The following is a 144,179-nucleotide window of genomic DNA, read 5'->3' as shown; positions in this document are numbered from 1 at the left end:
TCTAATGATAAAAAAATGTAAAATAGTTCAGATAGAAAAGTGAATTACTAAGGCATCAGGGTTAAAAAATAACCACTAAAATTCAAGTTAAAAAGCTGAACAAAGTTCATATCAGTTAATTATTATTGTCACTTTTATTTTAAGGGTGAAATTTTGATTTTCCCCACACTTCTACTATGGCCACATCTAATTCAGAGTAACCTCCCAATAGTCACTAATGTCAGATTTACACAGAAAGCAGGCAAAAGCAGTTCTCTCTAGGGTAAAAGTTGACTTCCATGAATGTACAGGTAATAAATTTAATCAATATTTTTAACTTAAATAAATTTGCTCTGACAAAGGGGCATTAGCCATTTCACAAACATTTAACCAGTTCTCAAACAAATCTAAAAACAAATAGGTGTTGACATATAGCTCTTTCTTATCACATATCCTATCTTATTTTAATTGGCCTCAGTCTCTAAATCAGTATGAGCCCAAATCAGCTTCTAAATAACCTTCTGGATTGCTTTTTTTCTACCTACTTTCATTCTGTATACCTTTTAAATAAGTTTTTTTTTTTTTTTTTTCCCCAGTATTTAACTGTAATACTCAAAATATGCTTTGAATTACTTAGGAGGTTAAGTTTGATGCATACTCTAAAAGTGATGAGTCATGTTATGGCATAAACAGTTTACAAAACATTACTAACAGTGCACAAACACGATAAGAAAAATTAGATAACTGGGAGCTCCTAAAAATCACACACTTATGCTCTTCCAAAGACTTCACCAAAACGAGTAAAAAGAAAACCTACATACTGGGAAAAAAATTTCTGGCTATGACAAATCCGATCAGCATCTAATCTCTAAAATCTACAGGATGCTTCAAAACACCAACAACAAAAAGACAAATAATCCAATTAAAAAATGGGCAAAGGATATGAACAGGCACTTCATCAAAGAAGACATTCAGGCAGCTAACAGATACATGAGAAAATGCTCAGGATCATTAGCCATTAGAGAAATACAAACCAAAAGTACAATGAGATACTATCTCACCCCAACAAGGCTGGCATGAACCCAAAAAACACAAAATAATAAATGTTGGAGAGGTTGTGGAGAGACAGGGACACTCATACACTGCTAGCGGGAACCTAAAATGGTACAACCACTTTGGAAATCGATTTGGCACTTCCTTAGAAAGCTAGAAATAGAACTACCATAAGATCCAGCAATCCTACTCCTTGAAATATATCCTAGAGAAATAAGACCCTTCACATGAATAGATATATGCACATCCATGTTCATTGCAGTACTGTTTACAATAGCAAAAAGATGGAAACAACCAAGGTGCCCACCAACAGATGAATGGATAAACAAATTATGGTATAGTCACACAATAGAATACTACACAATGATAAATAACAATGATGAAACATCTCATAACATGGAGGAATTTGGAAGGCATTATGCTGCATGAAATTAGTCAGTTGCAAAAGGACACATATTGTATCCACTATTATAAGAACTCAAGAAAAGGCTTAAACACAGAAGAAAACATTCTTTGATGGTTACGAGTGCAGGGAGAAAGGAGAGGGAAATTCACTAACTAGATAGTGGACAAGAATTATTTTAGGTGAAGGGAAGGACAACACACAATACAGAGGAAGTCAGCACAACTGGACTAATCCAAAAGCTAAGAAGTTTCCTGAATACAACCAAACACTTAGAGGGACAAAGTAGTAGGGGTGGGAGTCTGGGGACCATGGTTTTAAGGAACATCTAGGTCAATTGGCATAACAAAGTATAATAAGAAAACATTCTACATCACACTTTGGTGAGGGGTGTCTGAGGTCTTAAAAGCTAGCAAGCTGCCATCTAATATGCATCAATTGGTCCCAATACCCCTGAAGCAAAGGAGAATGAAGAACACCAAAGACACAAAGAAAATATGAGCCCAAGAGAAAGAAACCCAAACCCAGTGCTGTCGACTCGATTCCAACTCATAGCGACCCTATAGGACAGAGTAGAAGTGCCCCATAGAGTTTCCAAGGAGCACCTGGCGGATTCGAACTGCTGACCTTTGGTTAGCAGCTGTAGCACTTAACCACTATGCTGCCAGGGTTTCCAAGAGAAAGAAAGGGCCACATAAACCACAGACTCCATCAGCCTGAGACTGGAAGAACTAGATGGTGCCCAGCCACCACCAATGACTGCCCTGACAGGGAACTCAATAGAGAATACCAGATGGAGCAGGAGAAAAATGGGTTGCAGGCCTCAAATTCTAGTAAAAAGACCAGACTCAATGGTCTGAGACTGTAGGGACCCCAGAGGTCATGGCCCCCGGACTCTCTGTTAGCTCAAAACTAAAACCATTCTTGAAGCCAACTCCTCAGACAAAGAATAGACTGGACTATAAGACATAAATGATGCTGGTGAGGTGTGCTTCTTAGCTCAAGTAGACACATGAGACCATGTCCGGCATTTCCTGTCTGGAGGCAAGATGAGAAGGCAGAGGGGGACAGGTGCTGGTTGAATAGGCACAGGAAATACAGGGTGAAGAGAAGGAATATGCTGTCACATTGTAGGGAAAGGAACTAGGGTCACACAACAATGTGTGTATAAGTTTCCATATGAGAAACGGACTTAAATGGTAAACTTTCACTTAAAGAATAAAAAAAAAAAAAAAATGGAAAGCCAAAAAAATAAAAATAAATAAATGTGATGAGTCATGTTAACTCTAAAGAGAACTATATAGTGAACACTCAGACAAAATGTTACTTCAAATGTTTGGATTTCTATGGAAATATATTGAAGGCCGTCTTTCTTCAGGGGTTACAAAGCAATGACTTCTCCCCATGTTGGTAATAATAAAAGATGGAACATGCAAGAGTAAACTGACTTCTTTAAATCTAGTCCTCCCTTGGACTAAACCAACATACTTAATGAATTTAGTCATAGCTTGTTACTTCTAATAGTCCTCAAGTAAATAAAGCTTATTTCCAGGGTGAGTCAAATGACACCTATCAATAAGAAAATGGCAAATCCCAGGTTGAATACAAAAATGAATCCAAATGAGTACTTTGAAAGGTTCCTAATTCTTCCATGATGATAGATGCATCATTGCATTTTTTGCTTGTTTTTAAAAGGGCACAAGTTAAGAGGACATATAAAGAAAGATAAGATATTTTTGAATTTTGTGGAAATAAAGGAAAACAGGGAACAATGTTGATAGCGTTACTATATAAAAAAGTAAACAAAAGAGATATATTCTGCCATTGTGATCTGTCCATCACTGTTCGGATATTCTTAAAATACTTCTTGCAGGAGGTGATGCAGGACCAACCACATCATTAATTGGCATTTAATTTTGTAAGACTTTAACAATAATTATGGTATTTTATAAGTTCAAAAGTGCAATTTGTGTTCACTATTAAAAAAAAAAAACAAATACTAAAAACAATACTAGAGTGCATGCCCACTGTCCAGAGCTGTCAGGACACAGATTCTAAAACTAGACTACCTGGATGAGAATCCTTGGGTGGCCTGATTAGTTGTGACTTTTATTCCAATTTGGTTTCTCTGCACTTTGCACTTTAGCGCAGTGGTAAAGGTGCTCAGAGGTTTGAACCCATCAGCCACGCCAAGGGATGAAGATGTAGCAGTCCTCTTCATAAAGATTTAAAACAAACAAACAAATCTGTTGCCCTCCAGTTGATTCCAACTCATAGCGACCCTCCAAGGGGGTAGTTCTACTCTGTCCTATAGACAGTGGTGGATTTTTAACTTACTCATCTGTAAAAGGTGACTAGAAAGAACCAATACCTCATGGGATTGTGAGGAATCAATGAGATAACAAAGATGAAACAAACATCAGATTGTATGCATGCACAAACATACATACACACACATCTGTGTTGTTTCATAAAATGTATATAATGGGTGTTTCTCTTCAAAATAGAAACTCTTGCCCAGCATTGATTTTTTTTTCATTTTAAGATACTGTAACTCCTCCATCACTATAATGAATTCCTTCATGTGAAACATCTCCCTGTTTCAAAAGGCCATGTACTGTATGATTCCACTCTTATGTCATTCTGGAAAAGGCAAAACTATAGGGACAGAAAAACGGTCAATAGTTACCAAGGGCTGGGGTTAAGGGTAAACTTGACTGCAAAGTAACATGGGAAATTTTTTTACAGTAATGCAATTGTATTATATCTCATTTGAGTGACTGATATACAACTATCTGCATTTGTGGAAATATGCTAAACTGTATTTTAAAAAGGGTAAATTTTACCGTATGTAAATTATAGCTTATTATAAAATCTAGGGGAGAAAAGTGCTCATGAATATATTCTACATACAGACAAAAATGGCAGCAGTGTTATAATTAAAGATACCAAAAGTCCAGGGAGCAAATTCAAATAAATTTTTCCAATAAATGGAACTAATACTGGGGGAGGGGGAAATATATTGTATTTTCACACAAATAATGTGCATCTTCTACCTTTGTTTGCCAACCAAGCTCTTCCTTCACGAGGTATTTTTGTGTCACTATGCCAATTTTTTTTACATGTTGCTGTAATAAAAAATAAGCATAGTGTGCTTACGGAAATACTTCATGAGGGGAGAACTTGGTGGGCAAACAAACATAGAAGGCATGTGTTATTTGTGTAAAAATATGGTATATTTATAGTGTATATTAAAGCAATAATCTTTTTTTGTTTTGTCAAAATAAAAACTAGCCGTGTATCCACCATTACCCTGGCTCATAAGAAAATTCCTACTGGCCATATTAAATGCCACTTTGGTAAGGGGCCAAGATATACTCTCCCCTGATATGATATTTCCAGAAATCATCCAACAGACTTTCAGTTACCCAGCATTAGAGATCAGAGGGTTTTCTATAGCTGTTAAACTGTAGTATCTACACTGAAAAATGGATGACCCCTGAGTTCTTTAGACTCCATTCCCTAATTCTAAGGCATGTAGGTCTTTCTTTCTCTTCTCATTTTAAGGACTCAAATCTATCCACATTTTCATCCTGCATTGCTCCTCAAGCTATCCTAAACCTCAGACTGACCTAAATTCCAGGAGGGAAAAAAAAAAAGTTCTGAAAATAAGTTGACTCTGAAAAAAATTTTATTTTCACTTAGGATCTAGCATTGGCCTAATTTATGACTTCTGTGAAATTATCAAGAATTTAATAATGAGATTTCATTCTCTTTCAATTTTCACTGAAATAAAAGCCGAAGGAAGATATGCCGATAAAGATTATTCAATTTTCAATAATTTTTGTCATTGTCCTACTTTTGAACAGGCATCTCTTTGGTTTATCTTCATACCAATGTAACAGCTCTTTCCTTTTATTAAATCATTTGCCACATTCAGGAACAACTACAAAAGGGTGCATTGAACCTAACCATTCACTTTCAACAGTACATGTGGGTTGCCACAGAAGTAGAACCAGGTATGGAACTGCTCTATGAGGAAAAGGGTGCATCATCACATCAGGACTTCTGGTTCTTCCATGCTCCACACTACACTGCACGTTGTGTGTTAGTTGTGCCTTAAGAAAATTCCTGTATTTACCCATATGTTCAGTTATATTTCTGGAACACTTGCAAATGAAGTGATACATGTAAATATTACAGGCCTATGAGTTCATACATAATGCAGTGTTGTCAAGTATAAAGGAAGAAGCAAATACAACTTAAAATATGTCTATATATAAAACTTTCTTATAAAAAAGTTGTTCAAATAGTTCAATTCTATTAACCTTGGAGTATTTTCTTTCATAAAGGTGTAATCATTTACCAAAGTTTGCTAAAGCTAACTTGCTCCTACAAGAAAAGATTTTGCTTCTTAAAATAGCTTAATTTGTTAACTAAAAAAGCACCGTCAGGTAAAATTCCTACTAGTAATTGGAAATCATTTCGTTTGTATCTAGATATGTTTTCTTTGTTTCCTTCCTTTTATATATAAAACTCACTCATGTTTTCCTTTTTTCTTCCTTCCTGGATTTTTGCTTGTTTTGTTTGTTTGGTTTTGTTGGCTGTTTCATCTTTTTTTTTCCCCCCCCCAAGAAATACTATGACAGTGATTAGAAAGTTATTTCATTTTTACTTCTGACATCCAAGCAACAGTCTCCTCAATCCTCTTGGTTTGCAAGAAAACCAACAAAAGTGTGTTCTTAGGTATCAGTGTCAACTTACCTTTTGAGTATATGTGGCAAACAAGGATTGGATCTAATATCCTTGCTCCCTCTGTCTTTTCCAGCAGTCAGAACTTTTCAGTAGATTCTTGTGGTATGCCTAATACATTTCTAAATCCTTAATCTGATGCCATTCAAAGTACTTCACGGCTGACTTAAATTTGCTTGGCCAGATTTCTCTAGAATTACTTTCCTTTATGAGATTTATACCCTCAGCAAAATAGGCAATATTGCAGCGTTTCAAATTATCTGGCATAATATATTATTTCTAAATTACTATGCAATCATTAACTGTTTAGTGATTTTAGCAGACTCCTTCAAATTTATTCATTCATTCATCATCTAAGGTACACTTCTTGGTGCTTTGAATACATCTGTGAATGAACTACACAAAAATATCAAAATATCAATGACCTAATAAAGCATACTTTTAATGGGGTAAGACAGAGTGTGTGTGTGTGTGTGTGTGTGTGTGTGTGTGTAAAATTATATTAGAAAGCAATAGCTCCTTTCGAAAAAATTCAGAGCAGGCTAAGAGCACTGGAAGGTGAGAGTTGGGAGCAAGTTCTATATTATAAGGTGGTCAATATACTGTGCTTTTATGGCAAATAACACGCACCTTCTACATTTGGTTGCCAACTGCACCTTCCCTCCAGGAGGTATTTTCATAAATGCTGCCATGCTAATTTTTTTTCGTTGCTGTCAAAAAAAAATTATCATAGCACACTTACAAAAATACCTTGCCGGGGGAGGGCGTGGTTGGCAAACAAATGTAGAAATTGTACATTATTTGCCTAAAAATACAGTAGGTCTTAAGGGTATGATGATATTTAAACCAAAAACAAAACCAAACCCATTGACGTCAAGTCTACTCCAACTCATAGCGACCCTATAGGACAGAGTAGAACTGCCCCATAGGGTTTTCAAGGAGCACCTGGGGGATTTAAACTGCTGACCTCTTGGTTAGCAGCCATTGCTCTTAACCACTACACCACCAGGGTTTCCTGATAATATTTAAGCAAGGAAAATTATAGCCTATGACACCATGAACCTTATTTCTGTAAAGTTATTTACACTATGCATGAGGGGGTATAACATAATTTGCATGTAACTGTATTAACTTAATTATATAAATGTTAAACTCTAGGGCAATCATTAAAAAATTTATTTCTACTGGGTATGACTAAACAGCTGCTAGCAGAGATTAAATGGAAAAACAAAGAATATACAAAGATTTAATCCAATCATATTTGTAATTATATTAAATATAAAAGGTATTAAAAAATAAAAACAAACCCAGTGCCATCGAGTTGATTCCAACTCATAGCGACCCTATAAAGGTATGAACACCTTAACTAAAGGCTAAAGAGTGTCCAATTTAATGGAAAAAAAAAATCCATTTATATGCTGTCTATAGAAAACCCACTTTAAATAAGACAGAGAAGTTAAACATAAAAGAATGAAAAAAAAAGATAAGTCATGCAAACACTGAACAAGAAGCAGGAATGTATATATATATTACTGTTACACACAGTAGACTTTAGAACAAGGAATGTTATAAATGATAAAGAGGGATATTACAATAATAAAGGGGTCATTTCATCAATAAAACATAACAATCCTAAATTTGTATGTACCTAATAAAAGAGTTTCAAAATACATGAAGGAAGTTCATTACAGAAACTGTAGTCTAGATGTAGTTATCAAACTCTCAGAGCTATGACCCACCCTGCAGGGCCTGTGACAGACCACATTTTGAGAATCACAAATCTAAAGTAATGAAGTAAAATACCCAAATTTCAAAGGATATATTACACAGGCAGGGAGAGTGCATAAATTACTTTCAACATGTCTTCTCCAAGATGAAAAAATTCGCATGATCATTATGAACACATAGTGAGTCCACTGACTTAATAAAATATTAGTTTTGTAGTTAATTTTTCATCTTTCTATAACCTGGAGCAGTGGTTCCTAAATGGCATACATACTGGTTTAATAAAATTATTAAATCTTTGCATTTTAAGCACACTTAGGAATCACTGGGTCTAACTTTATATGCAGGGCAGGGAAATCTCATATAATATACTTCATAAGTAGCCATCCAGGCTTCACTTGAACATTATTGATGACAAGATTTTCCCTGTCCCTGAAAGTAGTCAATTTCCTCTTTTGGTTTATTATGAATTGTTTTTCTATTCAGAAGATATATGCCTCTGTTAAAAAAAAAAAAAAAAACATTTAATCCCTTTTCCATGTGGCAGCTTTAAAAATACTTCTACTAATATATAAAACCAAAACAAAAATGTGTATCACATATGCTGTCTCTTTCCACCCTTTGCCAGTGACAGGCATTGCCAATCGATTGCAGTATTTACTCCTAATACAGCAGGGCTTATGATCAAAAGAAAAACCCTTGTCAGCAAAGCGGCCCACGCATGCATTAACGATTGGCCACATCTGCTAGAGATAAAACCTATTGTATTGCCGTCCCTATGACATTTTGTCTCCCCTGCTGGGAGGATCATCTTCAGCATTTGTAAGGGAAGTGAGATCATTCTTCTCTTAAATAATCACTTTACTTGAAAGCAAGGAGTATCTTAAAATACATAATTTAGGTTGTTAATAAAGATTCTAAAAATCCTAAAAACAGCTTTGAATCAAATCCAGAAAACGTAGTGATAAAAAATTATAGCATTCTGTATTCCTTAACTCATGTTTTTTTAATAAATTAACTTGTAGATATTTGAGTTTTATGAATATAAGCTGACGAGCTGTATTCAATTTATTAAATTTTGAATTTATTTTAATGTTCAATAAATTGTTAAAGTGTTTGTTCCTTTGCTCGTTTTACATATTTCAGAAAAGCAAATTTCAAAAATGCCACTCCAAAGACAAACATCTTTTTTTTAAAGATCAATTTAAACTCCGTATATGTAGCTGATTTCTCTAAAACGTTAGCAGATTCCCTACTCAGAACAGTGTTTGGGTTTGTTTACTGAAAGATGTGTCCATAGACACATAAAAGGAAATATGTATGATATTAACTTTTCAGAACCAGTTAGCCTCTTGAGAGACATAGGAATCATCCTGAAAATCTGCAGCAGGTTTTCCTTTCACCTGTTAAGACTGACACATAGCGACACTTTCGCTGGAAAGCTTCACTCATCAAGAAACGATTTACAAAACTCCATATTTGCACTTGATTATTCTGTGTTAGAATAAACCGTTTCCGTAATAATTCAGAGAACACGAACCTGAAGCACACTTCAGAATTCATGTTCTTTTTTCTACCTAAGGGCTTTTACAGTGCATTCCTCCTATCCTTTTTATTTATAATTTTAAGGAAATTAGGATTTTAATAAGAATTTAGGAAAGTAGATCCCAGCTACCATTTATAATATTGTATTACAAGGATGAAGGAAAATCAACTTTATTTAAAATAATTCATCAAAAAAGTTAGCATTTTGAGTGGTAACTATGTCTATGATTACAAGCGGAAGTCCCTTGACATTATGTTAGTACCAATTTAATAGCATATTATTGTTTTAAATGCAATTTTTTTAGAAGTCACAAAACAGTTCTTTTTATTGTTGTTGTTGTTTAGAAATCGGAAGGATGATTTTTTTTTTGAAGAGGCTTTACTAGTTCCAATGATAAAAAGATAAATATGGAGTCAAACACTAATTATGAAAATACTTTATTTATCTGCAGTGGATAGAGATTTGAAGACATATTTCTATGAAAAATACATAAATTGATTAATCAATACGTCTAAAATGTATAATTAAAAATATAATGATATTTGTGAATTTTATAAGATAAAATGTTTTGGGCTATTCAGTTTGTAGGATTCAAGGGTAGAACTCACATATTTTAAACGGAATAAAAATAAATAAACTCAAGGAATTAGAATTCCTCTTCTCCTAAGCTGGGGATGTCCAAAGCTGGAACAATGCAACAAAATAAATAAGGCAGTATTGGACTATAAACCAAAGTATAAAATAAGTATCCATGAATCCACCCTAATGTAAATTAATGATTGGATAATTAAATAAATGGGGGAAAATGGATAAATCTTCTGAGTGAAGAATCCCAAAAAATTTATGCTGATTCTCTATCTTTATAGGGGTGGAACATCACTCCTCACCCTTTATGTGTGGGCGTGCATAGTACTTAATTCTAGAGTATAGATGAGAGAGAGAGAGAGGGAGACAGAAAGGAGAGTGAAAAGATACTTTACAATGAGGAAATCTGACAACAGTACTTCAATTCAGGTTATGAAGGTTAACATCAGCAGTGATAAATCGTATTGATAGTTTGAGCCCTTGATAATATAATAAGATTGATATTATACCTCTGTGATTTTGTTCCCCAAAATCCATATCCTCAGAATAATCACGAGAAAAACATCATACGAATCCCTGACCAGTACTCACCAAAACTGTCAAGGTCACCAAGAACAAGGAAAGTCTTAGAAACTGTCACAGCTGAGAGGAACCTAAGGAGACATGACTACTAAATACAATGTGGTATCTTGGATAGGACCTTTGAACAAAAAAAGGACATTAGGGGGGAAAAAAAAAAACTGAGGAAATCTAAATAAACTAGGGACTTTAGTTAATAAAAATGTATTGATATTGGTTTATTAATTGTGATAAAAGTACCCAACTAATGTAAGCTATTAAAGGAAACTGGGTGTGGGGTATATGGACAATCTCTCTATTATCTTTGCAATTTTTTTGTAAATATAACTCTATTCTAAAATACTTTTATTAAAATTTCTAAGAATCATGAAAATTTCAAATGTTTCTCAATAAAATTCTACTCACATCTGGTAAGTTAGCTACATGCGGTTTTCAGGAAACTTTTTTTTTTTTGTACTTGTTATCAAAATAAGAATTTGAAATTAAGGGTCTATTGATAATGGTATACACATTGTCATCCTAAAGGTAATTCTACTCTATGATCAAAGAACTTAAAGTGTACAAGAGAATATAATTTATATAAATATGACTATAACACGAAGCATACTCTGAGTACTCTAAGAGATATGAGATTTTAGAATACAGGGGTCATTTCCTGTTCTATAATCAGGCAACGTTTCACAAAGGTCATGTTTTTGCTAAGGCTGGAATAATAGATAAAGTTTGGACAGAACAGCATATTATTTTCTTTTTTAAAGCATTCCTTAAGTCAGATTTATTGAAGTATAATTTATATAGAGTAAAATCCACTCTTTGTAAGTGTATATGGCTATCAATTTTGGCAAGCCCAGTCATGTAAGCACTGCTACAACCAAGATACAGAACATTTCTGTCATGCCAAAATGTTATGTCATCCCTCTCTGTGGTCAGTTTCCTCCTGGCTCTTGAACCCTTTGGCAGCCACGGATTTTATTTCTGTCTACACAGCTTTGCCTCCTCCAATATGTCATGTAAGTTGGATCACACAGTATGTAGCCTTTTGAGTCTAGCTTCTTTTATTTGCTGTAATACATATGAAATTCATTCATGTAGTTAAATAGATTAGTAGTTTGGTTCCTTTTTTATTGCCAAGTAATTTATCACAATTTGTCTATCCATTCACCAGTTGAAGGACATCTGGGCTATTTGCAGTTCCTGGAGATTATGACTAAAGCCGTTATAAACATTCACATACAGACTCTTTTGTGACCATAAATTTTCTCTTCTCTTTTGTTACCTGGGTCAAATGACAAATGTATTTTTAACTTTATAAAACACTGTCAGTTTTCCCTAGTGACTGTAATATTTTGCAATCTGACTAGGACCTGGTGTTATTGGTTTGTTTTTATTTTAGTTATTATAAGAGGTGTGTAGTGACATAGGGTCACTATGAGTTGGAATGAACTCGATGGCACACAACAATGACAACAACAACAATGTAGTGATAGGTCATTTCCCTAAAGGCCAATAATCATCTTTGGTGTCCCTGTGTTTATTTGCCTTCCACACATCTTCTTTGGTGGACTGTCTGTTTAAATAGTTTTCTGATGTTTAATTGATTTATTTGTTAGCTTATTATTGAGTTATATTCATGGTATATTCTGGGTAACAGTCCTTTATCAATACAGGTAAACCCAGACTTACAATGGGGTTCTGGTCCATCGACTTCATTTTAAGTCGGTTCTGACATAAGTCAAATACCCCATTTTTTTTTTTTTTAGTTTTCATTATTATTGCCTTTCATTACCAATATCTTTTTAAATCTGATCTTTATTTGTCTGTTGGATGAAAACATCAGCAAATTACATGCTGCAACATTGTATGTAGTACATATTATTAATGAAAAAATGTACAAAAAAAAGATGGTCATAGGTGTAGTTCGTTGTAACTTACATATGTCCTAAGTGGGGGAGTATCTCTATGTATTTGCAAATATTTTTCTCATATTTTTTCATAGTCTGTCCTTGTCTTTTCATTTTCTTAACAATGTCTTTCAAAGAGCAAATTTATGAAAATGTTATTAAGTACAATTTATTATATTTTTTCCTATTATGGCTCATGCTTTCTTGTGTCTCATCTACGAAATTTTTGCTTAGCCCAAGAAGGAGTCAATGCCTTTGCAGGATGTATGAGAGAATTAATAGTTTCTCAAAGTTTAAGTGAAAAATAAATCCTCATGGCTACTGAGGGCTACATGTAGTACATAAGAATCACAAGACATGAAAAAAAAAAAAAGGCCTATGGGAAAAAGTAGTTATTTTTTGTTGTTCCAATCAAGCTTGCAAATTAAAAAAAAAAAAAAAAGTCCTGTTCCAGTTCTACACTGACAAAATTCCTCTATCTTCTAGGATTTAGTGATAATAAATGTCACAAAATAACTTGAACTGCACAAAAAATCCAACTTGTCCCACTAGAAAAAAAGACTGCGATCGGGATTCTAGTTTTGTTTCACGGTTGGTTAAACATGTTCAACTGAAAAAATAAACAGAAACTTTCTCTTCGCTTAGCTTTTTATCTATCTGTCTGTCTATCCATGTCTCTGGCTGCACATGCAGTGTGATATCATAGATGATTATTATTACTGAAATGTTTTCAATTAGATTGAAGTAGCACTGTGATGAGGTCTGCCAACAAAGACTGGTGACAAAGCAAAGGGGATGGAAGACCTGTGATATGACTAGAAAGATGAATTCTTTCATAGATCAGCTGTTTGAAAAGACGGCACTAGATTTTTCAGATTCCTATAGAATTGTATGATCAACCATGATTTTTATACACGTGGTTTGCCTGTCCTGCGTTTACTTCAAATAAATGAATGGTTTTGTATCTTGTGACAAGAGGCCTGGCTGTTATTGATTCCCCTACTTGACCATTCATTCTGCATTATATAGTCAAGACTTCCTAATTCTGATGATTCATGGACTCCTGCCTAAATTAAAGCAATTTATCTAAAATATGCTGTCATCCAGAGAAATCAATGATGTCTCTAGAAAGAAGCCTCATATACACAAAGATGTTGTTTTCTTCTGCCTCATGCTTTTAGTGGGCACAAGGAATTTTTCAAACTGTGAGAAGAATGAAGAGACGTGTAGATAGAAAAACTAACAAAATAAAACTCTAGCATTCTTGCCAACTCAGAAAATTTTCAGGAAATTCCTGGACATCAGAGGGAAACAAGCATGTCAGAATATTCCTCTCCATGACACCATTGCTTAAATAAAATCCCAATTCATAAGGCTGAGACTTCATACTCTTGAAGAAGTGATAAAGTTTTTTTTTTTTTTTTAAACCTTTCACCATTCATTTTCAGAAATACTATTTTTATATTCCTTTCCTAACAGTGGTTTTCTACACCATGGCCTTCTTCACCATACACTTCTATTAGAAGTGTTTTTATAATCATTTACTTTTGTTAAATGAACACACGCATACATCACGCCACCTACGTGGACTGATAAGTTCATTCAACATAACAAGTAGTAAATATTGACTAATGAAAATATCAAGCATTGGCAATACATTTGTAACTATGTTTGTTAGGTTTCAATCAGAGATGTAGAACCACTAAGAGTGATTCAATACGGATTGCAGGGATTAGATTTTACATGATTATAGGATCTGGCTAAGAAGTCTGTGTCAGTCTGCATCTGAATCTGGTGCAAGGGCTGAGGTCGCATGGCTGGTAGTTAGAAGGGATGATGGACAGAGAGGGAGAGAATAAACTAGAACCCATCGGGATGAATGAATCTATGAGCATAAACTGAAACCTGCATATGTCTTTCTCCAGAACTTTCATTGGTCTCTAGTCACCTGCAAGTCTTCCACTTGGATGATGTGGGTGACCTATAGAAGACTGGCACCCTCCATCACATATTTTCACTACTACCTGACTCAACACTGTATGAAGTTGAACTTAGGGAGCCTCAGGAGCTGCAGAAGAGGCAAGCCCATCTGCTGCCCCTTTCTACCAAGATGGGCTAGCACCTCAGTAACGTGTGTGAGCTCAACCTTGATCTTACAGTGACATTCAGTAAGAAAACACGATTGCTACCTCAGTTCCACATTGTAAATCTGGGAAAATTTCCCATCCCTCATTAAGATTCATGCAAGGAAGGAAATTCTATAAATATATTTCCAGTTTACCTAAATTGGTATAATATGAAGTTGTGGCAATAGCCTTTAGGTCCTGAAATTTTCTAACATACCAAGTTCATCCTAATTTTCCTTATCTTCATTCATTTTTTTTTTTTCATTCAATATTCTCAAGAAGTTATTCAAGAGATTTTGAGTCACTGAATGACTCAATAAAACTTTTGCAGCCATTAATTAAATAAGAAGTGTTCTGGCTACTTTCTAATTAAAGGGCTGAAACGGAGATGGACAAAGATCCCCCGCCTTTATCTTTCAGGTGCTCAGGGTTTAACCTGTGTCATGAGCTGAAGCATGGGCAGGACAGAAGCCACTTTCCTTATTCCAGGATTATCTGGATTAGAGATAGTGGAGCTGCTCTCAGATTTTGAAAATATTTTAAAACTTCTTTTTTTTTTAATCTCTTTCTGCTTTATAGGCATTTCAAAGTACAATGGGAGAATATGAGTCAGGAACTACTAACCAAAAGCCATATAATTGCTTTTAGCTTTTCCATTATGAGACCTCATAAATTTAACCATGAATTTCTTGCACTGACAATCCATAGGAAACCTCTAAACAATGGTTTTACAAACTACATAATCTAAAGGAGCTAGAATAAAGCAATAAAACACACATTTAGATACTACAATTTCTGCTCAGGTCAAAGTGCCCTTTTAAAAAGCAGATTTTTTTGTTTTGTTTTGTTTTTTGTATAAAAGTAGTATACATTTATTGTAGGAAGACCCTAAAAGATTCAAAAAATTTTTTTAAAAATACATCCACAGTTCCACTTGCCAACAAAACGCTACTCCAACAACCATCTTCAGTGAATGCCTCAGTACAGTATCAGAGAATTTAATGCATAAAGGAGAAGTCCATCCAACATCCTGCAGGAAAATAAGTTACTTTTTTCCAAGCACAATAATAAGCACACATCATCAATTCTGGAAACCACACTGTGTGCCTTAAAGATCTAAGAAACTCATATCTCTTTAAAGAAGTACAGTGTTATTTACCTAAAGTATTCATTTAGTGTCTAGCCACTGAAGAGCCTGTGATATTTGGATGGAGAAAAATATATATATATTGCTTTTTTCTTCTTTTGAAAAATTAAATATGCTTTTTCATTAAATTAATTCTTCTAAATTTCACACAAATTGAAATGTGGAAAAGGTGTCAAATTATAATATAAAAAAGCATGGCTTGTATAATGAAGAATTATACAGCCTCCCACTGATTTCTCACCCTGCTGCCCAGCTAACCTTATTTCTGCTCAGTTCTAGCTTTTCCTCATCACCCAAAATTCCATTTTCCTTTTATCAGGAGTTAGCTTTGGTAAGGAAAACAACATAAAACAAGCAAGTAATTTGAAATCACATAGATAATTTTTAATATTCTTTCCTTCTCATGAAACCTTCGTAAGCCTGAGCAATAGGGTGAAAAGTTGATAGTCATAAAGTAAAGATGCTCAGAAATAGAGCCTGTGAGGTTGTCATTGATTACATGTATGGTTACAAAGAGGAAGAACATAGGGTGACCTCAAGGTTTGTAGCTGGCAAGATCAACAGTGACATTAACTTGGGTAAGGGAAAAGGAGAAGGAACAGGTTTAGTTCACAGTTACAAAGCTGTATTGAAGGGACATATTCAGGTGGATATATAATATAGTTTGTTACATATATTACTCTTAAAATTCTGAGGTTTAAGCTAGAGGAATTGAATAAGAAGAGATCAGCATTTTTATTAAAACTGGCAGCTTATGTCCACACAGAACTTTTACATGAATGTTCATAGCAGCATTATTGATAGTAGTCAAGAAGTGGAAATAATCCAAATGCCCATCACCTGATGAATAAACAAAATGTAGTATATCCACACAATGGCAATTTTGGCAATAACAACTTTTTGGCATACTGATAAATGCTACAACGTGGAAGAATTTTGAAAACATTATGCTAAGTGAAAGAAGTCAGTCACAAAATGCTACATATTGTAAGATTCTGTTTATATGAAATGTCCCTAACAGGCAAATCTATAAACACACATAGTACTGTTGCCAGGGGCTGGCGGGGTGAGGATGTAGAGGAACTGCTAACAGGTATGGGGTTTATTTTGGGAGATGAAAATGTTCCAAAATTAGATTGTGGTAACAGTTGCAGAACTTTGATATTATTAAAATCCACGAAGCTGTTTACTTTAAATGGGTGAATTTTATGGTATGTGAATTATATCTCAATAATGCTGTTTAAAAAATTGATAGGTGAAGGGAGTTTCACAATGTTAAGGCTAGGAAGTAGCAATCCAGTCTAGGACAAGATCCTAGATTGCTTTTTTAACTCGTATTTTCCACTCTTCTGAACAGCCTTTCTACTGAAATCATATTCAGTTTATTACCTTATCACTATTAGAGCCTACATGAAAACAAATTATATTATTACAGGTCACTATGCCCATTTACAGTATGGTTTATTTTTCCTCCTTTGAGTAGAGAACATAACTGCTCAATAGACAGCTTGTGATGAGGATGGTGTAGAGGTTGAGTATTCACCAGACCTCTCTCCAGAAGGTGATGGTAAAAGATAAAACAGAATTCTTTCCTTAAGAAATGTAATGAGGATTAGGGAATTGGCACCAGAAAACTACAAGAGAGGATGATATTCAGCAAAAGCCTTAAGGCAGGCAGCCAGGACTCCATCGGGGGTTTGGGAAATAAGAATGTTCAGTAGAAGAAATAGCTGAATGACTTTTCATAGCACGGCTGTACTACTGAATATTAGATTTGGCTTCATAGAGCAGGAAAAAGTAAGTGGCTTAAATACATTTGAATTTATCTATCTCACATATAAAGATGCCTGTGACAGGCTATCCAAACTTCCATCAGAACCCATGGTCCAACCTCAATGCTATTCCATCTTCAACACGTGGTTTCTACCTCATGATCTAAGATTCAATCAACTGGTTCAACATATACTTTTTATTGCACATTATGTGCCGAGTAGGTTTGGCTACACAGCTTACAGGGTACATTATAAAATAAAAGTGCAGGGTTTCTTATTCAAAAAGCAGAAAAAAGTGCCGTAAACGTACTAAAATATAAAACTTTTTATTTTCTTCAATGATCTCTTGACCTTTTGTTGGGGTTTTTTGTTTGTTTTGTGTTGATATTTAATGTTGCACTGCCTCGAGCATGGGGCTACTCAGGAAAGTGCAGATATTCACAGATGCCTGGGGTCCCACGCTGCAACTACTTTTGCACACACATGCATGGCCCAGTAGCTGCCAGATTCCCTGCTCCCACAAGCAGGTAGAACATACACTGTGTCCCAGCCAAAGGCTGGGAAGTTAATATCCTCTTCTCATGGGGCCAAGCACTCCAACCCTTGGACAGGGGATCCCCATGGGAATTACAACCTGTATGCCTGCATACTTTCTGTGTCTGACAGGGTTTAAGTGAGAGGCTCAACCCCACCAAGACACCTACTAAATGCAGTGTGATACTGCCAGTCCAGAGTGGGAACTATCACTATGCCCTGCCCCAAGATGCCAGCAGTCAGAGGACACCAGCGGGAGACCAGGCAAAGTGTGGGCACCAGGGGGCAGGGGATCAGGTAACTGAGAGTAGATAGGGAGGTGGATGGTGGGAGGTGGGCCCTTGTCTGAGCTCAGATTCCAAGCCCCAGGCACATGCTCCATTGTTCCATCAGAGTTTACTTACAAAATAAAAATCCAAAGAGAAAGTCATTAAGAATTTCGAGATGGCAACTGCAGAGCATGAAACCCCAAGTACACGGAATCTGAGTGTGGGACCCCATGCAACTGCACAGAGTACACTGCCATGAAGCTCCGGCACCGGGCAGTGACCTACGTGTACAGGATACGGCATTGATACAAAAGAACACAAAGTTTACATTCTAGTCGTGGGGCAGACATTAAACAACATGGATCCAGCTTATAATAAGCCAAATGATTAAAAGTACCATGAAGAAAAATAAAGCAAGGGAGGAAGGATATGGAGAGAATCGGGTAGGAATTTTAAACAGTTTGTTCAGGGAGAAGGCCTCGCTGAGTAGTTGACATTTGTGCAAAGCTTGAAGGCTTGTGAGGGAGACGAGACTTTGGATAGCTCAGAGAGCAATACTCTAGGGAGAAAAGTGAACATATATCCAGGGCTGGAACATGCCTAGATTGTTTGAGAAAAACAAAGAGGATGGTGTATTGGAGAGGAATGAGTAAGGCGAAAACTAGGAGGAGTGTGGCAAAAAAGACCAAAGTTTGTAAAAGGGTTCAAACTATAGAGACCCATAAACCACTGAAATACTTTGGCTTTTTCTTTGAGCTAACAAGATAGTCAGTTGAGAGTTTTGAAAAGAATAAAATGATTGCTGTTCCTTTTAAAGGGGTCTCTCTGGATGACATATTGATAACAGACCGTAGTGGAGCCAGAACAGAAGGAGAAGGCCAGGAGGAAGCTATTGCAATGATGTAGGAAAATAGCTTCTGGGGCTCCAGCTATTACACCCATATCTCAGGAAGCAGTACTTAGGAAGTAGTCCTGCCCCTTGAACTTTGGAGTGAATTTCATCACAAGACAATAACATAAGAAAAACCAGAAGTGGAAAATCATGGGAAGGTGATTAGAAATAATCTGAAGTCTTTCCCAAAACCTTGGAAATACAAGAATAGTTTACTTCATTTCTACAATCATTGGGATATGGGATCACACCATTCAATTTGACCATCATGAGGTGTGGTGGCAAACCAGGACACAGACTTGGAGATACCTGGACAACTCTCCTCTGTTCATACTTCCAGGTCCCTCCAGAAAGGTGGTCCAGTTTCTTTTTGCAGAAGAAGTAGCAGTATAAACTGAAAACTACATATTTTGTCACGCATGTAATTTACATGGAGAATTAAAGAGAGCTGGAGTTTCTAACAAAATACAGTTCTCAGAAAAAGACCTGTGAATCCATTCTAAACAAATGTCCCTTTGTATTTTTTATAGTGAAAGCTGCCAAGGTGTCAAAATCAGGAACTCACCCATCAATGTCCCTGTCTAGAAATGTTAGTCACTCTGATAATCTTGTTCCTTTATAAAAAAAAATAAAAATAAAAGTCATATTACCCATATTTCATGTCTATATCTATTCTGTTAAAATCACTTCAAAGTTGTAGGAGCATTATACTTAATAGCTACAGAAATATCTAACAAGCAGATTGTCTCCTGGGATTTTCAAGTCCATCCCTAACAACCATGTAAGTCTATAGGTAAAGCATATGTTGAAGTTTACTGAAAATTCTTTGGTTTTTCTGGGAATCTCACAGAAGGGTTGAAAGGATTATTTTAACTCAGGTAGCTCCTCGGTTTGCTTCATTAGCATCCTCGATAAATAAAGTCCTATTATCTCCTAAAGTAACGCTATGGCTAAGTTTAATTAAACATATTATCCCACATGGTAGCTAATTCCCAAACAGTCCTTTATGCATAGAGGAATCTAGAAAATCCTAAAATAATCCTGAAAACATATTAACTGGGCTCTTAGGAAAGCTTCTTAATTTAAAGGAGGAATTTTGACAAACTAAAAGCATGGAGTCAAACTGACCAGATTTGAATAATTGTCCCCTCACTCTGTAGATTGGCAGTTTTGGGAATAAACTTAATTGTGGTTTTTTTGTTTTTCCCCATTTAAAAAATGTTAAAAATTATGTTTAGCTTTTTAAAATACAATTGTAATGCATGACTTTTCTTTGAAAAACTTAAAAAATGATAAAAAGAAAAAAATTAAATTGTTCCTTCAATCTACAGATAACCATTATTAACATTTGGGGGTATTTCCAGGTTTTTCTTTTTTTTTTTTTTGGTCTATCCTCAAAGCCAGAATTTTATTTATTTATTAGCCTTCAATTCTCTTGCAGTTAAATTCAGACCTCTGGATCTGAAGTTTCGTTGGTTCCATCATGAACCCTGTGACTTCATATCCTGTCTTCAGAAAAAGGTTTGAAATATATACTCCCTCAGATATTCATTTATGGTCCTAAAAGTGAATTACAATATGAAAAACTAACCTCTAAGCCTGAAGAATAAATTCCCCTTTCTTCCAAAGAGACAAGAGCTCAAAATTCAGTGACAAATTAAAGGAATGCTTTTTATGTGGTTTCTTGTCCTTGTATCTCAAGAGAAGATCTACCTTCAGGCGTTGTGTCTTCCTAGCCCATAGCTTATGTGGCAAAACTCCGAAACTGGGACAGTTTTCAGTTGCTGTGGAATCGCTTATGACTCAAGGCAACCCCATGTGTTATAGAGTAGAACTGTTCCATAGGGTTTCCTTGGCCGTACTCTTAATGGACGTAGATCACTAGGCCTTCTCTTCCACTGTACTGTTGGGTAGGTTTGAACCCACTTGATGTGCAGTGATTAAGAGCTTGGCTGCTAACCAAAAGGTAGGCAGTTTGTATCCACCAGCTGCTCCTTGGAAATCCTATCGTGTAGTACTACTCTGTGCTACAGGGTCGCTATGAGTTGGAATCAACTTGATGGCAAGGGGCTTTTGTTTTTTGTCTTTTAACCTTTAGATTTAACAGCCAAGTGCAAACCGTTTGTGACCCCTGGGAAAAAAAAAAAAACCCGTTGCCATCTAGTCAATTCTGACTCATAGTGACCCTACAGGACAGAGCAGAACTGCCCAATAGAGTTTCAAAGGAGCGGCTGGTGGATACCAACTGCCTAGCTTTTGGTTAGCAGCCGACCTCTTAACCACTGTGCTACCAGGGCTCCTAGGGACCTTAAAAACATAAAACCAAAAACCAAACCCAATGTCATTGAATCAACTCAGACTCATAATGACCCCACAGGACAGACAGAACTGCCCCATCGGATTTCCAAGGATATAATTTTTTTTTCTGCTCTTTAGGTGAAAGTTTACAGAGCAAATTAGTTTCTCATTAAACAATAAATACACAAATTGTTTTGTGACATTGGTTGTCACCCTCACAATGTGTCAACACTCTCCCCTTCTGGACCTTGTGTTCCTCATTTCCAGCCATCCAGTTTTGCTGTCCCTTTCTGCCTTCTCATCTTACCAAGGTTGTAAATCTTTATGGAAGCAGACTGCCACATCTTTTTCCCATGAAGCGGCTGTTGGGTTCAAACCACCAACCTTTGGATTAGTAGCCAAGTGCTTAACCACTATGCCACCAGGGCTCCAGCAGCAAATTAATTCCCAAACATTATTCAATGTTTTCATAATTAAATATAATCAAAGACTATATTATATAATTATATTATTAATTATATTATATAATTAATATAAAGATTAAATTATATACTTATGTTAAAGACAAAGCAGAAGCAGGTAGTTTGAACATTTGAACAGTTATCTGTTGACTCTCAGAGCTCCACTCTAAAAAGTTCCAATCTTATAGTTACGAGAAATCTTCTAAATCTATATTTTAAATAAAAACTTCCAGGAGATGCTGATATAGCTAGTAGATAGAACTGCTTTGGAGAGCCACTGGTTTAATCTAAATAGATTCATTTTATATTCCCTTCTAAATTTTCATATTCTTTTATAGTTCAGAGATTTGAGCTAAAATTCTAGATGTTGGCTATTAATGTCCATGGTACCCAATTTTGCACTGAGAAAATGTATAACAAATGTAAGGAAGGATAAGGGGCCAGGGCAGTGATTCTCAAACTTTTTAATAGAGAAGCAAGTATTTTAAAAGAGCATATTCAAGACTCTATTTCCAGAGATGATAATTTAGTAACAACTGACCCACTCGTCTGCAATTTTAATGAATATCCAGAGTGCTCTTATGTAATATTTATTTGGGAAAAACTAGATTAAGGAATGAATACGTAATTTACTTTGGGTGAAGAATATATCACTGCCAAGAAGCTCAGAATTATGTGAAAAATAGCACTGCACTCTGCTTTTTACAGTATCTATGTAAATTCAACACACCTTTGTATAAATGATCTTAAGATAGAGAGATGCGTTTGCTTACATTGGCGAACGCATGTGGGTACAAGTCAGTGAGTGTGTGTGTGTGTTTATGTTTAGAGAGAAAAAAAACTTTTATTATCAGAAGATCATTTTTTCCTGTTTTGTAAAATTAGACTATATCAGTTTTTACTTAAAAAGATTTTTTAAAGGTTTGTTTAACTCCATTAATCTCTTCACTCAATCACATTAGAAAGAAGAGTTCTTGAAAAGACTTTAAACTTTGTAAACAGGTCTTTGCAGGCAACCCTTGAAAAAAATAACTCTTGGATTGATTTTCCTATCACTCTTTGAAATGGCATTAATATTGATTGCCAAAGGAAGGCGGCATACAAACGGTAACAGAAAAACAGACATGATTTAAAAAACAAAGCTCTGATGATATTAAGCAAATCTTTCTGCTATAATGGAATAATGTAAAGTCATTGCAAATGTTAGAGTACTGCTTTGGGTCATTCCGTATTGTGTGCAATAGTCACATAAAAGAAAATTGTACTGTCTAATAATATAATTATGTTGAATACATTCAAAACTTTAGAGCTTTTTCAGTGATTTTCTGGCATGCTGCAATTCTTTCAAGTTTAAGGTAGCTTACACTAGATAGAAGTTAAATGGAAATCTGGACACAAACAAGCACCTGTATGTCATTTCTGAGAATGTTTACTGAATAAATAAATAGCCTGTACTGATGAGACCCTGCTACACTCAATATAAGTATTATTAAGACAGCTAATTTACTAAACCAAAAAAAAAAAAAACCAAACCCAGTGCTGTCGAGTCGATTCTGACTCATAGCGACCCTATAAGACAAAGTAGAACTGCCACATAGAGTTTCCAAGGAGCACACGACCCTATAAGACAGAGTAGAACTGCCCCATAGAGTTTCCAAGCAGCACCTGGCGGATTCGAACTGCCGACCCTTTGGTTAAGCCATAGCACTTAACCACTACACCACCAGGGTTTCCTAGTTAGGTTTAAAAGCTAATCACTACCCTGAGTGAAGGTGGTCAAAGCCCACTTAGCCTTGTTTTATGTGACCACACATATCAGAGTCTGGAGCGCTTTTGGAGTATTTGGAGCTGCACTTTAGGTCTTGCTATTGCCATACATGCTGTGTTGGTGTCTATCCTGTAATATTTTTAAAGGCAAGTAAACTACCTGCTGGGTAAACTTAATGTGTCTCATGATTATGACTGTCAATCAGAACCCAAGACTACTGTTGCTGGTTGAACAGAGTTAGTGTTGGCAATTATCAACAAGAAAAAAATAAGTATGAATATAGACTTCAATAGTTTCCAGTGATTTATATGAAATACTCTTATGTTTACTCTTATGTCAAGCATGAATCATTTAAATCTATGATCATCAATGAAAAATTGACATAGTTCATTCACAAATGTAAATCCTATCAAACTAATAGGGATCAGTGCTTTCTTTCACTGGTTCAGAGGCTTCTCTCATTGCTTCAATCCGAAACAGTAGCTTTCAGAATATAAGAAATGAAAGTCACATTAACACATAGAGGTAAAGTGTAAATAAAACCAAAAACCAAACCCACTGCCATCGAGTCAATTCTGACTCATAGTGAGTGACCCTATAGGACAGACTAGAACTGCCCCCATAGGGTTTCCAAGGCTGTAATCGTTACAGAAGCAGACTGCCACATCCTTCTCCTGAAGAGTGGCTGGTGGGTTCAAACCACTGACTTTTTGGTTATCAGCCAAGAGCTTTAACCACTGTGCCACTAGGACTCCTTAAATTATAAATAGTTGCTTGAAAAGTATAAGAAAGAGCAGGATTTGTGACCACTGGCATTTTATCTGGGATCCTTAGGCCACTAAATAGAAGAACTAATTAGCCACCTTTCCTCAAGTCTCTGCCTAGACTCTTTAGGGCAAGATAGCTTTCCCTGGATATCCTTCCTCTCTGGCTAGAATTTCTAGGGAATTAAGTTTAAACCCAATGTTAGGCCTAGGAGCTTAGCTTCACTAGGGTTATTTGTAATACCCTTGTGAAAAAATGAGGGGAAAAATGAAAATTGCGTATTTATATCCTCAAGTGTCTACCTATTTTTCAGCTGGAATTAGTTTCAATTGCATATAACAAATAATAAACAAATGAAAAGACACAGAGGCTTAAACAAGACAGAATGTTCCTTTCACAAAAAATTCCAGATGTAGGCAGTTCGGGGCTGGTGTGTGCATCATCATGGAAGCAGAGTTCCTTTGACCACTGTGCTGCTCCACCCTACCTTGGCACTTGTGCTCACATATACTTCATGGTCCAGAAGAGCTTTGGAGCCCCACCCATCAAAACCAAGTCCCAAGCAGTAAGACAGAGGAAGACAGCAGTGATAAAAGGTATTCCTCCCAGCTAGACAGGCTCCATTTTAGCCATTTTCTATGGATCACAGTGGTTTGATCTGCAACCTATCACAGGGATGACACAGGAATGGACAGCATTTTGTTCTGTTATACATGGGGTCACCACAAGTTGAGGGCCAACTCAATGGCAGCTAACAAAAGCAACACCAACAGTTTTCTTATGTCACTTTGGTAAGAATTTTGTCTCAATATCATATCTAGATACGAGGGAGGGTGGAAAATGCTGTCATTTAGTTTGGAATATCAAGTCCTCAAGTAATATTGGGGGCATACTCCTATAAAAGGAGGACATGGATATTGGGAGATGACTAGCAGTCGTTTTCCCACTGACAGCTAAAACATAAATCTCTCTTTGCCCTCTTATTTTCTGCCTCTGTGGTTTTCCCTTCCTGCCTCCTTATCCCCATGCTCTTTTCTCTTACCAGACTCACTGCCATTGAATCAATTACAACTCACAGAGACCCTGTAAGACAGAGTAGAACTGCCCTGTAGGGTTCCCAAGGCTGTAATCTTTACAGAAGCAGGCTGCCGCATCTTTCTCTCACTGAGCAGCTGGTGGGTTCATACTGCTGACCTTCCAGTTAACAGTCCAGTGCTTAATCACTCTACCAGCAAGACTTCTCCACTTCCTTACCTACCCAAAATAAAATATCTCTTTTATATTCATTTTACTTAAGATGGTTTGTTAATGTTACTTTCAAAAGTGGCAAGGCTGATGATTTAATATTTCTTCCTCTAAGGAAATTTATATGGGTTCACTATGAGTCGGAATCAACTCGATGGAAACAGGTTTGGGTGTTTTTGTTTTGTTGCCTTTTTTTTTTTTTTTGTCTTGCCTCCCCCGCTCCAACCTCCCTTTGGTTTAGATTACCCATGGAATTTTTTAAAAAAGTAACTTTTTCTGATGATATGGTTAGAAATGCCTGGTGTCTTCTCCTTCATCCTCCTTCAGCATAAAACTTTTTATCCTCTGTGTTATTGCCTATGATTCTTTGTTCTTCATTAAAAGTGTTAACTCAAGTTTGTGAATTCTAACACTGAATCATGTTAGATAAAATACATCTTTTCACACTTGAATTTTGTATGTATAATTATACTAATATACTAATTACGTGCTACCAAAAATACCTTGCAAAATTCTAAGGTTTGTGGAGTGATAATGTATTATTTGACAATTCAGAGGCAATAAAAACAAATTTTATGTTATTTTCATCATATAGCTAAAGATTAGCATCTGGGTAAAGCATCTACAAAATTATATCCAATCATCGCTCCCTATGGCTGTGACTGTCAAATTACACTGTGCAAAAGACTTACATAGAACCCTTGATAAAAATGCAGATTTGCAGGCCTCACTCCTGGAGACTCTAACTCAGTAGATGTAATATGGGGCCAGGAACCTGTATTTTAAATCAGCACACAAGGTTTTGCAGATAGGATGCCAAAGATGACCTAAGGACAATCAGAGGTTGGGGTGATAGACCAAGGAGAGCTTTTTTCTTGTTATGAGTCGGAATTGACTCTATGGCAACAGGTTTGGTTTGGTTTTTGATAAGGGTAAAAACCAGATAAACAGCAGAAAATGAAAAATTCAAACCCACTGCCATCAAGTCAATTCTGACTCTTAGCAACCCCATTGGACACAGTAGAACTGCCGCATAGGGTTTCCAAGGCTGTAAATCTTTACGGAAGTAGCCCACCTTCCAGCTAGCAGCTGAGTGCTTTAACCACTGCACCACCAGGGCTCCTTAGAAAATGAAAAGGTCAATATATTCATATTAGAGGAGAGGCTCCTATTTTTAAAAAAATCACAGAGGGAGAATGGTTACAAAAGATAATAAATGTATCTTCCAATTTTAAGATGACATGGAAGGGAGAAAATGATTATGACTTTGCACTCAGGGAAATTAAAACCACAATACTCAGTAAGCCGTCAGGGAGTAATTTCTATCCAACATAAAAACAGGCAAAAATGGTGGTGATATTTTGCAACCAAGCAGAAGCTAGAAGCTAGAAGGATAATATGCTATCCAATATGAACAATACAATGATTCAGGTGATGATGCTATTTTCCCCCCTCATCAAAAGACTAACTTTTACTCTACATAAAAAAAGTGTAGTTTAAGAGTTCTACCTCAGGAGTTGTCTCCAATACCTATTAGCTATATTATAACAGCCAATTTTTCTAAGCCTCTGTTGTATCAACCATAAAATGAGGGTAAATTTTTAACTCGTAAGATTATGATGGCAATTAAATAAGACAACGGATGGAAAGTGTGTAGGACAGTGTCTAATACATGAATGAATGTTCAATATTATTATACTTGCAACACTCTTTACTGTTCTCCAAAGTTGTGACTGAGAAATAAAGAAAGATACATTTGAACAATAAACCCTCATGGTCTACAGCTACTGACAATAAAAATAACTATTACACAAAAGCTTTGCCTAATCTTAGGCTAAGAATGTTTTATTCCAAATGGATCCACGTGCCCCTCAGAATCTTGACTGTCTTAAAAAATCATTGGGTGAAATGAAGCTGGAAGGGAATAATTACTCAAAGTCCTCTGACTAATGCTACTAAGGTTCTCTTCTCTACAACTACTCTTTAGGGATGATCAACTACCACTCTTTCCTATAAGTAATTTCCCGTAAGAGAGGAAGAAAGCTAGGATCTCATTCATAGGGAAATGTTCCACTCAAGCATCTATTCACCTGAACCTCACCATTGTCATGGGCTTGGTAGAACACTGGGAGAATTAGCAGAGCAATTAATTCTATCCCTAAGATCTCCCCTGCCCAACAACTTGAGTTCATCAACAGGAAAGAATGTATATTATCTTACCTCACAGCTGAGCTGTATTTACGAATTACCTGAACCTAGCTTACTTGCCTTCATAACGCAGGTATAAATTATCTTAATTTCACGAGTGACTGCATCAGTTAGTTGCCAGAAAGTGACAGCAAAAATTAGAATAGCAGAGTCATCTGAGTTCACTCGGTGTAAGATATAGTTAAGTGTCACATAAAAATTCAAAGAACATAATTGTCATCTCTCTGCTGGTAGTAACCAAATCTCTATTTCAAGGCCATATATCTCTCCTGGGCTTCTGATCAACAGATCAAATCACCTCCTTAACTACCATATTGTAGTCTCAAAAACAACTCCTACTCAATTAATCATCCATCCCTCCCCAAAGCTGTTTCCTCCACGTTGCTCTTCAGTAAAAGACAACATTATAATCAGTTACCAAGCCTTCAATTTTCCTGTCTACTTCACGCTGAGAGTCCTTAAGTGTGGTCTTTATCACCTCTTGTCCAGATCACTAAAATTGCCCCTCCAAATTATTCCTTTTAATCCTGCTCCATACACCAATTTATCTTCCGTACTACCACCAAAATGATGTTTTAAACAATTCTGATTTTCTGCCCCCTGTGTGTTACAATGGCCACCATAGCAGATAAGATTAAGTACCATTTCCTTGACATTATACATTTCTGTGGTTGTTGCTAGGCGCTATGTTGTTCCGACTCGTAGCGACCCTATGTACAACAGAATGAAACACTGCCCAGTCCTGTGCTATCCTCACAATCCTTGTTCTGCTTGAGTCCATTGTTGCAGCCACTGTGTCAATCCATCTCATTGAGGATCTTCCTCTTTTTCATTGACCCTCTACCTTACCAAGCATGATGTCTTTCTCCAGGGTCTGGTCCATCTTGATAACGCGTCCAAAGTATGTGAGATGGAGTCTTGTCATCTTTGCTTCCAAGGAGCACTCTAGCTATACTCCTAAAACAGACTTGTTCATTCTTCTGTCAGTCCACGGTATACTGAATATTCTTCACTAATACCATAATTCAAAAGCATGAATTCTTCTCAGGTCTTCCTTACTCACTGCTCAGCTTTCCCATGCATATGAGGCAAATGAAAATGTCATGGCTTGGCTCACTCCCACCTGAGTCCTCAAATTGACATCTGCTTTTCAACACTTTAAAGAGGTCTTTTACAGAAGATTTGCCCAATTGCAATATCATCTGATTTCTTGACTGCTGCTTCCATGGGTGGTGACTGTGTATCCAAATAAAATGAAATCCTTGACAACTTCAATTTTTTTCATTTATCATGATGGTACTCACTGGTCCAGTTATGAGGATTTTTGTTTTCTTTATGTTGAGGTATAATCCCTGTTGAAGGCTGTAGTTTTTTATCTTCATCAGTAAGTGTTTCAAGGCCCCTTTGCTTTCAGCAAGCAAGGTTGTGTTATTTGCATATTGCAGGTTGTTAATGAGTCTTTCTGCAATCCTGATGCTCCGTTCTTCTTTAGTCCAGCTTCCTGGATTATTTGCTCAGCATACAGATTGAGTATGGTGAAAGGATATAGCCCTGGTGCACACCTTTCCTGATTTTAAACCACACAGTATCCCCTTGTTTTGTTCAAATGACTGCATCTTCGTATCTACACAGGTGTACATTTCTAAAGCCCGTAAAAAACCAAACAATTGCCTCTGAGTTGATTCCAATTCATAGTGACCCTACAGGACAGAGTAGAACTGCCCCCATAGGGTTTCCAAGGCTGTAAATCTTTATGGAAGCAGATTGCCACATCTTTCACCCATGGAACAGCTAGTGCATTCGAACCACCACTGTTTCAGGTAGCATCCCAGTACTTGACCACTGCACCACCAGGACCCCCTATATTACACTTTCTATTATGCCTTTATGATCTCACTCCAGCCTAACTATATGGCACTCACTACCATTAAAACCCATCAGCCAATTACCACCACACATCTGTAGTCAAACGAATTGAGGTTTATTAAGCTTCTTGCGGTAACGGAGAACACACATCAGTGGGAGAGTGATGTGTCTCTGGAAAAGGGAGTTGGGATGCGCTTATTTTAAGATTTGCACTCATGCTGGATAATTCCCAGGATTTAGAGGAGCGTGAACAATTCCAGGTGGGACACATTCAGGTAGCAGGGACAAGTCAATGACTATTTTCGTAATTTTTATCTAGGAGGCAGGAAGGTCAAAGTGGGGCTAGAACTGTCACTGGTAAACAAACAGAACTTACAGTGCTTGCTGGAAGAAGTGGATATTTAGTTACTTTTCTGGTTGCAGACTATCTTTTTGGCTGTCTTATTCAATTTTGATCACAGAGTGGCCTTACCTGAGTATTGACTGTATTCTCAGAAAGTTGTTTATGTTTAGTTGGCAACACTATGGCCTAGCTGTCAGCTTCCAGCACCTTCCTGCTAGGGTCGTTTTTCACTTTCTCACTACCCATATCAAGTTCACCATCCAGGTTTACCAAACTATTTGCAGTTCCCTGAAAGGTGTGTGCTCTTCCCAATTTATGAGTCTTGACAAAAACATCTCTCAGTGTTCAAAAAGCCTCTACTACTCTTTTTCCAGGACTTTCTGCTACTTATTCTTTAGGATTCTTTGACCCCTTTTATGTATTACATATGTGTACGTGTGTCTGAAATCCATTAATATATTAACATGTATTTTTTACAAAAGAAAAGAAACCATATGAAATTAAGTAAAATAAACTGGTCTTTCACCAATTCATTCATAAGCCATCTCATTCTTTTCCCCAGAGTTAAGTACTCTTATAGGCTTGGTGTATATACTTTTAGTTTCTTTTTTTTTCCTATACACACTTACATATGAATGTATTTTTATTCAGTCAATAACACACAATTATACTTAAAAGCATTGAAAATGTTTTCCATTAGGTTTTAGCATATTTTTTCATAGGCTTTATTAGAATACTTTGACAGTGTTTGTATACTTGTCTATATTCTTCACCAGACTGCAATCTCCTTTGTATTCTCAGTGCCTAGCACAATGCCTGGCACAGAGGAGGTGCTGTACTCTTAACAGTTCTAGAATGGGCACTTCCAATGGTCCCCTCCCTGACTGACTCCCTTTCTGCAGTTTCCATAGCTTCGTGGACTTTTTCTATCTTTGCTGGCACTCTCTAACTCTTTGGTAACCCATGGGACAAATGTGTCCCAAACAATTTTTATGCCTCTGGAGTTCTTTGCAAAGGAGGTAGCCCAATTTTAATACATTTATCCTCAAAGTGGGAGCCTTTTGAAATGTGTGAAACTCAAGAACTCTGAGCTGAAGCTTCATTTCTGTTTAGACTGAGCATTATCTTAGGTGATGCCTCCTGGGTGTGTGAATTTTCTAAACTTTTGACAAGTTTGCCTTTATTTCTGTAAGATAAGCCTCCACGCTATGTTTCTCAGTTATTATGATCTCATGAGAATGTACTCTTCACAAGAATATGCTATTCCCAGCGTTCATTCAGTTCTAGTGGCCATTTTCTCCTTGACACCATTCATTGTCTCCAGGTGTTACTGGTTCCGTGCTTTTCTAGCTTCTGAAGAGCAAATAATGCCTTTGCAATAGGAACAACGCATTTCGGTGGTACTTCTCAGGAGGTTGGAACGCCTACAAATTCTTCTTACCCCACATTCAATCTTAGGCCCCAATCATTGCTTCCACATGTAGCAGGTGGACTGCACTGCTATTACCAGTTCTTCAGTATTACAGGGCAGCAGTTTCTGTTTCTTAGCTGTTAGCATGGCTTTTGTTATAGCATAGTCATAACATAAGAATACATAGTAGTGGTAATTTTCCTGAAATTCAAATTCCTTTAGTTTTATTTCTTTGGCCTGTAATTACTACTTCTGCAGTAATGATGTACACATTATAGTGGTAGTTTTCCTGAGATACAAAAATCCCTTGACTTTATTTACTTGAGCTGTAAGTACTGCTTTTGCAGTAAAGAAGAATGCATTTTACCATGTTTTGCAAAGTTTCATAAAAAATAACAAAAAGGCTAAGAAGAAGGAGACTAGAATAAAATGTATGTGAGTCATTGCCTGGCGCCTTCATGTTTTGCAAATTTTCAAGAAATAAAATTTCAAAAAAATAATTATTTTATCATAAACTCATATCAGCAAGATTTATGATGTCCAAGGTCTGCTGGGACATATGGGATCCCAGATAAAGGGTATCAAATCTATAACTGATAACAAAAATTTCAAATTGGTCCTTTAATAAACATGTCTTCCATTAGTGAAAACACATGGTATCAACAAAAAATTCAAGGCAGAAAATAAATGGGTGCCCTAAGGGCCAAAATGCACATGATATAATGGCTGAGGGACCCAATTATTCAATCACAATTATGTTACTGTCTTGAATCCTCTGATTATTTTAAATTTATCTTTTTGGTGGTTGAGGTGTTCTAAATCATTTTAAGCAGAAAGCTTAAAGAATATAAAGAAATCATCTATAATTTAGCATATCCTCAAGACTATGATACTTAAAATATTAATTTGTCCAACTGGAATTTTGACCAGAACCAGAAATAGACAACTTGAGATGAGAGTATCTCTGAAGTATCCCTAGGTATTCAGTATCACTGACTGAAAACATATCCACATATATTTTTTTTCTTTAGATACTAAATATGCATTAGTACAATAATACCTTACTATATTAATTAAATCACTTTATTATATTTTCATCTCAATGAAGAAATGTGTCTGGTATAAATGAAGGGAAATATCAAAGATTTCTATAGGAAGTAGTATGAGATTTCTTTGTGTAATTGAGCAAGCATATTCAGAATTCTGAACTATACAACATGGAAAAGAATCAGTTGGACTAGGACTCGGTGTGTGTGTGTATGTGTGCGCATGTTTGGAAGCAGGAAATATAGAAAACAAGTGCTATCAATTCTTGTTTTTGAGCATGACATATATTGATAGATCTGCCTACATAATTGAATCAGTAACCTTAGAAAAACATATTCCCCAAAATTAAATTAACTGACCAATTGGATAGAGTTGTTTGTAAACTGTTCAGATAAGACTGCCCACCTGACATCACACAAAAAATTTTTGTTTGGGAGGAAATGAAACTGAATCATACCCTGTGATATGAACTCCTCAATGATTTTGCTATTTCCTTAAAAACATAAGCACCTCCAGGTGTGCTCTGAATTGGGGGAACAGAATTTAACTCTATTTGAAGTGAGAAGAAACTTTGTATCTTGCATCTTGAAGGTGAATGGACTGTATCTTGCTGCAAGTAATTTGCCCAGGATATTGCATAAAGTCATATCCACTAAAGGAAGATTATATAACTATGGAAACTTGAAAGAACTTCTTCTTATGAGTAGATGAAAGATCATGATTAGAATAGCAAAATGTTCTATGCAAACAGTGGCACATGCTGAACAGAGCAACCTAATGAATTTGGAATAATTGTGCATAATTTCATAAAGACTGAACTATTAAAAGGCTGGGGTGCGATTAGGATGCCATTTTTGCTGGTATTTTTAGTGTTGTGTTTTAACTTTTAAATTGTACTATCAAACTTCTAGTTTTCAAATGTGTGCTTCAAATGCAAAAAAAAATTTCAAAGTGACAATAAAATTGTTCTAGTCAAGGCTATACTTTGAAAAGTTAATAACACAACAAGAGTATAGAGATTTTTTTTACAAGACACTGATATACAACCAATGAATCTAAAGGTTGCTTATTTTGATTTAATAAAACTTTCAAATACACTTAACAATATTAAGTTATATTTATTCATGTTTGGCCAGGTCTTTTTTTTTTCCCCTGAAGACCTATCTTGAAGGTAAGTGATTTTTCCAATTCATCTTTTCTATGGATAAGACTTTAAAAGAACTGTATTTTGCCTGTGAAATCACATTTTCTACAGATATCACGAGATTTTGGAACTATGCATCAAAAGCATTCCAGTGGATTGTAACAGCTGGAATACACTGTAAATTCATTAGCATACCATTCATTAGCATACCATAAATTCTGTGTTATTTATACAGAAAAAAAAAAGTTCACCAGAGTACTACTAGCAGTAGCTTAAAACTCAAAGGATTTGACAACGCTTTAACCCCTTGTGTGGAACCCTGGTCTGTAGTCAACAAATCAAATAAACTTTACTACCACTTGCTAATTTAGACTGAATAATGCCATTTCAGCAAACTCTAAAACGGGTGGTAAAATAATCATGAGAATTATTATAAAAATGTTAGGGCGGAATGTACAAAATGGTTTAGATCCTGTAACTTCCATGTCTATTAACAGAAACTTTTAGGAAATGAAGAGACTAAAAGTAAATTAAGATTAGGAAGCCCAACTGAATTAGACCATGAAGCATGCGCATAGCTTACCGGCTTTAAATAAATTCCAAACATAATTATTAATAATATAAAATAAGTAATGTTAATATAAAAATATAATAAAATAATACCATAAGCATACTAGAACATCACTTGGGCAAGTCAAAGTACTGTTAAAACTTAAAGCACCCAGCATGCACCTGGAAATTTCAACTAAATCTGAAATCACTTTCTGTTAGCAGCTGAGCGCTTAACCTTTGCGCCGCCAGGGCTCCATGTTGACTACTTGTTGTTGTTGCTTAAAGCAGAATAATGGAGACAACTCGCAGACTGCTAATTCAAGCTGATCTTAATCACTAAAGATTTTTTTTACTAGGAGACATTTAAATTTAAAATTGATTGTTATTGTTAGTGACTTAGTAATAATTTTCTTTATAATAATGCCATCATAAGTTGAAGATTTCAAAACTGTTTAGGGCCATTAATGATAGTTGCTCCAGACACAGGACTCTCATAACAAAAAACATGGTTTTGATTATGACCCCCATGATTCCTTTTACTACTTGCCTCATCAACAGCAGAAAACAAAGCAGGAATTGAGTGAACAATGTGCCCCTCCATTAGCTGGGAATTTAGTACCTGTAGGCACATTCATCTGTCAGTTTGTCTTACTGTGCAGGTTTGCATGTTGCTGTGATGTTGGAAGCTGTGCCACCTGTATCTCAAATACCAGCAGGGTCACCCACAGTGAACAGGTTTCAGCGGAACTTCTAGACTAAGACAGACTAGGAAGAAGAACCTGGTAGTCTACTTCCAAAAAGAATTAGCCAGTGAAAACCTAATGAATAGCAGCGGAACATTGTCTGACATAGTGCCAGAAGATGAACCCCTCAGGTTGGAAGGCACTCAAAAGACAACTGGGGAAGAGCTGCCTCCTCAGAGTAGAGTTGACCTTAATGATGTGGATGGAGTCAAGCTTTCAGGACCTACGTTTGCTGACGTGGCACGACTCAAAATGAGAAGAAACAGCTGAAACATCCATTAATAATCAGAATGTGGAATGCATGAAATACGAATCTAGGAAAATTGGAAGTCATCAAAAATGAAATGAAAGGCATAAAGATGGATATCCTAGGCATTAGTGAGCTGAAATGCACTGGTATTGGCCATTTTGAATTGGGCAATCATATGGTCTACTAAGCCAGAATGACAAACTGAAGAGGAATGGCCTTGCATTCATCATCAAAAAGAACATTTCAAGATCTACCCTAAAGTACAATGCTATCAGTCATAGGATAATATCCAATAGTTAATAGGACTATTATTCAAATTTATGCACTAACCACTAATGCTAAAGATGAAGAAACTGAAGATTTTTACCAACTTCTGCAGTCTGAAATTGATCAAACATGCAAATGAATACAGGATTCTACTTTCTATTCTATACATTAATAGGATCCTTTCCACCTTTAGTAGCACTGATTTATATTCAACACCACTGGCTCACTAAATTTACTTGTAATATAATGCTGTACTCCCGACTAATCCCCAATACCAAACAAACCCATTGCCGTCTAGTCGATTCTGACTCATAGCAACCCCATAGGACAGAGTAGAATAGAACTGTCCCTTTCTATAGGACAGAGTAGAACTGTCCCATAGGGTTTTCAAGGTGCAGCTGGTGGATTTGAATTGCTGACCTTTCGGTTAGCAGCAGAACACTTAACCACTGTGCCATCAGGGCTCCAATTCTCAGTAGGTGATATAATATTAATTACTGTGACCAGCATGCATAGTGACATTTTTATTAAAAAATAACCCTATACATATTGTATCTTTAGCAGCTAAAAGTGCACATCAAAGCAAGAATTGCACCAAGTATAGAAGGAGCGTATAGAGACAGAGACCATATTACTTTTCATAACCCTCACTATAGCTTAATATGCTTAAGAAAATGTCTTCTGCTAATGTGAACCTAATAAATTCTTTAAATACTGAATAATACTGAATAATTACATTAAAATGGGATAAGTGGCTTATTTTATCCAATTCCTCCTCAGAAACATTTCTTTTGAATTCCTTTCTAGGATTTAATTAATCACTAAAATTAAAATTGATATACATACTGTTCCCATACGTCATCTCAAAAATACACTGATTGACTGTCCTCCCTGTACATACTTATAAAGAAAACTCTCAATGAATATTTTTACAGGAAGATCAAACTTTCCATCCCATTCTTCATTCGGCAGGTAAGAGCATCTGGCCAGGTAGTTTTCACTAAAATCATCAATTAAATTATTGAACAAAGCAATTACTTTATTATTTTACCTGAGCTTCAAATGGCAATAAGATTCTGGTGTCTTCTTTGGGAACACATGTGGCAATGAATATCAAGGATCCGTTTTTTAAATAAATAATTTGAGTTCTATACCCTGAATGTTCCTCGTATTACCTTTTCTGTGCCTACACATCTAGACAGCAAAAATAAGAAGAATCCCTCTTGTTTCGGCTCTTTCCTGTTAGGCTTTTCCAGGTGTGCCTAATCAAGTAATCGTTACATAGGCAAAAATCCCCAGTGTATTTATTGACTCTAAACAGGAAGAACATTTCCTAGAAGGAATGATTCTAATCTTCTTCCCAAAAAATGGTCCTAATTATGAATCAGGAATAAAAGTGAAGAACAAGAGAATGCATTATAACTCAAATACTTAATGTGAATATCAGAGAGGATTTACACTGCTAAGGTAATGGACATTCGACATGTAAGATATTAAGGATTTTTTCATAAGAACTGGTATTATGCTTCCTCATCTAATAATACACTATGGGTACTCACTCATCTTTGAAATAACAATGAATGTTACTGAGGACTGTAAGTAAATAACTGATACTCACTTCTCACCCTTGTTAAGGCAGGTCTTATCAATCTTTCCCATTGTAAAACATGTGCATTTTGGTTTGACCAAGTGCTCTATTTTTACACTCACTTTCCCTACATATAAAAAATCATGGAATATTCCTATTTTTCTTTTTCATATTTCCCATTCTTTATAACTGGCATTGGCTAAGTTATATCTAAAAAGTTAATGTTAAGAAAGAAATATATCCCAAACATTAAAGTGTATATACTACATATTGAAAATCAGAATTTTTGGGAAACCTTAGACTTAAACGCTCACACATCTTACCTACAACCAAACCACTTACACGCTAAACCTTGGTAGTGTGTTTTCTTTTCTGATCAGACCCAGAGACACTTGGATTTCCGGTAACTCCACCCAAAATGCTAGGTCCTACTTTACCAAAGTATGTTTTATATTTCATTGCCCATTGGTTTTCTTCACCCATAGTGTGCATCCAATGTGGGAGGCAGAAAGGAAAACTTCACAGACCACTGGTTGTTGACATGGCTGCTCTTCTCCTTAGAGTTAACAGAATCCTTCCTACTTTTTCCCCTTCTAACAGAGAAAAGCAAACAATAAAAACAAAATAGTATAAACAACTGAACAGGAGCCTGAGTCTATGAGTAAGACTACATATGAACAATAATATACACTTTAAAAGGCATCTTTCATTTGTTCATTGCTTTATTGGAAACGCCTTTAGTACCTCACCATTGATTATGATGTAGGTTTTCGGTTTCAAAAGTTTACACAATACTAAGAAATATTCTTCTACTCACAGTTTATTAGTCATTTTATTAAGTACGCATATGGTTTCTCAAATGCCTTTTTTGCGTTTATAGTTTTACAGTCTTAAATGTCTTCTTCGATTTATAAAATATTTTAATAGACTTCCTAATGATGAGCTTTTCTTGAATTCTTAATTTTTAATACCTCAGTTTCATTTTCTAATAATTTATAATTTTCATCTATATTTATGAGGGAATTTGTTTATAATTTTGTTTATATATAATCTGTTTTTTTGCTTGCTGGTTTTATAAAATAATTTAGTTTTTTTTTTTTTCCTGTACTCTTATCTGTAATTTGTAATCCTTGGACTTTTAATAAAAGCTTTCATTCCAATCATCATGGCTTAGCAGCTTTGGGGGTTAATCCTTTGGCAACATTTTCAATTTTTTACAATGATTAGTGGTCAACTAAGATTTTTATGCCCCTTCTTATATATTTTATGGCCTTGCATACTTATCCATTTTATTAGAACCAGCCTGTCATATTTATTACCGTAGGATTATAAAAGAATACTATGCTCTTTTCATACATTTAAGTTTACTATATAGACATTTTTAGTTTTTTCTAAATGTTTATTATTTATGTACTGATATATTTGATTTCTATAGTTTGCTGTTTTAACATTTCTATATTAACATTGGAAACCCTGGTGGCATAGTGGTTAAGTGCTACAGCTGCTAACCAAAGGGTTGGCAGTTCGAATCCACCAGGCGCTCCTTGGAAACTCTATAGGCCAGTTCTACTCTGTCCTATAGGGTTGCTGTGAGTCAGAATCAACTTGACAGCACTGGGTTTAGGTTTATATTAACATTATTAATTGTATTAGCTATACATTTCATATTCTCATTTATTTTTGTTTACTTTAAGTGTCAGGAAGTGAGAAGTGTGTTAAATCATATAATTAAAATAAGATTCTATCCATCAACATTTAATTTTTAAGATTTGTTTTTCTTTATTGTCTTCAATTCTGTGAATTTTTGTGACTCTGTAGTTTTTCATATTGTATGTCTCGGTGGAGAGATCAGGAGAAAGGAGCAATGCAAACTGAAAGAGCACCCAGTGTCATGGGTGTGAAAAGAGAGAGTATATTGTAGGCCAAGAAGCCAAGCGGAGAAAGTATTTCAAGGAGAAGGATGAATTAGTTGTGTCAAATGCTACTGATAAGTCATGTAAGAAGGGGACTTAGAACTGACCTTGGGCATAGCATTCCCATGGTTATTACTGGCCTTTATAAGAGCTCTTTCAGAGGAGCGGTAAAAATAAAAGCTCAAATAAATTGGGCTCAAGAGGAATGGGACAAGTGGAATTGGAGACTACAGGTATGCATAACTATTTTGAGGAGTTTTCTGAAAAGAGAAAATACAAACAGGCAACAGCTGGAGATGAATGTGGGGTTAAGGAAAAAAAAGTTTTAAATGATAAAATGTGCAGTATGTTTATAAGCTGATAGCAATGATCTAATAAAGGAAAAATTTGAAATTTGAGAAGAGAAAGGAAAACCAGTTTTGGAATATTGGGGTAGTCCCTGAGTAAGCATGAGGGAAAGTGTTGTAATGCAGAAGAGGAAGGATTGATAGTAGCTAAAAGCACAAATTTTTTCCATAATAACAGGAGTACATGGCACAGATATAGGAAAGTGAGTGTAATCTTATAAAAGTGAGACTTTGATTGCTAGCAAACCAGAAATCACTGTCATTATCTGATGGTGAGGGTAGAAGACAGTAGAGAAGATGGAAAATGATAGTTGGGAAAGTAAAAGAGAAAATGGACTAACGAAATGTGGTAGAATTATTGTTCCATTCTCTTGTTTGTTTTGATTTTTTCCTTTCTAATATTTAAATGAGAACAGATCAATTTTACCAAGATTGATATTTGAAATAGAAAAAAAAAAGGAAGAAAGAAATGAAAACAAAAAAAGTACTTTCAGTGTATTTTTAGTTCTCCTTCATGCCTATCTCAACACCATGTGAATCTTCCCTAAGTTGCTTGAACTGTAGAGTTGGCTAGAGTACATTTAGATTACCAATTCAGGCAGCAGAAAAGAATATTAAGGAGCTAATGATGTGCACAGTCACACCTAGGAAACTTTATTTCTGCTTTCTCTCTCACTTTTTCTGCCTAGAGTTGATTTTAAGTATGGTACTTGTAGATGTCACCTCTCAAGTTAGCCAATAATGATCATGGCCTCCTCATACTGGTATTCTTATGTAGTCTCCACCCACATTGAACTGGACTGCTCTGTATGACCAGTAGAATATGGTGAAAGTGGCAGAACATGAGTTCCAAGACTAACTAGGTCGTGAAAGGCACTAAAATTTCTGCTTTGGTCTATTGGATTGTTCCCTCTGGGGGAAGTCAGCATTTTGTGAGGACATTCAAGCAGCCCCCTGGACAGCCCCACATGAAAAGGAATTGGACCCTCTCAGTGAAGCCACTTCCAATACGCCAGCTTTATGAGAGCATCATCTGAAGTGCATCCTTCAGCCCCAATCAAACTTTTAAGTAGCTGTTGCCCTACCCAATATGTGACTATAACTTCAGGAGAGACCTTGAGCCAAAATTCCCCAGTTAAGACATTTCCAAATTCCTGACCCAGAGGAGATATGTGAGATATCAAATTATTACAGGTTCGTTAAGTCACTAATCTTTGCATGATTTGTTATGAAGCGTTAGATAACTTTTGTTGTTGTTAGGCACCATGGACTTGGTCCCGGCTCATAGCGACTTTATGTACAACAGAATGAAACACTGCCCAGTCGTGTGCCATCCTCACAATCATTGTTATGCTTGAGACCATTGTTGCAGCTGCTGTGTGAATCCATCTCATTGAGGGTCTTCCTCATTTTCACTGACCCTTTACTTAACCACGTATGCTGTCCTTCTTGAGGGATGGTTCTCTCCTGATAATATATCCAAAGTATGTGAGATGAAGTCTTGCCGTCCTTGCTTCTAAGGAGCATACTGGCTGTACTTCTTCCAGGACAGATTTGTTCCTTTTTCTGGCAGTCCATGAATATTGTTGACCTACACCAAAATTTGAAGGCATCAATTCTTCGGTCTTCTTTATTCATTGTCCCTCTTTCGCATGCATATGAATACCCATATACCCATTGCCGTTGAGTCAATTCTGACTCACAGCGGCCCTATAGCACAGACTAAAACTGCCCCACAGAGTTTCCAAGGAGTGCCCGGTGGATTCGAACTGCCGACCTTTGGTTAGCAGCCGAAGCTCTTAACCACTATGCTGCCAGGGTTTCTGCATGCATATGAGGTGATGGAAAACACCACGGCTTGGGTCAGGCACACCTTAATCCTTATCTTTGCTTTTTGACACTTTCAAGAGGTTTACCTAGTGCAATGCATCATTTGATTTCTTGATGTGCCGCTTCCACAGGTGTTGATTGTGGATTCAAGCAAAATGAAATCCTTTACAGCTTCAATATTTCCTCCATTTATCATGATGTTGCCTGTTGGTCCAGTTGTGAGGATTTTTGCTTTCTTTATGTTAAGATATAATCCGTACTGAAGGCTGTAGCCTTGATCTTATGAATAAGTGCTTCAAGTCCTGTTCACTTTCAGCAAGCCAGGTTGTGTCATCTGCATATCACAGGTTGTTAAGGAGTCTTCCTCTAATCCTGATGCCACGTCCTTCTTCATATGCAAACACATTTGACTCTGTGGATCGTAACAAATTACGGACTACGTTATGAAGAACGCGGATTCCAGAACACTTAATTTTGCTCATGCGGAACCTGTACATCAATCAAGAGATAGTCATTTGAACAGAACAAGGGGGTGCTGCATGGCTTAAAATCAGGAAAGGTGTGCATCATGGTTGTATTCTTTCACCATACTTATTCAGTCTGTATGTTGTATTAGCTAGTAAAGAGAAACTGGAGAGATACCTCACATGGAGAGATTTCATAGTGAGAAAAAGCCTGACAATTCACTGATTTTCCCTCTCTTTCAGCTGTATATATTTGTCCCCTATTAGACAGTCATCATGCCTGCTCTAAAGTCAGTTGGAATTTGAGTCCAAGTAGGTTTGGTCCTTCTTTCCCTTAAATTCTCACAAAATCTTTCTCTTGCCTTCTGTTTTCTTCCTTGGCTCACTTCAGAAAAACTAGAGAGATGTCTTAGTCCCAATAGCATAAATTCTGCATTTCAAAATGCATTTGAAATTCCATGTTGGTATCAGTGGAAATATACCAAGTAGAACATAAAAGTAAAGAATATTTGCTATCTACCATATAAAATGATCCATCATTACCACGAAAAATCAGAAATAGGGAGAAAATAAAATACAGATAAATTTTAAAATAACATGGCATAGTAGCAATATGCAAAGAGAAACATAAATCAGGTGACTTCAGACTTACTGGAAATCTAAGATTGACAAATAAACAATGTGAGCTGATAAAATCATGTGCCTTCCCAATTGCTGATTAATTGTAAAATGGGTATGAATTTGATGCCCTTTAATACTTGGGTGCATGAACTCTCTCTCCCATATTCCAAACTCAAGGATTCATCTGCTAAATAAAGATAACCCATAAAGGGAAAGAAATTAGATTTTAAAGAATATTAAAGCAAAGCACAAAATGATGACATAGCACTATTTTTAATAAGCCCAGAAAATAAGTTTTAAGATATTTATTATAAAAAGTTTCATCTTGTCAATATTTCAAGATTCATTATCTTGACAGCCTCACTATCTCCTCCGATTTTTTAGCATGAGACTTTCTTAAGATTATTTGTTTGATCAACAAACATTTATTGAGCACCTACACTATTTTAGGTGCTCTTCTAAATATTGAGACTAGAATGAGCAATGAACAAGAAAGACAAAGCCTCTTCCTTCATGGAGCTTAAAACTAGTGGGGGGTACAAACAATAAACAAACGAATATGTTTTATTATGTCAGAGAGTACTAAGTGGCATGATGAAAAAGTTTTTAAAACTAAGGTGCTACAAAGTAAAGATGAATGGTCAATTTGAAAGAGAGTAGACAAAGCCCAACAAGGTCAATTGCTATTAATTATAAAATGGGTATGAACTGGATGCCCTTTAATACTTGGGTGCATGACATCTCTCTCCCATATTTCAAACTCAATTAATTTGGCTTTGAGGGCTTTTTTATCTCACCACCCTCCTTGAATAATTAGCAAGACATTCACCCTTAGTCACACAGAACTCTGTACTTACAAACTTTATGAATGTTGAAGAAAGACCACAGTTCTTCTGTACATCATGGGCCCCACAAAGATATTCATTTTCCTAGGCTACCAGAGCCATTCAAAGGCATACAGTGTCAATGTTCTGGACCAATGGCCAGTTCTCTGATTGCTGTGAATTCTAAGGTTCTACCACTATATTTCAGTGCCCAGAAATCCAAGGGCTCCCATTAATGTTCCTACCACCTCTGAGTCAGAGTGAAAGAGAGTAGTGCAGGTCTGTCTCAAACTTCAAAGCACCCAACTTACAAGGCTTAGGGAATCCACACGCTTCCTAGGGTTGGCTTTCTCATTTTCAACACCTAGGATCCAACCAGTCTGGAAAAACCCCACTGTTACTTCCTTGAGCCTGTTACCTATTCCATGAGAGTGAAGGTAAAAGAGTCCCTAGGCAAAAATACCTGTCATTCTTTCTCGATAAGCCCATAGGAAGCTACCACAGCAAATTTCTTCCTCAGGTTGTCTGCCACAGATATTAAGATACAGACAGACTAAATCAGCTATCTTTATTTTTAATAGAGTTACACTTGTCAGAGTTGCAGATTCAGCTATTAGACACTGAAATTCATTTGCAGCCAGACAGAGTAGGCTGGAGGGAGACTTGGGGGACTGCATTAGTTCACATACTCAGAGTCAAGGAAAGTGAACTTGGGTTGGCATGGTCCTTTATAAGAAGTATAGACATCTCTATTCTTCCTTAACATAAATATTTGAAAACAGAGAATGACATGAAGTAGCAGAGTCCCGATATTTTGAATGCGCAGAGGAAGGAAGGTAACGTTGGGATACTCAGGCAGCCAAACAGATGGTCTCTTTAGGCATGATTGAAAAAAAAAAAAAAAATCAGCTGAAGCACTGGGCTTAGAATTAGGGAAGGAAATTGACAAGAATTAGAATATGGACTGCTAAACAGGTTCTTAGACAATGAAGGTTTATTTTTTAACACCTCTATGGAGTACATGCTTTATAGGGGAACCTTGTAAGCCCCAAGTCATGAAGTGTAGATACATAGTCCACTGTTCCCTCATCATGCTACGGAAAGAAGTGCTCGGGCTGGTGAAGCAGAAGTTACACCACATAGTGGTGCTCCAGGCAAGGCCCTGTCTGCTGCTACGTATCTTCTTAGAATGGAAGCCTGTAAACAGACTTGCCAGAGAAGAATGAAAGGACAGAACCTAGGATTAGAGAGTCTGGATATAAATGCCAGTACAGAGGATTAACTGAGAAATTGTATTTAAGCTATTAAAGTAATGTTCTTTAACCTATCTTATTCACTATCACCATCCCAAGAAGCCTTTAGACATTTTGTTCCTAATAACACCCCGGAATAAAATTTTAATACCACAGATATAATATATATCTGTTTATGTACTGTATGTATGTCTGTGTTTTATACACAAAAAGAGTAAGATATTTTTCATGCCCCCAAGAACCAATTTTCACCCCCTTGGGGGACAATATTACCCCCACTGAGAATGAACGTACTAGAGAAAGATACACAGCCTCCTCTACCTGAAAGTAAGCTTGGGTACAATCCCTCCCATTGAAGGATGAAGGTTCTTCTATACCAGGAGACACAATGTTATTTGTCTATCTGTTACTAGGCAACCTGAGCTTCTAGGGTCACTCATAAGACAATCCTATTACTCTTTTTATATTGTTTGCCAAATAAATGAATGAATAAGACATTCAGGTTTAATATTTAGAAATAAAAGCAAATTGCTGATTCTGGAGTATTACAGGGGTTCGAGTTCTTATTGCCTTCCCAGTAGTGGCCATAAAATATTTTAGCAACTGCCCTTCAGATACTACCATTGCAGTTTCTAATTCAGTTAAATACACATCTACCCTGCGACACAGCGATTCCATTCTTAGGTGCAGCCCCAAGAGAACTGTGTCTTGAACAAGAACATTCAAATCAATTTTAGCCTCAACCTGGAAACAACCCAAATGTCCATCAACAGCAGAATCGATAGATACATTCTGGTATGTTTGTGCAATAGAAGATTATTCATCCATCTAAAAAAAAAAAAAAGCTATTAAGTAAACACATAGATATATATCAAAAATATTATACTGAGCAAAAGAAACCAGACATGAAAGATGTTTGATGCATATATGAGTAATTTATGATGTGTGATTCCATTTTATGAACTTCAAGCACAGGCAACATTAATCGATGTAACAGAAAACAGAATAGTGATTGCCTGGGGCAGAGGTTGACTGACAGGAAAGGGACATGAGGGACCTTTCCGAGCAGATGAAAATATTCTTGATCTCAACATTTGTCAAGTTGTGCACTTAAGATTTGTGTATTTTACTGGATATAAACTATACTCCATAGACAAAAAGATACTGCCATCAAAGTGATGTTGTCAGCAAGTATCATGGCAGCCTTCATTGTGGAACCCATTTTTAGTTAAAAAGTAACTTCTTCTGCCAAGAAGAAGAAAGAGAGAGAACTGTATAATTGCCATTGCCACAGGATAGCAAAGGATGCTGATGGGGCAGGCCAGAGTGCTCCAGACAGAGTGAAAACTGCTGAGCCAAGTGGACTGACAAAGGACATTCCTGGGTGAACAACCACGGCAGGCACCTGCTTTGTTCAGAGCATCAAAAGATGAGCCAAACCACACCAAAGTATGTACATGAAGTGAACTGTGAACACTTAGAGGTTCGAAATAAACGGACTACCTGAAATAACAACTCAGGTAATGAAAGGAGGCAACAACATCCCAATAGAAAATGGAAAGGGATAGAATCTCACAGGATATAGCTAAGCGGATGCAATGCAAGAATGCAGGACCCGTCTCATCAGTAGCAGAGATTATGGCTTAGCTTATAGGTTAAGGAGATTCACTGTTTCCTTAACAACAAGGAGCTGTGAACTCATGAATAAATGCTATGTTCTTATGAACAAAACTATATGAAATACAAATTTTACATAATCATTTTCTTTACAGAGTATAAGTTCAGTCAATTTCAATTAATATTTTTAATCATGTTTACGATTAAACTTAATCATTGTTGCAGAGTTATCTAGACTGAGTGGACCCTAGAAAACAAAACTAAACCTGTTGCTGTCAAGTAGATTCAGACTCATGGCAACCCCGTGTGTTACAGGGTAAAACTTCTCCACAGGATTTTGTTGGCTGTGAACTTTATAGCAGATCACCAGGCCTTCCTTATGCAGCGCCACGGAGTTCAAACTGCCAGCCTTTTAGTTAGTAGATGAATGCAAACTACTTGTGCCAATTTTATCGGAATGTTCTACAGAGTGTTCTTCAAATTTAAAATATAGTAGTTCCTCCCTGCAGTCTATATTGGCCTGCAGGGCTGAATCTGAAGGTAGGAAAGTAGACCAATGAGCAGGGGAATAAAGTGTGTGGGACTGATGTGTAATTTACCAAAGCCCAGGTCAGTGCAGCACCAATTTTGATATTAATAAAAGATTCACATTCAGGTTAGAATATCTTTTGTTGTCATGTTACAGGTAAAATAAAAGGTGATGGAGAAAGAGGAAACACGTCTGATATAATTTGCTATTTAAATTAAAACAGGAAACAATTTGAAACATAAATGCATAAATGCAGTCAATTTATAATAAACACATTTAATGTGTACATGTTGCCTCATGCTTCGCACCCTGATTTTTATTCTTTCTTTAGGGAATCTAAAATGAAAATGGATCATTTTCTTAGGTAACAGGCTTTTCCAGCCTCAATCTAGTGATCAAAGCTAAGATTTTCATGAAGGAAAATTACAACTGTCGAGACTTTGGAAAACCCACAGATGAACCTGGACACTGATTTTTTTTTTTTTTTTTTTTAAATCACAACCAATTTTAAAGTATATCTAATTTTTTGCTCAATCTTTAGCTGGCGAGGTCTATATGAAAATAACTACTATATGGAGAAGAAAAGGAGTAGACAAAAACCGGAGATATTTGGGGACCATTCTCTCCGTAGCAAGTGACAATGTGAGCTTTACCTAAGGCAATGGTTCTCTGTTCACTCCATTACTCCCTAGGAGCCTTGGCAATAAATCCTTTAAAGGGGAGCCCATCAGTGTTGTGAGTGGTGTTTAAAGGAAGAATTTACTGGTGAGCAACACATGAGTAGGTAAATGCACTGTTACTTTTGAGACCAGGTAGACAGGCTCTTGTATCTCTACCCTGCTGCTCTCTGGTTGTTGTGGAACCTACAGCAAGTTACATCAGCCTCATTTTCCTCATCTATAAAATTAAGATAAAAATAACCTTTCTCCCTATATAGATAATTCTGAAGAGTAAATAGGATAGTGTAACAAGACACCGAGCACATATTTAGACCTATATCATAGTAAAAAATAGTAGGCGCCTGTATTTGTTTCCTGTGACAGCCATCACAAATTATCACAAACTCAATGGCTTAAAACAACAGAAATATATTCTCTCACAGTTTTGTAGGCCAGAAGTTCAACGTGAAGTTTCACTGGGTCAAAATCAAGGTGTCAGCAGGGCCATGTTCCCTCTGGAGTCTCTGAGGGAGAATACACTCCTTGCCTTTTAAAAACTCTGGTTTCTGCCAGCCTTCCTCTGCTTGTGGCCACATCACTTCAAACTCTGCCTCCATCTTCATATTGCCTTCTCCTATGTTTGTCTCCTCTTCTGTCTCACTCTTAAAAGGGCAACTGTGATGGCATTTATGGCCCACCTGAATAATCCTGGATGATGTCCTCATCTCAAAATCCTTAATTTAATCACATCTGCAAAGACCCTTCTTCCAACTAAGGTAAGATTTACCTGGCCCTGGCACTAGATATGCTTTCGAGGGGCCATTTTCAGCCTTTCCCCATGCTCAATAAAATTTAGGCTTTCTCTGTCATATATAATTGTTACCCGATTAGGGTCTGTGCCCTGGAGCAGTAGAGCCAATGAAACGTACTCCAAGTCAGAAAAAGTGAGAAAGTTTATTCAGCAGATATATACATCACTGGAGACCGGCAGCAACACAGGCTGTCTCTATGGAGTCCCAAAGAGCAATTTTACATTAGAGCTTATACAGAATTTTACAAAGGTTAGAAGTGTCTTTGTATTCCCAGACGGCCTGGCCAGAGGAGTAATTCATTACAAGATAGTAACAAAAACTATCAGACTAAACAGATACACGCCTGAAGATCTCTTTATCAGGCTAAAGACATACACATCAGACACCTGGGCTCTGATTTCCCTGTGAGGGGTTGTAAGTCACAGGTGATCAGACAGAACAAAACAAAGTTATTTGCATCAGATTAAAACAAAGAACAAAGTCATTAACTTTAGGTCAAAACAAAGTCATTAACAAAGGTATGCAAAGGAGGAAGCAGGCAGAGGAAGGGAGAAAAACTTACAGGTTCATCATGGCAGCAGTTATGGCAAGCTCTCAGTCCCCATTTGGAAAAGGAGAAAACATGCTGTGGAGTATTAAAACCAAAACCAACCCCACTGCGTTGAGTCGATTCCGACTCATAGCAACCCTGTAGGACAGAGTAGAACTGCCCCATAGCATTTCCAAGGAGCGCCTGGTGTATCTAAACTGCCGACCTTTTGCTTAGCAGCTGTAGGTAGCACTTAACCACAAGCCACCAGGGTTTCCTGGGGAGTATTAGGGTCACATATTCTCTTTTTAATATGGATGATTTTATTAGGGTCACATATTCTGTTTTTAATATGGATGATTCCATTTATATCCGCTTTGTGGACATGGGGAAAAAGGACGTTACTTTGTTCACTGCCTGAAAACATTTGTGGGACTGAGATACCAGCAGCGAGTGCAACAATCATATTCCTTCCCTGTGGCTGGGCGCAACCAAAAGTCAAGGGAAATCTTAGTAGTTTTCTCTTCTAGCCATCAGAAATATTTTCTTCAACAAAATAAAAATATGAATATTCATTTAACAAGAAATAAGCACTCAGCTAAACTGTCAGCATAAAGAGCACTGTTTCTCAAGTAATAATAGTATGCATATTTTGTGTGATTCTTATATTTGTACAAAAATGTGGAACATTCACACATTCAGCTATTTGAATTTGGTATCTGTTGAAAACAAAGCTAGAAAAATGTTGAGACTTTCAAAGTAGGCCACATATGTAAAATAAAACATGGTAATTTTTTTTTTTTTTTTTTAAAGTACCTAGCTTGGCAGATGGCTGAGAGTGAAATTACAAAGTGGTGTGGTGAGTGAGATATTTGATTAAATAAAAAGCAATGATAAGCTGTCAGCTAATGTATTATTAATTGCACTAAAAGCTTCTCACCAAAATATACTAAAAAGCAGAAACTTTTGCACATAAATATATGTTAAACTGCTTTCCTTATCCCACCTAAAAAAGGATGGTTTTTTTTTTTCAAAGCAGCCAAGTTATGAAACTTAAATATGAGACATTCATAACCCTTCTACATAATAATTTGTAAAAATTTTACCCCGAAACAATTCTTCCTAAGGTGTTTGAAGAAATGCTTACATAATTAATTTTTTTAATAATAAAAAAGCAATAGGAATTTTCAACCTGAATTTTTCTTCATCCAAATGGAAAACACCGAAGATGAAAAGTGTAATGGGAGATGCTTTCTATCTTTTCACAATTCATTTATTCAATGAACAAATATTCATTGAATTCTAATGATATGCTGTCAGTTGCTTTGCACAGGTAATCCCTAATCTGAATATCTCACTATCTTCATAATTCTTTTACTGTCCAAATCTTCAATCAGACAAAACCTGGCCTAGCCTTATTATATATGTTGTTGTCGTGTGCCATAGAGTTGATTCTGACTTACAGAAACCCTACAGGACAGAGTAGAACTCACCCAAAGGGTTTCCAAGGCTGTAATCTTTACAGAAGCAAACTGCCTTTCTCCCACAGAGGAGCTGGTGGGTTTGAACTATCAACCTATTGGTTACCAGCTGAGTGCGTAACCACTGTACCACCAAAAACACTAAAAACCAAAACCATTGCTACCAAGTTGATTCTGACTCATCGTGAGCCTATAGGACAGAGCAGAACTGCCCCACAGGGTACCTGATCTTTAGGGAAGCAGACTGCCACATCTTTCTCTAGCAGAGCAGCTGGTGGATTGAACTGCCAACCTTTTGCTTAGCAGCACAGCACTTAACCACTGTACCACTAGGCTCTTATATTAGCTATAAACCTTTCAAAAGCATATTACAGGCCACTGTGGAAACCCTGGTGGTGTAGTGGTTAAGTGCTACAGCTGCTAGCCAAAAGGTCGGCAGTTCGAATCCGCCAGGTGCTCCTTGGAAACTCTGTCCTAGAGGGTCGCTATGAGTTGGAATCGACTTGATGGCAGTGGGTTGGTCGGTTGGGTTATGGAAAATGCACTTAGACGTACCTTCCTGATAACACTTTTGGCGCTCCTGGTCTCAGAAGTGCCCCAGATTCACGTGCTTATTTGAGATTCCAACTGTTGACAGCTGCAGCCCTTATTTCCAGTGTGCTTGCTTTTGCACCCTGATTTTCCTCACTGACATAGTTGCATAGGTTTGTGCACCTGAAAATGCATTCCTCATATATCTTGACTTCATTAGGAGAGATAAATTTACATTGCCTTGAAAAAGTTGATACGAAAGACTATTCTAACAGGGCCCTAGCCTTGTCGATCCCACACTTAAGTACCTTTTAGAGGTTCTATCACTTCCTTTGTATTTAAGATGCTGCACCAGAGGCTTGGTCTTTATGATGTCATCCTGTCATCCTCCTCAACCTATCAGCTCAGTTTTTTTGTTTCCTCTTTTTTTGTTTGGCCTTTTTAAACCTGATTATTCCTTAAATGGGGAGAAAGATCTAGATGCCCCTGGTGGCTGGCTCACTCCTTCCCCTCTTTTGGTAGCCTAGGGAGACATTAGATAAAGAGTGTGAGTTTATTTGGGTAGGGTTGCCAGATAAAATACAGATTGCTCAGTTAAACTTAGGTTTCAGGTAAACAATTAATTATGTTTTAGTATAAGCAGTTCCCAAATACTGCATGTTGCTGTTGTTGTTAGTTGCCATTAAGTCAATTCCAACTCATGGTGACCTCATGAACATAGGATATAAATGAAAATTTTTTAAATGCATGGAGAATACTTATACTAAAAAATATTCATTGTTTACCTGAAGTTCAAATTAAACTGGATGTCCTGATTTTTTTTTTTTCCCCTAAATCTGATTACTCTCTATGGTGGCTCACTTCTTCCCTTTTTCTGGTAGCTTAGATACTGGCTGAGCAGGTCTGGGCTAGCTCAATGGAAGAGTCCACTTGGGAAAAGGGTTGCATTGCTTTTGATTCTGAAATATATCTGCTTTCTTACATACCATCACAGCTTTTACCTGCCTGGATTGTTTTTTTAAAAATGAGTTCATATTTTTCTGTTATAGACATTACTCACGCTCATGATACAGAAATTAAAAATTTAGAAATGTGGAAAAGTCAATCAACTTTAGTGCTCCTGCTCAAAGATGGTGATAATGCTATTAATAGCTTATAGTTATTTATTTCATGATCTCATTTAATTTTCACAAGGAAAGTAGAGCTCAGAGAATACTTTGTGAAGAACAAAGGAAAGGTCTGAACCAAGATCTCTTAACGCTAGAATCCACTCCACTAGGCTGCTTCTACGCTGTTAACATGCTGCTATTATTTCATCTCAGTCTTTCCTTCAAGGGGTATTTTGCGTATTTTTTATCATAATGAATATGCATTCTTGCAAAACAGATTTTTTGCTTAACAAGTCTTTAAGGAGGTATAATTTTACATAGAGTAAAATGCTCCTAGCCTCTGCCATGAAGCTTACCTTGACTCCCTTGGGCACCCTGACCTCTCTCAATCAATATGGTTAAGGTGCACATTTTGTTCTCCACAAATTATTTATAACTATTTTCAACAAATAATTTCTATAAAATAATTTATAATCTCCTAGAAGACATCACATACTGCATGTATTCCCTATATATAATCCCTTATACATACACTGAGTTGAGCACAAAGCAACAGTTCCATTTTTTGTAGGAGCCTCTTATTTAGGTACCTGCATTGTGGGAGGCTCTTCACATACATTCCCTATAATCTTCACAACAACCTACAGCAAAGTTATTATCACACACATTTTAAAGTTGAAGAAATTATGGTTCAGCGCTATTAAGTAGCTCCCTTAGGGCACAAAGTGTCTTTGTGGGAATAAGAAAAAGGCTTCCCTACTTCTAGGTGGAAGAAGTCCTGAGTGCCCTTGGGCAACGGATCACTGGCTGCATCTTCAGCTGGGCAGTGCACAACCTGCACAACCATACTCAGCAACTCTGCTCAACATGACACAGCTAATAAATAACAAATGAGGGTTAAAGCCAAGTTGTCTGATATCAAAACAAATTTTATCTACTATGTTATATAATCTTTGAATCTCTGCTTCCTTCCATTTCAGTAAGAAACCTGATATATCAGTTTGTGATATCACTGAAGCTACCATATTGACTTTCCTCTTACAATTCTCCCAGTGGTACCCAACTCCTGCTCCAGACTCAACGACACTCACAGCTGATGCATCTCTCCCTTTCTCCCCTGAGTCATATTATGCTTAATGCTTCAGGGGAAAAAATATCTTAGTGTAAGGGATCTTTATATTAAATAATAATCAAGCCCACTAGTCCCTGATTGAAACATACTCATGTGATGAATAACCCTGGGCAACATTAATTCTTTCAATGTACTTTCACTTCTAATAATTTTCAGTGTTTTTTTTTTTTTTAATTTAAGGAAGTATTATATTAGATCCATATGCAAATGAAAGATACTTGTGTAAATGAAATAGCAACCCTCTACAAGGCAGGCCATGGCCAGGCCTGCTTAAGGAACTCTCAGGTGTGCTGAATCGTACGACAAGAAATCAATTGACTAAGTGTGTAGCTATGGCTGTGATAATGAAGAAGGCCCTTTGGTACTGACATTCTGTCCTCCTCAGACCCTGGCTTAAAGTGGTATAAAAGGCAGCTGCCCTAAGGTCACGGACTTCGCTTACATAGTAGATTCTGTACTCCTGGTGAACTCCCAAACTTCAGCCTTGCCTTCATGAGAAGGTCAGAAGCAGCCTCTGCTTACGCCATCATCTATCCTTGATCTTGAGTTTATGCATATACCCTTTGCGTAGCTTATTTACTAAAAAAAAAATTATTTACTAGTGAGGTAGTAAAAGAGATGGTCTCAGTCACGATCCAATTGTTATTCTCACCAGTACTCACATCTGATCCAGCTTTTTGGTCTTTCCTATCACACTGTATTACATCCATCTTATTCTGTGTTAAGTTTGTTTAAAAATGATGCACAAATATGATTGTGAAATGTTATAAGATGCTGATATAGAATCATAGACATTTTATAGAACATAAAATGACATTGACAGAGAATGAGCAATAAAATGCACTCACTAAACATCTCGACTGTATCATAAAAACAGACTCTAAGGATTGGCACCCAGAGAAGCCAGTTATATAAAAAATCCTTTAAGGTTAAAAAAAAAATTTGTCAAGTAGCGCCTGAAACAATTATAAAGTGAGCACATATGGCTTCTTTTAAGTCATTTTCTTTCTAGCAGCTGTGAATGAAATCCCAAGAGAGTTCACTCCAGGCAAATATGCCTTAAAACAGAAATCAGCCTTAATATGGCCACGTTTCTCCCTGAAGGTCATGGAAAAGTTGATTGTGAAACCATACACTTCACGTTGTTCACTTTCCTTCTACTTTTTTTCACCAATAAGTTCCTTACCTGACATAAACCCTAAGTCGTGTCACAGAAGGGTAAAATGTGAAGACTAGTTTGCTATGACGATCCTAGCAGCATTTTGACCATCAAAAATAGCTTAGTTATTAAGAAAAAGTTAAATACTCTATACCAAAGTCTTAAAATAAGTTATAAAGTTTTCCACTTTGTTGGATTTTAGCCACTAGAATATTTTATAGGTCAAAATCTCTTCAACCCACAACCTTGAGTTGATAAAGAGTTAAGTTTTTGAAGAGGGTGGGCATCATTATCTTGCCTAGTGTCTGTATGTGGCAGCACGTGAACTATCCACATGAAAGTGTTATTAAGAAACTCTTGCTAGTGTACATTAAGATCCACATAATAATACTAATTCATAACACACTTTTAAGTTCAGGAGGTGATTTCATATCTGTTATCTTACTGTTCTCAGGGTAATCATCTCAGAATGATAGGGTAGTTATCCTTTCTTCCATTCAACATGTATGTATTGAGAATCTACTTTGTGTTGGGGTATAATGCATCAAAAAAGTAGACAAGGTCTGTGCTTTTATGATGATGTTATTCTATCAGGAAAAAACAGGCAATTTCAAGTAACAAAGTGACAAATAAGAAATTTTCAAATAATGAAACAATGAAGTAAACTAAACAAGACAGAGGTCTGAGTCAGGTTTATATAGGGTGACCACTGAAGACACTAGTGAAAAGGTGCTATTTAAGATGAGAACTAGAACAGAGAAAGAAAATTAACCAGAAGAAGATCTAGTTGGGAGGTTTAGGGGAAGGAGACATATTTTTCCTGGCAAACAAATGTCCTGAGGAATAAATTGCTAAGTGGGCTTCAAGAACATACAAATGCCAGCTGAAGGGTAGAGAAGACAGGAAGGATGTAGAAAGGGGGCTGGGGAGATGATCCAGGGCCACGATCCTTCTACACTGTGGAAAGAAAGTTCATAATCAGGAAGAAGCCTGCCCAAGGTTGCTTGGAAGCCAGGACAAGTGTCAAGATTTTTCTCACTTTAGCCACACTGCTCTTTCTTCTACAAGATTATCTTGCTTGATAAACCAGTCTGTTGATTAGAACCCAGCACAAAAGACCCCATTTGTTTTAGGATTTCTTTGTAGATAAATGTTTTTATCTTCTGATAAAGTAGTTAGCAATTACTGAGCACTTCTAACTGCAGCAGGCACTCAGCTAACCACTATACTTTTAAAATTCCTTGTTCTTTCAGTAACACTATGAAAATGAGTATTAAGTGATGAAATTTAGACTTAAAGCTATTAAGAAACTTACCTAAAGTTACACAACTAACAACTGGTGAGCCTAAGATAGGTACTCAGTTTCCCATATATTGACATTTAAGTCACCTTAAATGCTTATGAGAAGATGGGAGAATGTAAACACATATTTATTGTATGAGGCATCACCCAGACACCTTACTCAAAAATCCCTCTTCAACTTTAGGAGCTTCTGGGAGTAGAGCTTAAGGTTTGCACTTAAGCTAATCTTAGATTCAAAGCATACCCAGTGTGTCAAAGTTGTGATTAATACAAAGGTTGCTAGGCAGTGATCTTACTATCCATATACAGGCTAATGTTTATTTCAGTTGACTTTAAAAATGTTTGGGCCCGGATATTATTTTTAACATGGTTGAACAAACATGTTAAAATAATGGTTCAATTCCTTAGGTTACCTAGATGAGACTGTTAGAAGCATGTGTATGTCAGAGTGAGGAGAGAGGGAAGAACAAGACTAGTGAGGTGTATCTTGTGTTAAGTAGTTCAACCTATTTGAATCAACCACTAATAAAGATATTTGTCAGTTTGTTTGTCAATTTAAAATTAGATGCAAACATATGAGATAAACATGAGAACATTCAACACTTTCACATTTTTGTAATATAAGATTATCATTATAGGCCCTTGAGTCTGACTGCCTACATTCAAATTCTAGTTCTCCTACCTAATAGCTATATATCTTTAGACAAGTTACCAAAATTCCATGTGCCTTGGTTTCCTCACCTTTAATTGGGAACAACAGTAGTATATAGTTCATTATAGTACTAATGAGGATAAATAATATACACATAAAACGTATTAAACAGTATGTGACACATAGCCATGAAGCGACTCCAAAAATATCAGTTATTATAATTAGTCATTGTTACTTTACTGACATAATATTGCATTTTTCTAGTAACTATAAAGCTGACTCAAACAACTATCTATCACCATAGTGAATGTTAAGGGAAGTGTGTCAACTTTCAGATGAGTACAGTACCATTTTGTTCCACTTAAACAGCATTTCTCTGAATCCTGCTTTTCTTACTGTATTATTTAAAATAACCAGAACAGATAGAAAATTGTTTAGAGCTGTCTGGTATTTAATTATCAACTATGATTCCTGAATTTTCCCCATTGTTCCAAATTGAGGAAGGCATTTTTTCCCCCTATGCACTATAGCTATTAAATAGGGGCATCAGGTATTTTGGTCTGTTTTCAGTTTAACAAACTTTTATTGTGAACTGACCATATGCCAGCGCAGCGTGAACGATTACTTTTGCGTGGCCTTTCTAGCCATGGTCTTATAACTCCCTCCCAGGTGACTGGGCGGGACTGTGTGATAGGGTAACTGTGGCCCAACGAGGGAATTGGTCAGTTTTTCCTTAAAAGAGAGCCAATTGCAGAACAGAGAGAATTCCAGCACCACCAAGGAAGAACAGCCAGGAGTCAGCATGTCCTTTGGACTGGGGATCCCTGTGCTGAGAAGCTCCTGGATCAGCAGGAGAAAGTAGCAGGAGAGACCCACAGGGGACAGGGCAGTGGGCTTCCCAGCCTATAAAACAAGAAAGCTGAGTGCCTTTGGGAAGAGACTGAGAGCCAGGGAGGGCCTACACCTGACCCATGAATTTCGAACTTCCGGTCCTCAATAACCGTGTAAAACAGTTCCTTTATATGGTTCGTGAGTTTTGTGAGACACTGCAGCGAACTGGGGAATCCAAAGACAGGAGGGAGAGTGCTGAGGGGAGAGGGAGTAGCTGCTGTTAGGAATGATGGAGTGGTACAGCGGTTTGGAAGAGTTGGACATTTGGGACAGCTTTAACCTCTGCCTCATAGGAACCAGCTTTGTGCTGATCTTTATAAAAGAAATTATTCATTTAGCCACAGTTTTGGCTTTGCATCACAGAAATAAATAATACAGAGCCCTTTTGTGCTACAAAACTCTAATTTTTGGCTCATTTCCTAGTGGTTTTCTTATTTTTCTGTTGCTTTTTTTAGTCTATCTGCAAATTAACAAAAAGAAAAGGAACTCATAAATCAGTTTTTCCGGGAGTTAGTTTAGCACTAAAGCAACAGAGACAAAAAAAAAAAAATTTTTAATTTATGCTTTTGGTATAGGCAAGTTCTTGGTATAGTGTAAACTTCTTTTTAGAATTATGCAGTATTGAGGGTATTCAATTATACAAAAAAAAAAAAAAAACCCAGTGCCGTCGAGTCGATTCCGACTCATAGCGACCCTATAGGACAGAGTAGAACTGCCCCATTGAGTTTCCAAGGAGCGCCTGGCGGATCGGCACTGCCGACGCTCTGATTAGCAGCCGTAGCACTTAACCACTATGCCACCAGGGTTTCCATTCAATTATAGTTCCCACTAATTTTATTAAAGGCAAAGTATAGTATATACCAAATGCTTTTTCTGACCCTCTGCATCATGTTTAGTGCTCCTAATAGCTTAAAAAAAAAAAAAACTCTTCCCGTTGTACAAACGAGGACATTATAATCCAGAGACTCATGTAAAGCCATTGGCTGCAGTTCTTCTGAGTCTAAGAGCCTTACTTTTCCCGTAATATTGTGTCTCCACTATTGGAGGTCTGTTCATATCTTTTTTAGTTTCTTTTCCCTTGATGTATTTGTTAATTCAAATTACAAAGCTTACAAAGATCACGGTGAAATTAATGATCATTTTAGATTATATAACATAATAAAACTCCCAAAGGGAAGTGAACATATCTTATCCATGTTTATATTGCCTGACATAGCACTTACACACCAAATGATTCAAGTGAACCAATAAATGCAGAAATGGAGCAGAGATAATGAGGAATTTACCCCTTGATAGGAAAGAATCTGTTACTTTCAAGAAGTATTTTAAAACACCGTATTGAATATTTTATAAGACTTTGAGAAAACATGTCCTCTTACTCAGTGAATTTATGGAACATTTTTTATCACAAGATGATTTTTGATGACATACAGAGAGAGATAACAAAGTAGAATAGTATGATTTTCTCAAATACCCGTGGTAACTTGAACTTGGCTGCAGCTTCCCCATGGCTGGTTAAAAGAATCCATGACAAACAGTAAAGCAGGAGTAATCAGCAGAACTAGCAAACACAGATTAAATCTAATCCTTATGAGATATCCTCTCCTTAAATGAAAAGCAATAGGCACTGAATTTGCCCGAGACAAACAAATGCATAGAGATCAAACAAGAAAATACAATGACAACTGTCTTCATATGAAAATTAATCTAATAATGATAAATCGATCTTTTCTCTTAACATTCTATTTGGTTGTCAGCGAGTAATACAACTCAGCTTGAGGAAAAATTCAGCTTGATTCTACCCTCGCAAAAGAGATGAACCGCTCTTTACTGCTTGCTTTACAGGCTGGGGTTAGGCCATTTCTGAGGTGTTTGGACCCAACAGGCAAGAATCACAAAGGACTGACAGTTCTCCATGGCCTTCCCAGGACTGCAGGGAACTCTTAATATATAAAAGCAACCCCAGATAAATACAGCTGTCTGTGAGAACACTAGCAAATTCACTCTCTCCATTCAATGAAAAACTGCCAAGAGAGATTATATTTCTAGGAATGGTGCAAATAAGCCACTGTAGGAATGAAAAATAAAAGTCCAGGGCAGACACTCTTCTATCTAAAAACAGAAACCATCATATTTGTAGAAGCTGTTGGACCGATGAGCCAGTGCTGTTCTCAAATATGAATCCTTACATATGGCAAGGCGCTGAAAGCATCAATTCACAAACATCAATCAAGTTCAATGCTTAAAAGTTGTTGTTACTGGGTGCGGTCAAGTGGATTCTGACTCATGGCGTCCGTATAAGACAGCGTAGAACTGCCCCGTAGGGGTTCCACGGCTGTGATCTTCACAGAAGCAGACTGACTCATCTTTCTGGCACAGAGACACTGGTGGGTTCAAAGCAGCAACCTTCGGCTAACACCCAGGTGCTTAACCACAGTGCTACCAGGGCTTCTGCTTAAAAATGGGTACCTAAAAAATACACAATTCTGTCATCACTAATGTGGAAGAAATTATTCATCTTCAACTATCGTGGAGATCACACAGGTGTAAGGTGGCGACACTAGTTTTTATTCAAACCCCTTGGGCACTTGGGGGAGGAAAAGAATTCATGCTCACAGACACAGTGGGAGGAAAGCAAGGAATTTTAGGAGCAAATTTAACTGCACCCCTTCTTGTTATAAACAATAAACTGAGGTGCTAGAGTCTAGATGTAATGGCCCATGTTCACAAACACACAGGATACCAGTGTTGTTCAACTAAAACTTTGGTTGAAATGTTGGGTTTTTTTGTTTGTTTTTCTTTTTAACACTTTGATCAGCGATTTGGTGATGTGGATCATTTAACAGAGGCTGAAAACTTGCTGTGGACTCAGCCCCTGTGTGACTCGGTGCCCTTGCTTTTGTTCTGTTATATTCATATGCAAGGCTCAGCCCTCAGGCTACATAAGAAAGGGCAGGAGCTGTCTCAGGTTTCTCAGCTCCAGCCTAGGATAGAGGACTGCAGCCTGCAACTCCGACTATTTTGCAAATAACAGAGTTTGTAACAAGGATAGTGGCCCAGGGAGTATACATGGATTTGCACACTTTGATGTTGTTGGAAAAACATTATTGTGAGATGATTCTATCTGAAGAGTATCTTTATTGACCCAATGCCAAGCTTTTTGAAATAAAGGCCTCCATGGAGCTAATGTAAAACCATTATGAGTTTCACAGACCAATTTAAGAACTTCTGAGTTCCAAAAAATAAACACAATATGAACAAATACATCAACAAAAATCACAGCTCTACCCTAAATCAAACAAATACAGCATACCAGTTCACTGACTTCCTGAAAATAAGACGACCTCACAGGAGTCTGGATTTAGAAAGATTTTCCTTGCAGTCTGGTAAGAAATGTTTTCCCACTGATAATCAGTTTAAGGGAAAAGTACTATTGGGTAGCTGAGCTCAAGATTAAATGAGTCAGGATCAAATAAAAACTTAAAATGATTTTTTTTTCTGTTCTATCTGATCTTCTCTCTGAAAATACCTGACTTAAGAACTAAAAAACTAGCATATTACAAATGTGCTATTTTAAAGGAAAAGAGAGACAAGGGATAATCACAAGGTTGGTAACATGTTTACTTCTAAACACACACAAATATGCAAATATACACACACAGCAAAGTAATGCTCTTATGCCAATTTTAATTATTTTTTCTTTATCAAATATATATATCATCAGGGTTCCTCTTTCATAAAACCCCTGAAAATGCTTTTTATTCATTCCCTGCTCAAATACTTCAAAAATTAACATTGTGCTTTTTGAGGAAATATGTGTAGATTTAGAGGGTAATTTAGAATTTTGATTATGCTGCAATCAATATTAAAAAACATAACACTTTATAAAGTAGTGATAGTATTTGAGCTTCTACTTAGAAAACAATTGAAATCAACGAGTAAAAATGATTTTAAACAATCTTAAAGGAAACATGAGAAACTGGAATATTTATAAAGGTAGTTTCTTCTATTTTTCTCAACAATGTATAAACATTTAATAAAAGGTAAAACAATGACCTGTGATAGAGACTTCAGGCTCTAGAGACAACCAGCAAGTTTCTGCAGTGAATAGGTTGATAAATGTAAGGTCGACTTAAAGCTTAAAAACCAAACCCATTGACTTCGAGTCAATTCCAACTCATAGCGACCCTGTAGGACATAATAGAACTGCCCCATCAGGTTTCCAAGGCTGTAAATGTTTGTGGAAGCAGGCTTGCAGGTTGACACATCTTCCTCCCAGGGAGCAGGTGGTGGATTCGAACTACCAACCATTTTGGTTAGCAGCCCAGCACTTAACCACTGAGCCACCAGGGCTCATCATCATCAGACAATGTAAGGCAAATCAGTCCAAAGAGCTTTATGAAGTTTTTTAAGACTATTTCTTCAAACTGGGAGAAGATATTTTAAAACTAATTTCTTTGCCATATTTATCATACTTTTGGAATACCTTAAAAACATGTTTGAAATGGGAGGGGGCTATCAGGTATTTTGTTAGTTTAACTTTTCTGTGAAATGAGAATCCCCTGTATAAAACTGGGTCTTTGTTGTATGAATGTCGGCATGTTATTATGTGTTGCAGTATCATATTGTGCACACTGTATAATCTGCCCTGATGAACTATCTTGGTCAAGGTAGTTGTGCATAACTGGAGTTGGGAGATAGAATTAGAATATCAGAGTAATACTTTCTTTCTCTTCTTTCCTTTAGGCTGCTAGAACAATAAACATACTAGGGCAAGCTCCCACTAACAGAAGTAGCCAGGCCAACTTTGTTTTCTTACCTCTAGACTCATATTTCAACCAGAAAATTACATATGCATGGTACATGTGTAGTTAAGAAAAAGTGGTAAAAAACTCTACAGGTCTACATAGCCCAGTTCATGAGAAATTCTGTTTTGGTATTTGAGGTAAAAGACTGGGTTTGGAAAACAAACAAACAAACCTGTTACTAGATTTCTGTGGTGTGACTCTTGCGCATTTCACTCTCTGAGACTTCATAGGGAGATGTCATAGGACCAAACAGAAACAAATCATAGTGGAATCTATGACTTTAAGGACAAATACATGTATCTCCTGCTAATTTTACTAACTGGCTTATGAAAATTAAACATTCGGCCAGTAAACACTATCTGGGAGCACATTTCCTTCATGTTGGTGTTTTTGATGTTGTGTGCCAAAAATAAAACAATTACAACAGCAACAACAAAAACTAATTCTTCATTATCGAAAATACCTACTGCAATAACTTCTTCCTCTAAAAATCTGTAATGAAGGAAAAAAAAAAAGTAAAAATCCCTGAGACAATGAAGTGGTAGGTGAATAATTGGTTTGGGGAGTGTGCTAAATATCTTCAAGTTGCCCCCTAGATCCACTTTAGGGGTGACATGTATGGCCTATACTGATGGGCTCCCTTGCCCTATGCCATCTGGTTGGGTTTCACTAAGTGGTAGCACTCACAGAAGATCACAGGAAGAGATGAGATGTATTTTGCAGTATTTATTTAGATTTTATCCCTGGGACCGGCTGCAGTCTTCCATCAAACTTTAAATTGAAGATCCTAGCTACTATTTGGTCTTCTCCACATGAAACTCAATTCTGGATTCAGGAACATTCCCCTTCTGTTTCTTCTGGTCTATGAAAGATGATGGTGCCCTGTTGGTACTAATCCAACCATACTACACTATTCCCTGTAGCTTCTCAATATGCGGATCACACATTAATAAATGTCCTTTAATTCTCTTCAAATCACTCAACTTGAGTGTACATGTTTCCTGCCTAGACCTGGAGAAAAATGCAGGGGGGAGGAGTAAATTGATATGTTACGGTACTGTACTACAGCTGACAGTAGGCTGAACTACCTTGTACCTGCTTGAGGAGAACACAGACTTGGTGAGCAAATTGGTCTTTGTATGAAGAAAAAGCTGCCCCTTTTTCATGGAAGATAAAACCCTATACCAAAGTGTGCTGCCTGGTGAGTTGAACACTGGCTGGTTTTGTGACGTCACTCACTGAGAAAGAAAATACACAGAGATTAAACTTTTGTGTGGTCAATAACATTGTGAACATACTAAATGCCATGGAATTGTTCCCCTTAAAATGGTTAATTTTATGTTATGAGACTTTCACGTCAATAATTTTTTTTTTTTTAATTATTGGGCTTATTTGACATACCTTGTGACCACTGGAGGAAGATAAATATCAGGAAAAATTGATATCAGAAAGCCCACAGAGGTAGCAGTCTCAGAAATCCATTGTCTAAATCTGCAGTGACGAGCTCAGGTAAGGACTGCTGCAAACTGATTTACCTTAGCAATTCAGAGATCACTGGTAACTTTATCAAAATAATTTTTTCCTGATGGAAGGGAAATCTTGTCTGTAGTAGTTTTAAGAATAAAAAGGGATGTTCTCATAAAAATGGTATATAATTCTTATTTTGAAAATTCAAAGGAAAAGAAAGAAATTTTGTCACCATTATCAAAGAACAGTTTCGAGGGCAGGTTGCCCTTTCACACAATCACAGAGAGTCAGAACTGAAAAGACCAGTTAGAGATGATTAGTTTCAATGTTCTCATCTTACTCGGGAAGCTGAAATTAAAAAATCAGATAATTTTCCCAAGATCACACATCTAAGTAAGGAATTCTGATGCTCACATCAATAGCCCATCAACAATTCTTCAAGATGTTCAGAACACTGGAATTTCATTGCATTAATTGTGTTAAATTTCATTGTGCTTATTATTTATCGTGTTCATATTTATGTTAATTTGAATGTCAGTTTCAATTGAACAAAGGACTGAGTAGTAGACACATCTTAATACTCTATGGATATAACAAAATCTTGAACTAAATGTAAAAAGTGCCTGTCTTAGTCATAAAGTGCTGCCATAACAGAAATACCACAAGTGGATGGCTTTAACAAAGAGAAATTTATTTTTCTCACAGTCTAGAAGGTTACAAGTCCAAATTCAGGGCGTCAGCTCCAGAGGAAGGCTTTCTGTCTCTGTCGGCTCTGGAAGAAAGTCCTTGTCCTCAATCTTCCCATGGTCAAGGGTCTTCTAAGGCACAGGGGCCCTGAGCCCAAAGGATGCGCTCTGCTCCTGGTGCTGCTTTCTTGGTGGTATGAGGTCCCCAATTCTCTGCTTGCTTCCTTTCATCTCTTGAGGGATAAGGGGTGGTGCAGGGCCCACCCCAGGGAAACTCCCTTTACATTGGAGCAGGGGGGTGACCTGAGTAAGGGTGATGTTACAATTCCACCCTAATTCTCTTTAGCATAAAATTACAATCACAAAATGGAGGACAAAGACACAATACAGAGAATCATGATCTAACCAAGTTGACATATATTTCTGGGGGAACACAATTCAATACATGACAGTGCCCAATAGAAATTACATGAATTTCATTAAGATTTGAGGGGTAAAACACGTTTACAATTAGAAGAAACATTGCATCAAGTAATGTTAACTTTTAAAACTTTAGGAAATTGTTATACATTCATATTTTCCATAAAAAGTTTCTCTATATTCCTGAGAGTCACATGAAAGTAAAATAATTCTTGAATTTACTTATATTTCTTAGATGTAAACTGATCAGGCTTGCAGTGTAACACAAGGACCTGTGACACTTATTTCAGGCTGTCTTAATAACAGGAACCTATAGACAATCTTTGTCTATCAGAAATTTGGCTTTCTTTTTCTTTGAAAATAGATCACAGGGTTTCCATTTTATTATACCCATTTCTTCAAAGAATTAACGTAATGCTTCTTGATACTTATGATAACTCCAGGCTCTGAGATTTTCATCTTTTTGCAAGCTATTTGATGTGTGTGATTTTTTGCAAGCTATTTGTGTGTGTGATTTTTTTTAAAAAATTCCTTAAATCTTGATATGAGCTATTATGTAACAGCAATAGCCAGTAAGTATATTTTGGTACTTGAGAACATACTAAGAGGTTGCTTTACAGTAATCCATTAAAACAAAAGATATTCACAATTTAGACACAATTTTTTTTCAAGTATTATTGAATGTAAAATCACCAAAAATCTCTCTGCTTAAATCTGCTCTTACCCATCAACAGGGGCCATTTATTGTCAAGAGTTTGGTCAAGAGTGCTACATTAAAAACCTAAAGCTTGGTGTAAAACCCCACTATACCTTCACTGTGGAGAAGTTACTTGTCCACGCAGGGAAGTACAAAAATTCTGAAACTTTATCCTTCAACAGAATTGGGCGTGAAAATTTAAATGTGGTGTACCATCATTTAATTTCAGTATTTCAAATCCTAAATGGATAATTATAATTTTGACCAAGTAACTAAATTTCTTTTCCATTTCTCTTCAACGGAAATTTTATTAACTGTTGTCATAGACTCCAAATTCTATTCCATAAAATAATACCATATCTTTTCTCAACTGCTTATTTAAAATTCCAGCTAGACAGAAATGCATTAGGATACAATTGGGTACAGGAAGATCAGCGCTTTTATTGCAATTTTTTTTTTTTATATACATAAAATCAGATGCTTGAACCAAATGATTAATATTTAAAATGTGAGGATTGAGTCTTTGGAATTAAACTATATTTTAGGTATATCATTTGCATAATGTGCTTTGCCTAACTCATCATGAATCATTTCTTAATATATCTGAAAATTGGCTGAGTGCATAGCATGATTACAAGCACCTGAAACTGTCTCACTGCAAGAGGAAAATCCATTTTTCCATAATTCACTGGCAATACTAAATGCTATCCTAAGAGAACTACTGGAATTCCTGGCACATATGTTAAACTGCAGTGGGGAGAGATGCTTTAGCAGGAGCACTGTCATTCATGTGCCACACGAAGACCCTATGTCTCAGGTCCTCCCTGAGGCATTTATTTTACTCTCATTCAACAAACACTAATTATTTTAATAACCTTTTATGTGTCCAGCATTGGTTAGGTACTAGGGTAGGGGAGTGACCTCAGGTTGTACTAAGGACTGTAAGAGAGACTACTAGGAAGTCAATGTAAGAAAGTGAGGCCATGACTCTGGGAATTATATAAAACAGCAGGCCAGGAGAGGGTGGAGCAAGATGGTCAAGTGAGTAGACACTCCCATTAACTCCCCCAACAACTAACCAATTAAACAATGAATAAAAACAAGCATGGACTGAAATCTCAGAACTCTGGATGGCAGCTGAGGGGTTGGAGAGTTGGGGTGAGTCCAGAATCAGGCGAGGGGAGGAGAGATGACGTCACAGAAAGTGGGAGGACCTACCTGTTAATATCAAGAGCACTTCTTCATTACAGTCATTTTGGGCTACACCCCAGAGAACACAGAAAAGGAGCTAATCTGAGGAAGCTGCGGCCTGGTTTTTTAAGGCAGCACATATTGGCCGTGGGAGTTCATGGACTGTGCAACTGGGAGGGGATGAAGGGAAACCGTGGCACTCTGAAAGAGTGCTGTTGAATCTCGCTGAGGCCCAAGATGGACAGGCACTGGGATGGGAGGAACTGAAAGGGCAGCAGGGAGACGGGAATACTTCAGACAGATAGGCAACATACAGAGAAACAGCTAGCTCGCTGCCCAGAGTGGGACACCATGGAAGAGCCCGTTGAGGGGCACCTGTGAAGGAAAGACACAGAGAGCCTCTCACCTTCACCACAGGAAGTACAGCCCCACTGCTTATGTTGGCTATTCTGGCAGCTGCAAACCCCTCCAACGATGCATACTGAATTTCAGAGCCCAAGCATCCAGAACTTCTGAATCAGAATTGTAAAAAACCTAAGGATAAGAGTGCTTTCTAGTGGATTCAGAAGTGGACATAAACCCATTGCTGTCAAATTGATTCTGACTCATAGTGAGCCTACAGGACAGAGCAGACCTTCCCCATAGGGTTTCCAAGGAGCGGCTGGTGGATTTGAACTGCTGACCTTTTGGTTAGCAGCCAACCTCTTAATCACTGCGTCACCAAGGCTCCCAAAAGAGGAGAAGGAATGAGGGATGGCATTGCTGATGTCAAAAGGATCTTGGCTGAAAGCAGAGAATACCAAAAAAAATGTTTACCTGTGCTTTATTGACTATGGAAAAGCATTCAATTGTGTGGATCATAACACATTATGGATAACATTGCCAAGAATGGGAATGCCAGAACACTTAATTTTCCTCATACAGAACCTGTACATAGACCAAGAGGCAGTAATTCAAACAGAATAAGGGGATGCTGCATCGTTTAAAATCAGGAAACATGTGCATCAGGGTTGCATCCTTTCACCAAACTTAATCTGTATACTGAGCAAATAATCTAAGAATCTGAACTATATGAAGAAGAATGCAGACTGAGGATTGGAGGAAAAATCATTAACAACCTGTGATATGCAGATAACACGACATTGATTGCTGAAAATGAAGAGGACTTGAAGTACTTACTGATAAAGATCAAAGACTTAAGTATGGATCCAGCCTTCAGTATTGATTATGCCTTAACATAAAGAAAACCAAAATTCTCACAACTGGACCAATAAGCAACATTATCGTAAATGGAGAAAAAATAGAAGTCATCAAGGATTTCGTTTTACTTGGATCCACAATCAATACTCACGGAAGCAGCAGTCAAGAAATCAAATGATGTACTGCATTGAGCAAATATGCTGCAGAAAACTTCTTTAAAATGTTCAAAAGCAAAGCTGTCATTTTGAGGATTAGGGTGTGCCTCACCCAAGCCATGGTATTTTCAGTTACTCATATACATGTGAAAGCTGGACAATGAATAAGGAAGACTGAAGAATAATTGATGCCTTTGAATTATGGTACTGATGAAAAATAGTGAATATACCAGTGACTGTCAGAAGAATGAACAAATCTGTCTTGGAAGAAGTACAGCCCAAATGTTCCTTAGAAGCGAGGATGGAGAGACTTCATCTCATATACTTTGGACGTGTTATCAGGAGGGACCAATCTTTGGAGAAGGACATCATGCTTGGTAAAGAAGAGGGTCAGAAAAAGAGAAGAAGGCCTGCAATAGATAGATTGACACGGTGGCTGCAAGGATAGGTTCAAGCATACAAAGGTGGGATGCCCCATTTTTCTCCTGCAGATTGGCTGGTGGGTGTGGTCCCCAGCCTTTCAGCTGACAGCTGGACACTTGGCTGTTGCTCCACATGGCCATCCAATCAAAAATTTTCCCACAAAAGCCAGAATACAAAATCTAATGTAAAATTAAAAAAATGACCCAGGTTCAACAAAAAATAGTAAAACACAAAATCATAAAAGATGAAGGACCAATCAACAGCAAAACATGAAGAAGAGAAAATTTCTCCTATGGAGCCCAGACCAATGGAAAGAATTGACGATTTTCAGACTATGGTGCTAAATGTGTTTGAAGAAAGCAACAAGCACACAGAAAACAAACTGGTGCAGATCAGGAAACAAATGGAGGAATAAAATGTGAGTCTCAAAGTTGAAACTGAAATCATCAAAAAAAAAAAAAAAGAGAGAGAGAAAACTACTGGAACTGAAGAATAAAGCAAGTAAATTTGAAAAAGCAAGAGAAACATTCAACAATAGAGTTGAAGGGACATAAGACAGAGTAAATATACTAGAAGACAAAATTGAATGCCTCAAGTCTCAAGAGAAACAAGAGAAAAGAACAAAGAGAACAAACCCAAATGAAAATATGTGATTCAATTAAGAAATCTAACATTAGAATTATTGGAATCCCAGAGCAATGACAATAAAGGCACAGAAAAATTTTGCAAGAGATAATCAGAATTTCCCAGATCTAAACTGAGAACCAAGCCATCAAATACAGGAAGCTATACAAACACCAATCAGAAGAGACAAAAAAAGATCAACTCTGCACCATAACCTAAAAAATTCTTGAAAACCAAAGACAAGGAGAGAATTTTAAAACGAGCAAGAGAAAAACACAATATAACATACCAAAGATCTTTCATAAGAATTACTGTGGATTTCTTCCCAGAAACTCTAGAGGTCAGAAGACAATGGAGCAACATATGTAAAATACTGAATGAAAACAACTGCCAACCAAGAATTCTTCAGCCAGCACAGCTGTCATTCAAAAATAAGGGGTAAATAAAGACATTCCCAAACAAACAGAAGTTCTGGAATTTTGCCACTACCAGACCAGCTCTGCAAGCATTAGTCAAGGGAGTACTCCAAATGGAAAGGTAAGAGCATTAAATAAATACTTGTATTTACACACAGGGGAAAAAAATAACAGAAAGAGATCTCCAAAAAATGCAGCAACATGGGCATTAATAAGGACCAAGTACATGATATTTTCAGGGAACAAACTCAATAATAAAGTTCCACAAACAATACAACATCAAGTTTGTAAGAAATAAGTACAAAGTAAACTTACTGAGTATAGGTGTAGATTGATGTTAATGGAGACACACCAACAGAAATGAAGGAGGGAAGAGCATATGAGGAATAGATTTATTATGTCAAGGTCGTATGCTAACTGTTGTTCATATGTTAAACATTGTTGCAATTGTAAGTCGTATAATGTAATATATGTTGCAACCACTAAGATATCGCGAGAAAAAATATTCAGAAGAAAGCAAACTGACAACTTGAAGAAATAGAAAAGGAAGAGTAAAAGAAGCCAAAATCTACCAGAAAAAAAAAGAAAGAAAAGAAACAATAAAGATCAGGGCAGAAATCAATGAAATAGAAAACAGGGAAACGACAGAAAGAATCATGAAAACGAGAAGTTGGTTCTTTGAAAGGATTAATAAAATAGGCAAACCAGTGGCCATACTGACAAAACAAAATAACTGCAAGAGGCAAACAACCAAATTAAGAAATGAAATTGGTGATGTTACAACTGATTCAACAGAGATAAAGAAGATCATAACTGATTACTGTGAAAAATTGTACTCCAACAAATTTGAAAACAACGATGAAATGGATGAATTCCTAAAAACACACGACCTACCCAACCAACACAAACAGGTAGAAAATTTAAAGACTTATTACAGATGAAGACACTGAAGACACTGAATCACAAAACTCCCAACAATAAAAAGTCCAGGACCAGACAGCTACACTAGAGAATTCTACCAAACATTCAGAGAAGAGCTGACACCAATCCTACTCAATCTCTTCAAAAACATAGAAAATGAAGGAACACTGTCGAACTTTTTTTTTTTTAACGAAGCCTACATAACCCTAATGCCTAAACCAGGCAAAGAAGTCACAAAAAAGAAGAAGAAAATTATAGACCAATACCGCTTATGAACACAGATGTAAAAAATTTCAACAAAATTCTAGCCAACAGACTTCAGCAACATATCGAGAAAATCATGCACCATGATCAACCGGGATTTATAGCAAGGATGACAAGGGTGGTTCAACATTGAAAATTAATCAATGTAATCTGCCACATAAATAAAACAAAGGTAAAAAACCATACGATCATATCAATTGATGCAGAAAAGGCATTCGATAAAATTCAACACCCTTTCCTGATAATAATTTTCAGTAAAATAAGAGTAGAAGGAAAATCTCTCAACATAATTAAGGCATATATGCAAAACCAACAGCCAACATTAATACCCAATGGAGAACGGCCAAGAGCCTTCCCTTCGAGAGCGGGAAGGAGACAAAGATGCCCATTATCACCACTCTTATTCAACATTGTATTGGAAGTCCTAGCCAGGGCAGCAAGACAAGAAAGAGAAATAAAAGGTATCCAAATCAGAAAGGAAGAAGTAAAACTATCTCTATTTACAGATAACATGATCCTATGCATAAAACCAGTTGCCATTGAGTTGATTCCGACTCATAGATACCCTATAGGACAGAGTCAAACTGCCCCATAGGGTTTCCAAGGAGCGACTGGTGGATTTGAACCATCAACCTTTTGGTTAACAGCCAAGCTCTTAACGAGTGTACCACCAGGGCTCCAGAAGATCCTAAAGATTATACAAGAAAACTGTTAGAACTAATAGAAGAATTTAGTAACATTGCAGGGTACAAAATCAACACATAAAAATCAGTTGAGTTCCTCTACACTAACAAAGACTACTCTGAAAAAGAAGTCAAGAAAACAATGCCATTTACAATAGCCCCAAATCAATAAAATATAGACAGTCCTTGGTTACAAACATCCAACTTACATACAACCTGCAGTTACAAACCAACCCCTGTAAAGCCTATTATATTAAAAATTTGAGGTACATACAATGGTTTGTAATAACAAACAGGTGCTGCTTTGTGATGCATATCAAAACACTATTATTATTATTATTATTATTATTATTATTATTATTATTATTATTATAATACACGATGTTTCTCATGGATTGAATTGTGTCCCCTCAAAATGTGTCAACTTGGCTAGGCCATACAAGAGATAAAAGGACAGACAAGTGAGTGGAGAGAGAAAGGAACCTTATACTACTAAGAAAGCACTGGGAGTGGAGCACATCCTTTGGACCCAGCATCCCTGCACTGTGAAGCTCCTAGACCAGGGGAAGATTGATGACAAGGATCTTCCTCCAGAACCAACAGAAAAAGACAGCCCTCCCCAGGAACGGTGCCCTGAATTTAGACTTCTAGCCTCCTAGACTGTAAAAGAATAAATTTCTGTTTGCTAAAGCCATCCACTTGTGGTAATTCTATTATAGCAGAACTTGATAACTAAGACAATGTCTTAGTGTATCTGGAAGTGTTTATTTTTTTTACGCATAGAAAGTTACACTACATACTATATACCGAGACAAATATTTGACTAGCTGACGTTAGATATGAAGCTTACCTAACTGTTCCAACTTACGTACAAATTCAACTTAAAGAACAGATGTAAGAACAGAAGTCATTTGTAAGCCAGGGCCTGCCTGTACCTAGGAATTTACCTAACCAGAAATATAAAAGACATATACAATGAAAATTATAAAACACTACTATAAGATTCTAAAAGAAACATACACAAATGGAAAGACATGCTATGTTCATGGACTGAAAAACTTAATATAGCAAAAATGTCATTTCTACCTAAGGTGATCTAAAAATATAATGCAATCCCAATACAAATCCCAACAACATTCTTTACTGAGATAGAAAAACTAATAACCAACTTCATATGGAAAGAGAAGAAACCCTGAATAGCCAAAGCAGTATTGAAGAAAAAGAACAAAGCAGGAGGCCTCACACTCCCCCATATCAAATTACACTATATAGCCACTGTAATCAAAACAGCCTGGCATTGGTTCAATGACAGATGTATAGGCCAGTGAAAAAGAGTTGAGAACTCAGAATTAAACCTAGCCATCTACGGACAACTGATTTTCAACAAGGAGTCAAAGTCCATTTGGAGTGGCAGAAACAGCCTCTGTAATAAATGGAGCTGGCAAAATTGGATATTCACCTGCAGAAAAACGAAACCAGGCCCATACCTCACAACACAAAAACTGACGCAAAATGGATCAAAGGCCTAGATGTTAAACCTGAAAACATAAAGAGAAAACCGTGGGATCTAATCTTTTGCAAAAATCAGACAAGAAACATAAAAACAAATTCACCAATAAAAGAAGACAAAATAGATAAAAATAGATAGGACCTCATTAAAATTAAAAATGTATGCTTATCAAAAGACTTTATTAAAAGAGTTAATAGACAACCTACACAATGGGAAACAATCATCAGAAACGACTTATCCAGTAAGGGTCTAATCTCTAAAACCTATAGAAAACTACAATAACTCAACAACAGAAAGACAACCTAATCACAAAACGGACAAAGGACATTACACCCAACGGAGAAAGAAAACATCCAAGTAGTAACAAAAATATGAAAAGATGTTCAGGACCATTAGTCAGTCATTAGAGAGATGCAAATCAAAACTACAATGAGAAACTGTCTTAATCCAGCTAAAACGGCACTGGTTAAAAAAAAAAAAAAAAACAGATAACAACAAATGTTGGCAAGGATATGGGGAGATTGGAAGCCTTATCCATTGCTGGGGCGACTAAAAATGGTATAACAACTATGGAAAACAGTATGAAACTTTTTCAAAAAACTAGAAATAGAATATCCATGATCCAGCAATCCCAATCCTAGGTATACACCTTAAACCTATAGGACAGATTAGAACTGCCCCACTGTGTTTCCAAGGGGAAGCTGGGGGATTCTAACCTGCCGAAATTTTAGTTAGCAGCCAAACACTTAAGCACTGTGCCACCAGGGCTCTGGTATATACCCTAAAGACCTAAAAATAATGACATGAACAGACATATGCACACCTATGTTCACTGCTGTTTTATTCACAATAGCAAATATACGGAAACAACTGAAGTGTCCATCAAGGGATGAATGGATAAGCAAATTGTGGTGTATACATACAATGTAATACTATGCAACCATAAAGAACAATCCTGAGTCCATGAAACATATTATAACATGGATGGACCTGGAGGGCCTATGCTAAGTGAAATAGGTCAATCAAATAAGGACAAATATTGTATTATCCCTCTTTTATAAGAAGACAAGAATAGATATATATAGAGACCAACGTTCATTGGTGGTTACCAGGGACAGGAGGGGGGAGAGGGAAGTACACTTTAGATCGTACAGACTTGTATTTTTTTTCTGGATGGGAAAAGTGGCACCGAATGTGGGTGTAGTGAGCACAGCACCGCCAAAGTAAAAACAAGTGTTTGAGGACATATGGATGGGTAGAGGCACATTAGTATACAGGCAGGTATAGGTATGTACACAGGAGAGAAGACATAGAAGTATCTATAGGTACATGCAAACACAGATATGTGGGTGCAGGCACATATGTTCACTGAAGACACAAATATGGATGGATACTGCACAGGTATAACCAAATAACTTCCAAGATTAGTTTTCTGGGTTTGAAAGTTTAGGACCATAATCTCATGGGTCAACTCAGACAATTGGTATAACATAAAAAAACATAGTTTAAAAAAATCATGATCTGCACCTGAGTGAAGTTGAGTATTGTCCGAGGTCTTAAAAGCCCTCCAGCAGCCAACTGAGACACAACTATGGATCCCCACTGGCCAGGAGTAAAACAGTAAGAAGGTAACCAAAAGCTCAGAGAAGAAAGAAGTCTACACAAGGCACAACCTCATCTACCCTGAGACCAGAACTAGGTGGTACCCGGCCACCACCACTAACCTTTCTGACCAGGGTCACGATAGATGGTCCCGGAGAAAAATGTAGAACAACATTCAAATTCTTTTAAAAAAGCCAGACAAACTATAACAGTAGAGAACAGAGGACTCCCTGAGACTATCGCCCTGAGACACTCTTTAAACCTAGAACTGAGGCTATCTCCTGAGATCACTTTTTAGTCAAACTGCAGAGTGGCACAGAAAATAAAGGATATTACCTGTAAGACCGGCAGTCTACTTAAAAACCATCAGTACCATCAATATGAGACCAAAAGGTCAACAATTACTCAAAAGCAAAGATAAGAAGATTAAGGTGGCAGGGAAACTAGAGCATTGGAAATGGAACAAACAGAACACAAAGAGAATGCTGACATGTTATGATAAATGCAACTAATGTCGCTGAACTATTTCTGCAGAAAATGTCAAATGGGAACCTAATGTGCTGTGTAAACTTCCACCAAAAACTCAGTAAGATATTATTAAAAAAAAAAAAGAAGCAGGCCAGTATTAAAAAGAAAAACTCCCTCACATTCTACTCCCTCCTCCTTCCACTTACAGAAAGAACAGCATATAAAGTTATCAAATACCTTAACAGAAAAGTGTATAAGCAATATATTATTTTTTATGTAAGAAAAGTGTATATAAGAATATACAGGTGTATTTGTTTCCATTTGTCTAAAGAAACACTGGAATTATAATGTTGCTGTTGTTCACAGGCGCCTTCAAGTCAGTTCTGACCCACAGTGATCTCATGTGCAGTAAAACTGCCTCACGGGATTTTATAGACTGTAAAAGGAGTCCTGGTGACACAGTGGCTAAGCACTAGGCTGCTAACTGAAAAGTGAAGAGGTCTGAACTTACCAGTCACTCCATGGGAGAAAACTGTGGCAGCCTGCTTCTACAAAGATTACAGCCTTGGAAACCTGATGTGGCAGCGTCTACTCTGACCTAGAGAGTTGCTATGAGTCCAAATTGACTCAACGGCAACAGATCTTGGGTTAATCTTTATGAAAGCAGATGGTCAGGTCTTCCTCCCCTGATGCTGCTGTGTGGGTTCAAATTAACAATTGAACCACCAGCCTCTGAGGCTGAGTGCTTAACCATTTCACCACAGGAGCTCTTTAGGAAGCATAATAAAACTCTACAAATAATTAAAAAATTTTATCTCTAGTGGTAGATGGGTACAGGATGGGAACAAGGCTTCCCTGTATATGCAGATTTTACATGATTTGATTCTTGGATCATGTAACTCTACTGATTCAAAAAAACAGAAATTTTTAAGTACACGTAAATAAAAAAAAGCACGTTGGGATCTTGATGAAAAGGCAAGTATGCCAGTAACTACTCAGAAAAAAAAAATCTATCATTTCTATTATGATGCTGTGTCCAACTCCTGGGTAGTGTTGCCTAGAAAGCAGTAATAAAAAAAAAAAAAAAGCAGTAATAGCCACCATTTATTCAGGGTAATCTCTTTGGCAAACCACCAATTAATGTTTCACTTAAGACATACAGCAAATTTAAAATGTAGTTTTTTATCATCTTCTTTTTCTCATATGAGGAACTCAAGTGGGACAGAATATCTCAGTCCCCAAAAGCTTACTCTGAGTTGTCTGAGTTGTTGGAAACTCAGGCTGCCATTCTCCAAACAGAATGAACGGATCCAAGAAAAGATTCCCACAGAACCTATGACTTTCTTCTTCTGAAAAACATCCCTTGGGACACTGAGTGCTTTTCCCAGATAGCACTTATAAACAGCTGGCTCCCAATTCGTGACTTCGTGGAGTCAAAATCATCTGAACATTCCCCCACAAATAAGGCTGATTTTTATGTGCACCCATTCGCTCCCCGCAAAAAGTGAAACACATGGGGGTAAAGAACCCTTCTTTTGGAACACAGATCCAATTCTGGGGATCCAGCAGAATGCCCTCGCCCCCAGCATGCCTTTCTGCCAGATGATAGGAGATAGGGCATCTGCGCCTTCTTTTGTTTTCTTGCTGACTCTGGCTTAATACATTTTTCCTTTCTACCTAACGCTCCTTTAACCTATGCCATGTGATGTTATAGACTTTGTCTCTAACGTAGAAGTGTGGCAGTTAGGAAACCACATGGGACCTACCCTGCATGATACTCACAACTGGGTGTGTTCTTACATCAGTCAATACCTAGGCTGAACAGCAGGGCCTGGGTTTACCGTCCGGACAGTGACAGGGGTGGGTCCATAAAAAATGGAGCCTCTGCCACCTGAACCAGCCAGAAAGTGTTGAGTGGGCTCTGCCATGGAGATGTTTACAGTCCAAATGCCCTTTAGCCTATTCTACCCTTCAAAACTGATTAATATCAGTATGTATCTTACTGTGATGGTTAATTTTATGTGTGAACTTGGCTAGACTATTGTTCCCAGGGTTTGGCCCATCGGTGGTTGCTGTTCTGTAATGTAATCTAATTCAATATAATGTAATCGCTTTTCATAATGTAATGTAATCAATCAGTCAGTTGAAAAGGGAATTTCCTTAGGGTGTGGTCTACCTCCAGGCTATGAGTAGATATGTTAGCCTTCTCTCTGGACTCTGGACTCTTCCCGTCACCTGATCTATGAACCTTAGAACACGAGCCTGGAGAAGTCTCCAGCTGGCCGCCTAACTATGGATTTTAGACTTGCCAACCCCCATAATTGCATGGGCCAATCCCTTGAAGTAAATGTCTCACAATATATACATGTATCTCATTGATTCTGTTTCTCTAGAGGACCCTAAGACACTAACATTTCAGTTATTGGTGTAGAACTGCTCTAGCATAGTTCACTGAGCATCAAGATAGAAGAGGAATGACCAGTGGTTAAGATCTCGGCTGCTGACCAAAAGGTCAGAACTTAGAATCCACCAGCTACTCCTTGGAAATCCTATGGGGCAGTTCTCCCCTGTCCGATAGAGTCACTATGAGTTGGAATTGACTCCACAGAAATGAGTTTTTTTTTTTTTTTTTGTAATGATGGATACAATTTAATGGACACTTTCATGTGCCAGATTGTCTATTAACCCCTTTACAAACATTATGTATAATCTTCACTATTACTACGAGACAGCACTAGTCTCCTTTTAGAAATGAGGAAAACAAATTTCTCCCATCTAACCCTGCTTTCCTCAAGTGGCCCATTGTTATCTATGAGTAGAACCAGAGATCAATTCATGGTGTGCCAGATTTCAGAGCCTATGTTTTTCTTTCTATAATCTCATACTGTTATTCATCTAGGGGAGATATAAATTCAGAAAGAGTCATTAAGCAGTAAATTTGGAATTGGTCATAGAGCATGGCAGCCAATGAGTATAAGTGTCACTTGCAAGAGGCACTAAATGAAAGCCGATTTCATAAAAATTTGGCTTTTATCTCACAAATTCTGAATCTCACAGTTGGGAGGCTGATAATCTCCAAAAGGCTCACAGAAGCTCCATGCTGAGAACACCATATTTAGTGAAGGTTTTGATCACCTAATATGCATCCCCAAAGAGGTAAAACAGTATGCTGCTGGTTCTAGACAAACAATAATAATCATTTGAGTTATAAACACAGTGCTTCACTTGGGAACAAGACAGGGAGAGATGATGTCTACAAAAATTTAAAGTGATGTTGTAGGTAAGACAGAGGAGGATGCTCCATGTCATTCTAAAGCTGTGTTTCTTCACCCTGGCTCAGGGCTACAATCATCTGAGGAGCTTTAAAAAAGTCCACCTCTAGGTCCAATCCAAGAGATTTTGATTTAAATGGTTTGGGGCAGATCTGGGCTTCTGAAAGGTTATGTTAACTTGAAGACTTCTTTTTTTTTTTTTTTTTTACTGTACTTTAGATGAAGATTTACGGAACAAACTAGTTTCTCATTTAACAGTACACATATTCTTTTATGATGTTGGTTAAAAACCCCACAACATTTCGACACTCTCGCTTCTCAAACTTGGGCTCCCTATCACCAGCTTTGCTGTCCCCTCCTGCATTCTAGTCCTTGCCCCTGGGCTGGTATGCCCCTTTAGACTCATTTTGTTTTATGGACCTGTCCAATCTTTGGCTGAAGGGTGAACCTCAGGAGTGACTTCATTACTGAGCTAAAAGAGTGTCCAGGGACCATACTCTTGGGGTTTCTCCAGTCTCTGTCAGGCCAGTGAGTCTGGTCTTCTTTTGTGAGTTAGAATTTTGTTCTACATTTTTCTCAAGCTCTGTCCAGGACCCTCTATTGTGATCCCTGACACAGCAGTCAGTGGTGGTAGCTGGGAACCATCCAGTTGTACTGGACTCAGTCTGGTGGAGGCCATGGTGGACATGGTCCGTTAGTACTTTGAACTAATCTTTCCCTTGTATCTTTAGTTTTCTTCATTATCCCTCGCTCCTGAAGGGGTGAGACCAGTGGAGTATCTTAGAGGTCCACTCACAGGCTTTTAAGACCCCAGACGCTACTCACCAAAGTAGAACGTAGAACATTTTCTTTACAAACTATGTTATCCAAATTGAGCTAGATGTTCCCTGAGACAAAGGTCCTCAGAGCCATAAGCCCAGCAATTCAGTCCATTCACAAACATTTATTGTTGCCTCCTATGGTGGCTGGACATTGTGGTAGATTCTGGGGCTACTGAGCAATTCTTGGGCCTTTAACTTTCCTTCATTAGCTACTCCATAGTTAAATAACAAATAACATCATAAAACAAAGAATATCACCAGTGAGTAATGAGTTTTTTTCTAATTGTGCTTTAAGTGAAAGTTTACAGTTCAAGTCAGCTTCTCATATAAAAACTTCTACACACATTGTTATGTGACCCTAGCTCCTCTCCTCATAATGTGACAACACACTGCTCCTCTACAGCCTGTATTTCCCGTGCCCATTCAACCAGCTCCTGTCCCCCTCTACCCTTTCATCTCGCTTCTGGACAGGAGCTGCCCACTTAGTCTCATGTGTCTACTTGAGCTAAGAAGCACAGTCCTGACCAGTATTATTTTATGTCTTATAGTTCAGTCTAATCTTTGTCTGAAGGGTTGGCTTTGGGAATGGTTTTCATTCTGGGTTAACAGAGAGTCTGGGGGCCATGTCTTCTGGGGTTTCTCCAGTCTCAGTCAGACCACTAAGTCTGGTCTTTTTACTAGAATTTGAGTACTGCACCCCATTTTCTCCTGCTCCATCAGGGACTCGTTGTTGTGTTCTCTGTCAGGGCAGCCATTGGTGGTAGCCAGGCACCATCCAGTTCTTCCGGTCTCGGGCTGATGGGCTCTCTGGTTTATGTGGCCCTTTCTGTCTCTTGGGCTTATATTTTCCTTATGTCTTTGGTGTTCTTCATTCTCTCTTGCTCCAGGTGGCCTGGGACCAAATGACGCATCTTAGAAGACCTCTTACTAATGTTCAAAACCCCAGATGCCACTCACCACACTGGGATGCAGAACATTTTCTTAATCAACTTTGTTATGCCAATTGACCTAGATGTTCCCTGAAACTGTGGTGCCCAGACCCCTGCACCTGCTACTCTGCCCCTTGAAGCATTTCTGTATATTCAGGAAACTTTTTAACTTTTGCTTTAGTCCAGTTGAGCTGAGTTCCCCTGTATTGTGTGTTATCCTTCCCTTCACCTAAAATAATTCTTGTCTACTATCTAGTTAGTGAATACCCCTCTCCCTCCCTCCCCACCCTCATAACCATCAAAGAATGTTTTCTTCTGTGTTTAAATCTTTTCTTGAATTCTTATAATAAAAGGTCTCACATAATATTTGTCCTCTTGCAATTGACTAATTACACTCAGCATAATGCCTTCCAGATTCATCCATGTTATGTTTCACAGATTCACCCTTGTTCTTTATAGTTTCGTAGTATTCCATTGTGTGAATATACCATAACTTATTTATCCATTCATCCGTTGATGGACACCTTGGTTGCTTCCAACTTTTTGCTATTGTAAACACTGCTGCAATGAACATGAGTGTGCATATATCTGTTCGTGTAAAGGGTCTTATTTCTCTAGGATATATTCCAAGGAGTGTGATTGCTGGATCGTATGGTAGTTTTATTTCTAGTTTTTCAAGGAAGCGTCAAATCGATTTCCAAAGTGGTTGTACCATTTTACGTTCCCACCAGCAGCGTATAAGTGTTCAGTCTCTCCACAACCCAACATTTATTATTTTGTGTTTTTTGGATGAATGCTAGCCTTGTTAGGGTGAGATAGTATCTCATTGCAGTTTTGATTTGCATTTCTCTAATGGCTAATGATCCTGAGCACTTCCTCATGTATATGGTAGTTGCCTGAACGTCTTCTTTGGTGAAATGCCTGGTCATATCCTTTGCCCATTTTTTAATTAGGTCTTTGATCCATTTTGAGTTAGTTTTTGTGCACGGTGTGAGGTATGGGTCTTGTTTCATTTTTTTGCAGATGGATATCCAGTTATGCCAGCACCATTTGTTAGACTGTCTTTTCCCTATTTAACTGACTCTGAGCCTTTGTCAAATATCAGCTACTCATAGGTGGATGAATTTACATCTGGATTCTCAATTCTGTTCCATTGGCTTACGTATCTGTTGTATCAGTACCAGGCTGTTTTGACTACCCTAGAGGTATAATACGTTTGAAAATCAGGTAGTGTGAGGCCTCCCACTTTGTTCTTCTTCTTCAGTAATGCTTTACTTATCTAGGGCCTATTCTTTTCCCATATGAAGTTGGTGATTTGTTTCTCCAACTCGTTAAAAAGTGTCATTGGAATTTGGATAGGGATTGCACTATATCTATAGATCACTTTGGGTAGAACAGACATTTTCACAATGTTGAGTCTTCCCATCTATGAAAACCAAACCAAACCCACTGCCGTTGAGTCGATTCTGACTCATAGCAACCCTATACGACAGAGTAGAACTGCCCCATAGAGTTTCCAAGGAGCACCTGGCAGGTGTGAACTGCCGACCTCTTGGTTAGCAGCCATTGTACTTAACCACTACGCCACCAGGGTTTCCTCCCATCCATAAGCAAGGTATATTTTTTTTCATTTATGTAGGTCTCTTTTAGTTTCTTGCAGTAGTGTCTTGTAGTTTTCTTTGCATAGGTCTTTTATATCTCTGATTAGATTTATTCCTAAGTATTTTATCTTCTTGGGGGCTACTGTAAATGGTATTGATTTGGTCATTTCCTCTTTGACATTCTCTCTGTTGGTGTAGAGGAATCCAACTGATTTTTGTATGTTTATCTTGTATCCTGACACTGCTGAAATCTAATAGTTCCAGTAGCTTTCTTGTGGATTCTTTAGGGTTTTCTGAGTATAAAATCCTGTCATCTGCAAACAGAGACACTTCTTCCTTATCAATTTGGATGCCCTTTATTTCTTTTTCTTGCTTTATTGCTCTGGCTAGGACCTCCAGCACAATGTTGAATAAGAGTGGTGATAAAGGGCATCCTTGTCTGGTTGCCATTCTCAAGAGGAATGCTTTCAGACTCTCTCCATTTAGGATGATGTTGGCTGTTGGCTTTGTATAAACACCCTTTATTATCTTGAGGAATTTCCCTTCTATTCCTATTTTGCTGAGAGTTTGTATCATGAATGGGTGTTGGACTTTGTCAAATGCCTTTTCTCCATTAATTGATAAAATCATGTGGTTCTTGTCTTTTATTTATATGGTGGATTCCATTGATTGTTTTTCTAATGTTGAACCATCCCTGCCACTTGGTCGTGGTGAATTATTTTTGTGATATGTTGTTGAATTCTATTGGCTAGAATTTTGTAGAGTATTTTTGCATCTAAGTTCATGAGGGATGTTGGTCTGTAATTTTCTTTTTTTGTGGTGTCTTTACCTGGTTTTTGTATCAGGGATATGGTGGCTTCATAGAATGAGTTTGGAAGTATATCACCCTTTCCACGCTCTGAAATACCTTTAGCAGTAGTGGTGTTAACTCTTCTCTGAAAGTTTGGTAGAATTCTTCAGTGAAGCTGTCAGCATCAGGACTTTTCTTTGTCTGGAATTTTTTACTTACCTTTTCAATCTCTTCTTTTGTTATGGGTTTATTTAGTTGTTCTACCTCTGTTTAGGTGTTAGTTTAGGTAGGTAGTGTGTTTCTAGAAATTTGTCCTTTTCCTCTAGATTTTCAAATTTGTTAGAGTATACTTTTTCATAGTATTCTGTTATGATTCTTTTAAGTTCAGTCTGTTGTGATATCACCCATCTTATTTCTTATTCCAGTTATTTACTTCCTCTCTTGCTTTTGTCAGTTTGGCCAATGGTGTATCAATTTTGTTAATCTTTTCAAAGAACCAGCTTTTGGTCTTGTTAACTCTTTTCAATTGTTTTTCTGTTCTCTATTTCATTTAATTCTGCTCTAATTTTTATTATTTGCTTTCTTCTGGTGGCCGAGGTCTTCTTTTGCTGCTCCCTTTCTACTTGCTTGAGTTGTAGGGTTAATGCTTTGATATCGGCCTTTTTTTCTTCATGGATGTCTGCATTTATTGCTATAAATTGACCCCTAAACACTGGTTTTCCTGTGTGCCAAATGGTCTGGTAAGAAGTGTTTTCATTCTCATTTGATTGTATGCATTTCTTTATTCCGTCATTAATTTCTTAAATTAATGTAGTTTTTGAGCAAGCCCTTGTTCAGTTTCCATGTGTTTGATTTTTTTCCTTGATTTTTCTGTTATTGATTTCTACTTTTATGGCTTTATGGTCAGAAGAGATGCTTTATAATATTTCAATGTTTTATATTCTCTTAAGGCTTGCTTTATGGCCTAATATGTGGTCTATTCTGGAGAATGTTCCATGTGTGCTGGAAAAGAAAGTATACTTGACTGCCTGCTGTTGGGTGGAATGTTCTGTGTATGTCCATGAGGTCAAGTTGGTTGATTGTGACATTTAGATCTTCCACGCCTTTACTAAGCTTCTTTCTGGATGTTCTGTCCTTCACAAAAGTGGTGTGTCGAGGTCTCCTGCTATTATTGTGGAGCTGTCTAGCTCTCTCTTCAGAGCTAGAGTTTTTTTTTGTTTGTTTTTTTGTTTTTATGTATTTTGGAGCCTTGTCATTGGGTGTATAAATATTTATTATGGTTATGTCCTCCTGGTATATTGACCCTTTAATCATTATATAGTGTCTTTCCTTATCCTTTGTGGTGGATTTTATTTAAAATCTATTTTGTCAGAAATTAATGTTGCCACTCATTCTTTTTTGATTGTTGTTTGATTGATATATATTTTTTCCATCCTTTGATTTTTTGTTTGTGTCTTTAAGTGTAAGGTATGTCTCCTGTAGGCAGCATACAGACAGATCGTGTTTCATCCATTCTGCCACTCTCTGTCTCTTTACCGGTGCATTAAGTACATTTACATTCAGCGTAATTATTGACATGAGTAAGAGTTTAGTGCTGTCATTTTTGTGTATGTGTGCTGTGGAGAGTTTCTTTATTCCAATTAATTTTCTGTGCTGAGTCATTTTTCCTTACATATTTTCTTTTCCTCTTTTTCATTTTTGTTCATGTTGTATTTTCTTTTTTTTTTTTTATTTTGATGTGTAGGATTCTTAAGTTTCCTTTGTGCTTACCTTAATATTTACCCCTATTTTTCTAGGTTTAAACCAATCTTTTATTTCTTTATACTGCTTTGACTTCCTCTCCACATGAAAGATCTATGACTACATTTTTTAGTCCCTCTTTATTGTTTTAATGTTATCACCTTTTACACAATGGCATCTCTGTTTCCCTGTTTTCAGCATTTCAGCTTTATTTTTGTGATCTTCCTATCTGGATTGATATCTGGTTGCTTTGTCCTGTGTTCTAGTCTTGAGTTGTTATGTGATGTTATTGCTTTTCTAACTGGAGGTCTCCTTTTAGTATTTTTTACAATTTTGGTTGGGTTTTTGTAAATTCCCTATAAACTTCTGTTTATCTGGAAATGTCCTAATTTCACCATCACATTTGATAGACAGTTTTGCTGGATATATAATTCTTGGCTGCATTTTTTTTTCTTCAAGGCTTTATATATGTCATCCCATTACCTTCTTGCCTGCACGGTTTCTACTGAGTAGTCCAAGCTTAGTCTTATTGCCTCTTCTTTATAGGTGACTTTTCCATACAACACGCCCTAAAAAAAAAAAAAAAACACGCCCTAGCCACTCTTAAATTCTCTCTTTGGTTTTGGCAAGTTTGATTATGTCTTGGTGACTTTCCTTTGGAACCTACCTTGTGTGGGGTTTGATGAGCATCTTGGATAGATATCTTCTCATCTTTTACAATATCAGGGAATTTTTCTGCCAACAGATCTTCAACAATTCTCTCTGTATTTTCTGTTATCCCCCCCCCCCCCGTTCTGGTAGTGCAATCACTCGTAGGTTATTCCTCTTGATAGAGTCCCACATAATTCTTAGGGTTTCTTCACTTTTTTTAATTCTTTTAACTGATTTTTCCTCAGATATGTTGGTGTCAAGTGCTTCATGTTCAATCTCATTCATTCTGACTTCCATTGCCTCAATTTTGCTCCTATGACTTACTATTGAGTTCTCTAACTCTGAAACTTTATCGTTAATCTTCCGGATTTTTGTTTGCTGTCTCTCTATGGATTCTTGCATCCTATTATATTTGTCATTATGCTCTTCTCTAATCTTCTTAAGTTCCTCTGTTGCTTTGTCTGTGTGCTCCTTGGCTCTTGAAGAGTTCTGTATATTAATTTTTTGTATTCTACCTCTGGTAATTCCAGGGAGTTTTTTTCATCCAGAAAATTTCTTGATTCTTTGTTTTGGGAGCTTGCTGAAGCCATCATAGTCTGCCTTTTTATGTGATTTGATATCAACTGTTGTCTCCGAGCCATCAATAAGTTATTATATTTATTTCTTTTATGTTTGCTTACTGTGTCCTAGCTTCTCGTTTTGTTTTGTTTTGATATGCCCAAGGATGCTGGCCAAGTGAGCTAGTTTGATTATTGGCATCTTTGAAGCTCTAATGTCCCATCACCAGGTGGTTAGAGCTGTTACTAGGTATGCAAGCCCAGGAGTCCATTTACTTTTCTTGTATGGATTCAGCACAGGTGTTCAGGTAGTCAGCCACCAAGTGTGTGGTGCAGGTTCTTACCTACAGTGCTAGACAAGCAGGGGTGACTGGTGCAAGCACAGGTATCTGGCTGTAGTAGAGGGTCATGTGCTGAGCAAGGCAGGGTGCTGACAACCATCCCTGAGTGTCTGTAAGGAAAGCAAGTCTCTGTTTCCTAGAGTGCATGGGTGGGCAGATTTTACAGCTGTACATTGGGTACCCAATGCTGTTGCTGTAGGGACTGGGAGGCACCACTTATTCTTGGACCCCTCTCATAGGTGGCTAGGTGGCATGGGTGTAGCCACTAGTCCTCAGGCCCCTGATGTGGGTAGATGCGGACCCTGCTTAATAGGCAGAGCTGTGTCAAATGTCACAAACCTGCTCCCTGCCATATATCTGAAACAATTGAAGTTAGACTTCAGGTATATACCCTGTTGTACTGTGCTAATGATGGCCTATGCTTTTGAAATGGGCCCACACAGGTCTATGCAGGTGTGAAAGGCATTCAAAGTCCATGGACCCCTTATGCCTGTGTCTAGGCAAAGGAGCTGTTTCTGCCGAGTTCTTGGCTTAAGGGATCTGGCAGATTATTTTTTAGTTTGTTAATTTGTTCCCTCTCCAAGGCCAGGAAAGTGGCTCAGGGCGCGTAATGGATCCTACTTCTGGCCCAGGGGACACAGCAATCTCTGAAGCCATGTTGGACTCAGTGCAGAGCAGGAAGGGGGCAGTAAGTGGGAGAGAGGTTTTTCCCAAAGTGGCATTTTTTTATCTGCACGGTAGGTTAGACACATGTACTTATCTTCTGCTGATTGAGCGCTGCTTTTCACTGATTCTGGAGGCATGAGTAGACTCTCTGCTGCTTGATCTTCCCAATGTGGAAAACAAGTCCGGAATGCCACTGCTTGTTTCTCTGCTGGCACCAGCCAATCCCATCCTGCAGGGTGCCAGTTCCCATCAGGTCAGGTCTGGCAACTCCTCAGTGCTTCTGAACCATCTCTCCCTCCCCATGCCACTCAGTCCGATTCCTCAATTTTGCCTTTGATGTTCAGGACTCCTAGTATGCCATATATAATCGATTCACTTGTTTTTTTGGGTTGTTGTTGTAAGAAGGACCACAGAAAGAGTCTGACTACTCTGCCTTCTTGGCCTCACCTCCGGAATCTTGAAGCCATCCTTGATAGTCACTACACTAGGAAGAAGAGAAAGGACCAGTAGGTGACAGTAACAGTGAAGAGTTTTTCACTGATCCCAAGATTAAAATCAAATTCAGTAGGGATTCTGAGTATCTAACAAAGGCACAGGGTGATACAACTACGAATATGACATAGTCCTTCACAGTTCTTATCCACAAAGAACTTACACATTAGGAGGAAAAGCACATTTACAAGGAACTTTAATACAATGCAGACTATAATAAGAGTAATACTACTTTGTCCAATGGACCTTGCATCATAAGATCCAATGAACAAAAAAAAAAAACAAAGTATATTTAAATAAGTTTTAAAGATCATAGGAGAATCAAACTAAAGATTTTAGTGCAGAGCTTAATATATGGAATATTAAATTAACAATATAAAAGCCTTCCTCAAGAAGCAGGGAGATTTTCAGAACTGAAAATACTCTCTACTCCCTCTCTCTGTAACTGGGAAATGAGGCAAGTAGGGAACCACATAGGACCTACTTTGAATGATACTTACAACTAGGTTTGTACCTACCATGATCAACATCCAAGCCGAGCAACAGGCCCCCGGTTTACCAGCACTATCAGGGGGTGGGTCCATAGCCACTATGCATACTTTCCTTATAGCTGGAAAAACTCTCATTGTATTATTTAGGAAAGACCTATCGTTCTAACACCCAAAATATCAGTGGTTCAAGGTAAGAAACAATATTATTGCTCGCTTACATCACAGCTCAATGTGTGTGTGTGTTTGTGTGCATACGTACATACGTGTATGTGTGTCGGAACGAGAGGGTAGAAGGACATTGGCTTCTTCCAACTTAAGACCCACTATCTTCCACACTTGGCCTCCAGGGTCACTAAAGAAGGGAAAAGCGAGTAGAACTGTGTGACGATGAATTTTATCCGAAGCAGTACCATCACTTACATCCATTTTTCATCAGCCACAGTCAGTTCCATGGTCCTACCTAATTTCAAGGGGCTGCAGAGGTATATAACTATGAATCCAGAAAAATCAAGACAAATCTCTGCCACACCAAAATAGAGGGTACACAGTGAAGAAGTTAAAACGAATCTAGAGAAGTGACGCCATCATGCAGCACTGTTATTCACCGAGAATCTCTCTTTACTATGAAAAATCTATTTCATGGTTGTCTACTTTGGTAAATCGCAAAATTGAGTTGAAAACTGGTTAAAAATGAGAGGGATCATATGAAAACTGAAAGGCATTTGATGCTGATAATCAGAGGCTAGCATTTACCCAGATGTTAACATAATCTAATTCTAGTTCTTGGCCATAATCTAAGCTATTTCTCTTTTTGGTGAATGGGTTCTCATTTTTTGCACGCTGCTCTTGTCCTGATAAACACTACGTTATTATTACTATTAGTGTTAATGTAAAAGAAGATCAATACTATTGTAAACCATGTTATTTAATATTTAGCCCAAACTTGGCAGAATTTAGAATGTATCACAAAATACCGGGGCAAAAACATAGGCTTTTCACACGTGCTACATCTGATGAATTCAAACACCTTAGCAATCATTCAGCAAATGAAAGATTTACCAAGATAGCTGCCTTTATACCCACCAAATAGCAAATAAGTAGGTAAATAAAAAGTTCAAAAGGGGGAAAATGGAAAGTTTATTACATATCAAATTTGTTACATTGTATAAATTTGTATTCACAAGAATGTATAGTCATAAAAATAGCAACAACATAAGGAAATATCTTACTATTTATGATTGGTATTTTTTTTATAGTGTAATAAATGAGCCATTCAACATCTCCTTATTCGAAAAACTCTGTATTTATATTTAATGGTGTCATTAAGAATATTGCAATGTTCTAATGGCAAACAACTTTTTAAAATTCAATCCTGGGGTAACACAATTTTGCAAATTTTGAATATAGAGAAACAAAGACCCACAGAAAGAAAAGAAAAGTGTATCAGAGACAAATGCAAGACCTGGGAAAGGAGTAAATCTCAGAACCAACAGGGGAAACTATGGCCTCTTTTTGGTAAGCAGAGCCCAAAGACACTGAAAACAACATATTTTCTAGAACGAAGGCCACTGTCTCTTTTTACAGTTTATTTTTCCTATTATGAGAGTGATTTTGAGTTTGGGGAAAATTTTAATTTTCTATGAACATACAATAATAAGAAAGCCTGGTGGCATAGTGGTTAAGTGCTATGGCTTGTAACCAAAAGGTCCAGGTGCTCCTTGGAAACTCTGTTAGTTTCCAATAAGTTGTTGTAACAACAGAAATATATTGTCTCAGAGTTATGGAGGCTAGTAGTTTGAATTCAAGGTGACAGCAGGGTCATGTTCTCTCTGAAGGCTCTAGAAGAAGATCCTTTCTTGTCTCTCTCAGCTTCTGGTAGCCCCAGGACTTCCTGAGTTTGTAGCTGCAGCATAACTCCATCTTCACATGGCCATTTTCTTTTATGTGTCTTTCTGTATCTCTTCTCCTCTTTTAGTAGGACACCACTCAGAATTAAGACCCATCCTACTCTGGTATAACCCCATTTTGACTTAACTGGTAACATTCTCAAAGGTCCTATTTCCAAACAAGGTCACATTCACAGGTATCAGGTATTCAGCATAAATTTGGGGGGACACAATTCAATCCGTAACAATGCTTATGATAGTTTCAAACAATATTAAATATGGAACTGCTGAAAACAACTGCAACTGAGAGAATACAATGGACTAGATGCAAAAGTCTCAGAACTCTGAGCCCAAAACAACAAAACATAATTCTGCTGGGAATGATGCAAACTACTATCTCTGGGGATGCATAAATAGTAATAGATATTCAATGAGCAGAAAAGATAGAAAACATTATTACTGAATGATTTCTCAGAGTGTTAATGGGAAACAAATTAAATGTGAATTTACATTGAAACATAAGAGCTACAAAGAATGATGGGAAATGCTAAAGGCTTAATAACAGCAAAGCACTTGTTTTAGTTGAAACAACTGATGGGATCCATGATTATGCGATTATGCGTGGGCAAATGTGTTTAATGAGAAAAATATACATGTGGAAAGAAATCATATAAATTGGACTCTTTTTGGAGGGGAGGTGAATACAAAACACAGACAAATTGACCAATATTTTCAGTGGGAGATCACCAGGAACCATTCTTGAGAAGTAAGGAAATATAGTGGATAATCAAATAAAATGATTAAGGAAAACCAAATTTAGGATGAGTTCTTAAAAGCAACCTCCCTGGCAACAAGACCTACTCTAGTTTCCCAAAGGAAAAAAATACAAAATCATTCACTGAACTTTTTCACAATTTGGAAATCCTGAAAATGTGTTTATGGGGAAAAATTATTTTATCAAGGAAATAAAAGTATCTCTATTTTCTAAGGGTGAACATTATATACAATACACAAATGACCAAAATAAGAAAATTTTATATATCATTTTAAATTATTTCCTAATGATAGTTCTGATCATTATACAGATATAATACTTTACTTTAGGATTAAGATGGGGATAAGTTAACAGCACTGACTTTGCTTTCCCCAAAAGTCTCAATAAAGTATTTGGATTCATTATTCATATCTTGTTTCCATCCATTCTTGCCATTGCCATAGCCACCACCTACCCAAAGCAGCTTGCACTGTGGCTTTTGCAGTTCAATTGGCTTCAGTGTCTCCAGACACTAACACGGGTTAAAAATCGTGGCCTGATTTCCCAACTTTAATTACTTCTTTATCACTAATTTGCTCAAAGTCAGCTAATGGTTCCCGACTGCCTACAAATTCCTCAAAAAGGAAAAAAGAGTTCATATTACTGCTGAGATACTGATATAGCAAGCATTGGGCCAGACATTTTAATATGTCTTATCTAATTTAAAACTCACTAGAGTTTTATGGAAACCCTGGTGGTATAGTGGTTAAGAGCTATGTCTGCGAACCAAAAGGTTGGCAGTCAAATCCACCAGGCACTTCTTGGAAACTCTGTGGGGCAGTTCCACTTTGTCCTATAGGGTCACTATGAGTTGGAATTGACTTGACAACAATGGGTTTGGTTTCTTTTTTTGCATTTGGTTTAGAGTTTTGTGAGTATTTATTTACAGGTACTATTTTTCCTAATTTAAGATGGTCATATACCTCAAAGTGGCAAAAAACTACTCTAACTCAAAGCATTCTGGTTTTAAAAATTCATATTCCTACCAATACTATACAATGATATTTACATTTACTGATGATTCTCATAGTTTGTGGCCTCTACCAGGATTCAAATCTTTAGCTGATTCAAAATTCTACCTTGCTTTGTTTTTTGTACATCTGTCACAGTCCTCTCTTGACGAGGATATCAAAACTTTATTTCTGACACAATGGGAGAAGGGAACAGGCAAGTCCCCTCTCTCCTCACTCCACCCCCATATTCTTATGCTACACTGTTGCATGGACAGTCAACAAAAATACAGACAAATTTTTTATGCATCTCCCTAAATTACTCTCAGAAATATGTCTTCTTTTTACCTGAATTATTTTTTCTTTAATAAACACTTTCCCTGTATATACTTGTGGATATACAGAGCATGCAGAGAAAAGAATTGGCAGAATTTGAGAAAATAAAGCAATGTGAATTAAAAATCAATGTGATGACTGAATTAACCAAATAATTGCTAACCCTCCGCTTCCTCCTGCATCATACAGCCTTTACCTAAGAATTACTCTAGGCATATGGATGCCAACCACTGAAAGGAGTTTCAAAGATTACATATAAAGTACATGTAAATCCAATTGCATTTCATTTGATTAAAACCATAGTGTATATGTAAGTGACATAAGCAATTTTTAATGTATTACTAAGTGCCAGAGAAAGTCCTGACCAACCCAGACAGTTACTGCATTCCATACTTACGCTCATGTACATTCTGATTCATTCAGGGAACGTTTACATGCAGGCTATAACAAGTAAGCAAAGCTTTGTCACTCCTCTGATTAAAGGAATTGATTTGACTTTAGGTAGAGTGACTTTAATTAGCTGTGCAAATGCCATTAATTCCAATTAATCTTCTCACACTGTCAAGACAAAAATCCTGGGAGAAGATAAATTGCAACAAATCAATATAGCCCTTGTTTTTACCAGGAAAGAGGAATGTCATTAATGGGTGTCTATATCAAGAAGTATTTAAACAAGACAGTAATTCAATGTGAAAAGCTTCTACGTGATTTCTTATATCCTATTTATATATCCCTTAATTGCTTTCAATTGGATAGGAAGTATATACTGCAGAGATTTTGAGAATTATTATTGTAACTCTATGGAGAACCATATTACAAATTCAAATCATGCTTGCTTCTGTAGAAGATATCAAGATTAAGATAAGATATATGTTCAAATATGTTATGATCTCCATGTGTTATTTAGTTCTAATAGAGGAAAGATCTCCTGGTTAATATGGCAGTAATGATTAACAGTTACTATAACAACTTGAAATGCCACAGTAAAATATCCATGAGTATAAAGTCAAAGTTAAAGACTGTCTATGTCAATAAGGAATATTGAAAATATATATATTCTGAGCTACATACCGTATTTTCTAAACTACAATTTCATTTCTTAGCAATCTTCCTCATTCACTTATTCTCTAGTCAATTTGGCTTTTTTCCTCTTTCAGAAAAAAAAAAATATATATATATATGCTAAATTCACTCCCACCCTTGAGGCCTTAACATTTGCTTTTCCTCCATCCTGAGTTTTACATGCTTCTTCCATCAAGTACCAATCCTGTGGTGCAATGGATCAATTTTGTATGGCCTTTCTTGCAATGGTCTTCTAATTCCCACCCAAGTGATTGGGCAGGACTGTCAAGGTATAATAATTATGGCCAACCAAAGGAACTGGTCAGTTTTGCCATCCCGCTGGGCTTGAGGTAAGCCATCTCAGAAGTAGGAGAGAGAGGATCCCACCACTTCCAAGGAAAAACAGCCAGGAGCAGAGAGAATGTCTTTTGGACCCAGGGTCCCTTCACCAAGATCCTTCTGAACCCAGGAGACAGACAGCAAGCTGTAACTCTGAAGATGGTGAGAAGCAGTGGCAGAGAAGTGGTGGCAGGAGAGACTGTGAAGTGGATAGACTCTGTGCCCAGCCCACAGAGTGAGAAAGCTAAGTGCCTTTGGGTAGAAGCAGAGGGCGAGAGAGAGGCGTGCCTGAAAGCTTGGCTGGGAAGAAGCTATACTGATAGAACTATATCCTGAGCATTCCTGAACCTGAATTGAAATCTGTTACTTTCCTGATAAACACCATAATCATTGCAATGAATTATGAACCCGGCACAGTATTGAATGCTGTGGGAGGGAGGTTGGTGTAAGAGTTGGTAAAGATGGCAGAGACAGGAGGCATATCTGACTCCGCCTCATAGAAACTGGCTTTGGGCTGTTGATCTTGATTCTCCTTCCCCCTTTTGAAGTTAGAGGAAGTAAGACACCATCCACATGTCATTTTTTTTGTTTTTACAAATACTATGGAAATATTGAAAATGCACTCCCATTCTCCCAGTCTTTTTCCATTTATGAGTCTGTTTGTATATTCTACTGCCACTTATCATACCTGAGATTGCTTGCTTTCTCTTAATTTGTTTCCTCTGTAGCTCTTCCAAGTTCTGTGAGGGCAGACAACGACTCACCAGGATTTGTTCTGCACCTAGTATTGTGCTTGGACCAGAGCGGGCAGTCCATGCATACATAAGTAATAAATAAAAAAGAAACTATAAAATACAAACACCTTCAAAAAGGTAGTAAATAATATTGACTTTCTTGCCTTGTCTGACCTGACTGACTTGGGAGTCACCCTGATTGTCTGAAACACCTTGCATCAGAATTCCTAAACTTCTCATTTTCAGAAGCTTAGCACAAAGCAAGGTCTGGACTTCAAGGAAACGCCCTGAGAGAAGTCAATTTTTCTATCCACCTCCACCTACTTTGTTTATATATGTCTCTATACAACCTTATAATTTTATACGGTTTGTTACTTCTGGCTGCAATTCAGCCTTTCATCTGGATTTGAGATTCAATACTTTTCCCCACCTTGGGCACCTTCTCTATCATCAACCCTTTTTATTGGATCTTCAGCTCTCTCTATCCCCTGGCTCCTGCTTGTAATAACATAAATTGGCCAAGGCAATAACATTTTTAAAATCAAGAGCAACAAAAAATAATGATGACAACCTCAATAAAACCTCCCTTAGGCAGGTGCCTTCCTCTACCAATTATTCTCTCTGTGTCTCACACTTGTATCTAGTATCGTTTCCCCAGTATATGTACACTTGCTGATAAGCTTCTTCCCCTTCCACGTATTCCTCTGCCTCTTGCACTCTGGTCTTTTCCTCTGACTCCCCACTAAAATGGATTTACCAAGATTACCAAAATCTCCTAAATACAAAAGTTAAGAGTAACTTCTCCATCACATCTTACATAATTTCTCTTCCATATTTGAATTTATTGACCACTTCTTCCTTCTAGAAGTTCTTCCCTCCCCAGTTTTGCTGAAACTATTTTATTTTGTTCTTCCCTCTTCCTCTACTAGCACCACTACCCATACACTCCCCCACTGTTCTAACCATTCATGCTCAGCCTCCTCCTGTAGTTTCCTCATTTCCAAAACAGGAGCAATAATGCCTACTGCATCGATGATTGTGAGGAATTTGTGGGGAAGAAAAATGTGAGAAATCATCTAGCATCTCTCTGTCACATGAGTAATATTTGTATTACTGGACTCCCTTGATTTCTTAAGTTTCGGCAAAACCATCCTAAATCAGATAATTATTTAATTATCAATGTAATTTTTCTCTTCCTTAGAAAGTTACATCTTCAAAATCTTTGTAATATCAATTAAGGCCTTATTTTAAAATTAGAAAGAATGAGGCAGAAAAATCATGAAATCATTTACAGGATCGCAAATCAGTACAGGAGAACAGAGCTGTGGAATGTTTACGCTTCCGGGAGCACTATCAACTCTACTGATCTTTTGGATGATTGATTCATTACAGTTTTCAGTGCTTCCAGGAAAGTAATTTACATAAACCAAAGAACAGCTGGATAATGAATTACAGTTTTAGAACTTGTTGGGAACACATGGTATGTTCTTCTTCAGTGGCACACAGAGCTCTGTTTCTGTATTTAGTAAACAGTGATGAAAGTTTTTCAATTTACGAGGAGATATATTCCCTTAAAATTTATACTTAATGTTAATAAATTTATACTTAACAAATCATAAGGACAAATAGGACCAGCTGTTTCTTTATTCCATAAGAACTTAAGAAATTTTATTAATTTAATTTGTATTGAGTACCTTCCAAGTCCTTAACATCAGAACTACTATGCTTTGCACTGTGAAAGTACACAAACAAGTCAGAAATAATTGTTTCATAAGTTAAATTTTTAAGGACGTCTCAATTTATGTAAAGCTCAATTTGTATTTCCTAGAAAATTTCACATTGGTTCCATTTGCATCAGAGAAATTAAAAATGAAGACATCTTCAAATCATCAGCATACAAATGGTAGTTAAATCAGGGAGGTACATGGATAACAGAAATAAGGTTGAACCACTGAGAAATACCATCCTTTGTTAGGCAAATGAAAATGAAATCTCAAATACGAGAATAAAAAATGGGTGGTCACAGAGCTCCATAAAGGATAATGGAGTTTATGTCACCCAAAAGCTCTAGTAAACGAGGATGGAAAGAGCCCATTGTTCTAACAATGTGCTTGTTATTCCAACACTACAACTAAAATCAGTCACCCAAATGATCAGTTAGTACAGTTTAGTTGTTTTTTTGACTGCCTATTAATAATAAATGCAAGAGCTGGGATTTGAACCCAGGCTGTTGAATCCAGAGCCTATGCTCTTAAATCTTATACCATATAGACTCTAGACGTCTGCAATGTGGCCGCCCAGGGGTTCCAGCAACATAACTTTGCCCACATAGATAAGAGAATAGGAAAGATGCCGAAACAGCTCCATCTGATTTCCATACCACGGTCAAGACTGCTGATGGAGTTTGATAGATAGAAGAGCAAACCAAGCCTTTGGATTAGTTCAAACCTGTTCATTCATGGCCAACAAAGGGAAACCAAGACAGACCCAAATTTTTACAGTTTAAGTGATCCAGAACAATAACTGGAACAATAAAAAATTATTGGAATGAGAGACTTGTAAGAGACATAGTGAGCACTTCCAGGAGCCTGATGGGTGAGACTGGATTATATCAGGACTGTGGACAGTAACACACACTCAAAGCAATACCGTCGGCCACCATCTTTGAGCTGGACACCACTGTTTCCAACTCTGCTCAAAAGCCAACACGCAAGAGATTTGGTTGCCACGTGATGCATACACTGTCTTTGTTTTCTAAGAGGGAGACTACACTTCTAGCAGTGTTTTAACCCATAATTTTTCCCATTCCAGTTATTGTTCCTGTTCACCCAAATTTTAAAAATTGAGGTCCTTTCTGGTTTCACTTCTTCGGCCATGACTGGACCAAAAAGAACCAGTTTGACGCCCTGGGGAAAACTGGATTCTATTCATACTTTGAATTGATGTCAACAAAGGTTGTTGTAACACAATTCTCAAAAATTAAACTCCATTTTGACTGTATTGACTATAACTGTTGATGGGTGCCATCAACTTGATTCCCACTCATAGGGACCCCATGTGACAGAGGGGTTTTCTTGGCTGTATCCAGTACGGTTTTCTTGGCTGAATCTTTACGAAAGGAAATCACCAAGTCTTTCTCCCCAGAGCCACTGGGTGGGTTTGAACTGCTAACCTTTTGGTTAGCAGTGAGCTACCTATTGTACCACTAGGGCTCCTTGACCTATGTATAACTACCAGGCATGAAATCATAGAACAATGAACCAAACACTGTGGTGGTGGATAAATTATCGAACCTCTCTGAGCCTGAGCTTCCTCATCTGCCAAAACAAGAATAATAACTATTGACTAACCCTCTAGAAACAGGGTTTACCATTTAATAAATGTATATGAAAGCACCCTGCATATTACATAGATTGAGGTAAAATCTTTCCAAGTTACAACTCAGTACTCATTCCCTATAGTAGTCATGTACTCTGCAGTTCTGAAATAATTAAGATTAAAACACAGACCATAAGATAGAAGAATATTTGGAGATTTTACTGGCCACATACAGACCCGTTTGCCATGGGATTCTGAGGGGAATGATTTATAAATAGAAGTTTCTAATTTAGATAACAAAGCAAGTACCTTCTCATCAATATCATACCCCTTCCAAATCAACACCACGTAAAAATGCCTTGGAGGAAATATTATCAAGAGAACTTGAAGCCTTCTATATTTTATCTTCTTTTTGAGAGCTTTTGGCATTTTATGATCATCAGTTTCCTCCCACTCACACTGAACAATTTATGTTTTAAAAACATATTGATTTTCCATGAGGAATTATACAAATTTAGAGTAGGTCTAAAAGCATGCCTTTACCATCATAGTGCTTTTAGGCATGGAGGTGAGGGCTGGAGAGCTATATATGAACATCAATTCTAAAGGCAGGTTTGTTTAGCAGGTGTTCAATTTATTTAGTGAGAAAGGGAGCAAAAACAGACCCTACAAATGGCTAATCATAAAAGGGGGGAGGGAGCAAGTTCAAAAGGTTTTTGCCCCTTCCAAGTTCACTGCTAACACTATTTTAATATTAGTCTTCTACTGGGGACTGGGTTAGCGGGGGTTTTATATCCTTAATGCCATCATAACAATTCACAGAAAGTGAAATAAAGATTCAGTTAAACAATAAACAATCAAATGAATAAACACATCTAATGCAAATAATAATAGTCTATTAACTTAGAGATAATGCTTCCATAACATTAAGTAATAAATTGTTTCAAGATGTTATGACATTTTTGAGAAAATTCGTGAATTATTATTTTTGAATGACTAATTCCTTTAAAATATATTTATAATAAATAAACCTAGAAAAGAAAGTATGAATATTGTACAAGCTAGCAATGCCACACCTACCATAGAAAAACTTTTTACAAGTATACCAAACCAAAAAAATAAAACCAAACCCACTGCCATTGAGTCTATTTCAACTCATATACCAAAAATCAAAACCAAACTTGTTGCCACCAAGTCAATTCCAGCTCACAGCAACCCTGTAAGACAAGAGTAGAACTGCCCCATAGGGTTTCCAGGGAGTGGCTGGTAGATTCAAAATGCTGACCTTTTGGTTAGCACCCAAGCTCTTAACCACTGTGCCTCCAGGGCTTCAACTCATATACAGAAGGCCTAAAATCCAAGTGGCACTGTTTTGATTAACAGTAAAAAAGAAACACAACTGTATACCTCACTCAGAAAATATAATCAAACACTATACAGATGCTCAAATGAATGGATTTTGTCTGTAAGTATCAAAATAATATATCTAAAAAAAAAATGTTGAATAAAGAGTATTAGTAGCAAAAGGCCGCATACGGTATGTGTATCTCTACACACAAATGTAGCAAAATTACAAAAGCTTGGCAAGGATGTATTCATCCTATCTTTAAAAAAAATTATTTTGGGGGAGGACTGGAGAAGATGAAGACTGGCATTTTAGCTGAATTTATAGTATTTTCTTTTTTAATAAAAATAAAGATAGCTCAACCAATGTTGGTAAAATGTTAGCATCTATTTAAAACAACTGATGACATGGGTGACTGTCATTATTTTCTATATTTCTATATGCTTGAAATATTTTGCAAGTAAAATAATTATTACAAATACAATATAAAAGATACTGATGGATGCTGATGTCAGCTGGATCTTGGCTGAAAGTAGAGAATACCAGAAAGATGATTATGTGTATTTTATTGACTATGCAAAGGCATTCGACTGTGTGGATCATAACAAATTACAGATAACACTGGAAAGAATGGGGATTCAAGAACACTTAATTGTGCTCATGCGGAACCTGTACACGGACAAAGAAGCAGTAGTTCGAACAGAACAAGCGGATACTGCATGGTTTAAAATCAGGAAAAGTGTGCATCAGGGTTGTATCCTTTCACCATACTTATTCACTCTGTCTCCTGAACAAATAATCCAAGAAGCTGGAATAGATTAAGAACATAGCATCAGGGTTGGAGAAAGACTCATTAACCAACTGCATTATGCAGATGATACAACATTACTTGCTGAAAGTGAAGAGGACTTGAAGCACTTACTGATGACGATTCAAGGCTGTAGCCTTCAGTATGGATTACACCTCAACGTAAAGGAAACAAAAATCCTCACAACTGGACCAATAAGCCACATCATGATAAATGAAGAAAAGATTGAAGTTGTCAAGGATTTCATTTTATTTGGGTCCACAACCAACGCCCATGGAAGGAGCTGTCAAGAAATCAAAGCACATATTGCATTGTGCAAATCCTCTGCACAAGACCTCTTTAAAGTTTTGAAAAGCAAAGATGTCACTTTGAAGACTGAAGTTCACCTGATGCAAGCCATGGTATTTTCAATCGCCTCATATATGCATGAGAAAGCTGAACAATGAATAAGGAAGACCAAAGAAGAACTGATTGATGCTTTTGAATTATGGTGTTGGCTAATATTGAATACAGCGTGGACTGTCAGAAGAATGGGCAAATCTGTCTCGGAAGAAGTGCAAGCCAGAATGCTCCTTGGAAGCAAGAATGGCGAAACTTCCTCTCACATACTTTGGACACGTTATCAGGAGGCACCAGTCTCTGGAGAAGGACATCATGCTTGGTAAAGTAGAGGGTCAGCAAAAAAGAGGAAGACCTTTGAAGAGACGGATTGACACAGTGGCTGCAACAATGAGCTCAAACACAGCAGCAATTGTGATAATGGTGTAGGAGCCGGCAGTGTTTAGTCTTATTTTACTGCAAGAAAAGGTTCAAAGCCTTTTCAATGATTTAAAAGCTGCTTGTGCAGCAAGTGAAGGTGACTGTGATGAAGAATTCATTGCAAGTAGGGGTTGGTTCAGTTGTTTCAAAGTGCAAGCAAATTTACATACCGTTAAAGGGCAGGAATGAGTTGTCTTTAATTTGGATGTTTGTAACCTGGGAATTGCCTGTATATGAAATTCTAAAAGCATTTGGGTCATTTTTGGCTCAGGTGGCTCCAAGATTGTTTTGTCTTATATTAGGAAACAAAGGTAACGGACCCTGTCGGTATCTGCCTGGGTTTCCTCAGTTCCCTTTAACCCTCTCTGTGTACCTCTTCCCTGGCTTTTGTTTCCAGTGGCCACTTGTGACTGTCTTCAAAGGACTATGAATGTCTTCCAGGCTACTGAAGCCACTCTACCTACTCGGAGAACTGAAAGTGCTTGGAACTTGACTTCCCCTACCCCCACATAAGATGGCCTTAGCCAATAACTGACAAAATATGAAAGTCCAGCCTCTCCCTGAGGAGAAACTCAGAGGCATAATTTGCACATCAGAGTTCTCTGTGGGATGAAGCTAAAGCTGCGATACCACCTAAAATCACACCCGTATTTGGCCTTGTCCCCTTCTTGGTTCTGCCTTCTGCACTCCCATACTGATTTCTCCTGGGAGCACTTAATAATTTGCTCACAAATCCTTGTCTTGGAGTCTGCTTCTGGGAAACCTGACCTAAAGCAAGCAATTAGTGAAAATATTTATTCATTTGAGCTTTATACTTTATACTTCAAATCATACTTGGAAATTTTATCCCTCAATTCTGACATCTTCAAACACCTATCAACTCATTTCTACATCTTGTGCAAAAAAAAAAAAAAAAATACTATGAGTAAGAAATTGTAAAAATTTCAGTAAATCTCAATAACAAATGAGAGAGGTAATTTAGGACTCCATACATCAGTGCATAGGATGAAAGGATGAAGTGGGATTCATTCTCCCCGATGTTGTTGCAAACCACTTTCTCGGTTTAAAATTTTAAGCATTCTTTTCTAGGACCTCCTGAAAAGAGATGGCAGAACCCACAGTGCCAGGTGGTTCATTGTTGTGCCTCGCAGGTGACGCCAGTAGGGCTTGGCAGATATGGTGGCACTCAATGAAAGCACTGGAAGTGCCCAGCAATCGTGCTGACACATGGCCAATGCAGCAGTGCACAAGTGGCTGTGGCACCAGTGCCCAGGAGAGGCAGAGATGTCTGATGGGCAGGCATTTCCTAGCACAGGTAACACAAGCAGTGCCTGACAGATGCCATACGGTATCTGACTGGGCTGCTCTCTTGGAGCAGATGTAAGTGACTCTTTGGATGAGGATTTTGCAGAGGGATGGAAGATGATCTGAAGGGTCTGAAGCAAGAGCCAATGGAATGTGATTCTACTGTTACAGTAGCCCATTTATACCTTCAGTCTGTAGAAACAATCTATGCTTTAAAAGCTTACCAGTGGAAAGTAAGGAAAACAGTGTTTGAAGCCCACAACCTCAGTTATTTTTTTCCAGAAAATGTAAGGCAAAGACAATATTTTTGAGAAGCATTAACACTTCTGAGAATGAATGATGTGGGGCTGGATAGGTGAGTTGTACTTAGTCCTCAAAGTTTGAAGCATTTTATGTAGAAAAAGGGCAAGAGAGGTAACCAAAGGACAGATTCAGAGATTGCCACACAACATCAAAGGTTGGATTGTAATCAGAAGTCATGAATATCTACTGTATCCAGTGAGCATAGTGATGTGATTTTTTCCAAAACCAAAACCAAACCTGTGCCGTTCAATCAATTCCAACTCATAGTTACCCTATAGGACAGAGTAGAACCGCCCCATACGGTTTCCAAAGACCAGATGGTAGATTTAAACTATAACTTTTTGGTTAGCAGCTGAGCTCTTAGCCACTGCACCACCAGGGCTCCTGATTTTTTCCATCGATGTTAAATACTACAGGTGAAGTTGAAGAGATATTTGAATTCCTTGAGGTTTAGTTATGTGTAGGCAGGTGTGGCATAAGGACAAGTGCTCATAAAAAGCCTCATTTAGGCCAAAGAACACATAGCTATAACTCAACACAGTCTTCTAGTTCTTCTTCTTCTTCTGTAATGGGTATCTTTAAAAAAATCATGTTAAATGACAGGACAAAATGAATTAGCCATACCGCAACCTGAGTAGATGAACGTGACTTTCCAACACCTCCATGTAACTTCCTCCCACTGTTTCGAATTGATGTGCTAGATAATAAGAAATCATGCTATTGGCCACTGTAAATATGGAGTTAGGGAGCTGTGGGGTTAACATTAACTTCTCACAAAGAATTTGGTCTTTGTCCTTATTTCCTGAGAGAGAACTCTAAACCCTTGGGAATTTCCTGAATAACAGGCCTCCAGACCACACCTGGGAAACTCTGGTGGTGTAGTGGTTAAGTGCTATGGCTAAGAAAAGGTCGGCAGTTCAAATCCACCAGGCGTTCCTTGGAAACTCTATGGGGCAGTTCTACCCTGTCCTACAGGGTTGCTATGAGTCAGAATCAACTCAACGGCAACGGCTTTGGTTTTTTGGCTAGACCACACCTGAGAGTTTCTGTTAATGAGGCAACGCAGGTGGGGGCTGGCTAAGCCAAAAAGGCCACTTCATATTATCAGCTGATCTCAGAAGAGGCAGACTGATTCAATCAATCATGACTACATAATGAAGCCCCAGTAAAAGCTCTGAAAAAGGAAGTTCCATGGGCTTCCTGGTTAGTGAAAGACATCAATGCATATGACTTTTTTGGGACACAGAAGCTCTCATTGGAAACCATCCCAAACCTCCCATTAGAGGAAATACAGAGTAAGACTTTCTATAATTCCTCTATAGGGACATTTTTCCAAAGCTAAATTAAATCCCAGACCAGTAAGGAATATAGATTCTTTGCCCATACTGAGGTGGGATATAGAAAAGAATGAGAGGATTAGCTGGTTTAAGGGAGATCTGAAAGACAAACCCAGGAACTAAGCAGGTGATTGAGGGACTAGAGAAACAGATCTGGGGCACTTAGGAAAAGCTTCCAAGAAAATGCAATTCTTTGTTTTTGTTTTCATTTGCTCGTTTTTTAAATGGGAAAAGGGAGATGAGAATATTTCAGTATTCCAGCAAGAAACATGAAGGTACATATGAGAAACATGGGGTTATTCCTGTGGTGCAATGCAGAGTGCTGATTATTACTCTTTTGACTTTATCTTCTACAGAGATATTACGTACAAAAATATTGATGACCTTTCCTCTCTGCCCTTCTGGATACTTCTACCTAGTTAATGGATTTGCTTTGATGTGGATTGTAATGGTAGGGGCCAGAGAAGGGATAGGAAGGATAGGATTATTACAGAGTAAATACAAAAAGAAAACAAGAAAGTAGTATAAAACTTTTGACATTCAAATTATGATTTTTCAGCAAGCCTATAGACTTAGATCAGTAAGATGAATATTATTATATATGACTCTGAGACTAATTCTATTAAAATGAGAGCACGTAATTATGGCCAGCAACATGCTACTCTCAATGGAGCCATTTTCTTCCATTTGGGAAAATCCACCCTCTTCTGCTAATTATAAAGTTAAAAGAGGGACATCCACGACGAGAAGAAGCAAGAAAGGTCAAGGCCTGATCAGCAACATCGGCCTGGCAGATCACATCTACCAGGACTGGATACGGGAGGTTAGCGGCATGTCTTAATTTCTGTTGGAATTTTAATACCTGTCTTTGTTTCATTTAGTCACTGTTACCCTTTATTAAACTAAAAAGTATTAGTATAGCTAAGAGTTTCATTCTGGTGAAATTTTAAACTTTAAGTATCCCTTTGGAACTGAAACAGAATTATTAAAAATGAGGCTATCAGAAGGGTTCCATTTCATTCTTAAAACTATTTCACTCTCAGCCCAGAGGCATGTGTATAGAAGGGGCTTCCCTTTCAACTCCCAGTTTTCCCAGAAGATACAAAGATAAAAAGTGAAGAGACGATTTCATCATGTTTATAATGAAGCAGCAGTTAGTTACAGATGGTCCCAATTTCCAGTATTTTTTCACACTCCCTCAAAGACTCTAATTACACTGCTTCAGATATACCCATACTAGTCAGACAGTAAGAGCCCTGGTGGTGTAGTGGTTAATAACAGCCCAGCTGCTAACCAAAAGGTCGGCAGTTCAAATCTACCAGTTGCTCCTTGGAAACCCTATGGGGAAGTTCTACTCCATCTTATAAGGTAGCTATGAGTCTCAATCGACTCAACCACACCTATCAACAACAGCCAGACAGTGCTCACCCTCAGAGGTCTGAAGCCAAGGTTCTGAGCTCCTGAGGTAGCAGGACTGGTTGGGCAGGCCTCTTCTCAGAGGTCGGAACCGCAGCTTTCCCTTAGTCAAAATTGTGGTAGATTTTCTCTGCTGTTACCTCTGCATTCCCTTTCATCTACTCAATTTTCCACTATATGTTTAAACAACTTTCTATATTAAATACCTTCTTTAAAATAATTGGTACGGTTTCCCTTTCCTGAATGGACAATTGTACCAAAAAAAAAAAAAAAAATGTTGCCATTGAGTCGATTCTGACTCATAGCAACCCTGTAGGACAGGGTAGAGTTTCTAAGAAGCACCTGGTAGATTTGAACTGCTGACCTTTATGGTTAGCAGCTGTAGCACTTAACCACTACGCCACCAGGGTGTCCAGGACAATGGTAGAAGGGGTAAAAATAACAGGGCCCCATATATACAGGAAATAATGTGAGCCTCAAAGTCAGTAAAAGCAAGGTTTAGAATCTAGAACCAAGGCTCATTAATAACATGACCAAGAAGATTTTATTTGCTAACTCTGAGACTCAAAGTATATGTACTTCGGTATCAAGTAAATCACTATTGATTTACATAAAATTGCTCAAATAATTTGAACCTCCTTATTTTTAATGAGATATATTTGAACAAGATTATTTGCTCAGTTTGAGCACCAAAATTCCATTGAACCTGTTGTATATTTTTTAAGGATAAGCTAAAATTATAAAAAGTCACATGTCAAAAATTTTCCGATGAAAAGAGGCTTCATCTCAGAGGCGGCAACATCAAATCTAGTATACGAACAGCACACACACACTTTATAAAATTGAACAGAATCCAGTAGTTAATAGAGCAGGAATCACGTCAATGGAGTTAACTATATTTCTCACTCATTAGAGAACAAATTAAATGTAGCTATTTTCTCTTCACAACTGAAATTTCAAGTGAAAAAAGATAGTACATCACAGATAACTCACACATATTTGGAGCAGTTTTAATAAAATATTAGTTACTTGAGGTTTTCACTTATTACAAAAGATTTTTCTCACTGGGTTAAAACAAAGAAGTTTCTTCTCAGCCTTATTTTACCTGTTCAAGAGCATTATGTTCTTGTATGGTACAGTGTATCAATTTGGTGAATTTTCTTGCTGAATTGTTGGATTCCCAAAATGCTGATTCAGGTCAATTTTATATATAATCTGTCTCTTCTAAGAGATAACAGCAGGTAATATAAAACATACAGAAATGCCAAAACCACTCTTAACAGTAAGTTAGATACATTATCATGCAATGAACACTGAAAGCAGACTTTTTTTTTTTCTTTTCCACCTCCTTTACTTCCAAAATGTCCCTTTTAAGTGAGCATTTCCCAGGCTAATAGCCTGATGGTTTTAAATGAACAACTTCAGAGCTTTCAATTTGACCTTGGCCCAGCAGTCACTGCGTCAGTCTTCCGTAAAACAGCAAGATGAATCTAAATCACGTTCAAGTCTATTCCAACATATCAGGGGACTCTTGATTCTTAAAGGTTTCTATCCTTGAATAGCAAAGTTTTCTTTAGAGAACAGTCAGTATTTGCTGTCTCCACTAATACGTTCCAAGCATTATTTAATTAAAACAACTTAATATGGTTTCTGTCCCTGATACTCTATTTGAATTAATCTCATTAAGGCCTTCAGTAACCCTTGAATTGTTAAAATCAATGGTCACTCTTTTTTGTTCATATTTTATTTAGACTTTTGTAGCATTTGACACAACACACAATTCTGTGATAACTGTATCTCTTAGTTTTCTTAAAGTGCTCTGGTTATTTCTAGTTTCTCCTCTCGAGTTATTCTTTTTCTGTGGACCATTCCTTCTTCTCTCAAGTGTTTGTGTTCCCAGGGGATCTGTCTTAAGCTATCCAAATTCATGTTTTATCAACCACTCGTAGACTGTCATGTTGGATTCAAAGCACACTCCATTCTCCCCCATCGCTCTGCTTAAGCTGCCATAAAGCTGCTGTGGAAGCTCGTATAGACTTTCACCTCTTGGCAGCTTTTAACACTTGTGAAGAGCCTCTCCTTGAAGGAGTCACTTCCCTTAGCTTCCCCCACCCCAAGTTTATTTAATATAACATCATCCCCTCATTTTTTTAATTGAAACATCATCCACATACAAAAAAAAAAAAAAAAAACCTTTTAAAGTATACAACTGAGTGGTTTTTGGTATATACAGAAAATTATACAACCATTCCAAAAACCAAACAAACCTATTGCTGTAGAGTCAATTCCAACCATAGCAACCCTATAGGACAAAGCAGAACTGTCCCATGCGGTCTCCAAGGCTGTCTTTAGAGAAGCGGACTGCCACATCTTTCTCCCATGGAGTTGCTGTTGGGTTCCAGCCACCAACCTTTCCATTAGCAGCCCAGTACGTTAAGCACTGCTCCACTGCCCTTACAGAACCGTTGCCACTCTTTAATTCCAGGACATTTTCATGACTCAAAAAAGAAACCCTGCGCCCAGTAAAAATTTACAAGTTTTTATTGTCATTTATAAAATTCATTACTTAGTAAGAAATATAACCTCTGTTTAAAAACAAGTTTTGGACAAATGCAATCCACTTCACAATGATCATGTTTACATAAAAGTTTCTAGCAATGATTTGTAATGAAAAAACTAGCTTACAATCCACTGCTAAACTACTCACACATTATAATTCATTTCATAGATTTATGCAAATGGAGTATCCATTTTTGTCTTCCAGATTCTTAATATTTACTGTTCAACCTGTCCTCATCTTGTTTGAACAAAAATATTCATACAATTTGGGTCTTTTTTTTTTTTTTTTAAACAGGCATCATTGTTACTATGAATGAACATGTCTGCTTCCTTTGGAGAATTTTTAAGTGTAATCAGTCTTTGGAAAGAATGTAATTTTCTCCGTATAAGTTCATGTAACAAGGCTATATTTATTTTTAGATTTCTTTTTCATGATACTACAAGATGATTAGGCTAGGTGGCCTTATTAATCTTTTCCTCTTCTTACATTTAAAGGCCCTCTTAGAATTCAATATACACTTGTTGACTCACGACTTGAAAGTTCTTACTCTATCACAGGGGATCCAAACAACTGATGTACACCATTTTATTCACAGAACCATATAGCATCTTTCCTTTGTGTTTCTGTTTAAAAATTTATCTTGAAGACAAATGTACTAGGATATACACACATGATTTCACATATTTGCATATATGTGGATCAACTGTGATATGTGTTTGTATATGTGTATATGTAACACTGGCAGTGAGAAGAAGGGGAGGAGACTGTCATCATTTGTCCTTCATGATGTCACATTTGAATCTACTTTTTGAAAAGAACTTTGCCTATATACTTCTTACCAGTTTTGAGTTTCTGAAGAAGTACGATACTTATATTCACTACAGATTGTTCATTCTGGATTATAAATTCCTTTATTGCAAGTATTTGGGATAAACTGCCTATAGTTAACGTGTAATATCCAACATGACTTTTATCAGTGCTGAAACCAATACCAAGACACGATTACTGGCAATGTAAATGTTGTTACTGCACAGCTGCTAAATTTAGGTCCTTAACCACATCTACCAAACAACTGTTAGATATTACTGTATTATATATACAGCGATGTGTTGTACACCTGTAAAACACATCATATATATGTCCTATATAGACATAGATAGACACATACCTGAAAATTTATTTCAAATTAACTTTTAAAAGCTATAAAAGCTTATTTAAAAAAAAAAAAAGTAATTCTCCAAAAATTTAAAGATGTTGCTGAGCATCTCAATTTAGACTATTCTTTTTACAATGAAACAAATAACAATTCCCAAAAAAAAAAAATGTGTTGCTGAAACTCAGGCTTATAAATTCTTCACTTCTTCTAGATTTTCTGGAAAAAAGTGTTTTCTTTTGCTGTGATTTTTAAATGTTCAGTCTACATTCCATTTCTTAATTATTTTTTTATACAAAATTGCTAATTATACAAAGGCATTCAACTGTGTGGATCATAACAAACTACGGATAACACTGCAAACAAGGGGAATTCCAGAACACTTAATTGTGTTCATGAGGAACCTGTACATAGGCCAAGAGACAGTTGTTCGAATAGAACAAGGGGATATTGCATGGTTTAAACTCAGGAAAGGTGTGTGTCAAGGTTGTATCCTTTCACCATACTTATTCAATCTGTATGCTGAGCAAATAATCCCAGAAACTGGGACTATCTGAGGAAGAACACAGCATCAGGATTGGGGGAAGACTCATTAACAACCTGTGATATGCAGATGACACAACCTTGCTTGTTGAAAGTGAAGAGGACTTGAAGCACTTACTGATGAAGATGAAAGACTACAGCCTTCAGTATGGATTGCACCTCAACATATAGAAAACAAAGTCCTCACAACTGGACCAATAAGCAACATTATGATAAATGGAGGTAAGACTGAAGTTGTCAAGGATTTCATTTTACTTAGATTCACAATCAATGCCCACGAAAGCAGCAGTCAAGAAATTAAACAACATATTGCATTGGGCGAATCTGCTACAAAAGACCTCTTTAAAGTGTTGAACAGCAAAGATGTCACTTTGAGGACTACACAGCGCCTGACCTAAGCCATGGTATTTGCAATCGCCTCATATACATGTGAAAGCTGAAAAATGAATAAGGAAGACTGAAGAAGAATTGATGCCTTTGAAATATGATGTTGGCAAAGAATACCGAATATACCATGGACTCCCAAAAGAACAAACAAATCTGTCTTGGAAGAAGTACAGCAAGAATGCCCCTTGGAAGCAAGGATGGTGAGACTTCATCTCACATACTTCGGACATGTTATCAGGAGTAACCAGCCCCTGGAGAAGTGTATCATGCTTGGTAAATTAGAGGGTCAGCAAAAAAGAGGAAGGCCCTCAACGAGATGCAGTGACACGACGGCTGCAACAATGGGCTCAAATACAGCAATGATTGTACGGACGGCGCAGGACCAGGCAGTATTTTTATTCTGTTGTACACAGGGTTGCTATGAATTGAAACCAACTTGACAGCACCTATCAACACAGCAACAACAGAAAATATACAGGAAGGATAAGAAACTTTTTAGGCATTTGCTTTTTATCTAACAGTCTCACTTGATTCTACTTTTCACTTTACCACTTCCTACCTGTATGACCTTTTCCAAGTTACTTGATCACCCTAACCCTCAGTTTCTTCTTCCATAAATGGGAAGATTAAATAAGGTCCTATTTCTTATGAGGAGCCCTGGTGGCACAGTGGTTAAGAGCTTGGCTACTAACCAAAAGGTCAGCAATTCGAATCCGCCAGCCGCTCCTCGGATACCATATGGGGCAGTTCTACTATGTCCTATAGGGTCTCTATGGGTCAGAACTGACTGGCAGCAATGAACTGTTACTGTATGGATTTTTTATCAACTTAGCACCCAGTAAGAATGCAATAATTGTTAGCTCTTATCAACATCACATCACCATGACGTGTATTCCATAACTGATTTAAGGTTTCCAGTACAGTCAGATGGCAATGTTAGGTTATTGAGTGGTAGGGGACTTTTTAGAGTTCCTTGAATTTAAAATTAATAGTGATTGCTTTTCTTTAGTCACACAATTTTTAAACCTTGTCTTCCTTAAGCTTTGAATTTATAAATCTTATTCTATTTTTTAGTTTAGTTATTTCTATATAAAAAAAGTCATTTTTACTTGTTCTTTAAACAAAGTTGGATTGACTCCAGTTCAAAAGAATAAATTACCTCACTGTTTAGTCTTATTCATAAAATTGGGTAAGTTTCCACAGCTTTTTAAAATGTCAATTATAAATTTAATATTTTTGATGTTCTTTTGTAACTACTCCAAGTGCCTGACAGAATATAACCCTGGAAAGCAAAATATTCCTAAGCCCTTGATCAAATCTTAGAAATCTAATAAATTAAACAAAGTAAATCGATTTATTTTGAACTTTTTATTTTATAATCAGATTTTTTCTTGTATGTTTTAACTAAAAACCACAAATTTAATATCAATTACACATATTAAATTGAAATTTCAAGAGGAAAATGCTAGATTCTCTAAATAGCACAGGCATTTAACACAACAAACATGTAAACTACCCTGAATGTATATGAAAATTAACATTCACTTGCTTTAGTTTCCCAGTTCTATACTCATCTCTATCTTATGACAGTATAAAAACTACTTACCCAGTTACCACAACAGAATTACCATCTCAGATGAACTAAGGTTACTTTAACCTTTAAGCAACTGTATCTCAAAATCTACCTATTGCACAGGTGAATACACTAAGCCCTTTTTACAGCTGTTCATGTATAGGAAATGCAAAGTTTTCGACTCTTCACAATCCAAGTTTAGATACCTGATTTTACTGGATGTGATTCTGCAAACCATACCCCCTTTATTGTTGTTGTTGTTGTTGTTATATGTCATTGGGTCAATTTCAACTCACAGTGACCCCATATGATGGAGAAGAACTGCCCCATAGGGTTTTCTAGGCTGTACATTCTTTACAGTAGCAGATTGCCAAGTCTTTCTCCCATAGAGCTTCTGGGTGGTTCAAACTGCCAACCGTTAGGCTAGCAGCCTAGGGCTTAACTTGTACCACCAGGCCTCCTATACTTACATTTGGTTTTAGTAATCTCTTTACCACAAACTGACAGACATGTGGTAGCTTTCATGTTGCTATGATACTGGAGCCTATGACACCAGTTATTTCAAATATCAGCAGGGTCAACCTTGGTGGATAAGTTCTGACAGAGCTTTCAGACTAAGACAAACTAGAAGAAGCACGTGGGGTCTACTTCTGAAAAAAACTGGCCGGTGAAAACCTTATCAATAGCAGCAGAATACTATCTGGTATAGTGTTAGAACATAAGTCCCTCAGGTTGGAAGGCGCTCAAAATATAACTGGGGAAGAGCTGCCTCCTCAGAGTAGAATCAATGTTAATGACATGGATGGAGTCAGGCTTTCAGGGCTTTCATTTGCTGATGTGGCATGACTCAAAATAAGAAGAAACAGCTGCAAACATCCATTAATATTCAGAATGTGGAATGCACAAAGTACACCTCTAAGAAAATTGGAAGTCGTCAAAAAGGAAATAGAATCCATAAACATTGATATCCTAGGCATTAGTGAGCTGAAATGGACTGGTAATGACCATTTTGAGTCAGACAATCATATGGTCTACTACACTAAAAAAAAAAAAAAAAAAAAAATTTTTTTTTTTTTTAGTGTAGTAGACCATATGATTGTCTGACTCAAAATGTAGGAATGAAAAATTGAAGAGGAATGGTGTCGCATTCATCATCAAAGAGAACATTTCAGGATCTATCCTGAAGTACAATGCTGCCAGTGAGAGGGACTATCCACATGCCTACAAGGAAGACCAGTTAAGAAGACTATTATTTAAATTTACCTACCAACCACTAAAGCTAAAAATAAGGAAATCGAAGATTTTTACCAACTTCTGCATTCTGAAACTGATCAAACACAATCAAAATGCATTGATAAGTGCTAGTGATTAGAACGTGAAAGTTGGAAATGAAGAAGAAGCTATAGTTGGAAAACACGGCTCTGGTGACAGAAATGACACCAGAGATCCCATGAAAGAATTTTGCAAGACCAATGACTTCTTCATTGCAAATACCTTTTTTCAAGAACATAAATGGTGACTATGCATGTGAACCTTGCCACATGTATTGCACAGAAATCAAACTGACTACATCTGTGGAAAGAGATGATGGAAAATCTCAATAGCCTCAGTCACAACAAGGCCAGGGACCAGCTGCGCAATGGACCATCAATTGCTCATACGCAAGTACAAGCTGAACCTGAAGAAAATTGGAACAAGTCCACAGGAGACAAAGTTTGATCTTAAGTATATCCTACCTGAAATTAGAGACCATCTCAAGAAGAGATTTCATGCACTGAACACTAATGCCCGAAGACCAGGTGAGTTGTGGAATGACATCCAGGATATCACACATGAAGAAAGCAACAGGTCATTAAAAAGACAGGAAAGAAAGAACAGACTAAAATGGATATCAGAAGAAACTCTGAAACTTGCTCTTGAACATCAAGTAGTTTAAGTGAATGGAAGAAGTGATGAAATAAAAGAGATGAATAGAAGACTTTGAAGGGTGACTCGGGAAGACAAAACAAAACTTTATAATGACATGTGCAAATACCTGGAGTTAGAAAACCAAAAGGAAAGAAGACCCTTGGCATTTCTCAGGCCAAAAAGAACTGAAGAAAAATCAAGCCTGGAGTTGCAATACAAAAGGATTCTGTGGGCAAAACACAGAACGACACAGGAAGCATCAAAAGAAGATGGAAGGAATATATGGAGTCACTATACCAAAAAGAATTGGTCAACATTCAATCATTTCAGGAGGTAGCATATGATCAAGAACCATCGGTACTGAAGGAAGAAATCCAAGCTGAGCTGAAGACAGTGGCAAAAACAAGGCCCCAGGAATTGATGACGTACCAATTGAGATGTTTCAACAAATGGATGAAGCTCTGGAAATGTTCACTTGTCTATGCCAAGAAATTTGGAACCTGGCCAACCCACTGAAAGAGATACATTATTCGTGCCTATACCAAAGAAAAGTGATCCAACCAAATGTGGAAATTATTGAACAGTATCGTTAATATCACACATAAATAAAATTTTGTTGAAGATCATTCAAAAATGGTTCCAGCAGTGTATCAACATGTAACTGCCAGAAAGTAAAGCGAGATTCAGAAGAGGACGTGAAACAAGGGATATCACTGCTGATGTCAGATGGATCTTGGCTGAAAGCAGATAATACCAGAAAGATATTTACCTGTGTATAATTGAGTATGTAAAGGCATTTGACTGTGTGGATCATAACAAATTATGGATAACACTGCAAGAATGAGAATTCCAGAACACTTAATTGTGCTCGTCCAGAACCTGTACATAAACCAAGAGACAGTTGTTCCAACAGAAAAGGGGATATTGTGTGGTTTAAAGTAAGGAAAGGTGTGCGCTGTTGTACCATTTCACCATACTTATTCAATCTGTATGCTGAGCAAATAATCCCAGAAACTAGATTACAGGAAGAAGGCAACATCAGTATAGAAGGAAGACTCATTAACAACCTACGATATGCAAATAACACAACCTTGCTTGCTGAAAGTGAAGACGACTTGAGGTACTTACTGATAAAGATCACCTTAACATAAAGAAAAAAAACGGAGAAACCGTTGAAGTTGTAAAGGATTTCATTTTACTTGGATCCACAATCAATGCCCATGGAAGCAGCAGTCAAGAATTTATCAGATGACATATTGTATTGGGCAAATCCGCTGCAAGACCTCTTTAAAGTGTTAAAAAACAAAGCTGTCACTTTGAGGACTACGGTGCACCTGACCCAAGCCATGGTATTTTCAATTGCCTCATATGCATATGAAAGCTGGACAATGAATAAGGAAATCTGAAGAAGACTTGACGCCTTTGCATTATGGCGTTGGTAAAGAATATTTAATGTACCATGGACCGTCAAAAGAATGAACAAATCTGTCTTTGAAGAAGTGCAGGCAGAATGCTCCTTAGAAGCCAGGATGGCAAGACTTTATCTAGCAGTCTTTGGACATGTTTTCAGGAGGTATCAGTCCCAGGAGCATAACATTGTGCTTGCTAAAGTAGAGGGTTAGCAAAAAAGAGGAAGACCTTCAATGAGATGGACTGACACAGTGGTTGCAACAATGGCCTCAAGCGTAACAAATGTTGTGAGGATGGTGCAGGGCTGTGCATTGTTTCTTTCTGTTGTACATAGGGTCACTATGAGTCGGAACCAACTCAATGGCACCTAAAAACAACAACAGTCTCTTTACTGAGTGATTGAATTCTGCATTATTTTCTGTTCTACCATAATCCATAACATTTTAATGATTTTTTTAAATCAAGGTCTTGGCCGTACCCTTGTTCTTTCTTTAATGATATGATTCTCACAGTGCTGTTCTCTACAATAATAATGCATTTAGACACTTCTAATATATTTTTTTTAATATTTCCAATTTTTCATTAATATGAAAACATTTCCGTGTATATATTGCCTCATATTTGTTTCTTTTGGCCGGATACTTAATAATATTTAAGTATTTATCAAATCTTACTCTTTTGTTGTTGGGCATTATTGAGTCAATTTCTACTTCTAGAGATCCCATATTACACAGAATAACTGCCCCATAGGGTTTTCTTGGCAGTAATCTTTACAGGAGCATATTGCCAGGCCTTTCTCCCTCAGAGCCATTGGGAGTGTTCAAACCACCAATGTTTCAGTTAGCAGCCAAGCATTTAACCATCAACGCCAACAGGGCTCTAGATAGACATATTATAGCAAACTGTTGTAGAAACACTCGCCTACCATCATTCTTGAAGAAGGCACTGTATTTGAAGTTAACAGTTGAGAAAAGGCCTGAACCATCCCAGAGGAACTGTGGCTTCTTGCAGATTATTCATAATCCATAATTGCACCAATTTTTATTTATGGGATAATTAAATAATATTTCCCAGATAACCGTTGTACCTTTTTTTTCCAGTGCTTTTAGATATCATGGATAATTAAATACAGTTCATTTTAAATATTAGTAAATTTATATCTTTTTGTTATTATGTATTTTTGAATTGTTGCTAAAATATAATTGTGTGAATTTGGGATTCCATAGAATATTTTGATATTCAAATCGGGCCTTTATATTTAAAAGTTTTGAAACAAAGAGGGACAATTAATACATAATTTCTGATTTCACGGAGTTTACACATTAGTAAAAGGAAAAGCCATGTGAAAGGGACACCAACACGAAACACAATGGCAATACGGGTTCACTATAAGACTGGAGGAAGTGAGGTGATAGTAATTTAGTCTGAGAAGTTTTAAAAAGGTTTCATAAAGTTTTTGTAAAAATGGAAATAAATGCAGGATGTCACTGCTAAATTTAATTTGGTCACTTTCTTACTGAACACCAGTATCTATAAACATCTAAATCTAATCTTTTACACAGACCCTGTGTATTTATATTAAAAAATAATACAAATGTTTCTTTATAGTTTATTGATCTTAGGCATTATACTTAAGTCTAGATATTTATTTTGCAAAAGTACAGCCTGTGGGTCAAGTCCAGAAAAGTATGTGTAATTTGCAAAATCCCACAGATAAGTAAACAATATCATCTGTGGCTGTTTTGGCATTAGTGACATGTTTGAGCATGGCCTGCAAAGCCAAAAATACTTACTTTCTGGCCCTGTACTGGAAAAGTTTGTCAATTTTTGCTCTATTTATATTAATATTGGACATTCCTGGAATACTGACCAAAAGCTTCTAGTTGACCTAACATTCATCACAATGCTTCTGATTAATTATTACAGCAACTGGCTTTGAAATTGGTCTCACTCTCCTGGACCCTCGTCTCCTGAAACATCTAATTAAAAAAGGCAATTGTCCACATTATATGTATATTTTTTAAATGGTGGAACTGTTTCACATTTTCCTTTAAGACTTTGCCTACCTGAAATAATTTACACCCAATGCTTAATTAGTTCCCCAACTGACTCTCCTATAAATTATCCTAGTAACACTTGGGAAATGGCTACTTTTAACTACCTTTGAAAAAGAGTCATTAATAAATAAATAAAGCATTTCATTCTGGAAAATATATAGGGTTTGTTAACAAAGTCAAAATAATCCTGACCTCAGGTAGGTCACAATCTAGAGATATCGAGATGCTTCATCATTAAGAAACGTCTACCTGTTAAGTACCAGTAAATAATCATTTTAATACTCTCAAATTCTTTATCATAAACTTGATTCAAGATTTGCCTTACTTAGCTTTCTTCAAAGTAAAAAAAAAAAAATTTTTTTTGAAACATTTATTAAAGACTTACTCTTTGCCCTGCATGAAGAAAACAAGAGTACAAAGCGAGGAAGATATTTTCCCTAGGTCTAAAAATGTTTAGTTCTGCAAGATATATATTTTGTATGATGGAGATTCACTTAAAGTGGGAGATCTGAGTGGATTCATTGAGAAAGTGACATTAAGTTGGGCCCTGAAATATAGGCAGATATTTTTTGAAGTGGAAATGAAAGGGAATAGTTTTCTATATCAAGGGAAAATATGAACCAAACGTCCAGCCTAGAGATTGACATTTTTGCTATTACTAACTTCCTGATGTGATGTGGTTGCAAAATGTTATCGTTAATAATATTCTGATCAGTATTGAAATATGCAATCAGCCTTGTATGCAAACTTAGGCATTATACTTAAGTCTAGATATTTATTTTGCAAAATGAAATTTCTATTAAAGTAAAAAAAAAAAAGGCAGGCATTTGGTCTCTCCTTGGTATGGTTTTAGAGAAAGATGAACCTGCTTCTGCAGCATTATTTTAAACATAAAATCTACAAACAGCACAATTACTTATCTCATGTTCCCTATAAGACTCCATCTTTCTTATATTCTCAATAGTATTTTATGAGCAAAATATAAATATTAGTATCTGAGCCCATGCCACTAGCGTCACAAATATATTCACTGAAGTTTAAAACTCACAAAGAGGCTGATAAGTCTTCCATTTTCTTAAACCGTATTTCATAAACACAGAGCTCTTTTTTTTTTCCTAGGCAGTACTGATCTCATGAAATATGTACGGCACACCAATTACACACAGACGGAAAGTGCCTCTCAGTCAGGAGGCCACTGAAATGAAGGAGCCACAATACCATCTAGTGTCAGCTATGCACAGCATCTCCTAACTACATGGAAAAGAATGGTAGGCTACATTAATATGGAGAAAATGATGGAAAACAAAACTTGGGCTCCCTTTCTTACATAGCTGGGAAATAAATGTAGTGCCTGCCACTAAGCACTCCCTTCCGCTCCTTTATCTTTTATTTATTTTTGTACCAAAATTTTGTACCAATTGTCAAGAAAAAATATCAGTCTCCTCAATATGGAACTGTCTGCCCAGTTGCTGTTAACACTGACCCCACAAATAATAGTCCATCGAATGATCAATCGATAGTCCTTCATAGTGTGATCTGCTGTAATGAGGTCATGTGAGCTCACAGGAATGTTACTCAGCAAAATTCTACATGGTACCGTGCAGCAATTACCCACGCAACTGCTTGGGGCATCCATGGTAAGGCTATTTTCACTGGGAATTAATTCTTGCTTTTTTATCTATAGTTAGGTCTAAAAATTAATAACGTCCCAAACTGGACTGAGCTTCTTTGGGAAATTGTGTGTCTCTGGAAGTATTTAATCCAATCATAAGGAATTGTGTGTGCCTGGAAGCATTAAATCCAATCATAAGGAGTTGTGTGTTTCTGGAAGTATTTAATCCAGTCATAGGGAATTGTGTGTCTCTGGAAGTATTTAATCCAATCATAAGGAGTTGTGTGTTTCCAGAAGTATTTAATCCAGTGTTATATGAGGCCCTCCAGTGAAGTTGCAGAAAGGAGTTATATGATTACACCTTAGGCTCCCTGAGTGCCAAAGACCTGTCTTAATTTGTGGCTCCTGAAAATTCCTCTAATAATGGCTTTCACTGATTGAGCATGCAAAAAATATTTTAACTGATTATAGTAAAACTCCTTTTATGTTTTCATACAGCATGCATTGCCTTCAAAATTAAAAGATACTGATTTCAGAAGGGGATTTATATATTATTGACTAAAAGGTTTTGCCCACAAAAGTTATTTTTTAAAAAGCTATTATCTGACATCTGGCTTGGAATGTATCTGGTAACATATTAAAAAATTAAAAAATTGCTTAACGGGATATTCTTTTGCTTTTAAGCTGGTAAGATGTAAAACATTTAAAAATGAGGCACTTCCGTTCTATCTCAAAATCCTACAGTTATTCAGCAAAAAATAACCACGAAAGTGGAGAGTTACAGACTGAAGTGTGCTACCTCTCCCAAAATATGTGTTGAAATTTTAGCCCCTATACCTATGGATGTAATCCCATTTGGGAATGGAATTTCTTTTTATGTTAATGAGGTCATATCAGTGTAGGGTTTGTCTTAAACCTACTCACTTTTATAAAAAGGGCAGATTCAGCACAGAGAAGCAAGCACAAAAGGAATGAAAGATGCATGCCACATGGAGATCTCCAAGGAACACCAAGACGAATGCTAGAAAAGCTAAGACACGATCTTCCCACAGAGACAACAGACAGGAAGACTTCCCCTAGAGCTGGTGCCCTGAATTCAGACTTCTAGCCTCCTGAACTATAAGAAAATTAATTTCTGTTCTTTAAAACCACCCACTTGCGGTATTTCTGTTATAAGCATCACTGAGAAACTAAGAAAAGGAGTAACCAATTGTTTCTCTTCAAGGAAAAAAACCTCTGGAATTAGTGGGAGGACTTTCTAGAATATAATTCTTTGTTTTCAATAAACTGAAAAAAAGACGGCTTTGTTTTAGTCCAAAGGTAAATAGATAAACCACCTTGCCTGGGAGATGATGAACTTTCCATTATCAAATGCACTTAAACGTAGAGCTATTCATACAATGCATTATACTATAGCAGGGATTTTATGAGATTTCAATCCACATCTCTCTAAGATATTTTTCACAGCTTTAGTGAAATATCACTGACATGCAATAAACTGCATATATTTATACAATTTGATAATTTTTTTTAAATAATTTTTATTGTGCTTTAAGTGAAAGTTTACAAATCAAGTCAGTCTCTCACACAAAAACCCATAAACACCTTGCTACACACTCCCAATTACTCTCCCCCTAATGAGACAGCCCGCTCTCTCCATCCACTCTCTCTTTTCGTGTCCATTTCACCAGCTTCTAATCCCCTCCACCCTCTCGTCGCCCCTCCAGGCAGGAGATGCCAACATAGTCTCAACTGTCCAGCTGATCCAAGAAGCTCACTCCTCACCAGCATCCCTCTACATCCCATTGTCCAGTCCAATCTGTGTCTGAAGAGTTGGCTTCGGGAATGGTTCCTGTCCTGGGCCAACAGAAGGTCTGGGGGCCATGACCACTGGGGTCCTTCCAGTCTCAGTCAGACCATTATGTCTGGTCATATGAGAATCTGGGGTCTGCATCCCACTGCTCTCCCGTTTCCTCAGGGGTTTTCTGTTGTATTCCCTGTCAGGGCAATACCTGGGCACCATCTAGTTCTTCTGGTCTCGGGATAATGTAGTCTCTGGTTCACGTGGTCCTTTTTGTCTCTTGGGCTCCTAATCGCCTTGTGTCCTTGGTGTTCTTCATTCTTCTTTGATCCACTTGGGTTGAGACCAATTGATGCATCTTAGATGGCTGCTTGCTAGCGTTTAAGATACAAGGCGCCACTCTTCAAAGTGGGATGCAGAATGTTTTCTTAATAATTTTATTACGCCAGTTGACTTAGAGGTCCCCTGAAACCATTGTCCCCAGACCCCTGCCCCTGCTACGCTGGCCTTCAAATCATTCAGTTTATTCAGGAAACTTCTTTGCTTTTGGTTTAGTCCAGTTGTGCTGACCTCCCCTGTATTGTGTGCTGTCTTTCCCTTCACCTAAAGTAGTTCCTATCTACTATCTAATTAGTGAGTGTCCCTCTCCCACCCTCTCTCCCTCCCTCCTCTCGTAACCACAGAAGAATGTTTTCTTCTCAGTTTAAACTATTTCTCAAGTTCTTATAATAGTGGTCTTATACAGTATTTGTCCTTTTGCAACTAATTTCACTCAGCATAATGCCTTCCAGGTTCCTCCACGTTATGAAATCTTTCACACATTCCTCACTGTTCTTTATCAATGCGTAGTATTCCATTGTGTGAATATACCATAATTTACTTATCCATTCATCCGTTGATGGACACCTTGGTTGCTTCTATCTTTCTGCTGCTGTAAACAGTACTGCAATAAACATGGGTGTGCATATATCTGTTCATGTAAAGGCTCTTATTTCTCTAGGATATATTCCAAGGAGTGGGATTGCTGGATCCTATGGTAGTCCTATTTCTAGCTCTTTAAAAACAGGAAGCGCCAAATCGATTTCCAAAGTGGTTGTACCCTTTGACATTCCCACCAGCACTATAGAAGTGTTCCAATCTTTCCATAGCTTTTCCAACATTTATTATTTTGTGTTTTTTGGATTAATGCCAGCCTTGTTGGAGTGAGATGAAATCTTACTGTAGTTTTGATCTGCATTTCTCTAATGGCTAATGATCTTGAACATTTCCTCATATATCTGTTAGCTACCTGAATGCCTTCTTTAGTGAAGTATCTATTCATATCTTTTGCCCATTTTTTAATTGGGTTATTTGCCTTTTTGTAGTTGAGTTTTTGCAGTATCATGTAGATCTTAAAGATCAGGCACTGATCAAAAATGTCATAGCTAAAAACTTTTTCCCAGGCTGTAGGTAGTCTTTTTACTCTTTTGGTGAAGTCTTTAGATGAGCATAGGTGTTTGATTTTGAGGAGCTCCCAGTTATCTAGTTTTTCTTCTGCATTCTTAGTAATGTTTTGTATACTGTTTATGCCATGTATTAGGGCTCCTAACGTTGTCCCTATTTTTTCTTCCATGATCTTTATCGTTTTAAATTTGATATTTAGGTCTTTGATCCCTTTTGAGTTAGTTTTTGTGCATGGAGTGAGGTATGGGTCCTGTTTCATTTTTTTGCAGATGGATATCCAGTTATGCCAGCACCATTTGTTAAAAAGACTGTCTTTTCCCCATTTAACTCTTTTGGGGCCTTTGTCAAATATCAACTCCTCATATATGGATGGATTTATGTCTGGATTCTCAATTCTATTCCATTGGTTCATGTATCTGTTGTTGTACCAGTACCAGGCTGTTGTGACTACTGTGGCGATATAACAGGTTCTAAAATCAGGTGAAGTAAGACCTCCCACTTTGTTCTTCTTTTTCAGTAATGCCTTATTTATCCGGGGCCTCTTTCCCTTCCATATGAAGTTGGTGATTTGTTTCTCCATCTCATTAAAGAATGTCGTTGGGATTTGGATTGGAATTCATTAAATATATAGATCACTTTTGGTAGAATAGACATTTTTATAATGATAAGTCTTCCTATCCACGAGCAAGGTATATTCTTCCATTTATGCAAGTCTCTTTTGGTTTCTTGCAGAAGTGTACTGTAGATTGCTTTGTATAAGTCTTTTACATCTCTGGTAAGATTTATTCCTAAGTATTTTATCTTCTTGGGGGCTACTGTAAATCACATTGATTTGGTGATTTCCTCTTCGATGTTCTTTTTGTTGGTGTAGAGGAATCCAACTGATTTTTGTATGTTTATCTTGTATCCCAATACTCTGCTGAACTCTTCTATTAGTTTCGGTAGTTTTCTTGAGGATTCCTTAGGGTTTTCTGTGTATAGGATCATGTCATCTGCAAATAGAGATACTTTTACTTCTTTCTTGCCAATCTGGATATCCTTTATTTCTTTGCCTAGCCTAATCGCTCTGGCTAGGACCTCCAACACAATGTTAAATAAGAGTGGTGATAAAGGGCATCCTTGTCTGGTTCCCGATCTCAATGGGAATGCTTTCAGGTTCTCTCCATTTAGGGTGATGTTGGCTGTTGGCTTTGTGTAAATGCCCTTTATTATGTTGAGGAACTTTTCTTCTATTCCTATCTTGTTGAGAGTTGTTATCATGAATGAGTGTTGAACTTTGTCAAATGCCTTTTCTGCATCAATTGATAAAATCATGTGATTCTTGTCTTTTATTTATGTGGTGGATTACATTGTTTTTCTAATGTTGAACCATCCCTGCATACCTGGTATGAATCCCACTTGGTCATGGTGAATTATTTTTTTGATATGTTGTTGAATTCTATTGGCTAGAATTTTGTTGATGATTTTTACATCTACATTCATGAGGGATATAGGTCTATAATTTTATTTTCTTGTGGTGTCTTTACCTGGTTTTGGTATCAGGGATATGGTGGCTTCATAGAATGAGTTTGGTAGTAGTCCCTCCTTTTCTATGCTCTGAAGTACCTTTAGTAGTAGTGGTGTTAACTCTTCCCTGAAAGTTTGGTAGAACTCTGCAGTGAAGCCGTCGGTACCGGGGCTTTTTTCTGTTGGGAATTTTTTGATTACCTTTCAATCTCTTCTTTCGTTATGGGTCTATTTAGTTTTCTGCCTCTGTTTGTGTTAGTTTAGGTATGTAGTGTGTTTCTAGGAATTCATCTCTTTCTAGTTTTTCAAATTTGTTAGAGTAGAATTTTTCATAGTAATCTGGTATGATTCTTTTAATTTCAGTTGGGTCTGTTGTAACATTGCCCATCTCATTTCTTATTTGGGTGATGTGCTCCCTCTCCTGTTTTTCTTTTGTCAGTTTGACCAGTGCTTTATCAATTTTGTTGATTTTTTTTCAAAAAACCAGCTTTTGGTCTTGTTAATTCTTTCAATTGTTTTTCTACTTTCTATTTCACTTAGTTCAGCTCTAATTTTTATTTTTTCTTCTGGTGCCTGTGGGTTTCTTTTGTTGCTCTCTTTCTATTTGTTCAAGTTGTAGGCATAATTCTTTGGTTTTGGCCCTTTCTTCTTTTTGGATGTGTGCACTTATCGATATAAATTGGCCTCTGAGCACCGCTTTTGCTGTGTTCCAAAGGTTTTGATAGGAACTGTTTTCATTCTCATTGGATTCTATGAATTTCTTTATCCCATCCTTAATGTCTTCTATAATCCGGTCTTTTTTGAGCAGGGTATTGTTTAGTTTCCAAGTGCCTGATTTCTTTTCCTTGCTTTTCCTGTTATTGATTTCCACTTTTATGGCCTTATGGCCAGAGAAGATGCTTTGTAATATTTCAATGTTTTGGATTCTGCTAAGGCTTGCTTTATGACCTAATATGTGGACTATTCTAGAGAATGTTCCATGTGCACTAGAAAAGAAATACACTTGGTTGCTGTTGGGTGGAGTGTTCTGTATATGTCTGCGAGGTCAAGTTGGTTGATTGTGGCATTTAGATCTTCCGTGTCTTTATTGAGCTTCTTTCTGGATGTCCTGTCCTTCACCGAAAGGTGTGTTAGTGTCTCCTACTATTTTTATGGAGCTGTCTAACTCACTTTTCAATGCTGACAGAGTTTGTTTTCTGTATCTTGCAGCCCTGTCACTGGATGCATAAATATTTTATATGGTTATATCTTCTTGGTGTACTGTCCCTTTAATCATTATATAGTGTCCTTCCTTATCCTTTGTGATGGATTTAACTTTAAAGTCTATTTTTTCAGAAATTAATAAATACTACCACTCCTGCTCTTTTTGTTGTTTGCTTGATATATTTTTTTCCATCCTTTGAGTTTTAGTTTGTGTCTCTAAGGCTAAGATGTGTCTCTTGTAGGCAGCATATAGACGGACCTTGTTTTTTAATCCACTCTGCCACTCTCTGTCTCTTTATTGGTGCATTTAGTCCATTGACTTTCAGGGTAATTATGGATAGGTATGAATTTAGTGCTATCATTTTGATGTCGTTTTTTTTGTGTTGACAGTTTCTTTTTCCCACTTGATTTTATGTGCTGAGTAGATTTTCTTTATATATTGTCCTTTCCTCATATTTGTTGTTGTTGATTTTGTTTCTGCTTAGTCTGTATTTTTCCCTTGTATTTTATTTTGATGAGTAGGATAGTTTGTCTCCTTTGTGGTTACCTTATTATTTACCCCTATTTTTCTAAATTTAATACTCAACTTTTATTTCTTTGTATCACCGTATCTTCCTCTATATGGAAGGTGTATGAATACATTTCTTAGTCCCTCTTTATTATTTTAATGTTGTCTTCTTTTATATAATAACAGTGCTGTTACCCTGTTTTGGAGTTTTGTTTTTTTTGTAATCTTGCTTTGACAATTTGATAATTTTTGACATGTATACTTCGATGAAACCATTGTGATGATCAAGACAATGAATATCTCCATCATTCCCCAAATTTTCTTCCCTGTACATTCTCTCCCTCCAGGTCTCATCTCCAGGCAATAAATGGATAGGTTTCTGTCACTATAGATTAATTTGCATTTTCTAGAATTTTATATAAGTGCACTCTCTTCCGTCTGGCTTATTTCACTCAGCATAATTAGTTTAAAATTCTTCCAGTTGTTCCTATATCAGTAGTTTATTCAGTTTTATTGCTAAGTAGTATTCCACTGAATGGATAGGCCCCAATTTGTTCATCCATTCACCTGCTGCTGGGTATTTGAGTCCCTTTCAGTTTTTGAAAATTACAAAAAAAAAAAAAGGTTCTGTGGACATTTATGCATGAGTATTTTTATAAATATATGCTTTTGGTGATCTTAGGTAGATACCTAGGAATGGAATCACTGAGTAATAATGTAGATATATGTTTTGCTTTTTAATAAACTGACAAAATGTTTTCTAAAATGGTTGTACCATTTTGCATTGTTCTGACCTTTTTTATCCTGGCTCTTTTCCTGAGCATGTAAGTAATTTCAGGTCCTTTCCTATTTTGAAAAAAGTAAAAAACAGGTTTTAACATGCATAACTTTTTAACTACTTAACATTAACTTGCCTTGTTCTTTTCCTACAAAGCTATTTTCTTGAAAGAATTATCTATTTTCTTATTTCCCTCTCCTTCATCCCAACACAACCAAGATCCTGCCCTAATCATTCCTCTGTAAGTATTCTTGTTAGTACTGAGTTCTCTTTGGCTCGTGCACTGGTCCCATCTCAGCTGTCATCACACCAGGGCTCTCTAAGAGACATTTTCACTGCTGACCTCTCCCAACTGTGGGAATTTTCTCTGCTTGTATGGCCCCACTCTGATGAGTCTCCTATCTCTCAAACCTTCCTCAGTCTTCTACACGGTCTCCTCTCCTTCTCCCCGATTCTTGAAACATGTTTGTCCCTGTATTTTCTCTTCACTTTCTATACAGTCTACTGGGCAACTGTATACAAAAGCATAGATTCTACTGTCACCTATAGAACAGTGAATTTCCAATTTATATTTCTGTTCCAGGCATACAACCATATCCATATAATCAACTTAAACCAATTGCTGTCAAGTTGATTCAGACTCACGGCGATTCCACATGTGTTAGAGTAGAATCATGCTCCACAGGGTTTTTGATAGTTGATTTTTTGGAAGTAGATCATCAGGCCTTTCTTCTGAGGCCCCTCTGGGTGGACTCGAATCACCAACTTCAGTTAGCAGCCAAGCATCTTAACCATTTGCACTACCCCAGGACTCCATAATCAACTTAACAAAAATCCATTGCCATCAAGTCGATTCCGACTCATAGCAACCCTTACTGATATATAAATTCCAGCAGGAATCTCGTATGCAATATTTGCCAGCCTTTTATCCAAACATATAGCTCATGCTGTATTTCCTGTGCTGGGAGATGGCAGACACTCACCCTATCACCTAAACCAGAAACCTGGGATTCATCCTTATCCACTCACTCCCACCTTTCCTAATGACAAATAACCCAGTTCTTTAAATCATATCTCTTATATATCTCATCAACCCATGCTTCTTCATTTTCACTGCTTCTACTCTCATTTTATCTTGCTTGAAACTTGGGAATAGATTTCAAAAGGTCCCACCGTCTCTAGTCCCACTCTCTACAATCAAAGTTTTTTACTGACGCCTGAATAAACATTCTAAAAGAGACAAATGTGCTAGTGGGAACACTGTGTAAAACCATGTATCTTTACTGTCTGTAGGCAAAATAGCCTATATAACATTACTTTCATGCTCTGAATTCTCTATCTTTTCTACAGTTTTTTTCTCAAATCTCATTACTAACAACGCCTCTACATGAATTCCAAGATCCAGCCATAACCAGTTTCTCAGTTTCCTAAGCATGAAATTTTAATACACCTCCAGACCTTAAATCCAGGGATATCCTTGAGTCTCTTTCCCTTCCATGTTCTATTGGTGATAAACACACAACCCTAAAGGGATAGCTCATTCCTTAGCCTACTATGACTCAGCTAAGCCTGGTTAATTATCCCTTCCTTCCCCAGGTACCCACCCACTCCCACTGCAGTTGATACATATCTCCATAATAAAAAAAAAATAGTCCTGATCAAATTGTATAACAGTTAAATTTTTACCTATTTCCCTACAACTATACTAGAGGAGGAAACCCTGGTGGCATAGTGGTTAAGTGCTACAGCTGCTAACCAAAAGGTTGGCAGTACAAATCCACCAGGCACTCCTTAGAAACTCTATGGGCCAGTTCTGCAGAACTCTGTCCTATAGGGTAGCTACGAGTCTGAATCAACTTGATGGCAACGGGTTTGGTGTTTTTTTTTTTTTTTTTATATACTTGAGGATGAATTGACTTGACAGCAATGTTTTTTTGTTTGTTTGTATAATAGAGGACAAAGATACACTTTCAATGTCTAAGACAATGCTTGGCACACAGAAGGTTCTCAATAATGTATTTTAAATGAATTTTCCCTTCTCCTTAAAGAACTGAGCAATTAGTCGTGGTTTAACATAAAGACTTTTCCTGAAACTAAAATACACTCCTGAATCAAGTCTGCCAAAATGTAATCTGACACACTGAGAATAGGGTAAATGTTCAACCTCTTAAGCTTGGGTACGCAAACATAAACTCAAAAGGCAGTAATGGTATTCAACCCCTGTGGCTCTTCATTCTTACACTAGAAAAATAAAATTATGTTCGATCTGCATAGGAAATAAATGTTGGTCTTACTATTTCCCTTTTTGTACTTTATAGAAGAAAAACTTGATGGTTTGAAATATGTCTTTCAGTTCTTATAATTTTATTTTTACTTGATGGTTAATATTTGTATATAACTAAAGATCAGAATATGGAAGTGTGAACATAAGCAAACAGTTTACATGATATGAACCATTAATACAGTATTCTCAAAGAACTCTGTGAAAAGATATTAGGAAGTATGGGCCCTAATCTTCAGGTAGAAAATATACAGAAAGGTAAAATAAAGTTAAAATAATCAGAAATCCTAAGCTGTCTTACTTCCTACTATTTTTACCTTACTGTTCAATATTAAAGGTCCTTTGTATCATAAAATTATCAACGAGGAAATGAAACACTGAGTCCAGAGCTGATGAAAGAAGAAAAAAAATCTTCATAAAAGAGGAAACAGTGAAAATTCACACACTAAGCCCATCTCTTCCATTTCAATTACTGTCCAGAAAGATGTGTGAAATCGTAAAAAGCCAGGATATAAATTTGAATCCACTGCTTGCTGGTTGTGTTACTATAGGCAAAGCATTAACCTCTGGTTCTCTATAAACTTGTAAAAGGGCCACAATATCAGCAAGTGTTATTTAGTAAAAGAATTTAATGAATGATATGTGTCAGTCAAGATCGGCCAAGTATGCTATGGTCAATAAACAACTCCAAAATCTCAGTGGCTTAAATCCACAAGCTTTATTTCCCACTCCCGCTCCTGGTTTGTCCTAGTTGGGTAGCTTAAGGCTGTTTCACATCAACCTCACTCCAGGACCATGGCTCACATAGGAACGAACGTTGGCAGTAATGCAAAGGAAGAGAGAGTGTAGCAAGCTACTTATTGGCTTTTAAAGCTGCCACCCAGAAATAAGGCATATCGCTTACGCTCATGATTTACTGTTGGTATTTCAAGAGGGTGAGGAAGTATAATCCTACCACATGCCCTACGAGATATTTAGAAACTCTTATTTCATATCAATATTTTATATTAATATTGAGCATTAAATATATATGACACTGTCACCCATTCAATGGCACAGAATAAATAATAGATAATGATAAATTGTTCTGAGGGTTTACTCTGTGCTAGGCATGCTGCTAAGGGCTTTGCTCTCGTCATCTAATTTACTTCTCATATTGGCCCTATGAGGAAGTATTTTGATCTGCCAGACACTGTTATCTGTCCATTCACTATTTATTTCCCATTTTCTATTACTAAGAGAACTGAGATTTCATTTGGGGTAATGACACGCTCACGTACAAAACTCACATCATCTTTATAACTATGGAGACTCAGGGAAAAAAACCTTTGGCCAAAGTATGGTATGTGGAAAAAATAAATAAATGAGGCAAAGCCATTCACTCTCCCTTCTTTCTGCCTAGATGGTAGAAATGATTCCCTCTGATAGAGCAGCCATCTGGGGACAATAAGGTGAAAAGCACAGGTGGGAACAGAATTATGGAAATGTTGGCATGGCATCAATATGGTGCTGATCTGATACCAGTAGTTCCCACCCCTGAGCTTCCCATCATGTGAATTAAATAAGCTTGCTATTAATTGAGCTGGATTTTAAAGAACTTTGTTATTTTCTTCTGAATCGTTTTTTAACAATGCCATTTATATTCCCATGGATTAACAACAACACAAAATCAACCATTAAGAGGTTATATACATTGATAAAAATAACAAATCAGTGCCAGAAATGGAAGGTAGCTCTATTATGACCTGACTCCAAAATCCTGGTAATAAACAGGGACAATACTGTGTCACGGATATTCAGTTAATTCCAGACAGCTACAAGTCAAGCCCTAGACACCTGACATCTCAAAATATGTGTTTATACAACATGTTTTTATTAATAAAATTTAACCATTACTAAGGAACCGAGAAAATTCTAGAAGTTTATAAAAACAGAGTTTGCATAAAATGTATGCTTTAATTCAGTGGGATCCAAGTTTTCAAAGTGATATGACTTGGGCAGTGTAATTTCATTTTTAAATATATTTTTCAATGAAAGACTAAGAAGATGAGTGATGTAGAGTAAAAAATTCTTCCACTGGGCCTCAGTCCCCTCACATTATCAATTAGTTGACTAGTTCCCTCACATATTGACTAGATAATATTTATTCCAGTCCTTGTGATCTATGATTTTTATGGTTGTGATAAAAGCAAATCAGCTTTAAAAATGTATCCATCCTTTGCACACCACCATTATAGAACAACTGGTAATCACCTGTATGAAAATCTATCTTCTCTAGAGCTGCAAACCTCATAAAGGCATAGTCATGCCTGCCTTCATCACTCTGTGCTTTAATCATTTAACAAAGGACCTGCTCAAAATATACTAATTGATGGGGAAAATGTTAAATAACACTATGCCTGAAAATAGCGGCAGAAAATATAAGAAAGCATATTATTTTGAATTCATTACAGCAAAGAGGCAAATCTAGGCTTATGGTATGCCTCACATAGATGTGTTGTGATCACCAATCTAATAATCTTACAAATTCTCAATCCCAGAAAGTAAATTAAAAAAAAAAAAAAGCAAATAATAGCCTTGAAAAACAGATTTTTCTATATTGAGTGAGGGTATTTTACTCATAATAAACTCTAAAATATGAGCGATTTAAAAAAATAAAAATCACTTCTTGCTTATATAACAATCCTGTGTACATTCTCTTCAGTAGAGTAGCTTCTTTTCTGAAATAATTCAGGAATCTAGGTTCCTTCCGTCTTCAGTTGTACCATCCTGTTGAACCTCATCTCCACCTGTATTCAGCTAGCAGAGAAAAAAACGCATAAAGAAAAGTCCTTTATAATCCAGGCACGTAATAGGCTCATGGCACTTGCACTCAGACTCATTGTCGAGAACATAGGTACATGGCCTTACCTAACTGAAGGAGAGGCTGGGAAACACGGACTGTCTACCCAAAAGAGCGGAGAAGGGATTTTATTAGACTGTGGTTTTGCTATTCTTGCGTTACAGTTCTGTGATCTGCAATTCTATGTGAAATACTACAGACAGCACTGCCCTGGAAGGATTAGCAGCCACACTTAACATATTTACTCTCATCTTTCAACTGACCCGTGGCCCATATCTCCAAGCACTGACTGCTTCTCCTTGACGGCATTAGAGTTTATAAAAATAAACAGAATTCATCCTGAGAATATCTGTGTGGAAGCTGCCAGTCATACCCTTTCAGGGGCTTGCATGGCATATTTTTATTTCCTTGGAAATCTCATCAATGGTAGATTCTGTACTGCTAATTTACATTATTTCCACTAGCAGTTCTATTCATAACGGAGACTGGATAAGCATATAAAACACAGAATGAGAAAGATACTTAAATTGACTATAATGACTTAGTGGCTCCTGTATTCCTCTTATTATCTATAAATGCCAAATGAAACTTTCAGTAATGGGTAATGGCCATTGTGGGCCTTCATTATCATTCACATTTGTTGAAAAGTCAATTAAAATAATTGCCTTTGTTAAAGTAATTGAAGGTAATCGGTAAACTGATTTATCTTGTGTGTGTTGTCTTCCTAATAACAAGTGCCTGCTAATAATTTCAGAATCTTTTCTTATATCTAAGATAAAATTAAAAACAAACAGAGAAAGAAAATAAACATTCTGAAGTATGTTATTTTTGATCTGCTCCTAAAATTTAGACTGGTAAGTCTGATGCTCATTTTATATGCATTCACATACAAGTCCTTACCCAGACTCCTTCATTTTAAACTGTTTATTACCCAACTAAACTTTAATTGCTTAAGAATTGGGGATTGCCATCTCTCAGTTTAAAAATTACATCCCCTATACTTTTGTGCTGAGTGTATTTTAGACATTCAATAACATTTTAAATGTTAAGTATGGATAAACCCTTGTTTTCAAATATTGGATTTACCCTGCTATACACACGTATACTTGCACACGGTTTTCTGTGTAATTAAGATAAATAAGCCTAAGTTTCAATTATTTAAATTGTTGTTGCAGAATGGCAAATTTGACAACACCTATGCCAATACTGGAGATCTTAAATGAGAGTAATAATGTTTGTGGACATATAAAAACAGTTTTTATTATAAAATCGTACTTAGTAAATTTTGTAGGGATAAAAACTGTTCACAGAGCTAAGAAGGAAGCTCAACAGCCATTTTTTCCTCGACATGAGAGCCGTTATTTTATAACCGTCACAATACAATTATTTTAAGTGTAAACTAATTTACGAAAATGTAAGAAAATCAACCCCTCAATCATCTGAATGACTACAAATAACTATACTGTTCTCCTTAATAACTTCTGCCTTCTAATTGTGTGGTTTATATAAAATACACACAAACTATTTACATATACTGTAGATATTCTTCTTCCTTTTCATTGTCTTATCACCATAATCACTGCCACCACCTCCATCAGACTCAAAAATATGTTTACAGAAAAGTAAAATCAGAACGTAATTTATCAAGAATATAATCTTCTCTACTCTTACGTCAAAATATGTTATATTTCGAACAGTCTAACATCATTATCAGCAATATTAGGACAATGGCCCTTCTAACTTCCGTCCCCCAGGGAAAAGAGTTGTCAAATGAAATACTTAAGATCAGGAATATCTGCTAGGACGTGTCAAGTATCTTCTCTAATGATTCAGAGTACATTTCTCTCAGTCCTCAAAATATCGTTCGTCTAATTCAAGGAAACTTCTTTGTACCTTCAGAAACAGTAAGACCCAGATTGAGTACGACATCACTTTAAAGCAAACTGAATTTCTATTACTCATTCATTATCTTCTAATTATTTGAAAGGTTACTCATTGTCATTCATTATGTGCTATAATCATTATTATTTGAGAACTAAATAAAATAAAAGGATGAGTTTATTTTGACAAGTCCAGCAGCAGGATTGTAAGTATTGGTGTACTTGTTAAAAGTAAATGTAAGGCTGTCTCTAAGATACTGGCTGATGATTGAAAAATAACAGAAAACATACTACTAATTACTTCTCATGGTTACATGCATTTTGGTATATTATAGGTCAAACCACTGTCTTTAAACAAAACTTCAAAAACATCTTAGAGAATACAGGCAGTGGAGTAACAGGATTCTGAAGAGGCTCTCCCCTCCACCCCCAGCAAGATTTCCATCCCTGGTTATTCAACCAAAACACCTTGGCACTGCTTTGAAGAGACTGCAGATGTGATTAAGGTAACTTATCAGCTGACCTTAAAAAAAGTTTACTTTGAATTATGTGATGGGCCCAATGCAATCATATGAGCCCCGAAAAGCAGAAAGGACAGGGAGATGGAGCAGAAGAGGATGACAACAGAGATGAGGTAGAAAGGGAAGTCAGAGACAACCAAAGTTTGAGAACGACATAACTGGCCCTTGCTGGCTTTGAAGCGGGCCAGTGGCCAGGGATTGCAGGTAGCCTCTAGAAGCTGAGAACAACCCCCTCCCACTTCCATCCAATAGCCAACAAAGAAATGGGAACCACAGTTGTACAACTGCATGGAGTTGCATTCCATCAAATAACCTGAATGAGCCTGGAAGCAGATTATCTCTTAGAGCCTCTGAAATGGAACACAGCCCTGTGCACAATTTGATTTCAGCCTTGTGAGACTCTAAGTAGAAAGAAAACTAGCTGAGGAACCCTGTGCCCGGCCTCCTGATGGGAGGAAACTTGAAATAATAAATTTGTATTGTTTTAAGCTGCTAAGTTTGTGGTAGTTTATTATGGCAGCAATAGGAAGCCAACATAGAAAGCTACTCAATAATATAAGTGTGTGGGGGGTGTTATTCATATGATACCCTTTATACTTTGCAATACCATCTGTCACATAGCTAGCACTATATAAATAATTGATGGACAATTTTTTTTTAACAGTAACAACCACAGTACAGCCCAAAAGTTAGGCAAAGGTTACTCTAAGGATAACCAGACTATTCCTATTAACTCCTTTGTAAGCAAACCATTTCTTTGACATTTCTGAAGTGAAGATACTGGTACTTTTATGCTGTAATTAGTAATATATGGGTCAAGAAAGGATGGAAGCTAACAAGATCATATCAGAGATGGTTATTTCCAAGAGATACAAACTATCTTATTCTTCAAGTCTTTGAAAGAACATATGGCATGACTTAGGCATGATAATGAAATCACAGAATCTTTAAAAAATATTCAACCCTACTTTTCTTCTGAAAAAGGCAAATGTATTAATAGGACACATTCTTTGGAAATATGAATACAGTCATTAGCAAAATTAGAAATGCTATAAAAGCACTCAACGTATCTGCTTTCATAATTAAAGTCGATTAAAGACTGGGCCATAATAATTCTCCAATTAAACATTTCAAGTATAACAGAATTTGCTACACTTTGGAGAACCAAGATACCCAAACTAAGCGAAATGTGCTTGGTAAAGAATATATGAAACACACACACTCAATCCATTTTCTGCTTGCATGTCAGCATATTTCATTCTAGCTCTTATGTGTGAAGAAGCTAGAAGTCTGACACTCCTGAAGCTAGAAGTCTAACACTCCCAGCACCAGTGGATGGTAACCTACCTGCTGTCTTACGCTGGGTTCTCTAGAGAAGCAAAACCAGTAAAGCGTATAAATATATAAAAAAAAATAGAGAGAGAGAGATTTACATCCCAGAAATAGCTCAAGAGGCTGTAGAGGCAGGAACGTCCCAAGTTCATGGATCAGGCTAGAGAGTTCTCCTGATTCACATAACTGCAGGGGTGGTCAAGGAGTAGAGCTCCGGCTCACAGGCTGCGAAGACCCACAAATCCCACGATCGGCAGGCAAGACAGCAAGTAAGCTGATACTTCAAGTCCCAAGAACTGGAGATCAAATGAACAGGAGACAGTTGTAAGATTCAGAGTGAGCAACAGCCTGTGAGCTTTGCCTAAATTGAATGCAGGCACACCCCCAAGGAAACACCCTTTCAACTGACTGGCTACTCACAGCAGATCCCATCATGGAGGTGATCACATCATCATATAACTGTCAAACTATAACACAGCTGCCAAGCCACTGAAAATCATGGCCCAGCCAAGCTGACATGCAACCTTAATGATCACACTCCACCCCATATCAACTTGGCACCTGTACACATCTCCTTCAACCATACATAATCTCTGAATAAAGACAATTAAAGTCATACTTGTGCCTAACGTGACACAACTAACACACATTAAACCAAATTCGCATGTCTTAGTCATCTAGTACTGCTATAACAGAAATGCCACAAGTGAGTGGCTTTAACAAAGAGAAGTTCATTCTCTCACAGTCTAGTAGGTTACAAGTCCAAATTCAGTGTGTCGGCTCTAGGGGAAGACTTTCTCTCTCTGTCAGCTCTGGAGGAAGGTCTTTGTTCTCAAACTTCCCCTTGTGGAGAAGCTTCTCAAGTGCAGGGACCACTTGTCCAAAGAACGTGCTCTGCTCCTGGTGCTGCTTTCTTGGTGGTATGAGGTCCCCAACTCTCTGCTTTCTTCTCTTTCCTTTTATCTCTTGAGAGATAAAAGGTGGTACAGGCCACACCCCAGGGAAACTCCCTTTACCTTGGATCAAGGAGAGACCTGAGTGAGGGTGGTGTTACAATCCCACCCTAATCCTCTCAACATAAAATTACAATCACAAAATGGAGGACAACTATACAATACTGGTAATCATGGCCTAACCGAGTTCATAAACACATTTTTGGGGGGATATAATTCAATCCACGACAATGCGCTAGCCCTGTTTACACCTTATACGAGAAAAATATTTGATGTACACATACGGGGGACAAATACAACAATTACAGTCCTCGTTTCTGCAACTGATCACATGGTCATAACTGTATTTAGAACTATTGTCTTCCACCAATCATTCTGTATTCCCTTTGCCCTCAGCAAGCACCTCAGCTGGCTGTGGTTCTTTGCCTGGTGAGGTGACCCAAACTTTCATTTCTGAGGGGTCTGGGTCATTCTGACATCAGTAATGTCAGAATTGGGTTGCTGTAGTTTTCCACGGACTGTAATCACAGGGCTTGGTAGTACTAAGAGACACGCTAAGGGACCTTCTGCATTACAGATATACTCTTCTTTATCTCCATTACATAACATCAATACAATTTCCTCTTGATAATCCGGATCAATCACATCAGTCAATAGGGTAACTCCCTTCTTTGCCTGCCGATTCAGGGGCATAAGGAATGCAAAGTGGCCATATTGCATTATTAACTTCCAGTTCAATGGAATCAGGGATATGTCTCCATGTGGGAACATTCCTCCCTTTGGAACCAAGACTTCTAGAGCCACAGAGCATAGGATGGCAGAGACAGGAAGCAAAAATTTTGCAAGTGGGTCACCACAGATAATAGTAAGTAGTGCCACTCCCATTTCTACCCCTTGATTCCTGGACCCATGAATCCTGTCTATGGGATGCTGGTTGAGCACACATACAGCCTACTGGAGAACAGTGCCCCAACCCTGCAAGGTATTGCCACATAGCTGGTGCCATAACTGTGTCTTTAGAAGGCCATTCTATTGTTCTATCAAGCCAGTTGCTTCAGGATGATGGGGAACATGGAGAGACCAGTGAATTCCCTGAGCCTGGGCCCACTGCCATACTTCATTTGCTATGAAGTGAGTCCCTTGATCCAAGGTGATGTTGTGTGGTATACCATGATGGTGGATAAGGCATTCTGTAAGTCCACAGATGGCAGTTTCACCAGAAGCACTGAGTGCACGGAAGACAAATTCATATCCAGAGTAACTGTCTATTTAAGTAAGAACAAAATGCTACCCTTTCCATGACAAAAGCGGCCCAGTGTAATCAACCTGCCACCAGGTTGCTGGCTGATCACTTCAAGGAATGGTGCCATATCAGGGACTGCTGTTAGTCTCTGCTCCTGGCAGATTGGGCACTCAGCAGTGGTGGTAACCAAATCAGCCTTGGTGATTGGAAGCCCATGTTACTGAGCACATGCATGACCTGCATCCTTGCCACCATAGCCACGTTGTTCATGAACCGCTGGGTAATGACAGGAGTGGCTAGGGAAAGAGGATGGCTGGTTTCCACAAAACATGTCATTCTATCCACTTGATTGTTAAAATCCTCCTCTGCTAAGGTCACCCTTTGGTGAGCATTCACATGAGATACAAATATCTTCATTTCTTTGGCCCATTTGGTCTATTCACATACGTCTTCCCCATATCTCCTTGTCTCCGATTTTCAAATTATGTTCCTTCCAAGTCCCTGACCATCCAGCCAAACTAGTAGCCACACCCCATGAATCAGTATACAATCACACATCTGGCCATTTCTCCTTCCAAGTAAAGTGAACAATCAGGTGCACTGCTCAAAGTTCTGCCCATTGGGAGGATTTCCCTTCACCACTGTCCTTCAGGAAGGTCTCAGAAAGGGGCTGTAGTGTTGCTGCTGTCCATTTTTGAGTAATGCCTGCATATTGTACAGAACGACCTGTAAACCAGACAGGGAGATGGAAGGTAATGCGACACAAGTGGAAACCATGGGCATTTGGGTCACTTCCTCATGCAACTTACTTGTGCCTTCAGGTCCTGCTCAGGCCCAGTCTCATATATACCACTTCCATTTAATGATAGAGTGCTGCAAAGCACGTCCAACTTTATGACTCTGGGTCAGACAACATCCAGTTCCTGATGGCAGCTCAGGCTGCATGGTGACTTGTGTCCCATGGTTAAGCATTCAGTCTCTACTAAGCTCCGGGAACAAGCCAAAAGCTGTTTCTCAAAAGGAGAGTAGTTATTGGCAGAGGACGGCAGAGCTTTGCTCCAAAATCCTAAGGGTCCGCACTGTGATTCACCAATAGAGGCCTGCCAAAGACTCCAAACAGCATCTCTCCCTGCCGCTGGCACTTCAAGTACCACTGACTCAGCCGGATCATATAGCCCAAGAGGCAGAGCTGCTTGCATTGTAGTCTGAACCTGTGCCAGAGCCTTCTCTTGTTCTAGGCCTAACTCAAAACTGGCAACTTTTCGAGGCACTTGATAAATAGGCCAGAGTACCACACCCAAATGAAGAATATACTGCCTCCAAAATTCACAGAGGCGCACTAGGCATTGTGCCTTCTTTTTAGTTGTGGGAGGGGCCAGGTACAATAACATATCCTTCACTTTAGAAGGAATATCTCAACATACCCCACAACACTGGACCCCTAGAAATTTCACTGAGGTGGAAGGCACTTGAATTTTTGTGGGATTAATTTCCCACCCTCTAAGGATGCAAATATTTTACTAATTTTTTTTTTTAAGGATGCAAATATTTTACTAATAAGTCCAGAGTCATTGACAGTTCTTCCTTACTATGTCCCATCAGCATAATGTCATCAATGTAATGGACCAGTGTGACATCTTGTGGAAGGGAAAGGTGATCAAGGTCCCTTCGGACTAAATTATGACACAGGGCTGGAGAGTTGATATAGCTCTGAGGTAGGATGCTAAAGGTATACTGCCAACCTTGCCAGCTGAAGGCAAATTTCTTCTGGTAGACCTCTGAAACAGGTATGGAGAAAAAGACATTAGCCAGATCAGTAGCTGCATACCAGATACCAGGAGAAGTATTAATTTGCTTTAGCAATGAAACCACATCTGTAACAGCAGCTGCAATTGGAGTCACCACCTGGTTATGTTTTCATTAATCCACTGTCATTCTCCCAAGATCCATCTTTCTTTGCACGGGCCAAATAGGCGAGTTTAATGGCGATGTGGTAGGAATCACCACTCCTGCATCCTCTGAGTCCTTGATGTGGCGATAATCTCTGCAATTCCTCTAGGAATGCAGCATTGCTTTTGGTTTACTATTTTCCTCTGTAGGGGCAGTTCTAACAGCTTCCATTTGGCTTTTCCTACCATAATTTTCCAAGCCCTTACTCCACTTGTCAGGGATCCTATGTGGGGGTTCCACCAGCTGCTGAGTATATCTACTCCAATTATGCATTCTGCATCTGGGGAAATCACTATAGGATGGGTTCAGGGACTCCCTGGACCTACTGTGAGACAGACATGAGCCAAGATTCCATTAATAACCTGACCTCCATACGCTCCCACTCTGACTGGTGGGTCACAGTGACATTTTGGGTCTCCTGAAATTACTGTCAGTACAGAGCCAATATACAGTAATCCCCAAAAGGTCTGATTATTTCTCTTTCCCCAATAAACAGTCACTCTTGTAAATGGCTGCAGACCCCTTTGGGGGAGGCTGGGAGAAAGATCAACAGTGTAAGTTTTTGGCAGTGTAGTTGAGTTCTTCCTCAAGGGGGCCCAGCCTTTCCTTCATTCAAGGGGTTGTGGGTCTGTAAACTCACTGAAGTCTGGGAATTGACTGAGGGGCCATAATGAATCTCTATTCTGGTGATTCAAGTTAGACTGCTGTTCACTTGACCTAGAATTCTTCTGCTTGTACAGATCAAGCAAATAGTAGACTTCCTATCTATTTCACTCCTAGGGACACCATGACTAAGTAGCCAACACAATAAGTCCATGCAAGTCAGATATTCTCATTACTGCTTTAACTTTGCTGTCCATTACAGTAACCACCCCACCTTGTCTTCATCAATTGAGTGCAGACACTTGGCCTCTACTACCACAGGGTCCAATCAGCCTCATTGTAGTTAGGTATCTTAATTAGGTTAGGCCAGTTCCTACTGTCAAATCAGACTTACATAAAATAGCAATCACAGCAGTCTTCAAGGATGCTGGCACCCTTCACAAATTTGCTCCTCACAGTTGTGGTAAAAGGTGTGTCCTATGGGCACTCCATGTGTTGGTCTGTGTGTCTAACCTGACAAATCCACTCTGGCATGCCAATTTCCTTAAGCCTTTGGATATCTTCTTCTATAGTATACCAAGGCAGGTCTGGTACTTCAACATGATTTAGTGTACGCATCCTTGTAATCAATGCTTCAGTGACCCAACCAAATAAACTATTAGATCCTTTCCTAACCTCTAGAGCTGAAACGCTGAATGAAGAGTCTGTGCTTAGTGGCCCATATCGATAAACTCAGATTGATCTATCTTTATGCTCCTTGCACCATTATCCTACACCCTTAATAGCCATTCCCACACGTATACCCCAGGTTTCTGTTTGTACATATTAGAAAATCAAGCAGTTCTTTTGGAGTGTAGTGTACCTCCTTCTGGGTCACACTTTGTACTTCACTTTTTAGGGCTCACTGGGACTTAAGTCTAGTTATAGTTCTAGTTGCCAAGATGAATGGTGAAGATCTGTTTTGAGAACATTCAGTATCATACTGAAAGGCATCTATTTGCCTTAGGCAATGCCCCAGGCAATGACTCAGGCAAAGGCTCTTTAGATACAGCTGGGTTAATCTCATCAGATGGCAGTGGAAGGGCTAATGGTTTTACCGGGGAGGGTGGCTAAGCAAGAGAAAGATGGAGTAATCTCTTCAGGTGGAAGTAAGAGGCTGGCTCTGTTGGCTGGAGTGATCCAATGGAATTAGAGGCTCAGTGTCCCCAGCTTCCTGGTTATCAGCACATATATCCCCACCCCAAGTTTCAGGATGCCATTTCTTCCCAATTAATGCCCTCAATTTAACTTCAGGTACCACTTGAGGTTGAGAACTGAGTTGGCATTGTAATTCAGCCACTCTTATGATAAGACTCTGGGATTTGTTTTTGGAAGTATTAGCTCTGCTACTACCAGAAATAAGGCTTTCTTTCAAGGATCAAGTGAAAACTTTGAGGTCATTTATGCTGCACTTGAGCTTTGACTCTGAAGCCCTCAGCTCATCTATCTCTTTCACCACTTTGCCTAGGGAAAGTAGAACCAACCAACCAGCCTCCTTATACTTTTCGTTATGACAAAATTGTAGAAAATTTTCAACCATGTGATCCCAGAGCCCCATTTTTCACCAATACTTGATTTATTGGTGGTGATATTATAAGTATTTCTATTGCCACCTCATGCCATCGATTAGCAGTACCCTCTTGACTACTGGAAGCAGAGTCATCAACATCTTTACAACTAGCCACACTTGAGAACTAATTTAGAAAACTCAACCATACAATTTTGTTTCTCCAGAACCACTCTCGATACCAAATGCCTTAATCTGGGTTCTCTAGAGAAGAAAAGTCAGTAAAGTATACAAATATATATGTTGTTCTTATGTGCTGTTGAGTAGGTTCTGATTCATAGTGACCCTATGTACAAGAGAACAAAACACTGCCCGGTCCTGTGCCATCTTCACAGTTGTTACGCTTGAGCCCATTGTTGCAGCCACTGTGTCAATCCATCTTGTTGACTATCTTCCTCTTTTTTACTGACCCTCTACTTTAATAAGCATGATGTCCTTCTCCTGATAATATGCCCAAAGTATGTGAGACAAGGTCTTGCCATCTTTGCTTCTAAGGAATAGTCCAGCTGTACTTCTTCCAAGACAGATTTGTTAGTTTTTTGGCAGCCCATGGTATATTCAATTTTCTTCACTAACACTTTAACTCAAAGGCATCAACTCTTCTTCGGTCTTCCTTACTCATTGTCCAGTTTCCACATGCATATGATGTCACTGAAAATAACCATGGTTTAAGCCAGGTGCACCTTAGTTCTTAAAGTGACATCTTTGCTTTTTAACATTTTAAAGAGGTCTTTTGCAATAGATTTGCCCAATGCAATATGTCATTTGATTTCTTGACTGCTGCTTCCATGACTGTTGATTGTTGATCCAAGTAAAATGAAATCCGTGACAACGTCAATCTTTTCTCCATTTATCATGACGTTGCTTATTGGCCCAGTTGTGAGGATTTCTGTTTTAGTATGATGTAATTTTTTTTTTTTTTTTGTAATCCATACTAAAGGCTGTAGCCTTTGATCTTCATCAGTAAGTACTTCAAGTCCTCTTCATTTTCAGCAAGCAAGGTTGTGTCTTCTGCATAATGCAGGCTGTGAACAAGTTTTCCCCTTTTCCTGATGCTGCGTTCTTCTTCATATACTCCAGCTTCTTGGATTATTTGCTCAGCATACAGATTGAATAAATATGGTGAAAGGATACAACCTTGATGCACACCTTTCCTGACTTAAAACCACAAAGTATCCCCTTGTTCTGTTCAAACAACGCCTATGTTCTGGAATTCCCATTTTTTCACAATGTTATCAATAATTTGTTATGATCCACACAGTCGAATGCCTTTGCATGGTCAATAAAACATAGGTAAACATCTTTCTGGTATTCTCTGCTTTCAGCCAGGATCCATCTGACATCAGCAATGATATCCCTGGTTCCACGTCCTCTTCTTGAATTTCTGGCAGTTCCTTATCAGTGTACTGCTGCAGCCTCTTTCGAATGATCGTCAGCAAAATTTTACTTGCATGTGATATTAATGATATTGTTCGACAGTTTCCACATTTTGTTGGACTGTCTTTGTTTGAAATAGGCATAAATATGGATCTCTTCCAGTCGGTCAGTCAGGTAGATGTCTTCCAAATTTCTTGATATAGACAAGTAAGCACTTTCAGTGCTACATCCATTTGCTGAAACATCTGAGTTGGTATTTTGTCAATTCTTGGAGCCTTGTTTTTCATCAATGTCTTCAGTGCAGCTTGGCCTTCTTCCTTCAGTACCAACAGCTCCTGACCACATGCTATTTCCTGAAATGGTTAAATGTCAATCAATTCTTTTTGGTATACTGACTCTGTATATTTCTTCCATCTTCTTTTGATGCTTCCTGCATTGTTTAATATTTTCCCTTGTAGAATCCTTCACTATTGCAACTCGAGGCTTGAATTTTTTCTTCAGTTCTTTCGGCTTGAGAAATGTGGAGCATGTTCTTCCCTTTTAGTTTTCTAAACTTCAGGTCTTTGCACATGTCATTATAATATTTTACTTTGTTTTCGTGAGCCACCCTTTGAAATTCTCTGTTCAGCTGCTTATTTCATCATTTCTTCCATTTACTCCATACTGAAGAGAAAGTTCAGAGTTTTTTTCTATATCCATTTTGGTCTTTTCTTCCTTTCCTGTATTTTAACGCCCTCTTGCTTTCTTCATGCATGATGTCTTTAATGTCATTCCACAACTCATCTGGTCTTCAGTCAGTACTGTTCAATGCATCAAATCTATTCTTGAGATGGTCTCCAAATTTGGGTAGGATATACTTAAGATTGTACTTTGGCTGTTGTGGACTTCTTCTAATTTTCTTCAGCTTCAACTTCAACCTGCATACGAGCAATTGATGATTCAGAGCTCAGCTGTTAACCAAAAGCTAGGTAGTTCAAATCCACCAGCCACTCCTTGGAAACCCTATGGGGCAGTTCTCCTCTTTCCTATAAGGTCACTATGAGTTGGAATTGACTCCACAGCTATGGGCCTAAAAAGTATCCATCATTTACTGCCGGCCAGAGTAAAAGTAGCTGTAAGTAGATATTTGAGAGACCCTAATTGGTGAAGAGCTGCATTTAAAAGCTGTTAATTTAATTTCAGACTAAAGATGGCTATTTGAACCTACAAATTTAATTTTCCTTTCTCCCAAATTTCCATTGAAAATAAATATAAATTTTGGGGGATATGCACTTAAGTGCTAGGAAACAGAGAAGGGTAGTTTCAATCAATCATATACATAGCAATTTTTGTAAAACACAGTGTCATAAGTACTAGAAAAAGATTAAATAGATAACACACATAGAAAAAACTCTCCTCAAAGCTTGTGGTGGAAAAGACGGACAAAAGAATGCTTAAAAACTTCAGAAAATATACAAGCACCAAATGAAAGTATATGGCTAATGACAAGAGTTACGAACAAACTTTATCGTTGAAAATTAAAACGGGACCTTGACATCAAGAAGACCAAAGAACAATGCAGGCTTTAGCCACTCTCTGCACAGGGGCTCCTGAATGAGAAGCTACCTTAAGAACAAGAGGAAAAGGAAGAAAAATTACCCCTTATTGACAGTTGCACTTTCACTTTCTAAACAAATCAGAAATCTAGAAGGAGATAAATCAATCAATTGAAACCACCTAGAACTGACACAGATATTAGAATTAACAGACAAGGACATTAAAAAAGTTATTACAAATGTATTCTATATGTTCAAAAGTTAAATGGAGACATGGAATATTTTTTTTAAAAAGACATAGATCTAGCTTTTATAGATAAGTACTACAATGTTTCTGGAGAAAATACGCTGGATGGAATTAACAGCAAAAACATTAGTGAACTTGGAGACATCACAATAGAAACTATCCAAGATGAAACACACAGAGAAAAATGAACTTGAAAATTTAATATCTCTGCCACTTACTAACTCTGTGAGCTGGACATGGTTACTTAGAGTCTCTGTATTCAGTTCCTCATCTGTAAAATGGGATAATAACATTACTTACTTCATTGTGATTTTATAAGGAATAAATGATGTAATATATATAAAGTGCTTAGTCCAGTCTCTGGCACCTAAGTGCCATATAGAAGTTATTGTTTATCATTATTGTCACCCACTACACTGAATGAAAGAAACCATGATTATATTGCATATGCTAACACAGAAATTATAATTGTACACTGGAATAATGAAGTCCCAATTACTCACTCCAAATAACAGAGCCAGTTAAGCATCATAAACATTTTCTCTGCGTTGGTTCGCAGCATCATTATCATGGATAAGTGCCCATGGTTTACTGAAATAATTTGTAAAGGCCCTGTGTTCTTAAAAGAACTTCTGGAAATGTGTAACTGGGTAATTTAATACAGGACAAATAGTGCAACCTTTGCTTATTTGAAAAACTGAAGAGTTATGTTTTATTAGAAATCAGTACAAACTGATACAGAATCAGAGATGGAAGCAGATTCTTTCTTCTCCTTTGGGCGGTCAGGATGATTGGCATTGCTGTGTAAACTCAAGAGAAGCTGTTGACAATGCAGTAGTGGGCACTGCAGGGGGGTGGCAGCACTTCAGACAAAATCAGAGGTGGTGTTGATAAATTAGAATGGGAAAATAAGCATCGTGAACCCCCAAGAGACATGCAGTAATCATTCAATGTGAAGGCAAGAGATCAGACATTCACAGCAGAGGACTCTGTGCCACCATGCTGTGTTCTGTTCTTTTTCAAGAAGCCTATTAAATGACAAGGGCGACACTGAAAAGTACTAAAATCACACCAAATGCCTGTCATCTAGTGTTGAAATATGGCCTCATAGACATGAACAACTACCTTCTAAAGAAGCTACAGAGACATATTATAAGTCAGGAGGATATCTAAAGTGCCCTAGGAATTCTCACCACCATAAGGCTTCTTAGAAGGAGAGATTTAAGCTCCATTTTTTTTTTTCAGGTTTGTGTAGCTATTCTTTTTAAACTTCGAGGAAATTTCACAGTTGTCAGTGCATAGCAATTATGAACGAAGTGCAAAAGAAAGGAAAACTGGCAAGCAGCACCAAAAGGTGGTTCTTGCTTCCTAAGAGGTAACACACAGTTCAAATAATCAGAAAAACAAGGGTCGTGAGCTTTTCATTTTCCAGACAGGAAAAGCAAACTCCAGAGTGGGTGTGTGACTTGCAAAGTCAGTTAGTGGCAGAGCTGATGTGGAATATCCAGTCTCACTTCCAGTTTGAAATGTCACAACTGTGCCATATGGCAATATATCATATCCTTTGACCTAGTGTGGTAGGCAGAATTCTGAGATGGCCCCCAAGATTTCTGCCCCTGGGGTAACACATGTTCACCCAGTTATTTAGCTTAACACTAGTCTGCTGCTGTGAAGGAATTTCCCAAGTGTAATTAAGGTCCAAGGAGCCATGGTGACACAGTGGTTAAAGCACTTAGCTCCTCATCAAAAGGTCAGTGGGTTGAACCCATCAGCTGCTCCCTGGGAGAAAGATGTGGCAGTATGATTCTGTAAAGATTTGTAGGGATTAAGGTCCCAAGTCAGTTAACATTAAGATAGGGAGATTATCCCAGGGCTTCAAACCAGCTGCATTTCTA

Source organism: Loxodonta africana, chromosome 9 (assembly GCF_030014295.1).
Source record: "Loxodonta africana isolate mLoxAfr1 chromosome 9, mLoxAfr1.hap2, whole genome shotgun sequence".
In the NCBI taxonomy this organism is placed as follows: domain Eukaryota; kingdom Metazoa; phylum Chordata; class Mammalia; order Proboscidea; family Elephantidae; genus Loxodonta; species Loxodonta africana.
Note: the sequence above shows the minus strand (reverse complement) of the source record.